The sequence below is a fragment of the Nomascus leucogenys genome, chromosome 7b (genome assembly GCF_006542625.1).
Source record: "Nomascus leucogenys isolate Asia chromosome 7b, Asia_NLE_v1, whole genome shotgun sequence".
NCBI classification, from domain to species: domain Eukaryota; kingdom Metazoa; phylum Chordata; class Mammalia; order Primates; family Hylobatidae; genus Nomascus; species Nomascus leucogenys.
This window is the reverse complement of record NC_044387.1, coordinates 86,064,983-86,209,161: the sequence shown is the minus strand read 5'-3', so window position 1 is coordinate 86,209,161 and position 144,179 is coordinate 86,064,983. Positions and strand designations below refer to the sequence as shown.

Sequence of the window (144,179 nt, the reverse complement as noted above, 5' to 3'; positions counted from 1 at the left end):
AGTTATCGACCTAATTGAATACCTAAAGAATTCCTCAAACAACTAATCTTTTCTAAACCCAAATTAATGCCATTATTGTAAAAAAAAAAACTAAATATTTACTTAAACATGAGTGTCTACTGGATTTCTTATTCAGTTCTAATTGATCTATTTCTGTTTCCTGTTCCATACATTTTTATTTAATGCAATTTTATGATACTTTCAAAATATGAGATAAACTGACCCTTTCTCAGTTTTCTGTTTGGAGGGTCTTTTTGCCACTTTTAAATAGTTTTCATGAACTTTGATTTTTTCAAGTTTCCAACTTGTTTTTGTTAAGCTTGGAAATTTATATTTTATACAAAATTCTCAAATGTAATTCATCTACTTTGTATAATTTTCAAAACTTTCCAAAACCTTCTAATTATATGTTCCTTCCAATCATAGTGCTTTAAAGTTATGTTTTACTTATTATTTGACTAGCAATGTAAATATATTGCTCTTTTCAAATAGTTTTAAGTATAATTTTTTAATTTTCAAAATTATTTTCATTTTGACTTATGATTTCATTTTAAAAATTCTTCCTTCTGTTTCTGTTCTTTTTCCAAATTCTTTGTGTAAATGCTTAATTTAGTCCCGGAATTTCTTATTCTATGAAGTTCTCTGTATGCTCTCCTGAGAACATTTGACCTCATGTCATTTTTAATTTATATTATATAAATGTTTGAATGTATAGAAAAACATAGAGAATGGTATAATGGACTTGAGAACCCTTGACCCAGATTTAATCATGATCATGATTAGCATTTTACCCAGGACACAGTAAGTACTCAACAAATGTTAGCTCTTCATATTATTGAGATGTTGAGGGCAGCTTAGAATTAGTATTACTTTTAAAAATACTAATAGATGAGGCAATTTTTGCCTCTTAAATGGATGATAGGTATTTTCTGAAACATTCATGAAGAGCACTATAGGTATTCCCTGTCTCCTCGTTATTCATTCTGGAATAATTACGTGTTAATTCTGGGGACGAGGTGCAGAGTAGGACAAAGAGGCTGAAATAGCATGAGAGGTAAAAAACGTAGGGGAGGCTTTCTAGCAGAGTAAGGATTACAGTAATGAAATGGATTCAGCAGGCAGCATCTCAGCTCTGTTAGACCATCAGACATATGGCACCACAATGTGGCAGCTGCCAAACTATTGCCGGAATCATTTCAAGTAACAAGGTTATAAGGCATCTGGTATAATCTGAGTGTCCAAATATTTTCCTTTTTCTTATCATGTAAGTATAGAGAGTACCATTCTTAAGCCACAGCAATTACATCCCATAGTATTTCATCAGTTTATTGTACCCTCCCCCAAAACTTCATTATCTCTACTGTAAACTTTGCTCAAAAACACAAGCATTATAGTGAATTGTCTGGAATGCTAAATAGAAGTCATCTATTACTTTCTTTTAAAAGTAATTTCTTTTAAAAGTAATGTTTTACTTTCTTTTAAAAGTAATGTTTAGATTTGGATAGTATAGAGCCCAGTAAGCTGAGCCAGAGAATAGTGAATTTGAACTTTGAGTTCTAACGTTGACAGGTTAGAACATTGAGTTCTAACTTTGACTGGACTTCAAGTTCTTTTGACACTTAAGGATAAAATAAAAAATTAACTATATATGTAGTGGTTGTAGGGTATAGAGTTTAAAATTATAAATTAATTAAAAAAACAATTGAAATAAAATTGAAAATAAGTTTTATGACAATAAAGAACATGATTATGGAATCTAAAGACCAGAGCTTGTTAATTATCTCAGTGCCATTTTCATTCATTCCTGAGATATGAGATATTAAATATATGAAATAGTGAAATTAAAATGATAAAATATAAAAAAAGATTTAAAACTTTAGATTTTCAATAAATGTTACTAACACACTTATCAGTGAAGTATAAATATCCATAAAATTTAAAACAGGACTTTAGGGGTTATTTAAATGATGATCCGCAAAGTATATCTCCTAGCGTCATTGTTTCATGGTAAAAAAAAAAAAAAAAAAAAAAAATTCAGAAACATTGACTTAAACAAAACTACTAGGTTTCTTTATTGCTGTACTTCTCAAAGTCTTTCAAATGTAAATTTCTTCATGAATTAATAAATGTGACATCAAGAGAATATAGCATTGATGTTTCCTGAACTTAGTTGATCAGGGAACTCTGCTGTAGATCTCGAAGAGCTAGGATGTAAGTTTACTTTCAGAAGTGCTAATACAAATTGAGCACTTTATGTTATGCAGCAGAACTAGAGTCCAGAAAAATTAAGTGCCTGAAAAATGGCAGAGACAGAACTAGAAACAGTAAATCTTGACTTTGCCTAGTGATTTTTTAAAAACTTATTTTCTGACTGATATTTATATAATATGGTGGTGAACTAATTTTTTTTAGGAGGCAGTTTTGCCACATTTTCTTATTTCACAAATTATTATCATTGACATAGGTGGAAACTCACTAAAACTCTTGCATTACTTAGGCAAAAATGTATCCTCCCACTCTCCACACATGAAGCACACAGTATTGTTAACTTGATTTCATTTACCTAACTTAGTTCTTAAATCAGGGAAAAATAAGAGGTGTGTCTGCCTAAAGCACAAACTTAGCTCACAGCCCTTCACATCACATTTTCTTTTAAAATATATTTGAAATTGCTTCTGAAAAGTTCAGAATGCCCAGTGACATGGAAATGCATTGCACACAGCAGTGCACATCACCATCTGCCTAGGCAAAGTTGTCCTTTTTGCTGAGTTGAGTGGAAAGGTTAGTTTCAGCTTAGCTCTGTGTGTGGTTGGGCAGTTCCCAGCTGCAAACCAAAACAGCACAGGGAAATGTTTATTAAAAAAAGAAAAACTGCACAATTAGTGTGTGTGGCCAGTGTGAGCTGGATTAATTTCCTGTGTGGGTGAGTTTGTTACATGGATAGGCTCAGGTGGCTGAGAGAAAGATGTGGCTCCCTCTTAGGGCTATTGAGGAAACCTTAAAAAAAAACAAGGCATTGCTTATGTAATTGGCAAAGGTTGACAGAAGAATTGTGAACAGTTTACAGTACAAAACCAAGACACATTTTACCTACTATGGAAGTTAATCTAAATTGGGATCCAATGGAAGAAACGGAGAATATTTGTCTTGAACATTTAGTCTGCAGTAAGTTAACAGCATCTCTGTCTTAAAGAGAGACGGCAATTGGAACAGCATTACTTATTCCCCTATGCATACAGAAAACCAATTTGGTTGCTGGCAGTATCAGAAACTGATCATGTTCCTGAATCATTTATTTTTGACAGCAGAGCCATAGGCCATGCTTCACATGTGTAGATAAAATTCAGATGGCATATGCAAACCTGCCAGTAAAATATCATTTAAAATCAGAACTGAGGTTCTAGCCATTCTCAAAAAGAGATGATTTCACAGTCTGGTGATAAATATAGAATTATGGCATCTGTTCACTTCACAAAATTCACTCTTTATTCTCTAATTTAAGAAAAGGCATACAATGCACATGTCTCTGGGCACATTTTCAACAAAGAACAATGTGTTGTAATAAATTAAGAAAAGAGCTGAGCTTTTGATGAATTGTAGTGAAAACTTGATTAAGATAAATTGAGTCTTTCAATACACCCTTAAGTGCATAATTCACAAACTATAAAGGAAAAAGAGGAAAGTTTTTCTGTGAATATCTAACCTCCATGTCTTCCAACTTATAGAACACATCAGACAGCATAAATTTCTGCTAACTGTGCACTGTTCTGGGAGTTCATCAACAACCATGATAGCAAGTCTTGAGTAAAAATATGTAAAGAATACCCAAAATTGCTTATTTCCTCTCATTGACACAGACAAGCAAAATGAAATGCACCTGTTCTGAAAACTGTTTATATACAATTTCTTTCCATCACATTATTAATTCCAAGTACAAAGAAATTGAAGGACAGAATAACCTGTTACAACAGTTATAGAATTATAACTTCTTGCGATTAAAGAAAGACTAAAGAGAGACGGAAGGAAGAATATCCAATAAAGCTGAGTTCTAGGGAAAATATTCTAGATGAGTGGATTCTAGAATTTGGCCTGGCAAGATTTCTGGAGCCTTACATGAAGCCCCATTACCCTAACCCTTGTGTTGAGTAAATTCTGCTACTGTATAATTCTGTTGTAAAATCTAGACCATGCTGATTATATAAATGCATATAGATGTATAATATTTCTATGAATGTAAAACATTAATTAGTATCTCACTCAAGTTAATAACTAAGCCCGAGCTACATGTTTTCATTTTATATAAATATATTTTGTGCTAGATATGCAATTTTAAATAATAAATTATCAAGGGACTAGTATATTGTTTTGTCTACATAGTGTCCTATTAAATTTAAAATAAATATAATAGCAAAAATCTACGATATTTTCCAGTTAAGTTTAATATCTTCAGTCATTCATTAATCATTTGTTCATTAACTATTTTGAAAATTAGTTATTAAGCAGCTAAGCTATACTAGGCTTTGTGATTGCCATTGCTTATCTTAGGTAAATTAAAAGCAGTAGATAATGTAGTCAGCAAATAGTTCATTGCTGTTTAATGTCAGTGAAAAGGAGTGTTACACAAAATCAGAGGTTTGTATTACTAGGCTTATTAATTTTTTAAAAAATTAATAATGATAACAGCTCTCCAAATGATCTTACAATACTGAGGAATCTCTTCACGTTAAATACAACATTGTAGATTTTGAGTATTATGTCAAATGACTTAAATTTATGTTTGTTTTGCAAAAATGACTTTCTATAGGAGAATGAGGGAAACGAAGTGGGTAAAGATCCCTTATTAATGGTGATTTAGATTCTTTAATATCATACACTTCTCAGCAAAAACTTTGATCAGTGAATTGTAAATAAATCAGAAGCGTATGAATTACATTTCTTCTGAAATGTACTTGGGTCTAAAAATAAACGTGAAACATCCTTGTCAAAATGCATTTTAGATTTTATTTTACCCAAAATGCTTGAATAATAGTTCAAGATGTTCAATGAAACCAAAACACAGCTGGTTTCCTCCATCCTTAATACTGTAATTATAGAATTACTGTGGATGAGATGAAGCCATAACTTTAGCAAGCATTCAGTAAGAATACAGATAGCCAGATAATAACTAGATTAAGAAGTTTTTAGTAAAACTTGCATCACTTTCATGCTTGAAGTACCGTAATATAAAATTAATTTCAAAATATCAATGACAGAAAAAATAGAAGCTTATTAGCTATTGCATATTTATGCAATAATATATTCAAAGGGACCCAATATTTATAAAATTGTATAGCAGCTAACACTGCCAAATTCTACTAATTTCTACTAATTGAGAAAATTAACTCATTACAGTCTCTGGGAAATTCTGTTCATAGTTTCAAAACAAGCATTCCCAGGGTCTGAAAGGTAGCCCTTTTCATTTTTTATATTTCTGTGTTATTAGCTTTACTTCAAATATCATCACTATTCTGAAGGTTTTCATTTATAAATTAATATTATGGGGTCCCAGAAAAGAAGATTTTTAGATAGGATTGCTTAATTATCATTAAATGTCTAAATTTTTAATATGTATGAGTTTCTTACTTTGTCTCTCCCACCTCACACCCTTGGGCTTAGAGAGGTTGCTTAGATGACATTGAGAGGTGACAGCGTGCTGGCAGCCCTTGCTCGCTCTGGGCGCCTCCTCGGCCTCAGCACCCACTCTGGCCGTGCGTGAGGAAGCCCTTCAGCCTGCCGCTGCACTATGGAAGCCCCTCTCTGGGCTGGCCGAGGTCGGAGCCAGCTCCCTCTGCTTGTGGGGAGGTGTGGAGGGAGAGGTGCAGGCGGGAACCGGGGCTGTGCCCCGGGCTCGCGGGACAGTGCGAGTTCTGGGTGGGCGTGGACTCAGCGGGCCCCAAACTCAGAGCGGCCAGCTGGTGCTGCCAGCCCCAGGCAGTGAGGGGCTTAGCACCCGCGCCAGCAGCTGCAGAGTGTGCACCGAGTCCCTCAGCAGTGCCGATCCGCCAGCGCTGTGCTCAAATTCTCGCTGGGCCTCAGCTGCCTCCCCATGGGGCAGGGCTGGGGACCTGCAGCCCGCCATGCCTGAGCCTCCCCTGTTCTGTGGGCTCCTGCCTGCCCGAGCCTGCTCCACAAGCCCCGCCCCATGCCTCACCCCATGCCTCGCCCCCTGCTCTGCAGCGCCCCATCCCATCCACCGCCCAAGGGCTGAGGAGTGTGGGCACAGGGCACGGGACTGGCAGGCAGCTCCACCTGCTGCCCTAGTGCAGGATCCACTAGGTGAAGCCAGCTGGGCTCCTCAGTCTAGTGGGGACTTGGAGAACCTTTATGTCTAGCTAAAGGATTGTAGATACACCAATCAGCACTCTGTGTCTAGCTCAAGGTTTGTAAACGCACCAATCAGCACTCTGTGTCTAGCTCAAGGTTTGGGAATGCACCAATCAGTGCTCTGTGTCTAGCTAATCTAGTGGGGACTTGTAGAACTTTTATGTCTAGCTAAGGGGATTGTAAATACACCAATCAGCACCCTGTGTCTAGCTCAAGGTTTGTAAATACACCAATCAGCACTCTGTGTCTAACTCAAGGTTTGTAAACACACCAATCAGTGCTCTATATCCAGCTAATCTAGTGGGAACTTGGAGAACTTTTGTGTCTAGCTCAGGGATTGTAAACACACCAATCAGCACCCTGTCAAAACGGATCAATCAGCTCTCTGTAAAACAGACCAATCAGCTCTCTAAAATGGACCAATGAGCAGGTTGTGGGTGGGGCCAGATAAGGGAATAAAATCAGGCTGCGGGAGCCAGCAGTGGCAACTCGGTCAGGTTCCCTTCCACGTGGTGGATGGTTTGTTTTTTTGGTCTTTGCAATAAATCTTGCTGCTGCTCACTCTTTGGGTCTGCACTGCCTTTATGAGCTGTAACCCTCACCGCAAAGGTCTGCAGCTTCACTCCTGAGGCCAGCAAGACCACGAACCCACCAGAAAGAAGAAACTCCGAACACGTCCGAACATCAGAAGGAACAAACACCGGACATGCCGCCTTTAACAACTGTAACTCACCGTGAGGGTCCGCAGTTTCATTCCTGAAGTCAGTGAGACAAAGAACCCACCAATTCTGGACACGATATGATTGTCCAAACAAGCACTGTTTGGTAGAAATATAAGGTGAGCCACATGTCATTTTAAACTTTCTGATATACACATTTAAAAAACATTTACAAGTAGGTGAGATTCATTTTAATAATATATTTTAATCTAATAGATCTAAAATATTATATTAACATGTAATCAACATTGAAAAAGTACTGAGATATTTTATGGGTTTTTGGAAAAAATCTTTAAAGTCTAATGTATATTTTCTATTTACGGCACATCTTAATTTCAACTATTCACGTTTCAAGTGCTCAATAATCATTTATGGCTACTGATTACGGTACTGGTTAGCTCGCAACAGAATTTAAGTTTCTACCCTCCTTATCTGCCAGGTGCTGATCCATTTTTCTCCCCTTTAACAGGAAAATTTCTTAAAAGAGTTCTCTCCAATTTTGTCTCCAATTTAAATATAATTTGCTTGAAAGCTCTTGTTTCCAGTTACTCCTCACCACTTAATTCCATCAGTCTCTCACTGCCATCTTTCAAACAAAGCTGCTTGGGTCAAGGTTGCCAGGAGTTATCTTCATGTTGTCAAATCAGTGGTTACTTTTCTGTCCTCCACATGCATGATACACAGATAATTAACTCTTTATCCTTTGAATCCCTGTTCACTTGAACTCAAGAATACCACACTGCTGTTTTCCCTCCTACCTCATTGGGTGCACCTTTTCTTTTTGCTTACTCCTCCATGTCTTAGCACTGCAGTATTCCAAGGGTCAGCTCTTGACCGTTTCCCCTCTGTCTACTTACTCCACGTGGAGCTCTCATACAGTTTCATTGCTTTACATATCATCTATGTGTAAATGGCTGACAAATACAGAGTTCTTTCCTGAACTCTGGACTCACATATTTAAAATGTCCACTTGACGTCTAATAAGTATGACATGAACATATCCCATACTAAAATCCTATTCGTTCCCAAATGTGCCTCACTTATGATTCCTCATCTTAGTTAATAGCAGATCCATCTTTCCAGTTTCTCAGGCCCTGGACTCCTCAAACTTGACTCCTCTTTCTCTCATTCTTGACATTCAATCAGGAAATATTGTTGGCTAAATCTTGAAAATACAACTAGTACTCCTCACCAGCTCCTGTTCTACCAACCTATGCAATCCACCATCTTCCCTTGCCTGGATTATTACATAAGCACCTTAACTATTCATTTGCTAACTACATGTGTGTCCTTTTATAATCTTGTTCTCAGCAGAGCCCTCAGAGGCAAAATAAAGACAATTACAGTTAAATAAAAACTGGGAGAAAATTCCCAAGAGAACTGCTCTAAAGAAACTTCTAAATAAGCCACTTAAAGTAGCAAAATATAAATAGCATTTTCTATATCAAAAATAGTGTTTAATTTTTGAGGCTAAATAATTAAGCACTTAATATTGAAGCTAAAATTTTCTAAAATCTTATTGTTTATGTAGGAAAGTCTATGTTTAAAAATTTTACTTTGAACTTTGTCAAGTTACAGATTCTTTATAAAATAATATTAACCACAAAAAAGGAATAAAAATAGAGTTATAAATTTTTAACTAGTGCAACTAAAAAATGGGAGAAGAGGGAACCAAAAAAATCAGTTATTCCTTACAATAGAAGAATAGGTGGGAATAAAACTATAATAATCTGAATAAATATAAATCTGAAAAAAGAAGATAGAAACAAGTACATATATATCAATAATTAGCATACATATAAGCTCACCAGATAAAATACAGTATTTTTCACATTTCATTTTTAGAAACCTAACTATATGTTGTTTATAAGAAATAGACATAAGTATAAAAATGGTTTAATGAAAAAACCGAAAAGATATATATTAGGCAAATATTAAGAAAAAACAAAATCTGAGCATATCCATTTTATTTCTGAGTAAAATAGATCTCAGGGCAAAAAAACTTTGGGTATGTTTACTAATTATGCTAGAAATGCCATTCACCAGAAAAATACAATTCTAAACACTTTTGCACTTAATACAAGAGACTTAAAATATGTAAAACAAAAGTTGGTAAGACTACTGGGAAAAATCAATAGAACTATTTAAGAAGTAACACAAATAAAATAACTTATCTAATAGGTGTATTTAAAATTCTGCATACATTTAAGTAAAAATACATATTCTTTTCAAGCACTCATGGAAATTGCCTGAAACTGACCAAGTAGGCGAACACAAGTATAGTCTCAATAAATATCAGAAAAATAGGTTTCAAAAGATTCCATACTCTGACCACAAAGCCATTGTGTTAGGAAGTAATAAAAAAGATAAAACCTGTAAATTCCTCAATGTTTGAAAATTAGAAAACACATTTCTAAATAACCCATGTGTTACAGAAAATGTCATAATGAATGTTTACACATACTTATAACTGAATGGATAAGAAAAGATTATATATAAAAACAAGAGATGTAATGCAAATTGAGATACAAAGGAAAATTATAGTCTTAAGTGCTGGTAGTAATTAAAAAAAGAAAGACTAATAATAATCTGTCCAGTTCAAAAGGGGAGAAAAATAATAAATATGAAGGAATTTGATAAAAGGAAAAGTACATAATCAGAAATGAATGAAATAAACAACAATAATACATTAGAAAAGACTAACAAAAAACATGTATATTTAAAAAATAAATCTGTATGAGACCAGTCAAGAAAGAAAAAGCATAAATTAATAATAGTATGATTAAAAAAGGAACATGCTGATATAAGAGAATAAAAAGACAATATTATAATCAACAATTCTGGGCAAATATACTTGAAAGTTTACATGAAGTGGTTAAATTAATAGAAAAGCATAACATCGAAAACTAACCGAAGAATACATAGAAAACCTAAATAATGCTATAATTATTAATGCACTTGAGGCAGTAATTAAAATCTTCCTATAAAGAAAACACCAAGATAAAACCATTTTGTAAAATTGCTTTACTAACTTTTCAAAAAATGTGTTATTCCAATCTTCTATAAGCTTTTCTAGAGAACAAACTAGGACTATTTCTCAATTATTCTATGAGTTGAGAACTGAAAAGGAAATTTGCAAGCCCATTTTACTTATACAAATTGGTTAAAAAGAAAATAAAACGCCTAACAAAATAATAGCAATCTGAAATCAGCAGTATGTGTGTGAGGAGAGATGGAGAGTCAGGGGAAGAAGGCTAATAAACCAGGACTAATTTAGTTTATCCACAGAATGCAAGGATAGTTTAATTTTAGAAAATCAGTAAATGTTCTTCACCAGATTAACAGATTAAATAATAAAAGAATTTTTTATTAAATTAATGCAAATAATTTAACTCCCACATATATATATATATATACACATATATATTTAAATAAATAAAAATAGAAGGGTAATTCTTTGACCTCATGAGGAATATATAGGACTATCACATGTGATTTTGCTGATTGTGCACTAAAATTCTCTATGAGCATACTGCTCTCTGGAATCGTGCTTTTGGGGGAAAAAAACAACTATCACAATGGGCATGTTTTTAGGGGAAATGTTAGAATACAAGTAGGCCAGTTATCATCACTTCTAATACATATTTTGTTATAGAGCTTATTTAGCAAAAGAAAATATAAAGAAATTTAAATATAAATGTAATTTCTTGCAGATAATATACTATTTAAACAGAAAATTCAGAAGAAACTTCAGAAATCCTTATACATAATAATATATGTCAGCAAGATTTCTGGAAATAAAGTCAACATATAAAGGTTAAGTGTATTTTTATACAACAAGAAAAACACACATAATACAATTTAAAATAATGCCACATACATTGTTAACAAAAATAATAAAGTATCAAAGAACATATCTGAAAAAAAGATGCACAATCTTGAAGAAAACGATAAATTTTACTAAGAGAAGTTACCTAAAACCTATATAAGTGCAGAGATAATGCATATTCATGTACAGGAAAGTGATATATAACAGATGTCCATTCTCCCCAGTTGACTCATAAATTTGCTGTAACTGCAATTAAAATTGCAGTAGTAATTTTCATAAAATTTGCTATGTTGTTTCTAAAAATATGGAAAAGCAAATAGCTAAATATTGCCAATCTATGTTTATTTAAATAAATGAAATAGGAACTTCCTACAATACAGTAAGCCTTATAGTAAAATGATAGTAATTAAGTTATTGTACAATAGATGTAGAGACAGATAAACTTATCAGTGCAAGAGACTAGAGACCCCCAAACAGACACACATACAAAAAGAATATTAATATTGTCAGAGGTATCATGGTAGATCAGTATAGTAAGTACAAACTAGGAAAAGTAGTCAGTGGTAAGGGGGAGCAAATGAAATTATATCCTTACCACATAGCTTACATAAAATTAACTCCAGATGGATAAAAGAATTAAATACATATCAAAAGCAAAACCTTAAAAATTTTTTAAAGAATACACATCAGACTTTAAATCCAACCTTAAATAAGCTATAAAAATTCATGTAAAATTTCTGAATAAAAATAAAGGCATACCTCATTTTATTGAATTTCACGTTATTGTGTTTCACAGATATTATGGCTTTTACAAATTGAAGGTTTATGGCAACCCTGAGTCAAACAATTCTAATTGCGCCATTTTTCTAACAGCATGTGCTCACTCCATGTCTCTGTGTCACATTTTGCTAATTCTCACAATATTTGAAACTTTTTCATTATTATTATTATATCTGTTATGATGATCTGTGATCAGTAATCTTTGATGTTACTGTTATAATGGCTTTAGGACATCATGAACCACACCCATATAGACAGTGAACTTAACCAATAAATGTTGTGTGTGTCCTAACTGCTCCATCGACTGGCCATTCCTCCATCTCTCTCCCTCTCCTCAGGCCTCCCTATTCCTTGAGACACAGCAATATTAAAATTAGGCCAACTAAGAATCCAACAATGGTCTCTAAATGTTCAAGTGAAGAGTTGCATACCTCTCATTTGAAATCAAAAGTTAGAAATGATAAAACTTAGTAAGGAAGGCATGCCAAAACTGAAACAGGCCAAAAGCTAACTCTTGTGCCAAATAGTTACTTTGTGAATGCAAAGGAAAAATTCTTGAAGAAAATTAAAAGTGCAACTCCAGTGAACATATAAATGATAAGAAAGGAAAGTAGCCGTATTGCTGAGTTGGAGAAAGTTTTAGTGGCCTGGATAGAAGATCAAACCAGCCACAACATTTCCTTAATTCAAAACCCAATACACTAAAAACAAAAAAAAAAATTTAATTCCAAATACAGAGCAAAGCCCCAATTTTATTCAATTCTATGAAAGCTGAGATAGGTGACGAAGCTGCAGAAGAATAATCTGAAGCTAGCCAAGGTAGTTGGTTCAAGAGGATTAAGGGAAAAAAGCATCTCTATAACAGAAAAGTACAAAGTGAAAACAGTAAGTGCTGATGTAGAAGCTGCAGTAAGTTATCCAGAAAATCTAGCTAAGACAATTGACAGTGGTGGCTACACTAAACAGCAGATTTTCAGTGCCAATGAAGCAGCCTTCTATTGGAAGAAGATGCCATCCAGGACTTTCATAGTTATAGAGGAGAAGACAATGCTTGACTTCAAAGCTTCAAAAGACAGACTCTCTTGTTAGGAACTAATGTAGCTGATGATTTTAAGTTAAGCCCATGTTCATTTACCATTCTAAAAATTCTAAGGCCCTTAGGAATTATGCTAAATCTACTCTGCCTGTGTTCTATAAATGGAACAAACAAATCTCAGTAACTGCATATCTGTTTACACCATGGTTTATGAGCTATTTTAAGCCCACTGTTGGCATCTACTGCTGAGAAAAAAATATATTTTCTCAAAATATTACTGCTCATTGACAATGTATCTGGGCACTCGAGAACTCTGAAAGAAATGTACAAGGTGATTTATTTTGTTTCCATCTTGCTAACACAATATTTATTCTGCAGCCCGTGGATCAAGGAATCATTTCAACTTTCAAGTCTTATTAGTTAAGAAATACATTTTGTGTGGCTATGACTGCCATAGATAGTGATTCTTCTGATGGATTTGCACCTGAGCAAAGTAAATCGTAAACCTTTTGAAAAGAATTTACCATTCCAGATGCCACTAAGAACATTGTGACTCATGGGAGCAGATCAAAATATCAGCATTAACAGGAGTTTAAAAGACGTTGATTCCAACTCAAATGGATTACTTTGAAGGGTTCAAGATTTTTCATGGAGGAAGTAACTGCAGATATGGTAGAAATAGCAAGAGAACTAGAATTAAAGATCATAATTAAAGACATGCTCCAAGTCTGAAGTGAAATTGAAGCCTGAAGATGTGACTGAATTGCTGCAATCTCATGATAAAACTTGAATGGACAAGGAGTTGCTTCCTATAAATGGGCAAAGAAAGTGATCGCTTGAAATGAAATCTGCTCCTGGTGAAGATGCTGTGAACACTGTTGAAATGACACCTCAAGATTTTTACTTACACTTAATTGATAAAGCAGCCACAGGGCTTGAAAGAATTGACTCCAATTTTGAAAGAAGATCTACTGTGAGTAAAATGTTTTTAAACATCATCACATGCTACAGAGAAATTTTTCATGAAAGGAAGAGTCACTTGATGCAGCAAACTTCACTGTTGTCTTAATTTAAGCGATTGCCACAGCCACCCTAACCGTCAGCAACCACCACCCTTATCAGTCAACAGCTATCAACATCAAGACAAGACACTCCATTAGCAAAAAGATTATGACTCCCCGAAATCTCAGATGATCATTAGCATGTTTTAGCAATAAAATATTTGGTAATTAACAAAAGCACGTATTTTTTAGACATAACACTATCCACACTTAATAGACTACAAAATAGTGTAAACATAAAGTAAACATAATAGTAAACATAAAGTGTACTAGGAAACGAAAACATTTATGTAACTCACTTTATTGTGACATTTGCTTTATTGTGGTGGTGTGAAATTGAACCTGCAATATACTTCAAATACGTCTTTTTTTTTTTATACTTTAAGTTTTAGGGTACATGTGCACAACGTGCAGGTTTGTTACATATGTATATATATGTGCCATGTTGGTGTGCTGCACCCATTAACACGTCATTTAGCATTAGGTGTATCTCCTAATGCTATCCCTCCCCCTTCCCCCCACCCCACAACAGTCCCCAATGTGTGATGTTCCCCTTCCTGTGTCCAAGTGTTCTCATTGTTCAATTCCCACCTATGAGTGAGAACATGCGGTGTTTGGTTTTTTGTCCTTGTGATAGTTTGCTGAGAATGATGGTTTCCAGATTCATCCATGTCCCTACAAAGACATGAACTCATCATTTTTTATGGCTGCATAGTATTCCATGGTGTATATGTGCCACATTTTCTTAACCCAGTCTATCGTTGTTGGACATTTAGGTTGGTTCCAAGTCTTTGCTATTGTGAATAGTGCCTCTATAAACATACGTGTGCATGTGTCTCTATAGCAGCATGATTTATAATCCTTTGGGTATATACCCAGTAATAGGATGGCTGGGTCAAATGGTATTTCTAGTTCTAGATCCCTGAGGAATCGCCACACTGACTTCCACAATGGTTGAACTAGTTTACAGTCCCACCAACAGTGTCAAAGTGTTCCTATTTCTCCACATCCTCTCCAGCATCTGTTGTTTCCTGACTTTTTAATGATCGCCATTCTAACTGGTGTGAGATGGTATCTCATTGTGGTTTTGATTTGCATTTCTCTGATGGCCAGTGCTGATGAGCATTTTTTCATGTGTTTTTTGGCTGCATCAATGTCTTCTTTTGAGAAGTGTCTGTTCATATCCTTCACCCACTTTTTGATGGTGTTGTTTGTTTTTTTCTTGTAAATTTGTTTGAGTTCATTGTAGATTCTGGGTATTAGCCCTTTGTCAGATGAGTAGGTTACAAAAATTTTCTCCCATTCTGTAGGTTGCCTGTTCACGCTGATGGTAGTTTCTTTTGCTGTGCAGAAGCTCTTTAGTTTAATTAGATCCCATTTGTCAATTTTGGCTTTTGTTGCCATTGCTTTTGGTGTTTTAGTCATGAAGTCCTTGCCCATGCCTATGTCCTGAATGGTACTGCCTAGGTTTTCTTCTAGGGTTTTTATGGTTTTAGGTCTAACATTTAAGTCTTTAATCCATCTTGAATTAATTTTTGTATAAGGTGTAAGGAAGGGATCCAGTTTCAGCTTTCTATATATGGCTAGCCAGTTTTCCCAGCACCATTTATTAAATTCAAATACGTCTTTAATGATGGACAAATTAAACTACATGAAAACTAAGAATATCTGTTCAACAAAGGAAATGTTCAAAAAGGCAATACAGCACATAGCTATAATAATTTTGCAATACAAATAAACATCAAAGGATAACTGCTATAGACTATATACTAAATTCCTACAAATGAATAAGAAAAAAGGCAAAAAGAAAAAAAAGTAGAAGAATGGGAAAGATCGGAATATTTATTCTAAAAGTAAATGCATAGAACCAATATTAGAAATTAAAGAAATTTAAATTAAGCTTAATGATCTACCATTTAATCGTTAGTATTAATTATATATTATTAGTGTGAGTATAAATTGGTACAACCACTTTGAAAACACATGTGGCATTATCTTGTAAATTTTAATATTTGCATATTCTCAACCTAGCAGTGCCTGTCCTACTAGGTTTATACCTAGGGAGACATGTGCACCAGAAGACTGCAAGGATATTTATACCACCATATTAGTAAAATATTAAAACCTGGAAATAACCCAGATATACATCACTAGAGTGGATAAATAAATTTTAGTATGTTTAGAATTAAATTTTTTCAGAAGTAAAAATGAATGAACTACAGCCATATCCATACATCCATTACTGTAAGATTATACACAATATACTATTTAAACCTCAAAAAGATGAAAGATTCAAAATATTTTATTATATATATGATAAAAACACTTTCTAAAAACAAAATAAATAACATTCGAGGTATAGATTATTACTCTTGGAGGGGCCCGGTGGCTCAGGCCTGTAATCCCACACTTTGGGAGGCCAAGGCAGGAGGATTGCTTGAGCCCAGGATTTCAAGACCAGCCTGGGCAACACAGTGAGACCTCATCTCTATAAAAAAACGTAAAAATTAGCTGGGCCCATGTAGTTATAAATTAGTGGTAACATCCTAGTTCTTAAATTGAGTGATAGGCCCCCATAGAGTCATTATAGAATCTTAAACTTGTTAAGTAAAAGATGGATTCCTACATGGACCAATGATTATAATGTGCTGTTAACTGAGGATTTGCCTAAATTTTATAAAGTTATAAAAGGAGTAGTTTGTTTAGTTAAAAATGTTCTCATAATTTTGAAATAAACATATGGAAGACTTCTTTCCCTATTATGAGAGATGCCAAAACATAAAAGATATTCATCGATATTACTTAGAACATGAACTTTGATGCCACTAAATTCTGTAGTGAGGAGGCAAGGGGTAGAGAAACAGTTTAAAGCTTGGGCTCAGAAATTGGGCTTCCCGCATTTCAATTTCTGATGTCTGTCTCTACATGCTGTATGACTTTAGACACGTTATTCAGTTCTCTGTGAGATAAGAATGACAATGATCATGGGGTTGTGTTAGGGCTTAAAATGTGTAAAGTGTGTGTTAGGGCTTAAAATGTGTAAAGTGCACCAAAAAATGTTAATCACCAATATTAGCAGTGAAAGTTACTTGGAAGGGCCTAGCTGCCTGGCCAACAGCTGAATGCTGTCACCTCCTCCTTGCCACTCTTGGACTGGACAGTCAGGACCCCCCATCCTGCTTTCCTGGTATCCAAATTAAGCATGTTAGGGAGTGTCCTGACGGCGTTTTTGGGGTTCCTAGATGAGGGTGGTGTCTGAGGCCGCTGATCTAAGACTTCTGGTTATTAAGGGGAACAAAATGGCCTCCCCTTAAAAGGTATGCTCTTCTCCAAAACTGAAGTCTCTTCATCTGTGGAAGGCAGCTTGGAATACCACTCTTCTCTTTTCAATCGTTAGTGTCAGAACACAAAAGGCTAAGCATCAACAAATACCCACAAATTATCATAGCACTTTATCAATGTAGGAATAAAAATAACCTGTTTGGGGCAGGAGGTACCAGGATGCAATGGCAACACATGGCAACTAGGTCATGCCTCAGTCAGTCTGAGACTTGACTTGTTGGGGTTCCTAGATGAGGGTTGTGTCTGACAAGTCAAGTCTTGACTCTTCTGAGACTCAATGCCTTTTGCTGCAAGAAATTCTCCAAGAAGTCAGAATTGTTTTTCCAAGGTCCTTCTGAGCTCCAGAATTTTGAGTCTTTACAAGCAGTAGAAGGTCTTCCCCAGTGGGTATATTTTCACCACAGACATAATCAATTAGCCTTGCACATTTGCCATTGTCCTCACCAAAAGCTCTGGAAGAGTAATAGCTGATGACAGAGAGAGGGAGTTGAGTGGGTTTCACAGATAGCCAACTGGAGAATATCTTCATTGCACCAGACTATAGCTGGGTTACCCAACAAGATTAGCTGTCCAAGTGTCCAGATTAAATTATTTCTTTTTCCGTTAGTTATCTGAATACAACTTGTTTCTGTGAGTGAATAAAATCACGCATTAGTGAAGATATGACATTTTAAAAGAAGCTTAGGTACTTCCTTAATAAGCACCCTAAAAATAAACAGAAGAACAGAATGAAGGAAGTCACCCTAATACATTTATAAATGTGTGGTATTTCTCATCGTGAGAGTGAAGAGTAAATTCTGTATCTACTTTGCACACAGCCAAATGTGCTATGAAATATTATTGATGTACTTGACAAATTCCCAAGTATAGCATCAGCCTTGCTAAAATACTTGCTGGCACGACATTGCACTTCCAAATTTAGCATTATGGCTGACAGCATTTTTCTTGGTCTCTCAAAAATGACCAGCCAAAATTGTACTGCATACATTTCCAAAGGATCTGATACTTAATTCTCTCTTTTTAGAAACTAAATTCCCTGAGTGTGAAACACGTAAACCTTCAGATACAACTGTTAACCTTTTCAGGTTTAGGAGAGGAAAAATATGGCTATGGGAGTATTATCCAGTAAGGTATTAAAATAATTATGCCACTTGGAGGGATTAAGCTGAGATGAAGTTTAACTTCAGAAAAATCAAATATAGATATCAAGACTGTAACAGCAAATTAGAAATTAAAATATTTTCTTGAATTTTATGTAATAACAGCTACCATCCTCTTATCCAATAAAAGGTTTTACAATCTCTCCTGTTCTTAAGTGTTTTATGAAGAGGAAAGATGACTGGAGCTAAGTACTTGAACAGCATAAAATAAAAGATACTTTCAAGAATAAAATCATTAGGAGGCAACCGAAATTAAAATAAAAGCACTTGTTAATATTCGCTGTGATAGAAATTAAATTGATATTGCTTAATGTGATAGCAACCCAGACTTTAAAGCAAATCTTAAAATGCAAATAAATAAATAAACAAGCACATGAAAGATGAGTTAGGGAACTCCATTGACATTTGAATGTCAACCTCTTGGTTCTTCCAGTTGAATCCAAACTTTGTTTTGCCTCTACGTTTCCATTTCAGTATCTACACTGTCATGCTCATCTTTAAAAATAGTAGCATACTGCTGTGCCAAGAAGCAAGGGCCATGCCAAACCTAGAAAAATCTATAAAATCAGGTTTAGGAAAGAACTGAATTGCTTATAAATGTCAAAAGCTCTGTAAAGAGCAGTAATTTAAAAAATAATCACAACAAAATCTTCTACTGCTTTGCTCATAAGGCCCAAAATACACTGAAGACAGTGTGGCCAAGAAATGGAAGGTTTATATCTGAAAACGAAACTTACATCTTCACTCATATTTACAAGCAAATACTGTTTTGTGGTTTGAGGTAGTATTTTCGACCTAAGAGTGATACTCATGCCCCTGGTGTATAACCAAGATGATATAAGGTATCATAATCAAAGACCCATCAAAATCACTTGCTCTGTGGTAAGTACTGACTGGTACTTTTTTCTCAAGAAGACACCTGGGACTATGTGGGGAATGTGCCCTTTGCCTGTCTCTGTGCCTGAGGCAAGTTACTAAGCTCTTTGAGAGCTTTGGTTATCACCAGAGAGAAAAACATTGACATTGAATTATAACCCCAATGCAGACCAGGAAAATTTCTACTTGGAAGTATGAAGAACACAAAACACTTAATGTACCATAGAATTCTGACAAATGTCCGCTTGCTAATGAAGTTAGTTCAATTTTGATATTTACATTGGCATAATAGAAATGATAATTCATAATAATAATTTCCATTTACTGAGTGTATAATGTATGTCAGGCACTGAACGCTTAATATAAAGTACTTTATTTCAATCCTTAACTAACCCATAAAGAAGATCTGGGGTTCAAAATGGTTAAGCTATTTGCCCAAGTCCTTATAGCTAATGAGTGGCAGAACTGGGATTTCAGACTAATCTATCTGGCTCTAAAAAAATACTGTAAAGTGTCTCCTGTTTTATTTGCCTATGGCATAAAATGAGATGTTTTCTGCTAAGTTTCAATTGGCTTATTTTATTAATTCAGTTAATCTACACAATTATTAGCTAGTATTAGTAATTTAATTGGACAATATGAGTGCCTTGTGCATATACCTGATTAATAATTACTAATCAATATTTATCATTTGCTTTGGGTTGAATTGTGTCCCCCCGAAATCCATATTTTGAAGCTCTAACCTTCAGTGAAACTATTTGGAAATAGGGCCTTTTAAAACTTTCATTTTGCTTTTGAGATGGGGTCTTGCTTATTGCCCAGGCCAGTCTCAAATTCCTAGGCTTAAGCAATTTTTCTGCCTCAGCCTCTGGGATTATAGGTGTGCACTACCACAGCCAGGTTAGAGATAAGAACTTTAAAGAGATCATCAAGAGTAAATTAAGTCATAAGAATGGGACTCTGATCCAACAGGATTGATGTCCTTCTAAGAAAAAGAAGAGACACCAGATATCTCTCTTTCAGAGACCACAGAGACAAGAAGGCAGCCATCTGCAAGCCAAGAAGAGAGAGCTTACAAGAACCCCGTCGTACTGACACCTTCATCTTGGACTTTTAGCTTCCTGAACTTCGAGAAGGTAAATTTCTGTCATTAAAGCCACCCAGTTTGGGTGGCTTTTATTTTGTTATGGCAACCCCAGCTGATTACTACATCCCCATCAAGCTAATGGGGACTTGATGACTTCTGAGGACAATGATGTTACATGTGCAGAACCGGGAAAACAAAGCATTGTGTTCATAGGGCAGAGCTTAGAGCCCTCTCAGATGACCTACATCTACCATGCAAATCCCTGATACATGACTGGAAAAGGCTAGTTTCTCTTTGGGATCAATTCAGACCTATTTCTTTCTGGCTTATTCCTCATTTGCCTTGCCTGAGAGTGTCAATAAGATATTTCTGATAAGAAAATATTTCTGGTAGACTCATTCTTAGAATGGGGAACTGAGTCATAGAAAAACCAGCTGCTGAAAGACTCCGGCCAACAGTATATGCTCATGTTTTGTGCTTCTAGCTGTATGTTGCCTTCTATCTTCAACTCTAGCTCTTCGCTTCCTTGAGGGCTTGAAAAATTAGGATCCTACGGCAGCAGTTGGGCCGAGAGGAATGCACTATGGGTGAATGTCACTGGCCAGAGCTGTCTTAGCAGGACTCGGAGGACTCAGGCACAGGATTAACTTGGCTTCTTAGAGTAACTGTTTTCACGAGTGGAGTTTTTATGAGAGTCTGAGTATGTTTCGCTGGGACTGTAATTCTGCTTGTTTCTCTATCTTGTACCCTACAGTAATGCGAAGGTTCTTAAAAAGAGATGAAGCTGGGTGATTTGCGTTTTGAAATATCAGGAGGTTTTTGTTATCTTCTGCACTTCTAAAACATTTGGGATCTCTAAAGTGACCACTTTATTGTTTCCAATGCGTCACAAAGTGTGAGAGAAACATTTCTCTTTCCCCATCTTCCATTTCTGGACATCCATCCCTTCAACATCTCTACTTTCTGAAACATTTTTTTCCCTCTCTCTGCCAACTGTAGAAGTCAAGGATAGTACAAAAACATTCAGATTGGGAAGCTGCCAGTGTTTTCTGCTGCTAGGGATGTTCTGCCACTAGGGCTGTTTATGGAGTATCACTGTGCCCAGGAGCTGTCACCCCCTTCAGAGGGTGGGGAGAATATTTTGTTATTGTTCACCCGCATGATTCTGGTTGCACAAACATAGGGTTCCAAGGTCAGGGACCTTTTTTTCCCTCTGTTCTAATAGCAACAATAAAAAAGAATTTGTATGTTAGCATCCTGATTCTTTGTAGGGGAAAAAAATTGTGCTCTATTTTGTCACTGATGTTTATCTTTAAAATTAATTTTGTATGCTATAGACCACACCTAATAATCAACAGCTACAGGGCTAATTCAATTTATAGAAATCTTAGATAGATTGATGAATTTACATAAATTCTTCCTCAGAAATCCCATGCTTTACAAAGCAGTGTACACAGCAGTCTTTCTAAAAAGAAATTGGTTTTTAGAAGCACATCATGTAAATCCAGGTATAGCGTAGCCCTTTGACTCATTTATTAATGCATGTTAATAGAAGATATTCAATAAATATTTGTTGATTACAAGGCTAATTTTGAATGAGTCCTGTGGCAAAGAAATCCCAGTGAAGTGTGGATATTTCCCAAGACACTACCCATCTGGCTTCAGTTTGAAATAAGCAGTGGTTAGCTTTATTGAAGGGACTAGACAGAGGTCACTAGAGGAGTCAGCCAGAATTTGGAAGTGGAATACTGCTGGCTCCCAGCCCTGTTTCTAGTAACTACTCCACCCTACTGTTCCCAAGAGAACAAATGTGCACTTGATAGCTGAGCAGGTGGCATGGACTGCACTAATAAACAGCTCCTTTCCTGTAAGGGAGCACTGGACTAGGTTTATGGATCCATGAACTTTCCTGTGGGGAAGCCATTATGTCTACTTAAAATTGTAACTGAAAACATCCGTCTCTATCAACTTCTCAGTAATTCTACTCTGGTTTAGTCTAAAGCCCCTCAACACTGCTCCCTTCATCGATTCAGTTGAGGGTATGTACAACCTGCTCCCAGGCTCAAAGATAGCATGAGAGACAACTGGAAATTATTCAGTTCATCTGTTTGTCATGAGGAGCAACTGTGGATTTAGTCCACCTGCAAATTAATGCTGGGAAAAGGAAACCACTTGGGGTTCAACAGGTCTCTTTCCCTGTTTTTTTTTTGTTGTTGTTGTTTTTTTAATATGTGTACTTCCTCTGCTTCCCTCACAAACTCCATAGCTTAGGAATTCCAAGCCATTAAATGAAATTAAGACACAGGCTTATTATTTATTTAGAGCCAAAAGGTTACAATCAACTCCCCTCCAACAATCAACCAATATCCTTTTGTTTACTGGAAATATAACAGGAAAACACTACCTTATATCTAAATGACTTGGGTGGCGGGGGGGGTGGTATTTTCATAAACGCTTGTTGAATTTTCCTAATTAATCAGAAGTCTTTGGCACAAATCGTCGAACTGTTGAGGCTTGAGACCCAGGGCTGGCAGAAAACTTGTCAGCAGAAACTGTCTTTTGCGCAATCTATGTGCTACCTGGCACAAAAAGTACTTAGTAAATCTTGATTATGATTACATTACAATGGTTAATTAGCAGAGCTTTTCTTTGTCCTTACAAACTTCTTTAGACTCTTTGTCACTAATGAATTGAGGAATGAGAGTTTCCCTGGGTTTGTAGGCAAAAGAAAAAAAAAGTGAGACAGTAGTTTTTGTTATTTTCCAAAGGATATCCCTTGTGCTGACAGTATTCCATGGCGTGAGCCCCACAGTCCCAAAGCCAACCACCCAAGCTGGCCAAAGAAAACGCTGACCCTACTGGACTTGAGTAGGTCAAGGAGTTTTATGGTGAATGGAGAGTGACTGTAAAGTTAATCTCTTATTTATGTTACACTGTGATAATCCTGCCTAAGAGTAACAACAGCCACAAAAGTCAGGAAGTTAAAAAGAATTAACAGCACAAAAAGAGTCTTAGGCCATCTTTTTGTTTTGACAGTTATTGGTGTAAACTTGACAGGAGGTTCAGTTGTTAAAAAAGCATTTTTCAAGTCTAATTAAATGCTTATAATAGTGTATATTCTATTTAAAACAATATTGAATACTCTGAACTACAAAACGGTAAACAGAAAAATAAATTTGTATAATGCAAAATTTTTTAAATTTTATTATTATTATATTTTAAGTTTTAGGGTACATGTGCACAACGTGCAGGTTTGTTACAAAATTTTTAAAATTAAAGATAAAATGGGCACCTTATTTGGAAAGCTTTCAGAGTATCTCAGAAATGATTTAAGACTTTTTTTCTTCAAGACTTGAGTTGGATTAAAGAAAGTGGGCAAGGAGTAATTTTTTTAAATGGGTTTCCAGTTTACAGTTATTTTATAGACATTTTCAGCAAGGACATAGTAAAAGGAAACATTTAAGCATATTGTGAAATATTGAGGTTAGATGAAAAATAATTTCCTGAAGGGATTTAGTCATTGGAATAAGTCACCAAAAATAAGCTCTGAAATCTTTTTCTCTAGAGGTCTTTAAAAGCATGATACATTTCATCTCTCAAGGACAGAGTTGTATGTGAAGATGGATAATCACAGTAAATAATTTCAATGAGAATATGAATTCTTCTGACTAAGTAAAGACGTTATTTCTTCAAAAATGCTTAAAATGGAAAAAACCATTAATTAGGTTCCAACAGAGTGACTGGGAAAAGGCAGTTTTATAGGAGCTTTCATTGCTTCACTCAAAAGAAATGTCTCTCAGCATATGTGTTGTTGTTGTGGCCCCTATAAAATCATTAGCTTCAATTTTGGCTCTCTTTCTACGTGGATATAACAGTCCATGAATTCATATTTGGAATCCCAAGCAGTTACATAACTTATTATATCTTGCCAAGATCGGTAATGTTTCTTATTTTTGAGTAATTTGTTTATAAGAAATAGCAATTGTATATCACAGGTGAAAAGAACCCAGAAAATAAGATTAGATATTAAAACTGTCATGGGATCATTTTTAGAATAATTTCACCCATGAGAAGATTGTTCGCTAGTGAATGAAGACTGATTTAATTCCAGTGGTGTAATGTTATACTAATCTTAGAGATGCAATACAGCCTTCAGAGGGATTTATGTACCAATAGCTATGCCACTGTTTCCCAGTAAAATAGATGAAAGCAACTCACAAATACATGGCTCATTCCTCTATACATCTCTGAAATGAATGGATAAGTGTGGCAAAGAAGCTATTGTCAGAAAAAGAAAAGAAAAGAAGGAGAAAGAAAAAAGCTAAAAGCACACATGAGTGTAAGGGAAGCGAAAATAAGGAAATGCCAAGTGAACAGACAAAGAGGTGTGGTCCCAGCAACATAGGAAGAGACAAAATATCATGGTGCCACATGGACCCAGTGAGGAAAATTTCAGTAAAAACAGGGTGCACACCTGACTCAAGGGCTAAAAGAAGCCAAAGAGATGAGGACTAAGTATGACCATTTGACCTGACAGGTCATTATCAAAAACCTTTGATGGTTAGACACTAAAGTGGGTAGAAGAGGAGAAGGAGGGATGCCAAGTGAGGAAGTAAATATAGAAGTTATCTAAGTATTTTGCTGGATTCTCTATAATTGATTGTGGACAGTGGAAGCATTCACAAGGAAGAGCGGAACCAGATGACTCAAGGACGCTAATCCCAAAAAGAAAACTCCAGCACTGCACAGTAAAAGTGTGCAAAGGGGCTTAGAACAAGTCCTCTTCCTTTTTCTCTACCTGAGCTCCAGAGGGCACCACATATTCATGTTCCTCTTCCTGAAAATGTTTATGATGTGATTTTTAAATAAAATTGATTTGCATGGTGTGATATTTATATTATTTATTATTTTTCTGAATTGAACACAAAAGTTTATAAATTTCCTTATTACGCAACTTTTGCTAGGTTATGCAGAGGTAAGAAATAGCCAATGGCTTCTAACAACCATGGTTTATTTCTTGTCTACATTGCATGTGATCTCCATGTGTGTTGTTAATTCAGGGGTCCATAGTCATGAATGACCCCTTTCTGGACACACTGAGTTCATAGCAGTTAGAAGAGAAGCAAGAACAGAGCCTCAGGGTGGTTCTTGAGCTCTTACTCAGACATGGCAGAAATCACTTCACTCACAGTTGAGCAAAGCAAGTCACCTACCTCAGGGATAGAGTGCAAAAGTACAATTATGTGACATGGAGGGCAGAGAACACATGGTAACAATATAATCTATCACAACTGTTAAAATTTTAGAAGCCATACCATGCATAGAGAAAAAAATTAAAATTTTTTGCATCTTTCTAATTAGTTTACTGATGAGATCATAATATGAGTTTTCTTTTGATCCTGCTTTTTAATTAATACTACATTGTACATTTTCCTCTATGCCATTTGGTATTCTTTAAAATGTGATTTTAAAGGCTGTACTTTATTGCATTGTCTGGAAGTATATAGGTAATGTGTTTGTATATATACACATACATTATTCCATTATCTGGATATATATATTTACTTTCCCTTGACTTTTCTGCTTTCCTGTTTTTGTTGTTGTTGTTGTTAATATATTGTCATCCAGAAGATTAGGAAACATTTTCTAAACTATTTTCTAATGCAAGCTTTGAGGAATGTTAATGACCTGAAATAACTGTGGCCACACCTTTAATAATGGCTGCCTTATCTCTCCTTCTGAAGCATTAATACTCTATTTACAAAATAAGGTTTTTAGTTTCGGTTGAACACTTGCCTGGAAAGTGAAAGCAATGCTCAGAAGTGCTAATATATTTTTGGTGTTTCACTCCCATGATTTGATTTATTGTGAAATTCTTTGAGTGACCAATAATGCTTTCTTTAAGTCCTAAAACTCCTTTCCAATCATATAACAAGAAAGTTAGCAGTTCAGGTACTGTCCATCTCAAAATATGTATTAAGAATATACATTAGAAGTTTTAATTTTGAGATTATATGTGTTCCCTATAACAATCTGGTGTCTAAAGAAATAAATCAAATATTTTAATGATGTAGTTGACACTTGTTTGCCTACCCATTATCAATTCCTCCCTTTCTTTACCTAATAGAATCTTCCCACAGTCATCTGCATGCTTCCGTGGAGACCGACCACACTCCCTGCTCTAAGAGCAGGACTGACTGTTCTAAGAATGACCCCGACCTCATTGCCAATGATTGATTCAGGAGTGGGCAGTTTGCTCCATTCTGCCAATGAGACAAGAAGAATATCTGACTCCTGAGAAACATTCTTTCTCTGTTAGAAGAGAGTCATATTAAAAGTCATTCCTTTCCTTCCTCCTGACATTTTCATGTGCATAAGTGATACCTGGAACAGATATAGACAGCTTCCCGGCACGTTAGGAGGAGCTAAAAGTGAGGGTGTCACACACAAGCAGTGGAAAGAACTTGGGTCTTTAATGACCTTGGGGAGCACTGAATCAACCTGGAAAGGTGCCTGGCCTTTTGAAGTCCTCTTATATAAAAGTTAGTGCATTTCCTTATTGTTTAGCCAGTTTAAGTGGACTTCAGGATACTTCTAGGAGAAAGTATTCTAGCTGATGCAAGGCAGGCAGAGATGCAAGAATATGCTCAAAACAATCAATGAATCAAAAGCAACACTGGATATCTAAAACATAATTCCATCTGATACACTGATACTGACATGTACACACAGCACAAATCTATATATATATATTTTGTTTCCGACTTAGTTACTGAAAGGTCTGTCATGTTTGCATGTACTGTGATGAATAAAATAGGAGACAAGTTAAATTGTATATGTAATCTTAAAATGAAGGAAGATGGACAGGATGATTTAATTCCAAAACTGTAAATTCATGTACTTTAAAACAAATAAAATAAATTCTAGCCCAAACTCTTGCAAATGATATCCCAGAGGTGCCCACGATTTGCGTTCTCCACAGATCATAGCCTAAGTAACAAGGATGGTGCAGAGAACTTTAATGTATTTCCCACAGGGCAATTAAATAGAGCTACACATAACAGCCATACAATCAGTTGATATGACATACAAATAGTTCCGCTGTGGCTCACGCCTGTAATCCCAGCACTTTAGGAGGCTGAGGGGGGCAGATCACTTGAGGCTGGGAGTTTGAGACCCGCCTGGCCAATATGGCAAAACCCCGTCTCTACTAAAAATACAAAAATTAGCCGGGTGTAGTGGCACATGTCTGTAGTCCCGGCTACTTGGGAGGCTGAGGCAGGAGAATCGCTTGAACATGGGAGGCGAAGGTTGCAGAGAGCACTCCAGCCTGGGCAACAGAGTGAGACTCTGTCTTAAAAAAAAAAAAAAGAAAGAAAGAAATACAAAGAATTCTACATTGTTTGTGAAGAAAAAGATGTATGTTGGACTTGGATTGGTGAAAGATACAAGTAATATAAAATCAGATTTCCATCACTGGCTTTCAAGTCTTATCTTCCAAGTCTTTCACCCAAGTTTATGATGGCAAAACTTACTGAATCGTATTCAGTTTCATGTTTTTGCTTTCCATTCTGTAAATCCCATGGAGGTACAAATAAAAAGAACTGGCTAAATTTAAATAAACAGATGTCTGTAATTTAGATAACCAAATCCTATAGAATTAAGCCCTGACTAGAAAGATTTATAAGCAAATATGAGCTCCCTCAATCAGTTATACAAACAGTCAAAATTTTCTGCTTTCTAACTCATTCAAGCTTTCGTTTTGGCATATGAAACACAAAGAATGCAATCCAGAATCTCATTTGCATGCACATTTCAATTTAAAAATATAAAGGTTTTTATTGTAGTTTTTACCTCTGAACATTACAATGTGGAAATCAGGAGCAGGAATTGAAGAATAAAAAGTATTTTTCCCCAAATTATGTAACTTTGTATTATTTTTCCTTTAAATTAAAAAAGATAGCTGTATCTACATATAAAAGTAAATTATTCAGAGAATTAGATCAATTTTCAGGGTTTTATTGCTCCTGTGGCCTAAGAGGAAAACATCCTCAATAAGGCCTTACAAAAGTCCTACAAGTTAAGATCAAGAAAAATATAAGTTCAAAATGTTATCACTTATCTGTGGAAGAAAAAAAAAAGATGATATCATAGAAATACAAAGTAAAATAGAGGATACCAGAGGCTGGGAAGGGAATGAGGTAGGGGGATAGGGCAAGATTTGTTAAAGTATACAAAATTATAGCTAGATAGAAGGAATGCATTCTGGTGCTCTATAGCACTGTAGGATGACCATAGTAAGCAGTCATATACAGTTTTAAAAAGCATGAAGGAGGTTGTTGAATATTCTGAACACGAGGAAATGATGTTTGAGATAAGAGATATGCTAATTACCCTGATCTGATCACTATATATGTATTCCAATATCATTATGCCTTGTATACACCACATCTATAATTACTATGTGTCAATTAAAAAATTTTTAAAATAGTATTACCAAGCATAAGTAAGTCATAAGAGCAATAGCCAGAAGACCCTTAAAGACTGCAGATATTAACATAGATACAAAATATATAATATCTATGCATTCATTTTTATTGCTGCTGTAACTAATTACCACAAACTTAGTGGTTTGAAACAACACAAATTTATTATCTTAGAGTTATTGGGGTCACATATCTTAAAATCAGGGCCGTGTTCCTTTCTAGAACTTAAGGAATGGGTCTGTTTCCTTGCCTTTTCCAGCTTTTTGAGGACACCTGTTCCTTGGATCTGACCCCCTTTACTGGTCTTCAAATCTAGCAGTGCTGTATCTCCCTGACCATGCCTTTTTGTTTTTTGGTCATATCTCTTTCTCTAACCCACTTCTTCTGTCTCCCTTTCGCACTTTTAATGATTCCTGTGATAGTATTGGGGCCCACATGGAAAATCTAGAATAATCTTCTTATCTGCTGATTAAAATCATAATTTCATCTGCAAGCCTAATGCCCCTTTGCCATGTATGCCAACATATGCACAAGTTCTGGGAATTAGGACAGAGATGCCTTTGTGGAGAGCATTATTCTGCCTACTACAAGCTGTATCCTAAATGCTTATGAAAATAAAATACGGAACCACAAATATGAATAAGTAATACACAACCATTGGTAATGATCAGAAAGACTTTAAAATAAACAGGATGGAATTTCTTGAAATAAATTATACAACTTTTGAAATAAAAGGTCTCCATAAATGAGGTAAATAGATTTTTAGATATAGTTGAAGAAATAATTAACTGAATATGCATCTGATGAAATTGTCTAGAATGTAATGCAGAGGGACAAAAAGAAATAAGTAGAAAATATAGAACAGAAGTTAAAACATGTAGAAGATAATGAGTAGCTCTAGGATATGTGTAGTTGAAAGCCAAAAGGAGAAAATAGAGATAATGGAAAGAAGAAAATACGTGAAAAGACAGTGGCTGAAAAGTTTAAAAAAAAAAAAAAAACTTGAATTCACAGATCCAGGAAGCATAATGAATCTTATGCAGTATAATTTTTTTTAAATAAAGTCCACACTTGGATGTGTTTTGGTAAAATTGGAGAACACCAAAATCAAAGAGAAACTATTAAAAGCACCAAAAAAACCCCACAAAAAACCATCATCTGATAAAGGCTAAAAATAAGACCAACTGAAGAATTATCAACAGCAAGTGCTGGGCTGATATAACTATAATTGAACTTTTTTAACCTGGAAAAATTATTTTTCAAAAATCAGAGTGAAATGGAGTCATTTTCGGATAAACAAAAATGGAGTTTACCACCAACAATTCTTTACTTCAGGAACTCCTAAAAGATGTATTTCAACAAGATGGAAAATAATCACAGAGGTATAAACTGAGATACAAAATATAGTGAAAAACAAAATGGTAAATGTACATTTTAATCTAAACAAATATGTGCCTGCATAAAAAATTGTCTATAGTTTTATTTTAAAAGGCAACTCTAAAATACTGTGCAAAATAGGATGTAAGTCAGAAAGAGAGTTCTGTATTCTAATATTTAGGATACAGATATCTTTGGACATTATAAAGACCAGATTATGATATAATAACCACTGAATGAAAAGTAATATAGTATAAATGTTAACATCATAGAAGGAAAAAATGAAATAAACACACAAACCAATTAAATAAAATGGCAAAAAAGAGAAAAGGAGCATCAAAAATAGACCAATTTTAAAAATAAGATGGTAGAGATAAATCAAAATATATCAATAATTTCAATAAACCAATAAGGTCCCCAATTAATAGATGGATTATTGGATTACATACTTACCTTAAAATAAGATCTATGTTTATTGCTGGGTAACGGATTAGTTCAAAACTTTGTCTTAAAACGAACATGCATTATGTTTATGAATTGACATAATGTGAATTGAAAATTTCATTTTCTGTGAATCAGGATTTAGGAAGAGGCTTAATTGAATGATTCTGACTCAGGGTCTCCCAAGAGATGCCCATGATCTCAAGGCTTGACTGAAGAATCTGTCTACAGCCTTGGTATCCTCAGAACATGGCATCTGGCTTTCCTCAAAGTCAAAAAGCCAAGTTGTCTTATTACCTGAGCCCAAACATCCGTACTGCCACTTGTGCAATGTTCTATTGATTAGGCAGTCAGCCCTATTCATTGTGGAAGAGGACTATGTAAGGATATGATCACCAGAAGTTGGGGATCACTGTGGGCCATCTTGAAGACTGGCTATGACAAAATACACCAAGGTAATACTATCAAAAGAAAGTTGGGGTAGCTAGGTTAATACCAGGCAAAATTTATTTTAAGACAAAATAATTGTTAAAGATTAGAAAAAAAATCGTTAAGTAATGATAATAACTTGAATTCATTAAAAAACTAACAAATCTAAACTCAGATCTCTGTGGAAAAAATTAATTAGTCTTAAAATATAAGAACCAAAAGTATATTGAACACAAAAGGGAAAAATCGACAATCCATCATCCACGGGATAAATTTAAACATATTTTACTCAATTACTGGCATGTCAAACAACAAAAATTAATAAAGATAAAGAAGATTTGAACAAGAGGATTAGTAAGTTTGGTTTCCATGTGCAACAATTAGAGAATATACAATGTCTAATGGATACATGGGCGTTTATAAGAATTAACCCAATGTCAGACCAACATCAGGTCTCAGGTAGTATAAAAATCATTTTCTGAGGCCATGTTCTCCAAGTACTGTGCAATTAAAATGCAACAACTAAAACAACAACAATACATTTTGTAATCTTAAAACACAGTTTTAAATAATTTATGGATTAAAAAGACAATAATGAGAATTTAAAAATGCTTAGAACTGAATAATTATACAAATACTACAAATTAAATCCTGTGAATTGCTGTGAAAGCAGTACTTTGGAGTATATCTGTATATAGCTGAAAAGGTCATATTCAGAAGAAAATAAAATTAATGAGTTAATTATCTAACATAATAACAGAAGAACAACAGAATAAAACCAAAGAATGTAAAAGTTAGGAGATAATTTTTTTTAATGACAGAAATAAGTTACCTACAGAGGATCAACCAAGCCAGAAGACAAACCTCTGAAGAGAGTAAAGAAGAGAAGGCACAACCAGCTATCAAATCATAGACATTAAAGACAACACAAAAATATAACTATAATAAAAATAAATTTTAAAAATAACAAGAAGATCTTTATGTTATTCACAATATATATAAAATCAGCAAATTCTTAGAAAAATCAGCACTTAGAAAACTGATCCAAAAGAGAAGAAATACACTAAATATAAACTAGTAAGGGAATCAGTAGTTAAAATATGCATATAATAAACATTAGGCCAAACTAGTTTCATAGACAAATTGGACAAAATTTTCAAAGTACCAATTATTTTGGTCTTGTACACCTGTTTAAAGATAGTTGAAAAGGAGAAAATACTCCCCAACTTTTTCTTTGAAGTTAAGAAAACCTCGATACTAGAAGCAGACAAGGATTATACAAAAAAAAGGAAAATTATAGTCCTGTCTCAGTCCTGAATAAATGCAATAGGTCCCAAATGAAAACACCAGCGAATTAAAAGCAAAATTAATGAATGACCAAGAGTTTATCCCAGGAATGCAAGAGTAGTTTAACATTTAAACAACTATAAATGTCATTCACCACATTAAAAGATTAAGTACATGCAAAACAAGAATTTGATAAAATTCAGCACTGTCAATGATAAAATTTTTTAGCAAACAAGTAATAAAAGGAAACTCTTTTAACCTGATAAGGTTTTCACCAAAATTCTAAAGAAAACATCATTGTTAATAATAAAATATTAGAAAAATTCATTTTTAAATCATGAGCACATTGACACATCATATAACTACTCCATTAAACATGGTACTGGAAGTCCTAGCCAGCATAGTAAAGCCAGAAGAAGACATAAAAGTCACATAAACTGAGAAGAAAAAAACAAAATTGTCATTAGTCTCAAATGTTATAATTTGTTTACACATGCACACACACAAAAATTCCCATACAAATTGACAGACTATTATAAGAATTTAGTGAAGTGGCTAGTGATATGATTAGCAATAAAATACTCTTTATTTTCTCTATGTTAATATCAGATATCTAAATTTTAAAAACAGATTTTTAAAATGTTACCATTTATAATAAAAACAAAATATATTGTTTCCTAAGACTTATTCTAGCAAACATTGTGGAAATCTTTCATGGAGAAAATTATAAAACTTTTTTGAGAGGTTTTAAAGTTGATCTACACAAGTGCGGGAGATAAATTTTATTTTATGGGAACATGGTATCACAGTTTTAATTCTCACTCAAATTTATCTATCCATTTAATGTAATTCTCCTCAAAGTCCCCAGAGCTTTTTGTAGACTATAACAAGTGATTCTATAATATGTGTGAAAAGCAAATAGCCAAGAAAACAAAAAACATGCCTGAAAGAAGAATAAGGTGGGAGGACCTGCCTTTAACTATTCTGTTTTACTTGAAGCTCTAGTAAGTTGGAAGCTGTGGGGTGGCACAGTGATAGATAAATTGGTCAGTGAAACAGTAGATGACCCAGAATCAGATCCATGATGATTTGGACATGTATTATATGGGATAAGGATACTAATTAATAACTGTGGAAAGAGAGGCTATTCAATAAACAGGGGCAGTTGAGTGTCCATGTGGAAAAAATAAAATTGGATCCCAATCTCACCACACATGTGAAAATCATTTCCTGATAGATTAAGAATTTGTGAAAATCAAACTTAAAACTTTTAGAGAAAAAAAAAGGAAGGAAAACATGGTCGTGGGAAAATCCAGTCTTCTCAGAGTAGTGAAGAATTTCTCAAGAACACAAAAAACCTTACTACAAAAGTAAAGACTGAAAATCTACACTATGTTAAGACTTTGTATTCACTGAAAAGACAGCATAAGTAAAGTGAAAAAACAAGCCACAATCCATAAAAATTTATTTACAACACACTACCAATAAATGGTATACAGAATATACGAGTAATATATAAATGTACTGATTTTCTATAAATCAGTAAAATGCAGATAATGCCATAGAAAAAAAATAGGAAGAAAATAACTACGGGCATTTCTCCAAAGAGGAAACAAGAATAGTGAAAAGGTATCTAACACCGTTAATAATCAGGAAAATGCAAATTAATAGCAGAATGATATTTTATTTTATTTCCCTAGACAGACAAAAATCAATAAGTTTAATAATACCAAGTATTGGTGAAGATGTAAAAGCAACAGATTTAGGAAAAAAAAGAGAAGATTTCCCACTAAAATTGAAAGTGTTCAGGCCTGGCACGGTGGCTCACGCGGGTAATCCAGCACTTTGGGAGGCCGAGGTGGGTGGATTACTTGAGGTCAGCAGTTCAAGACCAGTCTGGCCAACAAGCTGGGCATGGTGGCACAGGCCTGTAGTCCCAGCTACTTGGGAGGCTGAGGCAGGAGAATCGCTTGAACCCTGATGGCAGAGGCTGCAGTGAGCTGAGACCACGCCACTGTGCTCCAACCTGGGTGACGGAGCCAGAAGCCATCTCAAAAGAATAAAAAGTGTTGATAAACTATAACTCCACGATTCTTCCAGGGACTGACTTTAGAGAAAGTTTTCTATATGTGCATCAGAAATAAAAGAATATTCACATAATCAGTTCAAGTATCAAAAACCTGGGTGATCTCAAATATCTATCAGTAGCAGAATGGATAAATAAATTGTAGTATATGCATACAACAAATCATTGTAAGTCAGTTACATACAACAACAATGACTCTCAAAGATATGATGTTGAGTGAAAAAAGTAAATTCCAGAAGGCTGTGTAATAACATTTTTAAAGAATGGAAGAATACACAATACGGTATTCAGGAGTGTACACATATGTAATACAACTAAAATTGGTAGGAAGGATGTCAAACATTCAGAATAGTGGCTATACCTAGAAGGTGGGGCAGGGAAAATGGATAGGAACAGAGTGTAGAGTATTGGATATGTGCTCGTTCATTTTGTCAATATGCCTTGTAAATCAAATCTATTTCACATGTATTTTTCGTACTACAAAATATTGTGAAAAAAATGAAAAAGAAGGCTGGGCATGGTAGGTAGCTCATGCCTATAATCCCAGTACTTTGGGAGGCCTAGGCTAGAAGATTGCTTGAGACTAGGAGTTGGAGACCAGCCTGGGCAACAGAGAGAGATCCTATTTCTCCATTAAAAAATTTAAAAATTAGCCAGGTATGATGGGGCACACCTGTAGTCCTGGCTACTCTGGAGGCTGAGGTGAGGGGATTGCTCAAGGCTACGGGTTTGAGTCTAGTGAGCTGTGATCACACCACTGCACTCCAGCCTGGGAAACAGGGCAAGACCCTATTTCAAAAAAGAAAGAAAAAAGTTAAAAGACAAAAGTGGCAAGAGCTGATTAAATGGAGCCTAAAGAAGAATTTTAAACTGAGGGAATAAAAATAATGTTGAGTCCCTATTTCTCTTTTTTGGGTTTCATGAATACTTTATGGAATGATAGGGAAGGCAAATCAGATGTCATTATTTCTCCACATTACAAACCAGAATTCCAAAGATTAGATACTTTAAAGTTAAGTTACATACAAATTGTATTTGTTGTTCATACTGATAACCATTTTTCTTTACTTTATTTATTTATAAACATTAGAAGAAGGCTTTTTTGTGAAAAAATGCAAATAAAGAGTACCTGCAAATTAAAAATCTACAAATGTGCATACACACACACACAAATTATAACATATTTATACAAAATATTTTAGAAAACTTACCTCTTAAAATAATATGATTTTTTCTAAAGAGCTTACGTTTTTAAAGGTGATTTTAGCGTGGAAGATTTGAGGTTTAATTATTAGATAACTTAGTCTGGGAGTTGATTCTACAGCTGCAGAATCAGTGAATCTTAGTGATCGCTTGTGCAGGGCCAATTCTCATACCACGCCTCTCCTTCATCAGAAAATTCTTTGGGTTTCTGGAGTCTGATAGCTGACTTCTTTCTGTAGATGGATACAAATACCACCAAATCCTTTCCTCATTCTTGCTTTCCTTATTACCCATCCACCCTGTTGCTTTCCTTATGACCCATCCACCCTGTTCCTATATATACACAAAACCACCCAGTGAAGATCCTGAGAAGTATTTGCAAGCAATTTGCAGGATTTTTGGTGTTTTGTTGTTGTTGTCCCTGTACATTGTGACTCCTGTGAAAAAAATTTTTTTCCAGTTTTATTGAAGTATAGCTGACAAATAAAAATGTGTATTTCAAATGTACAGGGCCAGGTGTGGTGGCTCACGCCTGTAATCCCAGCACTTTGGGAGGCCAAGGCAGGTGAATCACTTGAGGTCAGGAGTTCTAGACCAGCCTGGCCAACATGGTGAAATCTCGTCTCCACAAAAAATACAAAAATTAGCCGAGTGTGGTGGTTCACACCTGTAACCCCAGCTACTCTGGAGGCTGAAGCAAGAGAATCTCTTGAATCCAGGAGACAGAGGTTGCTGTGAGCCAAGATCGTGCCACTGCACTCCAGCCTGGGAGACAGAGTGACACTCTGTCTCAAAAATGAATAAATAAATAAATGTGTACAATGTAATGATTTGATCTCCATATACATATATATAGACAGAAATGATTACCACAATAAGTTTTATCACATTCATCACCTCACAGTTACCTTTCGCGTGTGTGAGAATGCTTAAGATCTACTCTCTTAGAAATTTCAAATACTCAAGATAATAAGTGTAGTCACCACGCTGTAAATAAGATTCCCAGAACTTGTATTTCTTATAACTGAAAGCTTAAGACAACCGTGTCACCTGCCCAATACTTCCTAAAGTATTTGTTCTGAGGGTCTGGGGCAGGTTGTCATTGCAGGATGCTTGCAATATTGCCCCCCTAAATTCCATGATGAACAGTCATTTATTCTGAATTTTCAAGGATATGGTTTATAAATTTTGTGGTACAAAATGATACTAAGGATGATACAATTTAAGTTACCAGCCAGCATCTTTTCCATGCCACTTAAGAACCAGCTCAGAGAATGAGGCCTTTTGGCTTGACATAGACCTAGAGGACCGGGGCCAGATGGAAGGGACAAGTCTAGGAATGGCAGCAAGGTCAAGTTTCACCTATGTGGCAATTCTGTGAAAATTCTCAGTGTTTTTATTCCAAGATGGATTATTTCATCTCCTACTGTTATAACTGGAAAACAGAAAGGAGTGTATTCAAAAACTACCTCCAAAAGTTAGATTTGTAGATTCGGATGAAAAGTATAAGGTTTCTGAAAGAAAAATTCCAAGAATTTCATAGGAGGGTCTAGGAGTCTTAGAGGGAAAAGTACTAGAATCAGAATAATAGTACCTTGTTGAGAACTTCCCAAATCAATTAATTGGTTCTAATTACTTCTAAAAATTAGGGGGAACTCCTGCACTACCTTATCTTAACTACTGTGAAGAAAAACAATATAAATGTTTTAAAGGGCACAGTTATTTAAAACGTTATCTTTCTGGTAACAAAAAATAATTGTGATAAGAGACCTAAGTTGCAAACTCAGAGGTTAAGGCCATTTATTTTTTAATGCATCAATATTCATTATTTTTATTTGTATTCTCTAAATGAATTCCTAAATATATTTCTAAGTATATGAGGTGATCATAGTCAGACTAAGGTTTTTTTCTTTTTCACTTTTATCTCCAGGAAAAGTCAAATTGTAATTTGAAATAACCATTCAACAGCTTGCTTTTTTTTTTTTTTTAAACTTTCTAGCTACAGTACTTGCTTCCAAGTACTGTTGGTAGAGAGAGGAAAAGTTGAAAAAATAAAAAAATCCAAACAAGGGGTCTACGTAAAATGTCCTCTCTCTATATTTTGTTCTGATTTTAATGAGGCAGTCATGAATCTGGGAACTTGAGGGGAATGCTGGGAACTTTCTGTAACAAACCAAGGTTAAGAAAATTCTGAGTAGCCAAATCAACATTATAATATAGGCAATTAGAATTTCTCAGCATGAAGTCTTAAAATACAATACATGAACATGAATCAGAGGAGAAATGCATATTTTCAGAAAAACAGCAACTCCTCTGAAGGGGTAAGGAAATTATGGTAATAGTAAGAGAAAATAAAATGACCATTCATTCATTCACACATTTAATAAATACTAACGAACACATGTTGTCCCAGGCAGGAGATATAAAAATGTCTAAGGCATGACACCTGATTTTGATCTCTAATCTAATATGTGTGGAAATAGGATCACTTGAAATATATGTGGGAATAGTAGAACTAACAAATTGTGGGTGAAATCTATGTGCCTTGTGTATGAATCTAAGTCCTTATGTATTCATGATCGGTAAATATCCTTGCAAAGAATGTTACAGAGACAGGGTACTTTTTTCTTCATGCCGAAAGTGTAAAATGATCAAAATTGCACATTTTAAATTTCATAAAGGACAATATTACTTGACCAGAAAATATAAGCGGATCCTCCTAACCAAAACAAAGGGAAATGTTTACCCCAAGTCTGTCCTTTGATGAAATAATTGGTAATTGGGAATGGGGCAGTGAGTGGTGGCATGCATCCCAGCTCTGAGGATTTAGAAACATAGCTTGATTTCATGCAAGCTTCTTGGATCTGCCCTTATTTTTTATCATAGGCCAATAAGGTAGAGAAAACCAACTGTGAAAAGATGACCCTCATGTGATCCAGGAACAGGAAATGTCCCTCCTCCGCTCTTCTTTCTCCTCACCGCAACCTCAACCTCAGTTGAAAATAAAACTTACAATTTGAAAACGTTATTTATTCATCTATTAGATGAATATTCATGAAGCACTTAGCAATGGACTTGCCCTCATGAAGATTACAGTCCAGTGTTGAATGTAATTTATCAAATATTTATTTAATTCTCTTGTGTTTTTTGTTATTTGGAGGTTCTGAAAGAAGCATGACACTGTCTCTGTCTTCCAGGAGTTGACAGTTTGCAGAGACATATACATCAAATTTTAAAATATAAGGCAAATTAAAAAATATAAGTGATTAAAGGCAAAACTAAATAAAATTAGGTGCCTGAATGTACAATTATATAACAACTGAGCCTTTCTCAGTGATGGCTACTCTACTCAGCATGACACTCAGAGCACCAGCCAGGTAATGTCTTTTGTCAGACAGGTGGTGTCTTCCTCTGCCATCTGTCCCTGGAGTGCATGTAACAGAGAGTCAGGGACCCTGGAACTTCCAAAGAGAAAGAAAAATCACACTAGTGTGGACAATTGCAAGGGAATCAGAAATTTCCATCTAGAAGCCAAAAGTAGTTTGACTGGCATTCAATCAGTGAAGAAATAGAATGACTTGCTCCGCTTAAAACATCAGCCAACCAAACATTAAATAAACAAAAAAGACAAAATAATCATATTAAAACTAATTTGAGGACAACAGCTCAACTGATCAGTTTTCTCTCCTATCTTAGTCCTGCTCAGGGGCTTATTCTGAACTCAAACGGAAAGTAGGAGATGTTTTCTTCAGACCTCCACTGAGTGTGAGTTGTTCTCTTTTCTTTTTATATTATAGTACAGTTTCCCTGGGTTAGGCTTGTTCAGAGACCCCAGCCCAGGCACTGGCTCTCTGTGGAGAGCCCTTTCTTGCACCTGTCAAAATTATGTTAACCTATCTGTGTTCAAATCCAGTACTGTGATTTTGCCTATTGCCAATTAATTTGGAGATATTGATTAAGGATATTCTTTACTGTGTGACTGAATAAAAATGACTGGATCCTTTTTCTAGATTTTGTTTTTTTAATTTTTTGCTGCTATCAGTTGATTTCCTTGCTCATGAGAACAGTTGTCTCCTAATGGAGCAGGAAACATGGTCTGGAGCTTACTTAAGTGGTAGCAATGACAACACCACAACAACAAAGCTTTTCAGAAATAAGCAATTACTTATTTCTGCTACTGCCTACTTCATCCCATTTCCCCCCATGTCTAAGAAGCTTCTACTTCCTTCTGTCGTTCCAATCAAAACATGTTGTATACTGCTAATTACTGAGAGCTGGTTATCCTAATCCTTCACACCTTGGCCATTATAATTCTAATAATGTGATGAGCCTGAAGGGTGGGGACGATCATCACACTTCCAAGCAGCTGTGCTAACTGTTCTCTCCCGACCCGGGACAGTTAATGTCTTCCTTTCTTGATATTTATGTCTTGGGATTTGTTTACCTTCTTTTATTTATTGATATGCTTATTTTCTCCCAATGTGCTCAAAATAATGACTCCGTTATGTATTCAAAAATAAAAGACAAATAAGAAAGAAAAAAAAAACTTATGAACACGAAGTCTAAAAGATATTGCATTATAGTTCTAATAAATACACTTTGGACTTAAAAAAATTAGTCAGTTTCCATTAACTAATCATCACACATAAATTAGTAGCTTTTCATGAGTTATCATATTACGAGGCTCACATTCAAATTTTAGTTGCCCCTACTCTGTGCAGCCTCAAAGACTGTATGCTGCACAGAGCATGCAAATTCTTGAATAAGGCATAAAGTGCACAGTAAGAAGTTAATTTTTTTATTGGTAAATCTTTAGACAATGCTATATACTGTTTAAAATGTACCTTGCTGATTTTTAACAAGAAACAAATCACAGAAAAATCTAATGTTGGGTTTTAAAAAAAAGAAAAAATAATATTTTGACACAAAACAAAATAAAAATGACTTTATCTTCCAAAGCCAGAGTGGAGCGTTAGCGGCTGAGTGGCTGACCCTAGTTTTCAGTATATTCTCCGTTCTAAGGACATTGACAGGAAACGGTCAGCCTGGAGATACAATGAAAGGAAACCCAGCAGTGAAGGTTTCACTGATAACATGTGATTTGAAGTCAGTGAACAGACCTAGCGGTCATTCACTCGCTTAGGCCAAAGTGTATAATAATCCAAAGGCTCCATTAAGATCTTGTCACAAAAGCACACGGAAGATGGCATTTGACTCAGGGGGCAGGGCAGAACATTTTCCTACTAATAAGTGTGTTGCAATAGCTGCTATCAATATGCAGGCATTATTTTACAGCACTGTGTTAATCTAACATATGGTTGTCCTAAAAATGCATATGTTGTACAATAAAAGAGGCCTAATTTTTCAAGGGAGCTCCTTTAGTAATAAAACCTTGACTAACCAGAGCAAAACCCTCTTCTTATCTGCTGTTACCTCTCTCCATCTATCCCTATTTTCCCCTTTCCCTTGGGAGAATAAGCTACTCTTAGTAAACAAAATTACTGAATTGCAATATTTTATGTTCACCACTTTGGATAGAACTCTTCCTATGATATAATGTCACTATCCTGTTTTTTTAAATGGAGTATGTCCTATGATCAATCACTTAACTCTTTCTAACATCAATGACTATTCTGAACTACATTCGAAAACCCTCTTGTTCCTGAACTATGCACACCACACAGCCCCCAACAGCTTAGATTTGTTGTTCTATCTTTCCATAGTATTTGTATTACCTTGTTATCAAGGTAGCCATCTAATAAGATGTGAAGGATTAAGAGTCTGAATCCTCAGATAGAAGTGTACAAGCTATTGGTCACCTTTCTCAACATTTGTCGTTTCTTTCTTTCACCTTAGAAAGTTAATAAATGAATGTGTTAAATTATGGGTAGAAATAAGAGAAAATGAATGCTGGGGAGACTTGAGGACTTTCATTGAGTAAGTTTTCATACTCAGATTCTTGTAAACAGATTGTTGTTACTCAAATATCTCTTTGGCAGCTTTCCCAGTTTTCAATAGGTGAGTGTGGTGTAAAACAAATTGTAACAAGGTAGAGGGTTTTCCTCTGAGTTAGACCAAACAGCTGCATTACCCAATGGAAATGAAATGTGAGTCAAATATTGACTGTAAATTTTCTCCTAGAAACAATAAAAAGGTCAAAAGAAACAGGTGGAATTAATCTTAATGATATACTTTAACTCAATAAATCCAAAATAGGGCCGGGTGTGGTGGCTCACACCTGTAATCCCAGCACTTTGGGAGGCCGAGGCGGGCAGATCAGAAGGTCAGGAGATTGAGACCATCCTGGCTAACACGGTGAAACCCCATCTCTACTAAAAATACAAAAAAATTAGTGTGGTGTGGTGGCGGGCGCCTGTAGTCCCAGCTACTTGGGAGGCTGAGGCAGGAGAATGGCGTGAACCAGGGAGGCGGAGCTTGCAGCAAGCCGAGATGGCACCACTGCACTCCAGCCGGGGTGATAGAGCAAGACTCTGTCTCAAAAACAAAAAATAAATCCAAAATAGTATTATTTAAACATATATATTTTAAAATATTGAGACATTATTCATTTTTTTCATAAGTCTTTGAAATCTGGTGTATAAGTACAGCATATCTCAGTTTGGACTAACAACTTTTCAACTGCCCAACAGTCACAGGTGCTAGTGGCTATTGTATTGGACTGCACAGGTACACAGGATTTTTTCTTTTAATCTTTATGTCCCTATGGATCAAACCAATGGCATTTTAAAAAGTTATATAATGAGGGATTTAATGGAAAGGTCTATTTAAACCAACCTTGTTTGCAGAGAATTTTAGGTGGAAAAATGTATTCTGTTCACTTGGGGCAATAGAGTGTTTATTTTGCTGTTAAATTATGATCTCCTGAGTTTAGATTTTTCTGTGTAATAGTATCTGAAGTGACTCTTTAAATTAGCACTTCATGATAATGTCAAAAGTATTCATGTAGAATGACTGAACTCACCTTTTTGGATATTAATTATAATTAAAGTGCATTTTCACATACAATTTATCTAACGAATCTTTGTCATTCATTTCCTTTGTGGCAGGCTGAGAGAGGAAGAGTTGCAAAAACAGACAGTTTCTGCCCTCAGGGAGAATCCATTCAAATAAATGAGAGCGGCATGAAGCAAAGAATCAGGTAAATAAATGTAAAATCACAACGGTGAGAAGTACTGCAAAAAACTACACTGTTTCAGGAACATAAAAAGGAGGTTTGACCTAGTAGGCAAGATCGGGAAAACTTCCTTGAGGAAATGGTGCTTGAGCTGAGATCTAAGGGATGAATAAGCCTAACCAGGCAGAGAGGAACTGGGAAGGATACACTGTGAAGTTTGATATTAATCTTTAGTTTTGTTTCATGAAGAAACTATGGTTAGGAGAAAACTTTTCACTGTGCCCAAGAGAATAGTTCTCGCCCAGATTGAATTCTTGGCATTTCTTCCTGAGAGTCTCTCATGAGCCCAGCACTGTCTTTTCCTGTAACGTTGGTGCCAAGTTACCCTTGTCTCTGCTTAGACATTGAGTCCACTCCAGCACTGGATGTGTCTTTGATTTCTCCTTTAAAATGTAATGCGTGGAATAAACATGAATAGGAATTTCAATATAATTAATTCATCAGCTGGTGTAAAAGCTTTTGAAACATATTAAAAATATTTGAAGATAAAGAACTCTTACAAATCAGGGTTTTTTTGTTTTTGTTTTTGTTTTTGTTTTGAGACTGAGTCTCACTCTGTCACCAGGCTGGAGTGCAGTGGAGCGATCTCGGCTCACTGCAACATCTGCCTCCCTGGTTCAAGCGATTCTCCTGCCTCAGCCTCCTGAGTAGCTGGGACTACAGGTGTGCATCACCACACCCAGCTAATTTTTGTATTTTTAGTAGAGACGGGATTTCACCACACTGGCCAGGATGGCCTCGATCTCTTGACCTCGTGATCCATCCACCTTGAAGCCCCGAAGTGCTGGGATTACAGGCATGAACAGATCAGTTTTTAAAAAAGCAATTCAATAAATAAAATGGGCAAAAGACAAAAACAGGCAATTCACAGAAGACGCACAAATGACAAGCGCACATGAAGCAGTTATCAAAGAAATAAACAATAAAGCTTAAATATTTGTTTAGCTTGACTTACCGACAAAGACAATAAAGAACATTGCATGTCTCTAAGAAAACAGTAACTCTAAGACACTGCTGGTAGAAGAATAATTTGCAGCAACTTTACTGGAGGACAATTAGTCAATACACATTTAAAAACTTTGTGACCTAGAAATTCCACTCTTGGAATTTACCCTGAGAGACTAATAAGAGAAGTGAGAAACAAATGTATAAATTTAGAGCTATGATAGCTGTAAAGTGGAACCCACCTAAATATCCAATAAGAAGGGAATGGTTAAAAATTATAATATGTTAATAACAGTAAATATATTGCAAAATGTAACATACATGTGTATTTATTCATAGTGAAGTATATTCACAGTATTCTTGTAAGTGAAAAGCACAACAGAATAGAAAGCAACATGAAGAATATGATTCCATCTTTTATACAGACACACAATTTATAAGTATCCTTACATTATAAAAATTTAGAAAATATAGCGGATTTTTAACATGCAATGGTGTAATTATGTATAATTGATTTTATTTTTACTTATCTAAAGTTTCTACTTTTTGTAGAAATGTTTTCTTATACTTAAGAAATACATTGTTTTTATAACAATTCTTCCTTTAAGAAAAATTTTCAATAAAAGGCTTTTAAAAAAGAAAAAGAAAAAATATTACCTATTATGTTATCATCCAACGACAACTGCATTAATGGGAAGTATTCCCCTTCAGTATTTTTATGGATAACCAATTTTTTAAAACATACTTAACTGGGCTTCTGAGACCAGTATTAAGCCTTGCCTGAGGGACAAGCTTTTACAGAGAATTTTCTAGTATCCAATTACAGGGTTTTTCCATAATAGGAGAATAACAGTTTATAATTAGATTGACACTTTAAGCTCTGTCCAGATACCCTTGTGAAAGGAGACACCATCTCACCTCATTCTTGGCGTGCTCAATTCAATCAGATGTGGTTTTTCTAAGTCAATGATTCTCCTTAGGAGTTTTGGCTGAATTGGGTAAAGTGCCTATTAATAATTACACAAGACAGTCCTGTAAATACCCAGGAGACTTAAAGAATAGTTAGCAAGAAGAATACAGTTATTAGTAGTCCTATTAAAGAATCACTGTACCAGTGGCTAAGACTCTGGAGCCAGACTGCTTGGGTTCAAACCCTAGCTCTGACACTTTCTAGCTATGTAATATAAGGTTTTTTTTTTTCTTTTAACTTTCTCTGCCTTAATTTGCTCTTTGGTAAAATTGGAAAAATAAAAGCATTTACCTCATAAATTCTTGGGAGAATTAATTGACTTAATATAGGTAAAGCACTTACAGTGGTGCTTGGCACAAAATAGAAATACCCAAGAAGTGTTAGTTTCTATTATGGTTCAGAAATCATACCTACTTGGAAATGATGTTGGATGCACAGTGGTTGAAGGGTGAGGAAATGTGATTTGTGATCTCCACAGTACAATTCATTGAACAAATGTGTGCCCTTCATGAATATAAGATATTCTGTACATATTATCACACTAATCTTTACAATCACACTCTAAAGTAAATGCTATTTTCAGCCGAACGCAGTGGCTCAAGCCTGAAATCCCAGCACTTTAGGAGGCCAGGGTGGGTGGATCACCTGAGGTCAGGAGTTTGAGACCAGCCCGGCCAACATGGAGAAACCCCATCTCTACTAAAAATACAAAAATTAGCCAGGCATGGTGGCAGGTGCCTGTAGTTCCAGCTTCTCAGGAGGCTGAGACAGGAGGATTGCTTGAACCTGGGCGGCAGAGGTTGCAGTGAGCCGAGATCATGCCACTCCACTCCAGCCTAGGCGACATAGTGAGACTCCATCTCAAAAGAGAAAAAAAAAAAAGTAAATGCTATTTCTATCTTCAGGACTATAAAACCGGGGTTCCTACAGTTAAGTAACTTGTTAAAGTCACACATAGTTAAGAAAAAGTAGAACAGGAAAGAGGGGAGGCATTCTCTTGGTTTGCACCTTTCATTTGTTAGAGGAATTTCTGAATTAGGAAAACTCCAAAGGCAGAAATAAAGATGCCATAATTTTTTTTTCACAATTTACCCCTTCCTTCAATAACAGAGTTTCTTTTCATTAATTCAATAGCACCTGCCATGGGCCAGGCACTGCTCTAAGAACTGGAGCTACTGTATCCCTAAAGAGTCAATTTTCTAGCTAGAGACAGGCAATAAGTAAGGCTGTGCCAGTGAAGTTATTATCTCTCACCTCCAAACCAGCCTTCTATACTCAGTTTTGCTGTGGTGGCTCTGGGACTCTGCAGACCACTGGATCCAGCACAGTTAAAAGTGAGAAAGCCCATTGTTGATGGTGACGATGAGCAGGAGGCTCCTATGGTGGGCAGTGTCTTGTCCAGCCTGCAGCAGGCAGTGGCACATGTGGGCAAAGCCCCGTAGGCCCTGTGGAGGGCTAGAAACATTCTCCCCCATCCCTACCAGTCCTGGGTACCTGTTCTGTGGGGCACCTTAGCCAAGGTGGCCCTTGCCCACTGAGCAAAGCATAGGCTGCTATTCAGCCCTGCAGAAGCAGGGAGCTCCCCGTCACCCCTAATCCACTCTTGATTTTCCAGAAGCCCTAGGAGCTGCCGAAGGAGAAGGTAGGCACCCAGATGGGCCAAGCACAGCCTGAAAAGACCTGCTGTTAAGAGTGCAGGGAGGGGCCAGGAGTTTCTGCTGTGATAGCTGGTTCCCTGTTAGGCTCTGCCTAGAGGGGATGCTTCAGGGAGAGTGGAGCTCTACAGGAAAAGGGAGTGACTGAACTCCTTCCTTTGTGCTTTCTGTCTGCTTTTTATGTAGCATCCAGAGATGCTTCTTTCACCCTACAAATGGCAGCGCCCTGCCAGAGCAGTGGGTGGATGCAGTTTGCAGTTGTTCCCACGCTTAACAGGACCAGCTTCAGCACAAAACACCTCAGAAACATCAGCCTCAGCCAGGGGGGCTGACTTTTCAGAGGTCTGGGCTACGGGTCCACAGGGATCCTCCACGACGAAGGTGCTAAGTTTCGACTTCAATCTCTTCCTTTTTCTCCCCCAGCCCCAGGAGCTCCCTGCAGTCGGTACCTCTATGATACCTTAGAGTTCTCTTGTGACCTTTTCTTACCTGTTCAGTTACTTGATTAACAATACTATTTTCAGTAAGTGAACACATTACCAGTTACCTAAGTTATTATCCTGTTGTTGAACAGCTAGCTATTTTAAATTTTTTACATCTAAATCCTGCTGCTGTAAAGATTGTGCATCAAACCTTTTTTTCAGGATTTAGGATCCATCTTTTTCAAAAAGAGATTCCCAGAAGTAGAATTACCAGGTTAGAGAATGTGGCTGCTCTATTACTTTTTCTGTATGTTTATATACCACACATATATGCCTAAAATGCATTATTTAGCTTTTCTAAATGTTTTTGCCACTCATTTTCTCCAAGTAGTATGAGGGAATGTTTATATGATTTTTCACAATCATTCGGTTCTTAATAAAATTGTATTTTAAATCCTATCTTGCTTTTGTTTAATTTACTAGCACTGAATTGCTAACGTGCTCTAGCACATTTTTATGTTTATAATGTAAATTTTGAGATTAGGAGTTAATTTTATTTTCAATAATTCACTGTTATTCTAATGTTCGATGTCAATAGTATAATGATTTTAGACTTTAAGTCATGTTCATGATGGGGATGTGTAAGGCTCTGGATGTTTTCATTCCTTCTAGCTCTCAGAACCCCATACAGCAATAGTCATAATTTAAGCATGCTTCCTTAACAGTCTCAAGATACTTACAGGAAGTGATTCCTATAGAGGAATAACATAGATTTTTACTAAATTCTAGTTCATTTTTCACTGCTATTATATGGTCTCTGATCTGGGGTGGATACTTTTTGATTTTCAACTGTCACCTTCACTTTATCTTAATTTTGTTTTCTCTGATTACATTTTTATTCAACCAAGGATACTCTTTAAACCATTAGTGGGACTTTTTAAAAAAATATGTGGGGTAATAGTTTGGAGGATTCAATAGATTCTGTTCTTAAAAGTAGAGAAACCCTTTAAGGATGAGTGACAAAAACAGCAAGTTGTGTTGCCCAATCCATTCGTCCTTTCTTCTTTAATAACAAATCCCCAGTCTCAGCCCTGCAATGATGAGCCATCCCGGAGTCTACTGTTGCCCTGTCCCCTGGAACTAGGATGTCCAGTGAAATGTAGATAGAACAATTATTGGGTGGGACTTCTGAAAAAATCTTTTTTTGCTTTTCTTTCCCTTTTTTCTGCATCCTAATAGAAAATGACGTCACGATGGCTGGAGCTCTGAAAACCACCCTGGGCCCTGAAAATGGAAACCATGTGTGTGCTGGGAATGGCAGAACAGAAAGGAATGTGTAGTTCCCTAAGAAATAGTATGTACACAATATCTGTAATATACATAGCGTGGTTTCCTCAACCTGAGCTGCCTGCTTTCAGATTTCTTTAACATGAGGCAAAGCTACATGTCTCTTGTTTAGGCTATAACTACTGGTAGCCAAATATAATTCTTAATAACATCTCTTCAATGATGAAATAGTATTGTCACATGTTTAGGCATAAACTAGATTTATTATCATTTTGTCACTTCACTTTAATTGGTTTACAAAAATACAGTGGAATAGATTTACCATAAACAAATGTCTGACACTTCATAAAAGAGACCAATTAGATAGACTAAGCTTTTTGAATTTTTAGAGTTTACCGTAACATCTTTGGGTAACATCTGCAAAAGCAATCACCAAATGTTTGTGAAATGGGGTTAAGAGAAATACCTACTTTGCCAGATAATATTTATGTAAGCACTCAGTAAACCTGAGAGGAACATATAAGTATTGGCTCTTATCCAACCAGATGGATCACATGAAGCCAAAGTTAAATCATAAGGGCTAAAAATAATTACATTAAAGATAAACCAGTGAAAGTCATTCTGAGATTAAAGAGTAAGTATATTCTTACATGTCTCGGCAGCATGGTATTTCAAACAAGTTGCCTTGTGCTGTATTTTTTTTTACAACCCTGCTATTAGAAGTGGAAGATTTATTTTCTTCATGAGAGGCATATTTTGTAAAGATTACACTATCAATACTGACCCATGTTAAGAAAAGTTTGTGTGAAAATAAAGCATATTCAGCCTCATAGGGCTGCATGCTGTGCTGTGAGAACAGCAGGGAAGTTTTATAAAAAGTAACTTCACTCACATTTCTGAATATATTTTAAAAAAAGGTTTGGTTTCACTAACGTCAACCTGTACTCCAGCTGTTTGTGCATATTTTTGTGTGTCTCTACATTTTCCTTGGAGATTAAGATGGCCTCAAAAGGAAATCACCCTTTCCAAAACAGGCAATTTGCTTTTCAATACGTTGCATAACAGATGCTCCAAAGGAAGAAAGGTAGAGAAGCCTGAGCTGGAGGAAAACACAGTCGTGCAATGTTTTCGGACTCCAGACCTGCAAGGGAGAAGCTGAAGGTAGGAAATGAACATGCATGCATTTATATCCAAATGTATTATTTGAAGCAAGACAGTAATTTCTATGTTCTAAAAAAAAAAAATCCAGCCTTGTTTTAAGAATTATCAAAACCCTTCCCTTCAACTTAGCTTGAAACATTACACACATACACACACTCAAATGTCTATGACTATCAGTCCAATTCATTGTATAGAACACCAAATTTGACATAATTGATAAATCTGGATGTTCTGGGTGTTCATTCTTTGCATTGAATCTGAAGACTTGCATTTAGCTTTAAAATTTCCATTGATGTGTTAAGGAGTTGCTTCATATACTTTTTTCTGTGTCCAATTTTTAAGCTAATTATAACAAACAATTTCAGTACCTACCCCGTGCAAAGCCTTCTGTGAAGCACAAAGTAAGTAAAACCTTGACCTCCAGCCTGTTACAATTCACTAAGAGAAGGCACACACATCCAACCACTAGCTTGGCATAAGCAAAGCTCAAGCGATACGGTAGTTCAGAGTAAAGAAAAACAACCAGGCAGGCAGGCTCAATTGTTGCCCGGATTCCTGCTGCATCTTATTGTTCCATGAGACTAGATCAATCTGTTCATTTCTACAAGTATACAGCTTTTACAGGGAGCAAAGAAATAGGCTTTGGACAGACAAAAAAGGGGACATATTATTCTATTTTGGAGGTGAGACAAGGGTTGATGGAAATTTTGTTAAACAATGATCCCCTTTAGGCTTTTAATCTACTATGCAAAATATAAAATATACATCTATATTTTACAGTTTAGGCAACTTTTCACGAATGCTTAAGTGAGATTTTATTATGTCTTATTCCTAAAGAATTTTCCAAAAGAATGAATATTCAATTTATTATAAACTTTGAAATAAAAACCTAGACTTTAACATATATATCGATTCACAGGCAACATTTTAAAAGCATAACTTTTGTGTTAAGATAGGCATATTTTCATCTTGTGTCTACATACAAAAGATCAGATTTTAAATGATCCACTTGATTTTTATAGTATCAAAGCCAAATTAGGTAAAAGAGAGACTTTGCAAAGATTTCTTTGAAAGATCACTAAAAACACAAGTCAAGTGAAAAACTGTTGAAAAACTGTCATAGGTAGAAATCCTCACTATTAAATGATTAAGGAAACCCTGAATGAATAGAGTTTACTTAAATAAGTCAATATTAGCTATAGAGCCATGACTGAGGTGAAGAGGCAGGGATAGAATGTAGTCTAATGTATAATTATTTTATTTAAATCACTACAGCAGCAGCATTGAAAATGGATAGGCAGAGACAAGAATGAATGAAGGGAGAGCAGTTAGTAGACTCCTGGATGTGCCTAGGTGAGAGTTGTCTAGGATGAGGGTTGTGTTAGTATATTCACTAATTCAAAAAATATTTGTTGAATTTCAAATATTTGCCAGGCACTGTTCTGTCACTGGAATTCCGCCATGAGCAAAACAAATAAAAGTTTCTATCTTGTGGAACTCACATTCTACTGGAGAAGACATACAATAAGATCAATATATAAAATATATAGTATATTGGAGCAGTGCAGTGGCTCATGCCTGTAATCACAGGACTTTGGTAGGCCGAGGTGGGCAGATTACCTGAGGCCAGGAGTTCGAGACCAGCCTGGCCAACATGGCGAAACCCCGTCTCTACTAAAAATACAAAAATTAGGGCAAGCATGGTGGCTCACGCCTGTAATCCCAGCACTTTGGGAAGCCGAGGCGGGCAGATCACCTGAGGTCAGGAGTTCGAGACAAACCTGATCAATATGGTGAAATTCCATCTCTACTAAAAATACAAAAAATTAGCTGGCCATGGTGGCAGGCACCTGTAGTCCCAGCTGCTCGGGAGGCTGAGACAGGAGAATCGCTTGAAACCAGGAGGTGGAGGTTGCAGTGAGCCGAGATCACACCATCGCACTCCCGCCTGGGCAACAGAGCAAGACTCTGTCTTAAAAAAAGAAAAAAAAAAAATATATATATATATATAAAATAAAAATAATAAAATAAAATAAATATAAATATATGCATATTTATAGTATATTATAGGGCGATAAGTACATATGGAAAAAAGAAAGCAGGGAAAAGGGAAATAAAATGCCACTGTTGAGGTGAAATTGTAGGAGGAAAATCGAAGGAAGGCCTCACTGAGAAAGTAATGTTTGAATGGAAGGAAATGAGGGAATGAGCCATGAAGATCTCAGGGAAGAGCGTTTCAGGCAGAATGAACAGTGAGTGTGAAGGGTGTGAGATGAGAACATGCGTAGTGTGTTCAAGAAGAATCAAGGCATCTCTATGGCAAGAGCAGGAGGAGTGAGATGAAATTGAGAGGGACAAGGGACTGGGTTATGTAGCAACTGTAGATCACTGTAGGATTTTAGTTTTTATTCTGGGTGAGATGGGGAGTCTTTGCCAGGTACTGACCTATTAGCTCTTGGTTCCAAAGCACCCTTCAGTACTCTTCTTTATGATGACTCTGTAAACTACATTTTCCCGTTAGTCAAATGGTTTCCTGTTAAGTTTTGCCGATAGAAGGCAAAGAAAAGAGAAAGGGACTTACGCATTTCTGTTTTTCCTGTATTGGTCAGTAGCAGCTAAAAGCTTCAACCTTCCTTGAGAGCTTCCAGGACCAGTCCTCTGGTGAGATGCCAGGTAGTAGCAGTAGCCATTTAGGATCTGTTCTCAGAGGTCTGTGTACCAACTCCATGGTGCTTCTTTGTCAGCCCTCTGGGTTCTGTCCTTGGTCCTAAAGATGTAGAGATGCCAGCTTCTTTAGTTTTTAATATCCAGGTTACTGAAATATTCCATTTTTGTCCTTTAGCCCTCAAACACCTATGTTACCAATTCTCTGCTTAAATGCCCACTGTTCCAAATCCTTAAGGTGGTTTCTGTTTTCCGGATGGTTACAGTGTCAGGTACTGGAAATGATGCCAGAAAACCCTCAAAGATGGGATTATGGAAATGTTTAAGATATGTCCTTGACCTTGAACTTAATGCTAAGTTCTTTATCAGTAGAAAATGAGGATGCTGACATGGCATGCAATATTTAATTAAATTATCACCTGGGATGGCTTGGGATAAAATGCATACGTAAATGAGTATCTTGGGGGATAAAATGACTGCTGCAGGTGATGGATATGGTGGTAATAATGACTGTGATGACTTTTGGGTAGAATGGTTATTTCTGACAGCGCTGGAGATGATACAAAAGGAAAATGACTCAAGAATTTAATAATCTCAAAGCTTCTCTTGTGATCCTAGAAGAATCTTTTATTTTGTACAAGTGTATTTATTTTAGTTTGTATATAGCAGGGCAAATATGTCTGAAAACCAAATGGAACATTTAACTATTTAGGTCAGTTATGGAATTACAATGAAAGGGGCATTCACAGAATTTGCAAGTGTCTTAAGTGAAAATTAAGACTGATTGGAAAGAAATAGGGATATCTGATGGAACATAAAGTTGAAAACCTTTAATCCACTCTGAGCATTCCTTTCAATGAGATGCTTATTCTCCTCAAGACTTACCACCTCTACTGTGTCTAGGCCTATAGGGCTAAAGCAATCTAAGTAACAGGGCCAAGTGAAAAATCCAGTGTAAGAAGAAATAAGTTATACTCCAAAAGAATTGCTGTATTTTTCTAAATTATATTGACATGAACCTAGGGGATATATGTGATTATAGCATATGTATAATAATATCATGTTAGACCAAGGAGGATGGAATGTGACATTGTATCCCATAAAATTTCTCAACATAGGTATACTTCTTTCAGATTTAATATGATAGGTTGAGCAGACTAAAATTGTTCTAACAATTGTTTAATTTATTGGATTCAATGGTGGCCTTCTTGCAGGAAGGTTGGATGAGAATTTTCCTGGCCTGGTGTCAAAAACGGCTTAGGGATGTAGGAATGTTAGAGTGGACTTTACTTGTGAAACTTGCACACCCACCACCCCTCTCTATTTGTTTAGAGGGCCCAGAAGACATCCTGTTTTCTAGGGCGTGTGCCAGTATCTTTGTAAAGCTCAATGGCAGTCATCCTCTGAAGGGTAAAGATGGCAAGGGCAGATGCTATTATTGAAAAAGGATCCCTAATTTCAATGTATATCATGGGATCGCGGAGTAGTGAAGTCAAGAAGCAATACTCAGTTCAAGAAGTAAGAGTTATGTAATTTCTGTGAAGATAGCTAGGAAGAATTAGAAATCAGAATTGACCTGCAGAGACCTTTGTCTATGCTTACTTAATTCCTTAGGAATGAAATGACTTAGGAGGAAAATAGATAAGCAGATTTCTAAAGTGTTACTTAATCAGCATAATAGGAGAACTCTGTGTTTGATGGGCAGAAATCTGACTTGAGTATTCACAATTTCTCATCTACTTCCCGAACCTAAAGGCATTCACAGACTTGGAGTTCTTTGATCAAAAGGAAGACCGGGTCCTTTTGAGAAAGTACTCTTCAACACTGCCACAACTGAACACAGTAAAAGTTTTCTAGATCTTCCTGAGACATGCCTGCCTGCATTTGATAGGTGACTGTACACTAGAAGAAATCAATGCTTCTTGGGACTCAAAAATTTTGGATCACTGCTCAAAAAGTGGGTACCTATAGAATGAAGTAAAAATCCATCACAGTGGTCAATTGAAGGGTAAAATGTAGTGGAAAAAGGAAAGCTATGTATGTCTTCTTTCTTGCTTATGTATACATGTAGCATATTGCAAAATAGCAATCTTTGCAGTGCCTCCCTTCAAGAGGTGTAATCTATTTTTCAGTGTCTTGAATTTGGATGCCTTTGTGATTTGTGGTTTGCTTTAGCCAGTAGAATATAAGTGACATCGTGTGAGTTCTAAGCTTGCTTCTCAAAAGACTTTGTATCCTCCTTCTCTCTCTCTTGGAACCCTGCAACTTCCATGGAGAAAAGCCTGTGCCCACCATGTGGAATAGAGACAAGCTGTTACACCTGTGCCCACCATGTGGCATAGAGACAAGCTGTTACAGCCAAGGCCCCAGACACGTGAGAGGACCCAAAGACCAGCACAGTCAGCCCAGCAGCTGACCATGGACTCACCAGTGAGTCTAAGTGAAACCGTGGGAATCACGGATTTTTTTCATCCTTTATTTCATCCCTATTACTTCATGTAAGGATTGTTGGTGTGATTGCAACTGAATAAGAGGATTTATCACCACTCCCAGATGGGGCATAGTAAATGTTAGGACTTTGAGTCTCTTATATATGGATTAAAGTACGAATGACTTCATTTATATAAAAGAGAGTTGGATCCTGCTAGGTGGAAGCATGAAGTTGTTAACTGTTGTTGCATGGAAGTTAAAATACGTGGAGAGGAGTGATTAGGAGTGCTGAGAAACCAAAGAAGGTGACTCTGATGCTGGGAGGACTCTGAAAATTACATTTTCCAGTTACCCTTGCCAGGAGGCTTCCTTTTAGGTTCCATCTGCAGGATGCATAGAGAGAAGAGCAGAAGGAACTTCCTTCCTGTTTTTCCTGTCTTTGACAGCATTGCTAGATCCAGCCTCCCATGAGTTGTGGCATTTCCAGCACAGCGCTGTGGCACACTCTTGGAGGAATCAGCAGCTCTGGGGCAGTGGCTATTTTCCTAGAAGTATAGAACCAGCTCTGCAGAGCCCCTCTTCTAAGCTCCTAGATTCTGGTAACCCCACCCCTTCCCTTTTGTTTCAACAACTAGCAGTATCAGCTGTTGCCTGGGTTTTTAAATCTCTGTGTTACCCTTTTTCTCTTTCAGGCACCCAACATCTATGGAAAACGCCTCTTAGATTGAGATATCCAGTGTGGCTCCTATTTTCCCGGCTAGACTCTAACTGATACGAAGTCATGGAGGGTTTTGAGATCTCAAAAGATTTGTCTTGCATTCTGATAGCATCACCCTGGCTGTTGTGTTGGAATTGACTGAGGGATCAACCAGCTAGGAGGCTATTTCAATCAAAATAGATGGGGGTAAAGAAGTGGTTACATTCTGTATATATTTTGAAGGTATTAATGATGGGATTTATAGACATTCAGGTGTGAGTTTCAAGAAAAGAGTAAAAAGTATGAACTATTATCTAGGAGAGTAGGAGACTGATTAGAAGACTCTAGTGTTCATGCTGGGAAACAGTTAAGATCAGTGATTATGAATTTAAAAGTTAGACCAACTAGCAGCTGAGTGTGCATAGCTCTACAGTGGTTTTGTTAAGGTAATGCTAGCTGCTGTGACAGATAAATCCTGAAATCTTAGTAACCTAATACAACAGAAATTTCTATTCTAGTAACATAAAGCCTAATAGGTAATGGGACATAGTGAGGATGAACTCCTTGATTATACAACTGAGTCTTTCAGTGAGCTTGGCCAATAGAAACTCAGCACGTGTTTTTCAAGTTTGTCCTGGGAATTGATACCTAGTTGGAAAATTGAGGATGGGAGAAAATGCAAGATTTCCATAAATTTTATTTATGCCAGTCCTAGAAGTAGTATGCATCATTTCTACTCACATTGTCTTGGCTGAAATTCAATGTCATGGCTGCACCTTAGGTGAACAGAAGCCAGGAAACATCGTTTAGCCTTGTACCAAAAAGGAAAGGAAAATAGGTTTGGTGAACTGTTTTAGCCAATCTCTGTGAAAAGGAGAGATAATCTGTGTTGATGCAAGCAGAGACTAGGCAAATAATTTAAAAAGGTTGTTGCTTTGCCAAAAGTACCACAAAAGTGAGAGAAAGGCAAAGGGGTTCAGAGCAGGTTCAAAGAATAATTAGAAGGACTGGCCATGAATTTAAGCTAGGTAAGGAGAAAGGAGAGGACACGAGGAGAGAAAAGAGTTATTAGGATTGATGTGCTGGGGCGCCAGATTGGTGAAATAATTGTTAGAGTTCCATTCTAGTAAGTATTGGCAGGCAAAGGAGGAGGTGTTAATTGGAGAATGCGATGCTTGAAATTGAAAATTTGGAGGAACTTCAGGGCTGCCATTGACAAAGATGATAGCATGACCCTGAATGCTAGCATCTGGGATAGGGTACAAGAAAGATCACTGGGAGACAGACTGCCAAGGAATTTAGAGTCCAAGATATCGACAGATAATCTACACAGATATCACATGTTGAAAAGAGTGATAGTGTTTCAGGTGCTGAAATCTTTGAGGAATGAGGAAATGTGAAAATAAGAACAGTGAATGACTTAGAAAGCTGTTAGTGGGTAAAACAGCAAGACTTGGTGATTGGTTATTGGCAGTGAAGATGAAGGAAGTGACAAGAGTCAATCACAGTTTTCTCACTTACGTGAATGGGTGGACAGTCTAGCCATTTGTAGGAGAGGAGCACTCTAGGGTGTCCATCTTTAGGAGAGGAATGATGAGTTTATTTTTGGATATATGGATTTTAAAATTTCTCTCTCTCAAATATCCAAATGGAGATTTTGAGAAGATTCTTTGAAATCTAAAGGTCTGGGACCCAGAGAAAAAAACAGCAGTGGGATATATATGAGGTTATTGGAAAATAAATAGTATATAAAAACAAGTATTGGTAATATTGTCTAGGGTGCTAATAGGAAGCAGGGCTGGACCTTAAGACATATAGAAAGAAAGAAGTCACAAAGAGAACACTCTTATCTGTCCAACTACCATATTAAATCTGGAATAAGTGCACCTGCATTGATTAATTTGGCCTGATCCAATGTTGTGTTTTATGCTCCTTGGTTTAACACCTTACTAATTTATTCTGATGTAGCTCCCCTAGGTTTATGCCAATATAATTTAGAATAATATTGCTAGATTATTCACTTGTCTCTCTAGAAATGGACTCAGATTTCTCTAGCTATAGGTCTAGACACAATAAGGGTGACAGGAATAGGCCTTAAAGAAAATAAGCAGCCCATTGAAAGAATGCTTAAAGTAGATTCACAATTTTCACTTTTATGCACGTATACCTAAATATTTCTATCTCTTCATAATCAATGCCCTAATTTTCCACTTCGGAAACTTGGAAAGTCTGTGAATACCTCTTACACGGTAATTCTATACCAACCCAGATACTTAAGTGTTGAGTTTAATTTTTAGCCATATCTACCCTGGTACATACAAACAAAAGTAAATTCATATGTACAAAAGCAAGAGATTTTTTAGGATCACGGAGAGGCTTTCTGTTTCAGTTGACATTGTTAAACCCCTGAACATATCATTTACCTTTTGTATGGTCTCCAGTGCAGTCATAAATAGTCATTCTACCAAAACGAACAGAGTGTGAAGTTTGGGAAACTAAGAATAGAGTTATTCAAGAAAGAGGGAGTGTCAATAAAATTAAAGTGACATTATTGAGAACGTAGTAGGTATCAGGCTGTGTTCAAAGAACTTCACAAATATTTATTGTATTCTTATGCCTGTCCTAGGAAAAGGTACTATTATTACAGATATTTCTCTTTTACATGGAAGAAAACAGAGGAACAAAGAAATTTTAATTAATTGCTTGAGATCTCAGCTAGTACTTGGCAGATCCAGCAAGCCATCCCAGGCCATCTGACTCCAGAGTCCAGTTTTAACTACTACTTTATATTAACTTCTAACCTAAAGGGATCAGCACTACTCTGAGAAAACCAGGCCAAGGAATAGAAAACTGCTCTTTGGATTGAGTGGCAGGGAGGTCATTGTTGATGGTAGTAAGAGATTTGTCAGTGGAGCATGTAAGTACATAGTACTTAAGTTCATAAGGCAGATTAGAGTCTGATGAGGAGAGAATGCGGAGTTAAAAAGAGGACAGATGTACTTTGGATACTCAAGAAATTTGACTGTCACAGTCAAGAAACAGAAGATGATAGGGGTAAAATTGGGTTCAAGGAAAGTTGTATTATTGTTTTGTTTTAAAAATGAAACGAAGTTTTTAAATGTTCACAGAAAGGAGCCATTTGAAAAAGAAGGGGATTAATTACACAGGAGAGAAAAGGGACAATTGACTTTGCATACTCCCTGGGAGGGTGGGAGGGTATTGAATTTAGGGCAGTTGTGAAAGGACTGATCTTAAACAGAAGAGAGGACAATGTTTCTCCTGTTTGAACAAGAGAATAATAGGATGAGTGCAAATGCTATCCAATTAAGGGAATTAAGAGTATATCCATATGATACCTTCTATTTCTCTCTTTTAGAAAGTGAATTCATCTGGGTCTGAAAAATGACGGGTCTGGCATGGTGTAAATTGAGGGTGAGAAAAAGTTGAGAAAAGTGTGAATAATTGAGGCTAGTGAGTGAGAAATATACTGGGCTATGCAGGCACTGCTAATGACCTAGACGATAATGATAAATTTATAGTGTTACTTTGTCCTACTATTGCTTCCTTAAGTGTCATTCTAAAATACAGAAAATTGATTCCTTTAGGGTTTAGTTTTGCTAAATAAAGGCAATGAAAAGGCAGAGGAAATTGGAGTTCAGAAGAAAGAAAAGAGTAATTGAAAAAACAGACCGTGGAATCCAAGCTGAAGAGGAGGGCAGTAAAGATAAGAAGCGTTATGGTTATGGTTATGGTTATGGTTATGGTCATGGTCATGGTCATGGTCATGGTTATGGTTATGGTCATGGTTATGGTCATGGTTAAGGTTATGGTCATGGTTATCGTATTGGTTATGATCATGGTTATGGTTATGGTTATGGTCATGGTTAAGGTTATGGTCATGGTTATGGTTATGGTTATGGTTATGATCATGGTTATGGTTTTGGTTATGGTTATGGTTATGGTCATGGTTAAGGTTATGGTCATGGTTATCATATTGGTTATGATCATGGTTATGGTTATGGTTTTGGTTATAGTCAATCATGGTTATGGTCTTGATTATGGTCATGGTCATGTAGGTTTATTTCAGCACTATTTACAATAGCAAAGACTTGGAACCAAACCAAATGCCCATCAATGATAGGCTGGATAAAGAAAATGTGGCACATAGATTATACTAATACTGTTTTTTTTAAAAGGGGGTCACTGAGACTTTGGATATTGGCTGGATTAAACAGGAATTACAGGCCTGAGAATTCGGGAATTTAGTCCTACCAGTAGTCTCTTTGAAGGAGGGGGGACTGAAGGACTGGAATGGTAGACTGCTTTTGGCTGACCCAACTTAAGATGATTTGATTTAGTCACAGAAGTTGCAGAGCAGAACACAAGGCTTTGAGTAGTGTAATGGCCCGGTCTCTGCAGGCCAGCCTGTTTATTATTTGTCTAAATGTTTATTACTTTGGCTACAGTCTGTTATTACATGTATTGTTCTGTGCTATATTTGTGTATTTATATATCTCCCCTACTAGACTCTGGGTTCCCAAAGGCAAAGCCTGGGTATCATTTTTTTAACCTTGGCACTTGTTTTAGTGCTTGCCCAATAAATATTTGATCTAATGACTTTAAACACTCTATTTCTATTCCATTGCACTGTCTACTATTTAACATAGCTTATCAATGCTGTGCATTGCTTTGTTAGTTCATGATTTCTTCCAAAAAATGTTAACGTCTAGATATATAGAGAGGTTGGATACAAACAGGAGGAAGAATGTGGAAGCATTACTTACTGTGTACGGATCAGTGATAAGAGAGAGAGGAAACCAATTAGCATTCTTTTCATTATCAGTTGTTTTCAATTGTGTTATGATGACCTGGATAGAATTTCCCATAAAAACTAAGTAGTAAAAAAACAAATAAATAAAAGAAGAAGAAGTTGATTGCTTTATTGCATTTGATACTTAAGTAATCAGTCTGAAAGAATGATTTCAAGAATAAACAGCTTAATGGATTCTGGTTGATTGTTTACAGTTAATGTTTTTGCAATAAAACACCTTCTTCCCTGGTTTGCCTCATCAGATAATATAGCCAAGCTTTCATAAAATGAGTCTAATTTCATTCACTTTGTCAAAATTGAATCAGAGCTTCAATTTTCGAGTGTCACTGGTTACAGTTTACATCTTTCCTATTGAATGAATTTTTTTCTCCTGTGATTTTTTTCTTCTATAATTCTGAGCTTTCTTTACACTAGTTGGATTGTGATTCCTGACCATGGATTTTGTAAGGGATGTTGTAAGTCAGTCGGTCATGTGTGGTTTCATCAAACACTATCAAACATATCTCTTGCCAAATTCCAGTGGTGGAAATTTGTAATAGTTTTATAGGTAGAAGTGAGTAACATTTTCACAAGATGAAGTTCAAGCCAGTCTCTAACACAATTATATACTTCTCTTTTTAACCATAGATTTCTCTGTTAAAGTTTATTAATACTAAAATAAACTCACTATAATTACCACTTATCAAGTGCCTACTCTGCATTGAATGCTTGACAGTATCTTAGGAAATCTTAAAAACAATTCTAAAAAGTTTCATTTACAGGTCGCAATTATAGTTGACAAAACCTAGGTTCAGAACAGCTGAATTATTTGCAGTCATAGGTTTTTAAGAGAGAATTTAGAATCTGAGACTAACCCCCATCTTTATGCTCTTTGTACTGTATCACATTACCTCCATTTTATACCATGTCTATCAGAGTTTCCTTAGGACAGGGAGGCAGATGTCCATACACACACCTGTGCCTATAAGCACGGCCAGAACATAGAAGTTATCAGGCCCGGTTGAATAACAACTAAGCAATGATTCAAGTGAAACATGTAATATTTAAGACTAAAATTTAGTCTTCAGTTCCATGTTAAACTTTATGATTTTTCATTTTAATGGGAAAACTGTATTTTGTATAAAGAGATCCATCATTTCTTATAGTTTTGTGTTATGGGTATACATTTTAAAATGAAAATAAAAGTAAAAGGATGTTTCATTCAAGTAAAAGAAATGTTACTTTATCCTCATTGTAAGTTCACTGAAACCAAAAACTCTGTCTTCATCTGTGATTAAATTTCCCCACTCAAAGAATAATGCCATGAATTTAGTATGAGCCAAGATTCCTATACTTGACAACAGTTCCAGTTCATCACAACCAGGTATATAACCTTGGAACATGGCAAGCATGCTCTCTATGGAGCCATTTTAATAATCAATGATAAATTGATTATTTAAAACAGGTCCACAGTTCCTTACTTGCAATTCCCAAATCCAAACTGAAGATTTGGGTAACTGTGGTATTAGAACTTATTTGGCTGAAAAACATGCTCTGAACTAACATGAGGCTATAAATAGTCTTAATTTAACTTACCTTGTATGAATTTCCAAGTATTTCACAACAAAAATATTAATACATTAATTAAGGGTTGCTACAAATGGCGTATAATACGTGCACCACATTATTATTCTAAAATCCAAACAATTCTGAATACCAGAGCACATCTAGCCCCAAGAATTTTGGGAAATGAATTTTGGAATGTCTCTCTTTCATTTTCTGCTGTGTTGCAATTAAAGAAAAGCTACCATGAGTGAATTTTCAGTATGATTCACTTTGAAACGATTGTGATAATTCACTAAGTCGATATATTTCAATTAGTTTGAAATAATAGTATATATTCCATAGTTAATCTATTCCTGTAAAAATAAGTAGCCTTCCAGGGAAGGGGGACATTCACCCTTTGTAGAGGTAAATACAATCTTTTCTCTTTTACACTGTGCAGTCATAAGAGTTGAATGATCAGGATACAGCACACCCCCATCACACCAAAAGCTTCTTGAAGCCTTTTTGCAGATAATCCCCTTTCCATCCTCAACATGGGAACCATTTCTGCCACTATGGAATGGAATCGTGCACTGTGGATTTCTTTCAGTCTGGCTTCTTTCACTCAGTGCAATTTGGAGATTCATTCATCCTGTTGCACGTATAGTAGTAATTTGTTTTTATTGTTGAGTAGTACTTCACTATTTGGTATTTCACAATTTATCATTACCTAAGAGCATTTCAGCTGTTTCCAGGTCGAGTTAGTTTGCTATAAGCATTCATGTATGAATCTTTTTGTGAGTATATGTTTTCATATTTTCTTGGGTAAATACCTAGAAGTGAGCTACTGGGTCCATTTTTAAAAGTACATATTTAACTATAAGAAATTGCCTAACCTGTTTTCCAAAGTGGCTTACTATTTTACACCCCACTAATAGTGTATAAGAGCCCTATTTGCTCTATGTATTCAATACAGATGATGCTGTCAAGTTTTTACAAGTTTAACTAGTCTAGTGGATATGTAGTAGTATCTTATGGTGGTTTTAATTTGCATTTCCCTGATGACTAATGAAGTTCAGCATCTGTTTCTAATCTTATTAGCTATTTGTATGTCTTTTTGTGAGGTATTTGTTCAAATATTTTTCTTTTTTTTGCCTTTTTATTGTTGAATTGTGAGATTTCTTTCTATATTTCTAGATTCAATGCCTTTATCAAATATACATATTGTGAATTATTTTTTATATGACTTGACTTTTCATTTTCTTAATAGTGCCTTTTGTAGAGCCAAACTTTTTACTTTTAATTAAGTCCAACTAAAAAAATTTTTTATATGGTTTGTGCTTTTATTGTCCTAAGAAATCTTGGCTTATTCTAATCCATCAAAGATTTTCTTCAATTATAATTGTTTAAAAATGAAACCCACTCTCTCATAAAATATTGAGCTCTTTTTGTTTCTTTCTTTATTGAGTGACAAGTTAGGCCAAGTAAATGTTAAATTCCTTCTTAACTAGCATTTTAAAAATTAGTTCCTGAGATTTTCTATTAGAAAGCTGTACTGCTATTTTTCTAAATTTTATGGTTTATCTGAGGTTGATATTCCTAGTTCTCAATGAACATACACTATACTAGAAAAAAAATAGAAGTATAGTTAAGGGGCAAATGTGTTAAGTGCCTACAAACCAATATAGCCTTATTTCCAAAGCTGTTCTGGGCATGGGAAGATTACTCCTGATTGGGCAAGAAAGGCTTTATGACAAAGGCAGCCCTCAAGCTGGGCTATGGATGATGGTAGAATTTTGATAGACAAGAATGAAGAGAAGGCATACCACATGTCACAAACAGGAGAACAGAGGCAAATTTTTAAAAAATAGTGTGTCAGGCAATAGTGGGCTGTGCTGTTTGGCTGGAGATCACTTCCATTTTAGGTGGCTAATGAGACCCAACCCTAGGAAAAGATTTGGAGGAAGGGTGGAAGGAGAGTTCGTATTGTATTAAGTGCTGACTAGATTTTTTTTCTGATATGGCCACCCATTGATGATTTCAAGTAGGAAAAGAGTAGACTCAAAGAGATGTTCTAGAAAGGTTATTCATGAAGCCTTGATCAAAGTGGTTCAAGGGGCAAAGATATTAGCTCAAGAGACTCCTATTAGGACTCCGCTGCATGGCACCAGACTTCACTGTCAAGTATTGAATTTCTCCTTTTCTTTTATTTTATGTGTGCATGTCTTATCTCTCCTTCATGATTGTGAGTCTTTTTTTAAATTTTTATTTATTTTTATTTTTATTTTTATGGTTTTTTTTGAGACGGAGTGAGTCTCACCCTGCTGTGCAGGCTGGAGTGCAGTGGCGCGATCTCAGCTCACTGCAAGCTCTGCCTCCCTGGTTCACGCCATTCTCGTGTGTCAGCCTCCAGAGTAGCTGGGACTACAGGCTCCCGCCACCACGCCTGGCTAATTTTTTTTGTATTTTTAGTAGAGACAGGGTTTCACCGTGTTAGCCAGGATGGTCCCGATCTCCTGACCTCGTGATCCGCCAGCCTCAGCCTCCCAAAGTGCTGGGATTACAGGCGTGAGCCACCGCGCCCGGCTGATTGTAAGTCTTTTATAAAGGTAGGTGTTGGGTCTTATTCCTCTTCTCACAGTCTCCAGCCTCTAGTGTAAACCACACAGCAATGTTGATTGTTACACATGCCATCCAAAGAGAATGTATGAGGAGACAGAGGGAGAGCGCAGAAATTGCAAATTCCAGGGACTTTAATGAATCCAAGGCTCATGATTAGAATTGGCTTTCAGAACATACAACATGTTCTATCAGATTCTCGTTGATTAGAGACCAGTTTTATTTTTGACTCTATGGATGTAGGCAAGTCGCATTGGCCCCAAGTTCTCTCAAGTTCACTTTCATTGGCTCTAAAATCAGAAGTTTAAATGAAATAATTCTAAGGTCCTTCTCATTTTGAATTGCTATACCTTGTTACAGGATCAATATATTATTTCTTTCTTACATATCTTTTAATGTGAGATTGTTTATGTGGGAGTTTTATAAGTGCTCCTAAGGCCAGGCTGTAATCCCAGCATTTTGGGAGGCCTAGACCGGAGGATCACCTGAGGTCAGGACTTTGAGACCAGCCTAACCAACAGGGCGAAACCCCGTCTAGTAAAAATACAAAAAAAATAGCTGGGCATGGTGGCGCATGTCTGTAATCCCAGCTACTCAGGAGGCTGAGGCAGGAGAATTGCTTGAACCCAGGATGGGGAGGTTGCAGTTAGTAGAGATCGTGCCACTGCACTCCAGCCTGGGGGACAAGGGAGAAATTCTGCCTCAAAAAATAAATTAATTAAAATTAAAATGAAATTTTAAAAAAAGTGCTCCTAAAAAATGTTATCCCAAGATTAGCATTTAGAATAGGCAACATAAGTCATGAAATGTAGAATTTATAGGGTACTGATTCTGTCTGGTGGTGCAGTCCTCAGCTTTTGATTCCTGCAAGTGTTTCTCAGGCTCAATTATATGTTTGCTTCTATGATATTATTTATTGATGTAATATAATATGGTGATATTGTGACATGGTTTCAAATTCTTTATTTTTCTTTTCCTTTAAGTGCTTAAATCCATGCATCTTGCTTGTGGGTTTAGAAGACAGGGCTTATCACCTATTACTTTTCCTCTGCAATCTCTTACCCACAGACATGAAGGAAGGAAGGGAAAAAGGGACAGAAGAAGGAAAGAGAATAGACCACTGGTTCATAGGGTGTTTTGGGGTTAGAAGGAGAAATGACGAAAGAGAAGAAAACTTGAATGGGCCCTATGAAAATTAAAAGTGAACTATGATTTCATTCACTGTCCTCAGTTTGGTTAATAAAATTCGTTTTCTAGAAATTTACATTTCATTTATGATATACATATATGGTGAGATAATTGAAATATATTATCTCATTTGCAAGTTTCTGAATACCATTTCCCAAGGAATTATATTGAAATGTATTAATTTAATGAAAAATCGATAATACATTATATAAAATAATAGGCAAACTAGTTGTTTAATGACTTTAAAAATTGACTTTTATCTTAAACTTGAAAAAATCCTAAACTTTCAATATTTCAAGCAGTTTACTTTGCATTTTAGGTAGCAATAGAAGTTAGAGGTTCTTCAGAAAAAATTTTTGTGTAAGCAAAAATGTGTTCCAAAAAGGCTGTGAAACTCAATTGATATTGTTATCTGCTAAGAGAGTAAATGAAATTATCATTTCATAAAGCCCAGAGAAAATCTGATGGTCCCAGGTAAAATGAGTGATCTTCGCAAAGGAAAAGTACTTCACAGAAGCCGGAAGCTGGGATACCAAAGAGAGGAAACTGGTACTAGAATATTTCACTTAATGACTGCATGACAAGTCCATCAGAGGTCATTATTTATAGGTCATTTTCCTGTCAATTGTAGGAATCCTGGCCTTAATCATTTGTGTCAACACACACTTCCGTATAAAAACTTCCAACATGATACAGATAATTCTGAGAAACACGATATGCGTTCTGACAATTTTGTGCTTTCCTTTTGACTCTGAATTTGCCAAGATATTTCCTGTTAACTCCTTGGCATGAGTATTTTTAAGCGTCTGATATTGATGCCAGCACTGGGTGTCACGCTGGGAAAATCCAGTTTTCGTAAGGAAAATTACAAAGCATTGTGGTCAGCATTAAATTTAAAGGAACAATGTTACTTTTAAAAACATTTCTACAGTTAGATATTTCATTATTTAACATAGGTTTTCTCCTTGCTTTTTTTTTCCTTTGTTAGGATGCCTTTTCCCACTCTGCAATTATTTTATGAGTGAAAGTAATAAAATTATTGGACTGTTATGTGCCATGCACTTTCACTATAGGAAGAATAGAGATTTCTCTTTCTCAGTGCAAAAAAAAAAAAATAATTCTGTATCATCAAAATAGTTAATATTCTAAAAAGTAAATGCATTCTCAGAAATTATTAGCTGTGATCAATATTCAAAAATACTCTTTAGCTGGTAATAAAGGAAATCCCTTTTTTCAAGGCATTGATTTGCTCTACCTCAAAGTTACCTACTTTCAGACAAAACTTAGTCTATAAAGAATGCACAAAATTTAATTTTTTAAAATTATGACCACTTGAATTAAAAATCCAATGGGGTAGTAACCTTTACCAATGAAGCTTTTGATTTTTATTTTTGATATATATAAGGAAGAAATTAATAGCTCTTTCTGGGCCAGGCACGGTGGCTCACACCTGTAATCCCAGCACTTTGGGAGGCCGAGGCAGGCAGATCACAAGGTTAGGAGATCGAGACCATCCTGGCTAACATGGTGAAACCCCGTCTCTACTAAAAATACTAAAAATTAGCCGGGCGTGGTGGCGGGCGCCTGTAGTCCCAGCTACTCGGGAGACTGAGGCAGGAGAATGGCATGAACCCAGGAGGCAGAGCTTGCAGTGAGCCAAGATCACGCCACTGCACTCCAGCCTGGGTGACAGAGAGAGACTCTGTCTCAAAAAAAAAATAAGAACTCTTTCTGGCCCCTGTTCTAGCTGAACAAGGACATTGAGGGATAGGAGTTGTGGTAGCTAAAGTTAGTAACTCAGAGAAATTTACAATTCCAGGATGAATTAGATTGAAACTCTCAGATCAAAATAATATTTTCTGAAGGAGATATTGGTAACACTGTAAGTGATTATGTCGCTTAAAAGATTCTAGGGTTCAGATTAACATAATAGTTTACAGATATAATAAGACGTAAGTACATTATAGAAAAGAGCCAGCTACAAATCAAGATGGCGGGAGAATCCCCACTTGGATGAGGCAAAAGAAAAAAATAGGGAGCAAAGATGTGAAAGAATAAGGGAAGAAATAGTTTCATAATTTAATTTGTTGACTTCTGAAGGCCAGAATGGAAAAAAGCCCTGAGAGGTCAACCAACAAAATAAAACTTAATCTTATGTAACTTAACTATTTCAAAAGTCTCTGTCATTAACATTCTAGAAAAAATAATTTTTAAATAAAACAATCAATGAAGATTTATTAAATAATTGGGAGATAAAAATTGGACACAGGATACAAGTGTGTAGTTTTTAATAGAGCCAAACAATTATTTATTGATCAGCAGTACCAAATGCTTTCATTGGCATCTGCATGGTAAAAATTATACAATATTTGGCAAAGGATCTTAAAATTATAGATATTCAGCAAAAGATCCTAAAATCCCAGAATAAGAATTCAAATTTATTAAACACATATTGAGCACAAACTAAATCATTATCCCTGTGTTAAGTGTGAATTATATAAATGATTAAGGCATGATCCTAATCACAGAGGAATCAATGACGTAGTTAAGGAGCTAAATAAATGTAATACAATAGGAAACTGTCATAATGATAGTGAAGAGGAAAAATAAAGTATAGGAAGAATTTCCCAGGAAACGTAGACAAGTCTCAGTGCCTCTAAGTCAGCGTTTCTCAATCTTAAATCTCATGATCTGATTTCATTTCATTTGAAACGAAGCCATGCCTTACTCAAACTACACACATAATCCTTGAGATTTTTTCTATGCTTTCATTAGAATTATGCCTTTTGCTCAGAGTCACTACACTGGATTTAGACTAGATTTGCGTAGATACATTAAAAATTTTAAGATATAAAGTATGCTTAAGCTTTAACTAAACTTACATGCTGAAGAGGATCTGTACTCCCTTGTATCACTTTGCCTCAAAACCACAGTCTGAAGAGCTTTTCTTATGCCCAAACGTACAGAGTGAGATTCGGGCAAATATTTAACTAGTGTCTTCACCCGAAATTTTGGTCAAGGTAATGTAGGTGTATTCATTTTCTATTGCTGTTGTAATAAATCATCACAATCCTAGTGACTTTAACAACACAAATTCATTCTCTTACCAGCTCTGGAGATAAGAAGGCCAAAATGAGTCCTATGGAGTATTTGCACAGCCAGTTTCTTCTGGAAGCTTCAAGAGAGAGTCTGTTCCTTGCCTATTCTAGCTTCTAGAGGCAGCCAACACTCCTTGGCTCATGGCCACATAACTCTGACCTGTGTCTATTGTCACATCACTGGCTCTTCTGACCTCCTACCAGGACCCTTGTGATTACATTGAGCCTGCTTGGATAACCCAGGATAACTTCTCCATCTTAAGGTTGTTAATCACATCTGCAGAGTGCCTTTTGCCATATAAGTTAACATATTCACACGTTCTAGGAAGAAGGACATGGACATCTTCCAGGAAGCATTATTCTGTCTACCACAGTAGGTGAATGCATGTTGTCCCAAGCAGGCTATCTTGAGATAAAATTTAACCAGATACTTCTGTGTCTCAGAGAGGATTTTACCTTTGAGGGAGGGAGGAAGCAGATAAGCTATGCTGTGATTTGGTCCAGGTAACTTCAGTTCTCTTAAAGATAGTACCTCATTTTTCTTTAAAGAGATGGCTCACTATGCCCAAAGATCCCTAACCAAGGGCCATGCAAGCTAATTTCCAAATTAATTTTTCTAATTATCTCTATTTCTGAATGTTCCTAAGAGATGTCATTTAACATCTAAATTGTAGATAGGCGCCCCCCACTACGCCAGACTAATTTTTAGTATTTTTAGTAGAGACGGGGTTTCACCATGTTAGCCATGATGGTCTTGATCTCCTGACCTTGTGATCCTCCCACCTCGTCCTCCCAAAGTCCTGGGAAGTCAAGCTTGACTTCTTACAAAACAAAAATAAAAGAGTTTTCAGGTTGGCTAGCTGAACATTTCATCAAATCCTTTTGTTTTTTAAAAAAATATAAATCAGTAAGTTCTCCTCCATAAAATGGCAGGACAGTGTCTATAATTACCTGAAAGGTTAACTTGAAAACATTAGGCTTGAATACTTATGCACCTTACTGTAACAATAGACAAGGGTTTACTTTCTGAGGTGTTTTTGTTTGTACCATTGAGAAAGAGAACAATGACGTCAGTATCCACAAAGAAAAGTCATCCAGTAGGCTCTGAATTATATCTTAATGGCTGACTTCAATTTAGAAAATCACAATTATGTGTTTCAAATAAAAGGAAACGTTCAAAAGAACTCATTTAAACTTGTTAATAATAAGAACGAAACTTAAGTTCTGCCTTTCTTGGTATTATCAGAATTTAGATTAACCTCCCCAGAGGAAGTGGTGGAAACAGGTAGGATAAATGTTCCCAAAGAAAGAATGACTCATTTGGAAGTTTGTAACTAAAATCTGGCTCAGGCATATTAAATACTCTTACCAAAGTAAGCTGGAGAGTGGAAGTTTTTTCAGGGTAATATACTATATACCTTAGTCATGTAATAACCATAGTTTTAAAAAATATGATAAATATACAGATTTTTCATTCATAATATTCTTAAGAGTGGTCTCTAGTTTGGGCTTATTCTTTAAAAGGAAAAGCAACCAAATCCACTGCAAATGATGGCAACAAATTCACTGAAGGCACTCATTGGTCAATCTTTAATAAATATTATATATGCATCATTCATTAATTCAATAAATAATTACTGAGGAATTAGCACATGGCAGGCATTATTCTTGGTGCTAGAGATATAAAGATAAACATGTAGCTTACACTAAATGAGAGATTCTCACAGTAATACCTAAATAATATTTAATACCTAAATCACATGTTAATAATGAAATAATCTCATTAGAAATTGTTACATGTACAATGAAAAAAAATAAAGCCAACTAATCAGTTAGGTTGTAGATGACATAGGGTATTTTAGATATAGTGTCTAGAAAGACCCCTCTGAGGAAGTGACATCTGGGCAGAGACATAAAGGAAGTGACACCACCAGCCGTGTGAAGGATCAGGAGAAAGTACATCCCGGACACAGAAGGGTAGAGCAAGCTCCTGATATGAAAGGAGTTTGGCATACTCATGAGAGAATGAAGCCAATATGGCTGGCCCATGTGAGCATGAGGGAGAGTGGTAGGAGAGGAGGTCTGTGGAGCAGCCTGGGGCCGTGAAGTTCAAGTTGATTTTAAGGGCAATGGAAAACCATTGGGGGTGTTTTTAGCAGAAAAATAACATGGTCTGACTTCTGTTGCTGACAGTTCCCTCTAGCTGTGATGTGGTGGATAATGGCGGGCCTATGAGACAAGACACTGTTTCAGGTGAAAGATGTTAGTGACTTGGAATAGCAGGTGGCATTGGAGTCTGAGGAGGAATTGAAGTTCTGGGAGCAGTTCCTCCATGATTCTGATGGAACTCTTTTCCTGAGGAAAACTGATAAAAGGAAAAGGATGGGATAAACTATAACCCACATTACTGGTCTCAAGGCCACCACCAATACTCATTGTCTTCTTCAGTCCATTCCAGACACTGCTCAACTGCTCACCCTCAACTCTCACTTCTGCTGTTCTGGGCAGTTTACCTGGTGGCATGACCTAGACTTTTTTTTTTTTTTTTTTTTTGAGATGGAGTCTCGCTCTGTCACCCAGGCTGGAGTGCAGTGGCGCGATCTCAGCTCACTGCAAGCTCTGCCTCCTGGGTTCATGCCATTCTCCTGCCTCAGCCTCCTGAGTAGCTGGAACTATAGGCGCCCCCCACTACGCCGGACTAATTTTTAGTATTTTTAGTAGAGACGGGTTTTTACCATGTTAGCCAGGATGGTCTTGATCTCCTGACCTTGTGATCCTCCCACCTCGTCCTCCCAAAGTGCTGGGATTACAGGGGTGAGCCACCACACCCGGATGGCATGAGCTAGACTTTCATCCCTGAGTTATGTGAACCTCTTGTCGTCATGTTCTTCTCAGGTGGCAGCACACATCCATTTGCCATCAAAATTGGGCAAGGGATGACCAAATGGATCACCTGCTTGCCAGGCACATTCTTCCCTGCCCCTGTCATATGTCATCACCTGAGCCTCCCTCTGATGATCATGGTCAGTTAGGTCTGCCATGGTGGTAACTCTTCATCTTGCCTGCTGGCACATTGGCCTGAGGATTCTGAAGTGTGTAGGTAGCAGTGTAGCTTTAGGTTTAGTGGGATGCATACTGGGCCACCTGCTAGAAACACTCCCTTTTTGGGAACCAAGACATTTAAATGCACAGAACCCCAGAGATTTGGGGAAGGGAAGCAAAATTTCTCCAAGAGGACAAAAGAATGATGGTTCTTAAGCCCATTCATTCTATCCACTAGGGGTACAATATCATAAAGCTATCAATTTAGAGAGTACGCAGCATCCTAAATGATTAGGTTGGTCAGCCCTGCAGCTTCTGGGGCTGTGGTATGGGACACTAGCCCTAGATTCCATGGACCTCTGCCCACTGCCTCATTTCCTTCGCTATAAAGTGAGTGTCCTTGATATTATAACAGGAATAAGTGGAGAAAGAGGCACTGGGGCATCAATGATAGGTATCATGGGGTTTCTAAGATCCGGACTACCTGCAGCTTATTTATGTGTCCCAGCCTTATGTGTGTCTGATTCTGGATGTACCACTCCACAGCCTTGTGATACCTGAGAGCTGTCAGTCAGCAGCACTTCCAGTAATTAGGAAAACTAGTCCCTCATTCAAACAGGGGAACTGGGAACAGCACATCATTCCCTACATGTTCTAAAGATTTTAGATGCTAAATAGATGTTTCCTCATTGTTTCTGGCCCAAGGATTAATAAAATTATCCTCTTTCAGAGTAGGAAACTGAGATGCAGAAGAAAGCATCCCCTTTTATGGAATTGTCTAACACATCTCTTCTCTGTATTTTCACAAATGAAGCCACGGAACCCTACAGAATAATGAATCTCTTTTCCATCTGATAACTACTTACTCTAAATGCTTTCTCCATATTCAGTTCTTTCAACTGTATGTTTCCCAGAGCATTCATCCTTCCCTGCACAAAGTCAAGTTCATCAACGTTCCTACTAAAATGTGATGTTGTTTATCACGAATATATATAAAGCAAAGACTCTCTAATCCTGTACTTTGCATCTGGTATTTCAAAATGAATTGTAAAAGTGTACAATTTCTACTCCTATGCAAGTTTCCTCTTCTTAGATTTGACCTCCTATTCTGGACTATGAAGGTATGTAAAAGTCTGTTTTTGTGATCTAACCTCTTATTTAGGTGAATGGACCATTAAGAGCACTGTGCTAGTTTGGGAAATGCTTCTAGTCTTGACTTTTACCATTTTATTAGCTCCTGTACAAGAGGAGCTGTATAATATTGTCCAATCACTGGAAATCTATTAGGATTATGGAATTAAAGTCTTTAGCAAACTTAAATATCATGCTAATTTTAGTTTATGCATACCAAATGTTAGCAACTATCAACAATGCACTTCAGTTTTACTGAGTGACCTCCAATGATACAAGAACGTAGAAGTGGTCCAAGAACATTCAGACCACCCACATGTAGGAATGAAGGAAAGGACTTGCATGTCAAGATCCATTTTGAGCCTCCACAGATGAGCCTCACAACTCATTGGTCAGCCTTGAAGTATGTTTTGGGAGATGTCACTTAGCATCTACTTCAATCTATTCATTTGCATGTTTTGAATCTGCTTGACCTGTCATGGAGTCCACGTTTTTTATTTCATTCAAAACGGTATCATAAGACTCTCCTCGCTTCCTTCCACTTCTCTAAGTGGAAAGGGTTGTTCTTAGTTCATGTATGTATCTGAGAGGCAACTGGAATAGTTGAAGAGAAAGAGAAGACCTAACCTGGGCACCCTAGGAACCTACTGACATCTATAACACCACTGTGTGCTCCCTGCCTGTCCGTCTTAGTAGATCCGATGAATGCCCTAAATTCTGAATATTTACTGTCTCAACCACTATCTCTAAAAAATTATGGTAATACTTACACAATAGGCATTATTCCATAAATGTTTTAATGATGCCAAGTATCTGAACAGATTGTACAACAGCAGATTTCTGCTGTAGTCAGTCAACTTATCTATCTCTCTACATGTATCTATGCCACCATTTCTCCATAAATTACAGTCTAGTCCATGTTACTTCCTAAATGAGCATTGCCTCAATATAAGCCTTAGTTAGAATGCTTTTTATTGTTGGTCTTGGAGGTATATAGGTGAACCACTTATCCTGAGCCTACAGATCCATTTAATGACATTTGCTCATTCTATAGATTTAAATAGGCTTGGAAATCTCAGGAAAATTAGCAGCCTCTATAAGCTAAGGTGGATTTTACTGCCCAGAGAACACATCTAAATATGGCAAGGGCTAGACTATGTGTGTGTGTGTGTATGTGTGTGTGTGTGTATGTTTTGCACATGTGTGTACAGAAAAAGATAAACATAAAATATTTCATACATATATAAAATATTTCAAAGTCCAGACTATTTTGTTTAGACTTCCTTATTTCAGAAGAGGAAATTGATACAAAGGAAAGCAAAAGAAGACAGATTTTTCTTGGCCCCTTCACCGCTGATGATAAAATTCCATAAAGAAGGAGGGTGTCAAGGGTTCCCACTGCCCTCTTTTGCTTCCTTGCTCTTCCCTTGAAACAAATCTCAACATACCACCGTGATCTTTGAATTAAATTACTTTACCCAAAGCAGATGTTCTCTAGGAGCATTTTCCTTCTGCAGCTTGGAGAGTCATAGTTTCTCTGCTCATTTGTCTTGTTAACTCATATCTGAGAGAACACATGGAAGTGGCATGGTCAGAAAGAAATCGGATACACAGAGAGAAAGTTTAATTTTTGCTTGTAATACTATGCTAAATTATTAAACTGAAAGTCATATAAAATAGCCAAAAGACTAAAAAAGACATAAATCAGCCACCACCTATGTATTTTATTTCATTACTTTTTTTTTACTGTTCTAGTATTTTTCCCAGTTTGAATAATGAAACAAAATTAATTGGTTTCACTTTTAAAGCAATGTTATTATAGACATGTATTTAACGTTCTGAAAAAATATTTTATATACCAAAATATGTATTTTTAAGGCAGCTCTTAATTTAATCCAGGCAGTGAAATCTACTTTCCTGTACAGCTTAATGGTTTTAGTCCACTTTAACTTTCATTAAAATTCTTAGAAATCTTTCTATTAGGTTTTAAAAATGTTTTTCTTTTTAAATTTTAAGGGAGCCAAATTGTGACCTAAAATATAATAATATTTTTAAATTAAATATCAATTAGTTTAGCATGAGAGCTATATGGAAAAACTAATAATATACATAACCTTAACATATTGTCAAGTTTGGGATATCTGAAATTAATATACTTTGCTCTTAACATTTTGCAAGAAATATTGTTTGAATATGTAGATTCAAAAATATGCCTCAGTCATTTAGTTTTATGTAGAAATTTAAACTAAAGGCAATACATAATAAAAATATAAAAAATTTTAAGAACTTACATAAATTAAGACCATCTTACATTCCTATGCAACTTCCATTAATTGAAGAGAGAGCAGCCTATATTTTGATTCAAACACCACTGAAAGTTTTATGAGTCCCTTGGACTTACTAATGGTGAAAATAGCTTTATTTTTCCTTTGAATCACTTCCAAGTTACTGTTAACTAATATATATATTTTAAAGTTATTGATTTTTATGACAAAGACTTTCTCCATCTGGAAAATAAACTATACATTACTGTCATATTCAAGGACAAATGCACAGGATTTGAGTTTTGCAAAGCAATAACACGTGGGATTTTCAGAGGGCTTTGGCACAGGGGTTGGAAGAGAAGAGGAAGGAGTTTACCTAACTGTGGGAACAACGTACAAGGTCACACATGATCCGCTTTGAGATGGACTCCTGTGTCCAAACCAATTTTTAATACTACTCTATGCACATGATGCACTAGAAGAAAAAGAACCAACTGTCTAATGCCCCGTGAGTGAGAGGAACCTCAACACACCTCAGAGAGAGGGTGGAACCAAATAGTCTATTCTTTGGAGAGCTTACTCTATAATTCTTTTCCTTACTTATTGACAAAAGTTTATTTGCTTTTTTTAAAATGTATCTAACATTAGCCATCAAGTGATTTTTCCTTAGAAGGTTAAGGTTTTCATCAAAATATTTATGTTTTTCTGGACAGATGGAGACTCCATAGAGAGAAATTGAAGTAACTGAGAAAACAACACATTGCCAATTGTGTTCTAAGCTAGACTCTCATTTAAGGCTGTATATGCATACTGGATAGTGGGTTTTGAATGTGTATCATTCAAAAGTGGAGTGTTCTGCAATGATACCTATATTTTTACTACTACAGAAGATGTTGAATGGTATAATGCACACAGTGCTGGAATAAAGAGCAGGAGTCCTAGGGAGGAGTTTTAGCTTTGCCATTACCTAGATGTATAATCTTGTAAAAGTGATTGGAAATTTGCAGGCCTCAGTTCCCTCATTTATAAAATGAAGAACACAGACTAGATTATTTCTAATGTCTTTCCCAACTCCAAGAATTAAGGCCCCCTCATTCCACCGTGATTCTTTTTCTTAATTAATTAATTTATTTTTATTTTATTATAAGTACTGGGATACATGTGCAGAATGTGCAGGTTTGTTACATAGGTATACATGCACCATGGTGGTTTGCTGCACCTATCAACCCGTCATCAAGGTTTTAAACCCCACATGCATTAGGTATTTACCCTAATGTTCTCTCTCCCCTGGCCCCCCACCCGCCAACAGGCCCCGGTGTGTGACGTTCCCCTCCCTGTCTCCATGTGTTCTCATTGTTCAACTCCCACTTACAAGTGAGAACATGTGGTGTTTGGTTTTCTGTTCCTGTGTTAGTTTGCTGAGCTTCCAGCTTCACCCATGTCCCTGCAAAAGACATGATCTCATTCTTTTTTCTGGCTGCATAGTATTCCATGGTGTATAAGTGCCACATTTTCTTTATCTAGTCAATCGTTGATGGGCTATTGTGAATAGTGCTGCAATAAACATACGTGTGCTTGTGTCTTTAGAGTAGAATGATTTATAATCCTCTGAGTATATACCCAGTAATGGGATTGCTGGGTCAAATAGTATTTCTGGTTCTAGATCCTTGAGGAAAGCCAAAATTGACAAATGGGATCCAAATAAACTAAAGAGCTTCTGCATAGCAAAAGAAACTAGCATCATGGTAAACAGGCAACCTATAGAATGGGAGAAAATTTTTGCAATCTATCCACCTGACAAAGGGCTAATATCCAGAATCTACAATGAACTTAAAAAAAATTACAAGAAAAAAACAAACACCCCATCAAAAAGTGGGCAAAGGATATAAACAGACACATTTCAGAAGAAGACATTCATGCGGCCAATAAACAAAAAAAAGTTCAGCATCACTGGTCATTAGAGAAATGCAAATCAAAACCACGAGATACCATCTCACACCAGTTAGAATGGCGATTATTAATAAAAAGTCAGGAAACAACAGATGCTGGTGAGGCTGTGGAGAAATAGGAATGCTCTTACACTGTTGGTGGAGTGTAAATTAGTCCACTGTGATTCTTAAAGATAGGCTATAAAAATTGTTTTATAATCCATTACACAATGGTTTTGAAATAGGGAATAGATTGACCAGCAACTATCCTCATTTTTTATGTGGAAGCTTGTTTGGTAATTACTTCCCAAATATCTTTCTCAGATGATGCTCTCTTTATATGGTGAAAAATAAAATTATAGTACCTTAATACAGGAATTTATTTGGCCCATCCAACTATTTTTATGTTGCATCTTTAAGAATCTATTAGATCGTCAATACTCTGAGTTATTAAAAGAAACAGTATTTTTAAGGGAGAGTCTAATAAAGATTTTGAAGAGAGAGGAAAAAAAGAGACTTGAAAAACTATAGAAAATTGGAGAAAACATTTGATAAAGCACAAATTGTATTTGAGAAAACCAGGTCCACAAATAAGATCTGATTATCCTACCACCTGCTTCTTTAATCCTCAGGGTAAAGACTTCACAGGAGTCCATGACTTTACTGGATGCCCTATGTCTTTATTTATCTTTTGTCTTACTACAAACTTACTATGGAAGATTGAAATTCATGAAACTAGTGGTACGAAGACAGGATTTATCCCAGGGCAAAGCAATTTTGGATGTATATGTTTGAACCCTGACACTTATTTGTATTGAAAGCTTTTTGACTATGTTAAGACGGACTACTGTCTTTCTGAGCTTCACCATAATTATTTGTTGGGCCTAGCTGATAGTTGCTAATAAAACCTTCACAAGATCTCTATCTCCCAATTCGGTCAAAACAATCTCACCTTGTTTATTTATGGTTTTAGTTGTCTAATAAAATTCAGTTTCCTGTCATGTATTGAAGCATAATTCTATAGAAAAATTATCTGCAATATGTTCTTACAAATGTATTATATAAGATTTTTAAAAATTATTTATTCACTTGATTATATCAAAACTTCAGAGAGAGCTTAAGAACACATAATCAGGTTATGAGAGCTCTTTGAATATATTTCATCCTTTCATAATTTGTCTATTTTTCCCCTTTCAAAACTCAAAATGAAAGGGAGGATTTATCTGCAAGGCAAATAATAACACATTGTAGTATAGAAAGTTATACCTGTACAAAATGCATCAGAAGTGTCCATGACTAACAGCTTTATTTCTTCTCTCTTTGTCTCAAGTATTTTTCTGAGGTATTCTTTCATGTTTTTGTCTTCGTGTGACCAAACACTACAAGTTTAATTGAGGATTTGTAAATATTCCCCACCCCTGATAAACTCTGATAATTTGTTTTTCCCATGCTATTTGAAACATACTTCTGCAATGCCAAATTTGTACAGAAAACCTTTTAACAATACAACAAAATCAATTGTAAGAGAGATAAATGAGATGTTTTAATGGGTTTATATTAAATCAGAATGAAATGTATTTTCACAAAAGGATCCCTATGTACAATTAGTTTCTTTCACAGTGTATTCCAGAGTCTCATGAAAACATATCCACAATAAAAAACTTTTAAAAATTTCTATCAGGAATGTTTTTTCATGGACAATAAATATAACTTAAGGCACTTTACGTCATGTGCTTTTCCAAAGGGTTTGGTTCAACACACACTTGAGAATTATATTCAAAATATTTTCATCCAGACATTGCCAGCCAGAATGTGCCCAATTAGAACTGATGGCCAGTGAGGGCGCCAGGCCCTCGTTCTTCAGTGAGTAGACCTTGGGAGGTGGGATAATGAGGGAGGGACTGAGCAGTGGGGGCAGGGCTGCTGGTGGTGGGGAATTGTTTTCCAACTTCCTTAAAATTACAGTAATTTAACAACTATTCGGCTTACAACAATTTAGCTGGACCATGCATTCTTCACCCTGTGCTAATTGAGTACCTTTCAATATTATTCATCTAGTACACACAATGGAAATTTTTAAAGTTGGGTATTTTGTTTATTAATCCAACAAATATTTATTGAGACCTACTAGGTGCTAGGCACTACACCAGACCCAGAAGAAGAGAAGACTAACAGGGCAATCTTCTGCGGAAGGAATCGCACTCATAGGAGAACTCTTATATAGTGTATATTAGATAAATTTTCTACCCAACTTTCTTCTGCTCATACTGTGTTTATATTACTCTGCATTTGATTGGAATAAAAAAACGACTGATCCAACACTGTCAATCTTCTCTATTTAAAATAAAGCCAGTTAAACTCATTTGCATAACTAGAAAAATTGATTTTTCAAGTCTACTACATTGATTCCAGACAGATCTGCTGAGTTTTAGAAAGTGTGACCCATAGTCCTTAGATTCTTGTTCTGTTGTCTCTGTCCTATGGAAGGGTATTCTCCTTTAAAATATTCAGCTTATTTGCTGATGCTCTGTAGACTGCCTTCTAATGCGGATGGTGTGGGCTGGGGTCAGGTTGTGGGATAAGTTGCAGAAAGCCCTAATGATCTGTCTGGAGCAAATCTTAGCACCTTGGGGAAAATGTGTGGCCCTTTAAATTTATGAAAAATTCTTCTCTGGGAGGGAGTGGGAGTGGAGAGGTGGAATAGAGTAGAGAAACAAAGATAGCCATCTGCTTGGAGAAAGGAAGAAATTTGAAGGAATCTGAATTGCAATCAATGAAAAAGAGTCTGAACTTATCTGAAATATACATTTTAAAATCGTAAAGATAAATTACAGAGGGCTTAGGAAATAATTTTGTTTTAGAGAACTATGTGACTGTGATGGTTAATATTGAGTGTCAACTTGATTGGACTGAAGGATGCAAAGTATTGTTCCTGAGTGTGCCCGTGAGGGTGTTGCCAAAGGAGATTAACATTTGAGTCAGTGGACTGGGAGAAGCAGACCCACCCTCAATCTGGGTGGGCACCATCTAATCAGCTACCAGGGCAGCTAGAATAAAAGCAGGCAGAGGAACGTGGAAGGATTACATTGGCTAAGTCTTCTGGCCTCCATCTTTCTCCCATGCTGGATGCTTCCTGCCCTGGAACATCAGATTCCAAGTTCTTCAGCTTTTGGACTCTTGGACCTACACCAGTGACTTGCTAGTGGCTCTGGGGCCTTTGGCCACAAACTGAAAGCTGCACTATTGGCTTCCCTACTTTTGAGGTTCTGGGACTCAGACTGGCTTCCCAGCTCCTCAGCTTGCAGATGCCTATTGTGGGACTTCACCTTGTGATCATGTGAGTCAATTCTCCTAAGAAATTCCCCTTTACATATTCATCTATTCTATTAGTTCTGTTCCTTTAGAGAACTCTGACTCATACAGCGGCTCAAAGGAATCTCAGTAAATCTGAGAAAGAAAAACCACCTCACCAGGCCCTCTGTTTAAGGCTGGTAGCCACTGGTGAAAGTGATCATTAAACACTTGGAATGTAGCTGGTCCAAATAGAAATATGCTGTAAGTGTATGAATTTCAAATATTTAGTACAAAAACATGTAACATATTACATGAATAAGTTTTATATTGATTACATGTTGAAATGATCATGCTTTGGATGTATTGGGATAAATAAATTGTATTATTAAAATTAATTTCACCGTGGGAGGTTGTTTTTCTGTTTTTTCCTTTGTTTCCAATGTGGCTAGTAGAAAGTTTGACATTATATGTGTAGTTCACATTTGTGGTTCACATTATATGTCAATTAGACAACACCACTCTACATTATTATTAGCTCATTATGGCCCAGAAGGAGTTAACTAATTGACAGCTTTTTACTGAAGAGTAAGTTGTAGTTAATACAATACCTACCAGACTATGTCAAGAGTTTCTAAACAGGCCATAATTTCTTTCTAAATAATAGAAACATTTGCTTTAAATCTTTAGAATTCACGCTGGCTTTCGACCAGACATCAGGGTTAAAAATCAGCACATCTAACTTCTACTAGTCTTTCAGGGCAATCTGAGCTGACAGGTCTGGATAGAGTTGATGGAAGAGATCAAAATCATTCTAACTACTATTCTCGTGAAGAACCAACACTGATTCTTTAAGAATGAAGATTCCAAACTTAAACTGTATTTGAGAGCACGAGCAGAGAAAGCTAACATTTCAAGGGAATGAGGAGGGTAGAAGAGATGATTGGATTCTAACCAGTTGTCAAAGAGAAGCAACTCCTTCTCTAAAGGCTGCCAGTCTCACATGGAGGGGATCAGGGGAGGCTGAACTTGGTGAGTGGGGTGGGGCTTTGGGACTGGTTTAACACTAGGCCAGGAGTGGTTGCTAGTCCCACAACTTTTTCATTCTCCATTTGCTCTCTGATTCCCATTCTGCATCCTTATGAAAGTTTCTTTATAACGAAAGAGAGATTCTTGGCTATTGGCCATAAAGCACAGAGATACATTGCCTCCTAGACTGGAAATAAATTGACTTAAGTGAGGACTTCAAGAATGACACTAAGTTCGTGCTTCCTTTTTTTTTTTTTTTTTCTGAATTGTTATAAAGAACAGTGACTTTTCCCTGACCCTGTCCACACTCTCCTCCAGTTGTTTTTAGTTAGCATCACCTGTACTCCTATTGTCAACTTCTACTGGAGTTGACAATAACCAGGGAGAATGAGGAAAGGAAGTTGAGGTTAGGAAAACTAATTGTTCCAAGCCCTTTCTCAACTTTTGGTGCTGCATCCGTGTTCTTCAGTTGTGTTGCTTGCCCTAGCTCTCCCCTTTCCCATAGATGCCATGATTAGAAACCACTTGCAGGGACTTTGGACCTTTGATCTTGCTCCACACTCTTCAAGACTTCTCAGACTTCATCATTTACCAGGCCATTGCAGCATGACTGTTCTGATGCTTGTATTTGGTCTGCCCTGCTTTTCTTGGCCTGCCTCTTGACTTTTTCCCCTCAAATCATTGTGACAGACACCACTACACAGTGAGATTAAATTGTTCAACTGATAAAAAATAGCCCCCTTTTCTATTCTGCTAACAGAAAAATCAGCCTGCATGTTGAAAATTCAATTTTCACTTCTCCTTGTCAAATAGGTAACATAGATCTTCTACACACCTGTTGTATCTGTACAAACATGTAGCTTATTATTAATTATAGAGCTTAAGACTTTAGCTCATGCTCCAGGACTTCAAAACCAGGATTCCTGCTTCATCTGAAGTTATAAATATTTAAACGTTGGCAATGAATCTTAAAGAAAACATAGAATGATTTATTCTCTAAGAAGGGGCCACTGTTAAGAAGTTTGGCATGAAGCATTTTTCTTAGCATTTGTAAGACAAGCCAACTTTTCAGCTCATGCACATTACTGGGATGAATGACATAGGGCTATTGTGATTCTGCATAAAGATATTACTAACCTCATAGAACTTAGAGAAGCAGGCCTGTGATGGAGCAAAAGAAATATACTAGCAACATCCAAAATTAAAGACAGAGCCTAGAGAAATGTTTCTGCCAACATGTTCTTTGATTTATTACTGAAAATCATTTCCAAATCTGAAAAAAACATCTTAAATCTGCACTTGGGGTAAACGGAGGGCCTATTTAAATTGCATAGTTATCATTAGAGTAAATTCATGACATTTTCCTATTTTAAGACTACAATTATAGTGTTACATATATACACTACCATAAAATACAGACTTAAAAATAAAAACGAGGCAACAACACCACATGGAGATGTGTGTGTGCGATCTGTGACCCTCACTAACTAGTGAAGTCATTAATGTTCTAACTACCAGTCTCCCACCATGCTTGATCCAATAATTGACCCAGCACAATTATAAATTACTGTATTCCAAGGATCTTTAGAATGACTCACAAACAATGCTAAAATGTTAACCGCACAATTAAAATTAACATAAAGATAATTTGGCCATTTTTGAAGAATTGCCTCAATATGGGACACAGAAGCAGGCAAAGACTTGGTGTGGATCAGGATGGCAGAGAATCATGTCATCCTGCGCTCTCATCATGTCTTACCAATATCCTTCATGATATCAGTTGGGACCAAGGACCAGGATCTTCTAAGCTAGGGATGTTAGAAGGTGGGCCCCCAGGGCTTATCACACAATGTTGAATTATTCATTGGCTCTTCTATTATCATGAGGGCCATTTACTATATGCTCTTGAATGACAGTCCAGTTAACTGTTGGAAATGGATGTCCTAGTAGGACCTTGAGAGACACATGGAACTCCTGATGGAGTTCTAGCAATTTCCAGAAATGAATAGAACACGAAAGTAGAAATTTAATTCACAGCAAATTTTCTGCAGAGTTTCAAAATTGCCAAAAAATATTCAACATATCCTGGTTAATTTTAAGTCTTGAGCCTCTGTAATGGGGGGATGGGGAGGAAAGAGGTTACAAATTAAAATATCTAAGGGTCCAAAGTAAAACAATACAAGTTAAGGGAAACATGACACAGGAGAACTGAGATTATAAGAAAGCAGCCCCTCATCAGCTCCAAAGGATTATTGCCAAGGGTTGCTCAACCTCCTGAAATCCAGAGAAGTTGGAACTCTAGATAGTTTTAATGCAAAATTCCCTATTATAAAAATATTTTGTTTTCAGCAAAACATATCTTTTATCTGTGCATTATCTCAAGCCGTATAGCCTCAAATTCCTGGTCTGGGGTCTAAAGAGTCTTAGAATTACCAATCATCTACTGACTTTCTCTCCTTAGTGTATTAAAGCATTGAAAGACGGCACTCTCTGAGTCACTGGGAACTCAGACCATGAACAATTGATTCATGAAGAAAACTCACTTTTATATTGTTCCACAAAGGTTACATGCACTCTCATCTGTAGCATTTAAACTTGCCAATTGTGTACTTGAGTGAGTTACAAAACAAGGGGCGGCAAAACCTCATTTAATTAAGAAGGTGTTAATGGAACACTTTCTATGTGCCAGGCATGAAGCAAGTCTGTATGGAAATAGTGGAAACCGTAATTTGGTTTGCATCTTGCAGGAGCTCACAGTTCATCAAATCATGAAGGAGTTAAAATGTTAGCAGTGTTGTTGTGAAATGCATACACTGTAATGCAATTTGTTACAGAAATAGCCAGGTAAACACTGGGTGTTTCCCCACTGACTTGGCAAGCATCCTGACAATTTTATTGAATTTGTGCCTTTTTCCCTCTCAGTTGCCCATTATCTGATAGACATTACACATGAACAGTGGAAAAACCCAAAACCTTTACTGAAAAGTTGAAGAGGAGAGTAACAGCTTGGGAGAGGTCGGGGGACTGACTACCTCATTTATACACAAAGACTCATTAAGGCCTCATTGCCTTTACTGAAAAATAAAAACAAAGATGTGATTCATTCAGATGTTAAATTTTGCTAATTATTACAGATTAGTATTCAGCACTGAAATAACCAACTCTTCAACTCTATGCTTTGCTTTGAATAAAAGTACCTGCTTTCTTCATTACTTCTTCTGAATAACTCCTGGGAAAACGCTGAAATCAAGTCCCTGTTAGCTAATATTTGTCTTAACTATTGGAAACAAAAGCAAAGTTCATACTTAATGGACATTTAGCTCTTCAGCTGACTGATGTGTTCTCAGATTAAGACCTAATATAGAAGTTCCCAGATGACTGAGAAATTCATTCGACATTTGTCTATAATAACAAGGCACTCTCTGAAACATTATCAGTGTGTTTAGGTATTTTCCTCATCTATCTCTAGTAGATAAATAAATAAGACCTGCAGTGTTCCACAGCTCAACATGCTTGGTAATTATTTCCTATTATAATGATGATCATGTAGGGAACTGTTTGGCTTTGATTCAGACAGGGATTTTTAACGTATTCATTACCTCATTAGCATTTTCCTTAAGAATTTTGACAGGAGGCTAAAGAGGTAAGAGGTACAAAGTTATCTTCTATCAAGACTGTATTCATCCTTCTATTGAAAGAAAATTTAAGTACAACAGTTAGTGGAATGCAAATCCTATGAGAATTTCAAAAAGGAAAAAACAATAAATTAAGTAAAATTGTTTCAAAGAAACTTCTCATTTAGTAAAAATGAGACTTTTCAGTTATTTGATATAGTAAAATCAATTGTTTTAGAACTAACATTGGGACATCAATGACAGAGAGAGTTTTCACCAAGACATATAGATATTCAATTTATTGCTTTTCCTTCAATGTTAAGACTGAAAGACCTTCATACCATGGGTCAAGTAGTTAGAGTGTTTCACACATCAGTTAGGGAGCAGGGGCAGGGAAGAGGGAAAGGAGGACCTTGGAGCATCTGCTGGTGCTTCTAGTCGTCCCCAGGAGGGCACTGGGCTTGGAGAGGACTCAGGCACTGTGGCATGCAGAAGAGGAGAGTGGGGCAAAGCAGCTGTCACTTAAAGAACGCTGGGCCGAATGATTAACCTGGTGACAGTTAGCAAGATTTCCTTTGTGTCTACATAGTTCCAGTCTCCAGGCTTCTTTAACTAAAAAGCCCCATTAGAATTGTTGGCAGTTCCTAAAAAGGTTTCTAAAGCTGGGCCTCTTACACAAGTTTTGCTTGGCCAGAGTGGTTTTCCTCTTTTCTATCATTTGTCTACAATGATATACGGAAGGACCTGGAGACCTTCTTAAGTTATTTCTTAGTCCCCTCTGCAAAGGGAGATTAGGGAAACCAAGAGGGCTTAATAATGCCCCAAACTCTCAAATTTTGCCTTGAGAACTCTGTTTGAGGTGATAGCAACAAATTCCAAAATGAAGGTGAAAGAAATGTAAAACAATCTCCCACATTTTGATGTGATCATCCACAAATGTATGCTATAGACCAAGCCAATTTTCCTCCTCAAATTTTGGTTGCTGTCATTGAAGAGCATCCTAATTATGCTCTTTAAAATATCCGTTTCCTCTTTTAAACAGTAGTTGTCCTTTGACATAGAAATACATGTAACCTGACAGGAACATGAGTCTGCTTTTTTGTTGACAGTCATATAGAGAGCATCCCACACTAAAGTGGTGGTCCTTCAACCTTGGTGTGGATAATATTCACTCATGAACTCGAAAAATGCTGATTATTAGGCCCATCCATAGAAACTGTGACTCCGTAGGTTTGGGCTGCACCTCAGAAATCTTTTTAACAGTGAAACCCAAGTTATTATAAAGTAGGTGGGCCATGGATCTTACAGAAACACTGGAGTAGAGAATGTGTCTTCAGAGGGGAAATGAGCAATTGGAGATCTATCAGTGTATAGCCTTGAAAGATTTTATATGTGTGTGTGTGTGCATATATGTGTGTGTGTGTGTATATATATATATATAGAATGCACATTTATCTATTAAAAATGTGAGTGCTTTGCTTATAAGTCCTCACAGAGTAACTCCAGTGAGCAAGGAATGGGACGGGAAATAATAATCTATTGGCAACGTTAAGTAATTTACTCAAGGCAAGTTAACAAATCTGTTTGAACAGCTGTGGGAACTAGAGCCTCCAGCTTCTTGAGTCCTATACTCTCTGTATATGAGATATGCATTTTCACAGTTACGAAACACATGCTGCATTCCACGCTATCAGTTTCTCTGAAATATTACATGATACTTCCACTATATCTATTATATGGATATACATATCGCATGCCAAATATCTCAAATGATAGTAGAATTTGGAAATGTTCCTATTGTCCAGGCCATTGTCCATACTTGCTACAGTGGCTTCAACATCTACTACTTACTCTTCAACTCGCTAAAATTTACATTCTTTCCACCAATCCATTAAACCTGCTATCGCCAAGGTCACTCACAATTTTCTCTTTGCAAAATCCAGAAGGTGCCATTTGGATCAATGTTATGGGGCAAACATAATTTTGGATCTCACTTTCTGCAACATAATTCTTGAGATGATGTAAAGATTTTTAATAAAGGATAAATCTACAACTTTACTAAGAAATGAGGAAGGCTAAAATCAATATAGCAGAAAATTTGAAAAATTACTAAAATATTAACAGCAAACTGATAGATTGAAAAAGAGTAAGAATGGAGAAACTGGGGACCACAATACCACACAGAAGAAAACTACCAAAGTTTTCAGTGATACGTCAAAGTAAAGAATTAAAGATGTTCCTAACAGTTTTGTCTCTATTGCTACTTTCCACTCTCCCACTGAGCTGAACAGCACTATTTTCAAATAGGTCAATAACCTTAAAATTGCTCTCTAAAAAGAGGAGGTAATCCTCTTAGGGAAGTCTTCTTTTAAGAATGCTGAGTTCTGGCCTTGTGCCGTGGCTCACGCCTGTAATCCCTACACCTTGGGAGGCAGAGGCTGGTGGATTATGAGGTCAAGAGATTGAGACCATCCTGGCCAACATGGTGAAACCCCATTTCTACCAAAACTACAAAAATCAGCTGGGCACAGTGATGCATGCCTGTAGTCCCAGCTACTTGGGAGGCTGAGGCAGGAGAATCGTTTGAACCCTGGAGGCAGAGGTTGCAGTGAGCCGAGATTGTGCCATTGCACTCCAGCCTGGCAACAGGGTGAGAATCTTTCAAAAAAAAAAAGAAAAAAGAAAAAAGAATGCTGAGTTCTAATTTATGCTATTATGAATATAAAAACATAGATTACCAGTAGTACTAATACTTATAAAGCAGCTATTATGTGTTGGGCCCTGTTTCAAGCAGTTTCCAAGCACTGATTTATTTAATCTTCATGATAACCCTATAGTGTGGATTCTGCTACTTTCCCCATTTTAACGAGAAACAGAGATGTCAAGTGACTTGCCCAAGGTCACACAGCTAATGCACAGTGTAGCTGCGATATATGCTCAGGGAGCTGTGTAGGTCTGTGTTTTTAGCCAGTATGCCACTTAGATCTCAGTAGTAATCATAGAAAGATGGGGAAAGAAACACAACTGGACCCAGGAGGAAAGTGAATGAAATGCTGTACTGCATGGACCTTTTTATTTTGGAAATTGGATGAGGTAATGTTTAGTCCAGTCCTATATTCCAACAACTGGAAAAATCCATAGTCACTACCTATCCTAGTCAGGCTAGCTTTTCATAGAAAAGAACAACAGGTATTTGAGAAAAATCAATCCGGAAGGGGCAAAAAACAAGATTAACAAACAATATCTGATGATGAGAAAAATAAATTATATAAAGAACATAAGAGAACTTTTAAAATATTCTGAATAGTACCCTCAGGAATAGAGAGAATATTTAATCCATAAAACAAGAAAAGTTTGCAATCAGAGTAGGAGAAAGAGTTCTCTGAAATGAAATGTATAATTACGGAAATAAAAACATCCAAAGATGGACCAAATTCTCGAAAGGACATAGCTGAGGATTAGATTCGTAATTTGGAAAATGAAATTAAGAAAGTCTTCTAAAACAGAACAAAACCACAAAAAGCTTGAAAAACTGAGACATGAAGTGTTAGCATAAGAAGTTCAACATCTGCGCTGGGCACGGTGGCTCACACCTGCAATCTCAGCACTTTGCAAGGTTGAGGCAGGCAGTATGACTCGAGGTCAGGAGTTCAAGATCAGCCTGCCCAACATGGTGAAACCCCTGTCTCTAACAAAAATACAAAATTAGCCAGGCGCGGTGGCTCGTGCCTGTAGTCCCAGCTATTTGGGAAGCCGAGGCAAGAGAATTGCTTGAATACGGGAGGCGGAGGTTGCAGTGAGCAGAGATCTTGCCACTGCACTCCAGCCCGGATGAGACTCTGTCTCAGAAAAAAAAAAAAAAGGAATTTCAACATCTGTCTCAAAGAAATTTCCAAAAGAGAGAACCAAGACAAAAAAAATAAGGAATAATAAAATAAAATTTCTCTAAATTGAAGAATGACACAAGGCTCAGATTGAAAGGATTCATTGAATTCTAAGCAGTGAAATAAATTCCGGTGATGGGGAAAGAGACAAGAACTTTGAGGTACGTAAGAATAAATCCACAAACTACTGTGCAAGATATAATAAAATAATATTGAAATATATAATAGAAGCCCCACATACATAGGAAATTCCGCTATTTGAAGGTATTCAGTCTCTTAAAATTGATCTATAGTTCACTGAAATTCCAATAAAAATCTTAGTAAGAAATCTGTAAAACTTCAAAAGAGATGATAAAATTCATATGGAAGAATAAAGAACCAAGAATAATTAAGAGAGTGCTGAAGAAGAATAAGTTACCTATAATATATTCAATCTTGTTATACAATCAGAGTAATTAACGCCACGTGGTATTTGTACAGAAGCAGATGAACAGTGGAAAAGAATAGGGAACTCAGAAATTTGGAAATTTAGTACACAACAGGAGTGGAGTAAAATCAGTGGGAAAAGGATGAGCTAGTCAATCAGTTTTGTTAGGACAAATGATTTTGCATGTTACTAATGATTCTTACCTCACACAAAACAGAAAATTAATTTTAGATGGATTAAAACTTTAACTGTGCAAGGTTGACTTTGAAGCTTTCGGAAGACAACACACTGTAAGATCATGAGAGTAAAACTGACCTGACAACGATGAGCTTTGACCAAGCAATTTCATTTTTAGGTAAAAAAAAAAAAAAAAAAAACACAAACTAGAGGAATTTCCACTGTATGTACCAAAAAGTCTCATTTTACAATTTCTTATGACAGTAAAAAACTAGGAAAAAAGCTAAAATAAAGAAACTGAGGTATATACATACTTATAGTGAAAAGAAAAAAAATAAAATTGAATTATATAAAATTATATACTGTACATATAAATGTTTTTAAAAACATCATGGGGCTGGGTGTGGTGGCTCATGCCTGTAATCCCAACACTTTGGGAGGCCGACCGAGGCGGGCGGATCATGAGGTCAAGAGAACAATACCATCTGGCCAACATGGTGAAACCCTGTCTCTACTAAAAAATATACAAAAATTAGCTGGGTGTAGTGGCATGCACTTGTAATCCCAGCTACTCGGGAGGCTGAGGCAGGAGAATTGCTTGAAACCAGGAGGCGGAGGTTGCAGTGAGCCAAGATCACGACACTGCACTCCAGCCTGGGAGACAGGGTGAGACTGTGTCTCAAAAAAAAAAAAAAAAGCATCATGGAAAAAGCGCAGACTGACACATATTTTAAAAGTGCAGATTCCTCAAATATGAAATTTCAAAACATTCATCTTTTCATATTATTTATGGAAATACATGCATATAGTAAAAATATAAATTCATGCATAACAAAGAAACAGTCCAACTTGAGAGGAACGGCTCCTCCTGAGAGAGTGAGAAGTAAACAGGACCGAGAAGAGCTATCCAGGCCTTTCAATTAAATCTGAAATGCTTTATTGTATCTGTAACATTTTATTGTATCTGTAGCATAGTGGATGATAGTTATATTATCTGTGATTTTCTGTATGTTTTTAACACTTCATGAGAAATTTAGCTTGACAAAAGGCACTGGGCTTATTAAAGTGAGTAATGTGTTTTCTCATAGCAAATAAGTCAACTTCTCTAGCACCTGGGAATGTCTCAGCAGGAAATGTCTAATAGTAATTGCTCACACAAATGCTTTAATATGCCCTGAACAAGAATATAACCTCCTATAATGATTTTGAGTGCACACTTTATATTCTAAGGGCCTCATGGGAGTAACAAAGGAAATTCAAGTGGAAAGCCCCATCCAACTGGCAGCTCCTGGTCCCCTGAGGCAATCTGCTACTCTGAGCAGTAGTGGAGGAACAATTCTCACACTCTCAGGAAGGATTTAGACCGTCTTTGGTCCTGTATTTGGATTCATTATTGGGACTGCCTACTGGAAAGTCTACTCTAGGGACCAGGGATAATTGAAAAGAGTGGGAGTGGGAGAAGGCAGTGCACTTCTTCAAAATTTGAAACATTTCTCTTCTAATAATAGTAAGTTTGAGGGAGTTGTTATCATCCACAGACACAGACAACAGTGAGAACACACACAACTAAGGTCCTATATGATGGGTGGACATCACAGATGAGGTCCTAACACCTAGAAAAGCCCAGGACTGCCTAGGACTGAACCTTGACATTTAGTTACAGTGGTGGAGTTCTGTGCAGCCATGGAAAAAGAATCCCAAGGACCTCATGGTTAGTCATCTTCAGAGCTGACTTTCCCACAGAACAGTTCTGCTCTTGCCAAACAACGAATGATCACACTGTGGGTCCCAGAGAATGCTGAGCCTGGAACTCAGAGATACACTTCTATGGGAGGACATTGGCTGCTGTTCTTTTATATCAGTTTGGGATTAAAATAGGGCTTTGTTCTCTTAATATGTAAACTAGAACCCTTAACTTTTATAAAGCACTTTCAAATACACGATTCATTAGATGCTTACAACCTCCTAGTTTCGCTGATTTTGGATTGTTGGGGAAAGTCACAAAAGTTGATAAGAGGCAGAAATAGGGGCATTCTTAGCCTATTTTTGCTGCTATAACAGAATACCTGAGACTGGGTAATTTGAAAGGAACAGAATTTCATTTTCTCATAGTTCTGGCGGCTGGGAAGTCCGAGATCAAAACGCTAGCTCCTGGTGTGGTTCTTCCCGCGCTCTCATAGGGTGGAAGGAGGAAGGGCAAGAGAGGATATGCTGCATCATCACATGGCAGAAGAGCAGAAGAGAGAGAAGTCATTCCTGTAAGCCCTTTTAATAACAGCATTAATCATTCATGAAGGTGCTGTCCTCATGACCCAGACACTTCTCCAAAGGCTCCACCTCCCAACACTGTTGCATTGGGGATTAAGTTTCCAACACATGAATTTTGGGGGACACATTTAGTCCATAGCAGAGGCTCTAGGATAAGGTAGAGAAACAGAATTTTTAGGGGCTGGAAAGCTTCACAGGCACATTCCTTGGCTTCAGGTCAAGATCTCAGGCACTACCATTCTTTCCCCACAGTCATCCCAGAAAATGGCTTGTCTTGTTTCTTTGTCCACAATCAAGTGTTGCTTCAAAACTTAACTCAGGAACTAATTATTCATCTAGTACAGAAAAAACAGTCTCACAACTTTTTTCCAGCTCTCTAGTAAAAAAAAAGCACAAAACCAGCCCACTGAGGTTTTCTAATCGTTTCACATTGAAAGAGTGAGAAAAGGCTTCTATCTCAATTCCTATTCTCAATTCAGCTTTATAGAGCAGTATCTTCCAGGACAGCAGAAGTGCTAGGCTGGCTGTCTCAGGATCATCTATGATGCTTGTTAAAATAAACATGGATGGGTCCTATTGCTAGGGTGCTAGGGTTTCTTTTTTTTTTTTTTTTTTTTTTTGAGACCAAGTTTCGCTCTTGTTGCCCTTGTTGCCCAGGCTGGAGTAAAATGACGCGATCTCGGCTCACCGCAATCTCCGCCTCCCAGGTTCAAGTGATTCTCCTGCCTCAGCCTCCTGAGTAGCTGGGATTACAGGCACACGCCACCACGCCCGGCTAATTTAGTATTTTCGGTAGAGACGGGGTTTCGACATGTTGCTCAGGCTGGTCTCAAACTCCCTACCTCAGGTGATCCGCCTGCTTCGGACTTCCAAAGTGTTGGAATTACAGGCATGAGCCACTGCGCCTGGCCGGGATTCTTATTTAATAGGTATGAGGTGGTCCCTAACATCTGCGTTTTTTCCCAAAGTTTCATATGTAATTCTTAGGAATAGCTAATTTGAGAAATCGTGACAGAAGGAAAAGACAAGATCATTGTGAATACTTTAAGTAGAAGTTTAGGGTGCACAGTGGACTGAAGATTTATCTATATTTCAAAGAAGTTCTCATAAAATTTTAGCAAGGGCTTTCAAACGAAGGAACTTGAAAATAATGTAGCCTTCACATATTTTTATTTCGACATTCAATATTACACGATATAATAAGTAATGCACTGTTTCTGGCTTGTAGAGATTGTGAGAGCCAGTTGTTAAGTTTTTGGAGATTTTGTCATTCAGTTGTTAAACTATTGGTAGCTTGAAATCAGCTAGGGTGAAAGTATTCACATTATGGAAATCAGGAAATGCTAAAAATTAGGGCATTAACCCCCTGGGGAGCTTGTTGTAAATTTACTGTCCATCCCACTGGGTGTAGAGGATGTAAGGAACAGTGTATTATAAACATGAACATTTTACTTAGTACTATTCTGTCACTCCTTTAAATGTATTCAATTGAAACTAATACCAAAAATATTTGACATCCACCAACTATTATCCACTTGAAAAATGCAGAACAATCTCTCCTTTCCTAGATCCAAAATTTACATTATCCCACTTTCTTTCTGAGTTCATATTTCCTTTTGACAATCCATCATAGGATTTTATTCAGATATAACATTTTAAGCTTGAAAGTCTGTTTTTGTTCATCTAATTACATTTCTCTGTAATAGAATAGGTAAAAAATTGAAATTACAGAGTTTTAAAATTTTCTATGATCATAGTGGTCTAAGTTTTAAAAAAAAAATTTCTGGATTGAGTTATTAGTACTGTTATTAGACAACTGATCCAACAACATAAATATATTAGTAAGGTAAAAATGATTATTCATTATAAAAAGCATGTTTTAGAAATGCATCTTTGAATACAATGAATGGCCTATTAAAATTAGTTATATATTCAAGGATAAATATTATCTATTGCTAGCATGAGACAGGCGCAACTGAAAAAAAGTTGTTAATAAATAGAAATGAAAATAATTTAGTTATATGAATGTCCCTCAAATCTCGAAAGTCCTTCTTAGTTACAGGCCAAAAAATCACATGTTGATTTGGATCTCAAAAATGGTCCTTGATGTGTGAAATGTGTGGAAGCTGCTGCAGATGAAAAGCAGGACCTGGGATCAAACACTCCAATTTTAATCACTCAGTATCCTGCCTCTGTGACTTTGGATCATTTATGAAGTTTCTGATTCTTTCACGTTACTTATCTGCTAGATAAGTGGATAATATCCCCATCATGTAGGGCTGATATGAGGATGAAATGAAGTAATAAAAAGAAAATGTCCTTGCCTCATTTCACATAACATAACGTCCTCTAGGTTCATCTATGCTGTCACAAATAGCAGGATTTCATTCATTTTTATGTCTGAATAGTATTTCACTGTGTGTATGTACCACATTTTCTGTTGAGTCCATATCTTGGCTATTGCAAATAGTGCTGCAGGAAACATGGTCGTGCAGATATCTCTTTTAACAAATTGATTTCAACTTCCTTGGAGATAAATCCAATAGTGAGGTTGCTGAAACATTTGGTTGTTCAATTTTTAGTTTTTTGAGGAAACTCCGTACTGTTTTTCACACAGGCTAATACTGCCTGATCTCATGCATATGTGGAATCTACAAAAGCTGATCAAATGGAAGGAGAGAGTTGAATGGTAGTTAGCAGGGGCTGAAATGATTAAGGCTTAAGGAGGATGGGGAGATGTTGGTCAAAGGATACACAACTACAGTTAGATGGGAGGAATAAATTTCAAGAGAAATTTATTTACAGCAAGGTAAAATTTATACCTTACAGCAAGGTGACTATAGTTAATGATAATGTAGTACATTCTTGAAAAATTTAGAGTGGATATTACATACTCTTACCACAAAAATGATAACTATGTGAGGAAATTCATTTGCTAATTAGCTAGATTTAATGACTCCACAGTGTATATGTACTTTAAAACATCATGTTGTATGTGATGAAAACATACAATATTATTTCTCCATTTAAAATAAGTAAACTTAAAATTTTAATTTTTTTAAGTGCAATGAGAATGTGAGTATTCAATACATGGTAGCTCTCATTTTTAAAAATTTAATTATTTTAGGAACTTTTTTATTTCATAATGTGAGATACACGAGTAGGCTATTCTTATAAAAGGTCATAAGGAAATATAAGATCTGTATGGTAAAAAAACAAAAAGGAGGATTTTTAGAGGCTTCCAGGAGGCCCAGGAACTCCTTGGTAGGCCAAGATATTTAGAATGTAGGCTGCTTTTTTTAAAGGATCTTACATTCTTTTTGTGGAACTAAAGCCACAATGGTGAATTTTGGTGGAGATGAACACGTGAGGACTCTTACACTCTCATGCAGTGAGATGTCTCTGCCAAATTCCTATAGTATTTAATGGAAAATATTGATATGAATCTTTTTTCAGGTCCATGAGAACAGTTGGCCTCCTAAAAGTCCTGGTCCTTAGGCAATGAGGAGTGGATCTGTTGTCAATTTAGGGTTGTGTAGTCAAGATTATAAACAGGACTATATTAGAAAATGCTTATTCAGCAGAGCGCAGAGCGGCTTTGGTAGAAAAACCTTTTAAGAAAACTTACAAGAGACTTTGGGTCACTGCTCATCCCCTCCAAGTGACACAATGACTAAATGTTTGTGAACTTAATAACTTGAATCACTCAAGACTAGGATGAAACATGAAGTCTCAGTAAATCTTCTTTCTTTTTTTTTCTGAAACCAGTGGAAAAAAATATATTCACTAAACAGTATTTCTGAAAGTTTGGACCAGTCAAGATTTTAATTAAAAAGCCAAATGTCTCTGTTGATGAATTTTAAGCCAATAGGAAATTGAAGATCAAACTTCAAACCTCTCAGGAAAACAGTTTTGAAAGGAAATGCTCACAGACCCACCGCTGGGTGCTGCTATGATAAACAGATGAACCCTTCCATATGTGCCTAGATTCCAGTTACACCCATTGGCCAGAGCCATTATTGGCCAAATCCTGCTGCTAAAACCGCTAGGCACTGATGAGAGAGGTGCCAGAAATAATAAGCTGGAGCTTAGGCAAAACCCAAGAGGAAACACTTGATGTCAGATATGAGTTTGCCATTGTTTTGAGGGAACATGGATGGAGGAAAGACTATATGCCTGTGTGTTGGAGAATCAATGTATATACCTTGACTATCAGAATGGATCTTATTTTCCTTGGCCGTTCAAAACTGACACGAGATCATCTTTTGCTGATATTTACTTTAATGGTGACCTTCGTTTCCAGGCTGCTATCCAGAGTTATTCTAGTATTAAGAATGCTTTTAAAAATAATAAATATATGAAATAATAAAACATCAAGCAGATGTTTATAAACATTAGCCAAGCTCAATTAGTGTAATTGTGACACTATATCCACTCAGGGGAACTGATTTTGCTAGGGGGGACAAATAATCTCCTAGGCCTCCCATGCTTACACTGAGTTTTTATCATTGCTAGTATGTGGCAGGGAAGCTGCCAGCGGGAAAATCTCACAAAACACATGCATACTCTCTTTCCTGATATGCTCCCATGGCTGTTTCTATCAAGACGCCCCAGAAAAGCCATAACTGAATCCTAGATGGACAAACCAGTAGTTCCTTTAAACAACCAAAAGCCACATAGACTTTGAAAAGCCGATAAATGTTAAGCTGACCCAGAATCATGTAGTTCCTGGACTTGGCTCTCCTATTTAGCAAGCCACAAGGCAATTTAACTGGCCACTTAGAAGAGTTCAGTGAAGCCACTTCCATCTGAATTGTATAATAATATTTATAATCCCCATAGTACCACTAAGAATCATAGAATTTTAGAGCCAAAAGGGACCTGGGAAATGATAATATCCAACAGATAAAATTCAATAATATCCAAAAGTTACTTAGTATATATTATGTGCCAGAATTGTATTGTATTATTTTATGTCTACTGAGTCTCAGATCTTGAAACCACAAAAGTTGACATAATTGGCCCTACCCTTAGAAAGCTCACAGTATAGAAGGAAGAAAAATTCATACAGAACAAAATGAAACTACAATATGACCAAGCTCACCAACAGAGATACAGACACAGGAGCATGAAGGAGTTAATAATTAATGTTTTAAAAGTTAGTGACAGTCTCCTGGAAAATGTAAATTTTTGTTCTATTGGGAAGGAGAAGGTATATGTCATCCAGCAGAAAGGTGGGGGAGAATGATAGAGGGAAGAAGGCCAGAAGGCCAGAAGGTAAATAAACAAACAAACACAGAAGTGTTAGCCTGTGTGCTGGTATTTGTGTATTTGTGTATTTGTGTAACATGAGTAAAGTCTGGAGTGACTGAAGTGTAGGTGAGTGGCAGAAAAATGCTGTTTGACTGCTTTACTAAGAAGCCTAAGCTGATCTTAAATAGGGAGGAACCTCAGATGAGTTTTAGCAACTTAGGGTAGCATAAAGGGTGATTGAAAGGAGAAGATTGAGGAAGAGGCTCTGAACATAGTCGGGGACAAGCAAACTATGCTAGTACTGTTGAGTTCTGAATTGGAGCACTGAATGAAATCAGTTAATGAGAGGCCAGTGAAGTCTTAAGTTTCCTTTTCGTTAATCCCAAGATTTTTGTTTTCTGTCTGATTCTACATACTGAGAAAACACTGGGTGAAAAGTTACCCGAGGTTCAAGTAAAAGTGCAGCATGGCACCCTATTTAAGAGCAGAGGTTACCTCCTTTGACATCCTGGCACTATAGTTATCTGCAGGGTTCATGTTCAAAGCCTGGCGTCAATTGCAACGTGGGGGATTTAAGGGAAATCATAGAAAACCATAGGAAGATATGATCCTCAGCTGCTTGTGAAAAACTATCCTCAGCAGGACTTTGGTATTGTGAAATATTTTAATAATAATGCAGGCCTATGAATTTCTGGTATTAAACAATGTGCCAAATACCTGGCAGCCAGCACAGCTGGAGCAGTGGTGGGACTGGAGCCCCAGGGTTGCCGCCGCCCTGCTCTTGCGCTCCCTGCTTCCACTTGTAGGTCCCAGCAGAAATGCTCTTCACTGAGGCAAAGGATTGCTTTGTGGCTTGGGGACATCGAGGCGATCTCCTTGTACTAGTCTCCGATAGTTTTGCTTAGCCTCTGCTTGCCTGCCTGACTTCTGCATACTTCTGACCACATTTAACCAAGACCCCTGCTTTGTTCACATCTGGCTCTGTCGTCTGTAATTTCTTAGCCAACACCCCAAATCTAGAGCTTTTCAAGGATCTGGTACAAATAACTAAAAAGGCTCTGAGATAAAAAATATACTTGAACAAAGTAAATTTTTAATGGTACAATATGAATTATGACCACTTAAAGACAGAAATATGGTTGGCTTTTACCTTCTTTTTCCTACTCATACTTAGAAATGATTCCAGTTGTCTTGGAATGCTCTGCCAAATATTCTCTGCCTCTATTTTAACGATATCTGCCTAGATTTTTTTTCTGTCTTTAAGCTTAATAAAATTAACGAAAAATATTTTCTGAAGTTAATAATAAAGATAAAACTATTTAAAAATCTAATAGAATACTAGAATTAGGAGAATGGGGGCTACAAAATATGACCTGTCTTCCAATTTATGAACACCTTCTATGAAATCATGGACAATTTTCACCAGGACTCTCTCACTGACAGCTAAAGTATAAAAAAAAAAGAACAAACAAAAAAATTTTTTATCACCTTTTATCCGTTTATCACCTTTGACATGTAGATAACCTTAGCTACAGTTGACCCTTGAACAATGCAGGAGTTAAGGGAACTGACGCCCTGCAATATTAGAAATACAAGTATAACTTTTGACTCCCTAAAAACTTAACTACTTAATTGCCTTCTGTTAACTGGAAGCCTTGCAGATGACATAAACAGTCAATTAACACATATTCTGTAGGTTGCATATATATTACATACTGTATTCTTACAATAAAGGAAGCTAGAGAAAATAAAATGAAGGCCATTATCTTTAGCAGACTAATGCAGGAACAGAAACTCAAATATCACAGATTCTCACTTGTAAGTGGGAGACAAATGGTGAGAACACATGGACACAAAGAGGGGAACAACAGACACTGGGGCCTATCAGAGAGTGGGAGGAGGGAGAGGATCAGGAAAAATACTAATAGGTACCAGGTGATGAAATAATCTGTACAACAAACCCCCATGACACAAGTTCACCTATATAACAAACCTGCAATTAAAAGTTAAATTTGTATCGCTGAACTTAAAAGTTAAATTTAAAAAATCATAAATAACAGAACATGTATTAATGAATATGTTCATTAAGTGAAAATGGATCATTGGAAAGATCTTCATCCTCTTCATCTTCACATTGAGTAGGATGAGGAAGAGGAGGAGGAAGAAGAGAGTTGGTCTTGCTGTCTCAGGAGTGGCAGAGGCAGAAGCAAATCTGCATATAAGTGGATCCTCACAGTTAAACCCTTATTCAAAGGTCAACCCTTATTCAAAGGTCAACTGTATATAAAGTTGGAATCCGCTTACCTGTCTTCCAACCATTGGTCATATTTTGCCTATTGAGACCATATAAAGTAAATCTATGCTCTCATTCATAAGATAGAGAGAGATGAAGAAAGAAACTACAATCACCTAGATTTATATTTTCCTGAGCTCCGTATTCCCAGGTCTATCAATCATTACTTGTGTGAGTTTTACAAATCCCTCACCCTTTTGGTCACCCCTCCTGTGGAAACTCATTATTTTGTCAAGGTTATTTTTCTATTTCCAGAGTATTGTCAGAACATCTGGAGATGATACTTCTGTTAATGCTATGTAAGATTCCATTTTTTTCAACATCTGTGTCACTGTTGATTCATTTTAAGCTTAGAGCCAAATGAAATACTTAGGTCAATTATTTACCAAACTACTTGCTTTTAAACCAAATGCTATTTCTTCTGCTAGCAAACCAATAGGGAAGGAGGTGTAAGGACTGAGAAGGAATTAGCTAGCCTAGGCAAGACTCAGAAAATTTTGGAGAAACACATTTCCATTTGAAATTCTCTGTTTGTAAGGCAATTTATTTATTTTTTTATTTGAAAACATCATAAAGCTGAGTGATATGGTATTCTCTGGGGTAATTTGAATTCTGTCTGATATTACAGTATGTATGATAAATCGATTGCTAATAGTGCTAGAAATATTTACTTCCTAAATAATCCGTATCAATAATTTTATTAAAAAGTTACACAAATTTTTACTAAGAGAACTGACATATATGTGAAGCACTTTGGTATCTTCCATTTACCAATTCAGTGTTTATTTTGCTTGGTTCAACACTGCTATACCAGGACCAGGGCCAAGAATGGACAAGTTGTTGAATAAATCTACGAGAGTACTTTCTGTCTACTGTGTATTAGAATTCCATTAGCAATTTCTAATTTCTTTCTTTTATTTTTTTTTTTTTTTTGAGACGAAGTTTCACTCTGTCGCCCTGGCTGGAGTGCAATGGTGCGATCTTGGCTTGCTGCAACCTCCGCCTCCCAGGTTCAAGCAATTTTTCTGCCTCAGCCTCCTGAGTAGCTGGGATTACAGGTGCGTGCCACCACGCCCGGCTAATTTTTGTGTTTTTAGTAGAGACGAGGTTTCACCATGTTGGCCAGGCTGGTGTCGAACTCCTGACCTCGTGATCCGCCTGCCTCAGCCTCCCAAAGTGCTGGATTACAGCAAAATTTTTCTATAATTGGGCCAAAATATTATTTTTTCACAAAGGAGATGGCATATTACACCTATAAACATAAAAGTATTAGCTCTAAAAGACGGTGCTGTGGTGTCGGAAAACGTCAGTTTCCCAATTTCAGTTTCAAAAATTGTATTGCGTCATTATACATGAAAGACCTGTAGCTACTAAGTGCTGTGGTCTCCATCACAGCAAAGTATCCCACAGTGAAGGACAGATATATAGATATATCTCCAATTTCCATAACATAAGTTTTTAAAAGATCCCTTCATTTAGGTGTTGAGAAAATATTAAGATTTACTATTTGGCTTCTTAATCTTAGGCAGTTTGTTAAAACATTTGGCCTGTTTTTGAAACAAAATTTCTTTGAAAAATCTACTTGCTTTCTCCAGGAAAATAAAAAAAAAAATCCCCTCCCAATATTACATTGCTTTTATTGAAAAAAGTCTTTCCTTTGAGAACTTGAGATCTCTGATGCTCTCATGCCCCTAGTAAGTTCCCTGTCCAATTACCTATCATCGCCCAGCTGTGATTCACACCCTGCACTTAGATTTAATGGCTAAAAAAAAAAATTTACAACCATACCAGTTCACATGAAACAGGTCAAAGGGACATAGCATGGATAATTCTCAGCACACAGATGTTCAACAGAGACAACGCAGAGACCAGCATGAAACTATTACTGCATTTGTAATCCCAGTGTGCTGTGGCCATTAACAAAGAGAAGCAGTGCAACGATATGTGTTCACCTGTCTACTCTGGCCTGCAACATTTCAGTTCACCATGTCATTGTTTTTCTAACTACACCACAGCTTCCCCAAATCATAACTGCTACAGATTGCTTTTTAGACACTGAAGATTCAGTCTGGAAAGAAAGTCACTGAAGATTGAATAATAAAGAGAATATAATAGTGTTTCCTCTAATAAGTCCTAGTGGTCACTGCTAGCTTACTGTAACACTTTGTAAAAATATGAATTAAAAGACAACGGCCCTTGCAACAAAAGTGATTTGCTTTAGAAGCCAAAGACTCATCACAGTGCTGTGAGTTTTATAGGCAAAATGGCAAAATGAGGAAGTAGAACAAAGTAAAGGAAATATTCAAGCTGGTCACAGTGGAAGGCCGTGTCAAATGAGTATGAAGTCAGAGTTCACCAAAGCCACTTGTGGATAGAAATCAAAGGTAACCTTTCCAGGCTGAGGCCATGCATTTTATCTGAGCTCTGGCCACACAGTGGAGACTTTGGGAGACCTCCAAATGATGATTACCTTTAGAATGTTCACCTCCACAGGAAGACAGACATTTCATGCATCCAGCCAGTATTTATCGTTTAAGCTACTACACTAGGTGCTCTGAGGAATGCCCAAATCAGCCAGGCTTCTGTTCTGAATTCTACCCTCCAAGTGTCTAGAAAAGGATAAGCCAAGTACACAAATAACAGTAATACAGGGTAGAATTTGACAAGAACTATGAGAGTGGCATAAACTGCCATGGGATTGAGAAAAAGAAAGAGATCCCCACAGGAGGCCCAGGGGAGGGAATTCTGGAAGGGTGAGCAGTGGCTTCATGGAGGAGATGGCACTTTTTAAGCTGGGTAATTCACTAATTGACCTATTCATAAACCTTTTCACTTTCCTTTCCAGGACCTTCTGGAGGTTTCCTCATGGCAAGATGGATGTAAACAGAACGTGGCCTCCATCAATATAGTGCAGTGTTAGGTAACAGAATCAACGCTACTTGATGGGGATTGAGTTATGCTTAAGCAGGAAAGCACATGAATCCTTCCTAATCATCTACCTGCGATGTCCAATATGGCGGCCACTAGCAGCATATGGCTACTTGTATTCTAAGTAATTAAAATGAAAATAAGTTAAAAATTCAGTGTTTCAGTTGCACTAGCTAAATTTCAAGTGCTCAATAGCCATATATGGCCAATGGCTACCATATTGGGCAGAGCAGGTATAGAACATTTATGTCATTGCAGAAAGTTCTACAGGCCAGCACCAAAGGAATTAATATCAAAATTAAGAAGACTGTACTTTGCCACTGTGATTTCCAGGTACTTCCACATGAGTAATTGTGAACTGCCATAAATTATATTGAAATTAGATATAAATGCCACTCAGAAGATGACAGAGGACTAGAAAAATCTATAATGTGACACTGCTCACATTATAGATATAATTTTAGTTAAAAATGAAATTATTTGAATTAAAAAATGCCTTAGGGTATTTACCTTTGAAAACATTTGGAGAGAGGAAAATCAATTAAACACAGCATTAGTCAAGAAGGAGGAGTCACGAGAAGAGATCAGAAATGCTGGAGGCCAGGCGCAGTGACTCACACCTGTAATCCCAGCATTTTGGGAGGCAGAGGCAGGCAGATCACCTGAGGTCAGGAGTTCATCTGAGGTCAGGAGTTCCAGACCAGCTTGGCCAACATGGTGAAACTTCATCTCTACTAAAAATACAAAAAATTAGCCAGGTGAGGTGGCTGGCACCTGTAATCCCAGCTACTCGAGAGGCTGAAGCAGGAGAATCACTTGAAACTGGGGGTCGGAGATTGCAGTGAGCAATCAAAATTTCACTCAAAGAAATTTTGCTCCACTGCACTCCAGCCTGGGTGACAAAGCAAGATTTCAAAAATTTCATTTCAAAAAAAAAGAATGGAAAAAGCAAAATGGTTAAGATGGGTAATCTGATTTAGAAATTAGGGAGAAAAGAGGCAATGAAAAAATGCATTTTAGTAAAGCATCAGGAGAGATTTTTTTTTAGGTGAAAATGATAGAAAAGGAGAAATACTCTGGGGATATAGAAGACATCTTTTCTGAAGCCATTATCCACATAATCTAATTCTCTGGATTTATCTAAATCATCTACAAGAAGCCCACTTCCCTTACCTAATTTCTCTTGTATGACAAAGTGCATGTTATAAAGTTGTCTACTTATTTTTTTAATTAAAAGAACATTTATGTGTAATTTTAATGCCTTATTTGAAATCAGTCTTTCAACCTCAACATTATAAATCAAGTTATAAAGCCCCAGGAGATTAAAATATTATGTCACAGATCAGTGGAAATTTTCTTAATGATTCACAGCTAAATACAACTGCCTGAAACTGAGCAAAAGTTTCCTACTGAGAATTCAAAGAAGACATAATAGTTTGCCTCATTTATATCTCTATCATAATTAAAATAAACTTTGAAGGAACAATCTAAGATTTATATATATGTTAGGTAAACAATACTTACATTTTGCATTTTGACATTTGTGGCACTGAGGAATGTATACTTTAAGTATCTTAAGGAAACCAGCAAAATATCTTTCTAAAAGAATGAGCTAACTTTCTTCTTATTGTGAAATTGGGATTAAATAAGGAATGTGTGCAGTTAGAAAAGGTAAACCAGCACACAAAAACTCTAATGATGTAGTTAATGCTTTTTAATTAATGGAAGTGAGCCTCTTTAATAACCCAAGTTTATGAAGAAGGTCACAATTTCTAAGCTGCTTGAGTGGGAAGCAAAAACATATTTGATGTAAGACATCATAAGCAATGAAGAAATTTTACGGCTTTAAATATTATTTAAGGTCATTTGTTACTTAATGTATCTTCTTATTAACAGGATATTTTTACATGTTAAAGTAGCACCATATGAATAATCAATCAAAAAATAGGGTTTCATGAGAAATTGGAGGTTGGGGAATGAAAAAACCCAAATATTAACATTATTACCTATTTCATATTTGAATAGTGTTTTCAAGTTGCTTTTAATCCTTACAACAGTAATATCTGAGAGGCATGATTACCTCCTTCCTACAGGTGGAGGAACAGGGCTTAGAGAATCCACATAGACTAGAGGTGTTATGCCACTTTCAAATCAAAGCAAAACTTTCCCAGTGAGGAGCCCAGTGGATTGAGAGCTAAGAAGTGGAAAATTTGGTATTATGACCTAGTGTTCCAGGTTTTCTGTTCATAATTCAATTGTGGCAGACATTCGTGCCACTAATGGCTATCTCCTTCAGGGACATGGAAAGTTTATACTTCCCATCGCTTTCAAAGCTTGGCATGGCCATGTAACTTGTTTCAGCAACTAGATGTCCATGGAAGTGATGTCACATCTTAGCAAAAGTGTTTAATTGACGGCTCAAGACTCTCTAGCCTTCCCTTCTCCAGCATATGTTGATATGCATCTGTCCTGGACCCACAGAAAGAACTAAATGTTTGTTTTCTTGAGTCTCTGAGACATTGTAATTGTATATTACAGAGCCAGATCTAACCTATCGTGGCCAAAACATTTTGCACAGTCATGCTGCATAACGACTTTTCAGTCAATGACAGACCACATGTATGACAGTGGTCCCAAAAGCTTATAATACTGTATTTTTACTGTACCTTTTCTATGTGTAGATATGTTTAGAACACAGCTTCTTATGATTGTGTTACAACTGCCTACAGTATTCAGTGTAGTAACGTGCTGAACAGGTTTGCAGCTTAGGAGCACTAGGCTATACCAGTTAGCACAGGTGTGTATTACTTACACAAACCTATCTAGGTTTGTGTAAGTACGCTCTATGATGTTTGCGTGATGAAACTGTCTAATGCAACGCAGTTCTCAGAAAGTATCCCCATTGTTAAGGGATGCATGACTGTATTTTAAACCTAACTGGGCCCCAATTCTATCACACACTTAAAATGCAGCCTTTTCTTTTAATTACTATAATATTAAAAATGTTTGATGGGTGCTTTGGTGCACTCAAAACAAATTCCCTGAAATTCATTCTCTAATTACATTCCCTGCTACTTTTTATAACAAATCCATTTACCTCCATTTATTTTTAAGAGCCTTCCTCTTAGCACCAAACCTCAAAATAGCAATCTTTTGTCTTTGTGCTGGCAGTCAATGACTGTGAATTTTCATTATTTCTCTCTTATTATAATCTTTTTTCTCTTCTCCAGAACTTACACTTGGATGTTCTGTAGCTACCAGATACTAACATTAAAAAGTTGCCTCTGCCACTATTCTGTCTAATAGTAGGTATTTTTTAAAGAGAGTACAACTGCAGCTGAGATCATACTGGTCCTTTATTCATCAGGATTCAAACTCAAACTGAAACTCATTTAAGCCAAGGGAGAGACTTTACTGGATCACTGAGTTCAAGAAAGAGCTAAAGAATGAGAAGGTGTTTCGCCATGTTGACCAGGCTGGTCTCAAATTCCTGACCTCAAGTGATCTGCCCGCCTCAACCTTCCAAAGTGCTGGGATTACAGGCATGAGCCACCGCATCCCAGAGGCAGAGGTTACAGTGAGCCAAGATTGTGCCACTGCACTCCAGCCTGGATGACAGAGTGAAACTCTGTCTCAAAAAAAAAAAAAAATTAATGAGAAAGTGGCATGAACAGAGGGACGACTGTTCGTCAGAAAACCTGGAACCAGTGAGAAAATCCTGTTGTATCCTCCCTCCAGTTTGAGTCTATTTCTTTCTGTGTTCTAGCTTCATTCTTGAGGCCTATAGACAATTGCTGTCACATGACAGTGGCAGCTCATACATTTCATATCTCATAGTCTCTCCACGTGATAGATACTAATTCTTTTTCAATTACAGTATGAGGAATCCCAAAGGAGGTCTTAGGTTGGCTCAGTTTGGGTCAGATGTCTGTACTTCAACCAACCAGTTAGGACAGAAAGGAGGATATCTTGCTGGCACTTGGGGCGGGTCTTCCTCTAGCCTCCAGGTGGCAGGGCTGGTCCCACAGATGGAAGGACAGCAAGGTGAATAGACAAAAGTATAGATGTCCACTATAGACCTAACCCAAAATACTGATGTAGTTTAATCTGGTTTTAGTTCTTATAATTAAGATGTTGGGTATAGTAACTGTAGTATAGTTTAATCAAGTAAGTTAGATTGCAGTGGGTTTTATACAGTTATACTTCTGCTGTAACTGAAAATCTACTTTTTAAAATTATTATTATTTTTAGAGATAGGGTCTCTTTCTCTGTTACCCAGGATGGAGAACAGTGGCATGATTATAGTTCACTGTAACCTCAAACTACTGCTCAAGCGATTCTCTCACCTCAGCCTCCCAAGTAGCTAGGACTGCAGGAGCATGCCGCAACACCCAAGTGTGTTTTGTGGTTTTTGTTTGTTTTGTTTTGTTTTTAGTTTTTATTTTTGAAGAGACAGGGCTTCACTATGGTGCCCAGGTTGGTCTTGATCTCCTGGCCTAAAGCAATCCTTATGCCTTGGCCTCCCAAAGCACTGGGATTATAGGCATGAACCATGTTCGACCTTCTACTTGTATTTGAAGGTAAAACTGGCTTACAATTGCTTTTAAACTAAAAACTAACAGTGAAATCTGGAAACCATGATCCCAACTTTGCATGTGGATTAAATGAAAAAAGCATAGATCTGAGACAAAAATGCTACTGATCCCACCTGCAGGTCAGCTCTATAGTCAGAGTGCTCTTAATCTCACCTCTTCTTCTGATCATCCTTCCTCTTCTACTTTAACCACTTCTGTGTTCCAGTAGGTTGAAATGACCTCTTACTGCACATTGCAAATCACGTTTTCAGGATGCTCTTCAATTCATATATAGATAAAAAAGATATAGAAAAGGGAAATTCACTTGTCCTGCTCTTGTAGGAAAAAAATAAGCATTCTCATTGAAATAATTTAAGAATAAAATATGAGAACACAAGAATTTCCTTGGTAGAATCTTTATTTCATAAATTAGTTCCTAAAACTATAGAAGTGTCTGGGTGAGCTTTTCTAGGGTACTGAGGATGATTTTCATTTGGTAGGAAGAGTTTCAAAAAGCAAATTTCTACATCTTTTAAAATCCTAACCTGTTTTCGGTATGCTACCATTTAAAAATATTATGCCTACCTGAAAAATCAAAAGTTATCTATATATGTAAAAATAGGAAGATCTTAGAATTTGTTACCTAAGCTTGAACACTTTTGAGATTGAAAGGGGGGCATTATTAAAAATATGGCTGGACAGCAGAGTAAATTGAAACAGTTCTTCCCAAATCAAATCTTAAAATCACTCTACTTAGAAACAACAATTGATCACTTTGGCTTCCAATTATGCTCCATTTCCTACTCACATTGTAAAAGAAAAAAAAATCCTTTGCTTTTTGGAAAAATGGGGAACACTACAATTGACTTATCTTCCATGAAACATTCATATGTAACTGGCAAATTTTAAAAAAGAAAGCTGATTATGGATACTGTCTTAAATCACAGAGATGCCACTTAGAATCTATAGTTTCCTAGCCCAGCTAGAGTCAGTAAGTCAGGCCGTAACACACTGTTACCATTTGGACTTGGCCAAAAGAAAACGAGGCCTTGAAAATCCTCGACTGTGGTGGACCACAGCCTCGCCCTTCTCCCATGGCTCTGGAGATTTCCAATGGGCTGAGGCCTCTGTCCAACAGCAGAGATGAAGCCATAAATCAGACTTTCCTTGGAATCACGGGGAGAGGACTGGGGCATTTACTGGCTATGTTTATTCTCCACAAAGGCCATTCTATCCCGACTTGTTCAGAGCAGTTACTTTCAGATTAAAACTGAAAGGAATGCATCGATTGAGTACTGCACACACTTAAAGTGTAAAAAGAAAAAAGCAGAAATTATTTTGAAGTAATTCTGTTTGCCAGAATTACTTAGGCTTTGAGCTTTTCTTTCAACCCATTTCCAATTTCTAGCATTATGTTGTCATTATTCAGTTATGATATAAAACAATATAGATACTGACACAAGGCATTACTGCAATGCACATTCTGACTGCTGTGTTCTGCCCATTAATTCCTGTACTTCTCTTACTCTCCAAAAAGTATGAAATCTCTTAGTATTGGTCGTCATTTAAATCCCTCATCGATACTGGAAAATCTCTCCTCTTTCTAAGTGTGCTTTCATTCTGTGTTTCTCTCATAAGATTTTCCCACTGTTTATTCATGGAAATACACTTTTCATTTACACAACTATGAAGCACATTTTTTTAACTCTATGGCCTACTTCCCATAATTCTAAGGCACTCAAATAGATATGTCAGATAGACATCTCATTCTCTTCCTAAATGGAAGGTAAGGAAAAGCAGGTGACATTCCAGGAGCCACATCAAAAAAAAAAAAAGTCTCTGGTAACTGTGCGTTGAGATATTAAGGCCAATGGTCCAATTATACACTATTAAATTCCATGAGTGAGTAGGGATTAGTTTCTTTATTTACAAGGACCACCACAGTGCTGGATGAAGCCACTTAAAAGTGAATTCTGTCAACTCGTGAAGAGCAATTCTCCAGTACCAAAAGTCTTTCAAAGTATGATTTATTACCTCCAATAACACTTAAATATAGGCTGAAATCATTCAATCATTTTTTCACAGATTCAAATAAATTTGTCAGAAAGTTATAAATCATAGCCCAAGGAGAGACAGGGAAGCCTATAATATTCTGCACATTATCCATTTGGGGTATGAATCAACCAATTGTGCTCATGATAAATTGAACAACTCATGTGCCTCACACTATTAAAAATAATTTTAGTGAAGGAGTCACATAATTTTCTTAGTGGTATGCAATAGTCTTTTTTAAGCTTGTGAAATACGTTAAATGTTAAAAGAAGGAAAGGAACACATACCCACATGTATATATAGATATATATGTATAAATCTTTATGTGTGGATACATGCATAAGCTACACATACATGTGTTCACACATATAGATATAAATAATGATAGAGAGATAGAGGGGGAGAATAGATATACGTGTATAGAATAAATTAATCACAGACAACAAACAGAGATGCTTAGAATTAAAATAATTATTTGCCAATGTGGTGTAGTGTTTGGTGCATGCCAACTGAGTAAATGATCCTTTCTCTTCCACGAGCACAGATCTCCACAGTGCTAAGTTTACGAATTCAGTTTTCTACAATTGTAAAGACTAAATAGGATATTTCCAGTTCATAATTCATTGAACTCCTAATTTTATGAAATGTAAAAGACTCATAGATACCCAAAGTATGCAATGGAAGTTATCTCTTCAAAAATAACAGGCATTAGGATTTAATTTTAGTTTTAAGGGCTTAGGGCTTTTAAGTGTTTAGAAAACTATTCAAATGATAATAAAACTGAGAGCACAGCTGCTTTTGACAGTTTATGTTTCTTCTAAGCGTCACGACTAACTGTGACTAATCCCTCCAAATTAACTTAATTTTGTAGAATGAAGCATATCAAAATATTGAACAAAATCCTTCTTGCGAAGATGAGCCAGATTTGCACATTCACCCTTCTTGACTGTTGCAAAGTCACCTGGGGACACTTAACATTCCATAGTTCAACAACCTTGGCCATTTTTTATTTCTAGGGAGTAGTAAACTTTTACTTTCTTATTGGAATGTTTTATACCTGAATATAGTTTATGTTCCAGTTTTTACTTTTTTATCTTACTAATAACTCACTTTTAGACAGAAATAAAGGAAGGGGACTTCAGTTGACAATAAGAAAAATGACTTAAGTGAACAACAAAGAAATAGATGCCAGAAAAGCCCTCCTCTTATTTTTCTGTTTTAAGTATTTATAATTTTTTCATTCCGATAATACCTTTGTAGAATTGGCGTGTTGGCTAGATGATTTTAAAACGGATGATAATTTGTATTCTGAAGCATCCCATGCCCACATAGCAATGGGATTGGAAAATACTTTCGGGCCACTCTCAGCAATGATTGTGATTCTCTGATTCTCAACAATTTACTCTGAGCAGGTGAAATAAATTCTGAGTAGCAAAGGAGAAGGTCATAAATTTTCCATAATGTAATTATTATAATTGGGTTACCTACCTATGGAAAAATGCAAGTTCAAATGCACAACGTTCCAGACGCTGGATTGATAAAAGCCTGAAAATTAGTTTTTAATAAAAACTGTTTGTAATCTAGCCCAAAGTATGTCAATGAACCAAATTTGCATGACTGAAATTTGCAGGAAAATCTCTTGGAAAAGAATAACTCAGTTTTTCTAAGTACTTTGCAAACATTTTATCTAAAAGTTTTATAATTTGACTCATTACAGAGGCCCCTCAACTGCCCCCCTGCAAAATTATAGCCAAAACCCAAGGACAGAAATTAACTTTTTTTAGTTGCCAATGTTGAAATTACTTTTTCTGTTCCAACCTCCTTGTTATCTAAGCGGCTCCCCGAGACCAACGTCTGAATGAATGCAGGGAAGTTTCCTTTGAATGTGAGATTACACTGGCCCAAAATAAAAGCTTAATTTTTCCCTAGATCTTTTCCTAGGAATCATATTATTTCTTTGTACATATGTTCAAGCTCTGATGGTGTCTATTTCTGCAGTCACATCACGGCGTCCTAACCCCTTACTTCCCTGAGGTTCACAATTAAGCTGCCCAGCAATTTGAGAATAGAGCCCATCTATAATCCACTGGATAACGAGCAACCCTCTGCTGAACACTGTGAAACTCCTACCAGTAATGAAATGCATGTTTTGCTAGCAAGTACTATCCAGCTTTAGAGAACATTTTCTTTTTTCAGTTTCCCATGCCATAAAAAAAACAGGAGAAAAATATTTCTTTTTTTCTTTATTTTCCCCTTAGCTCAGAAACATAAATAGTGTTTCTAGATCTCTTGGATGTGCAGAGGAAATTTGGCCCCATTTAAAGATGGTGATCATGGTGTACTTAGGACTTTATTATTCAAATTATTTTATTTCTTGGCAGAAAATTAGATCAAAAAATAACCAGAGGCTTTAAGGAATAGGAACAAACAGCTGTTTAGGACTGTTTTCTGGTTTTTTACCATCCTTACAAACATATCAAAAACCCTATATGGATCTTATAGAAATAAGTAAGAGTATTTCGAGTAAGCGTTTAAAGAACAATACGCTACAGACTGTTCTGTAAAGCAAAGGGGAAAAAAGTGTGAATGTTTTTGCATGTGTTTATTAAGAAGGCTGGGCAAATGTACCCATTCAATTAGGAGTCCCAGATATCCAAAGCTTAGGAATCAAGGCACATCAGGATGGGTTAACAAGCACCATGGTTGAACATCCCCAGTTTTGGGTTTAGCATACCTGTTGTCATGATTTGGGGCACATAAAGGGCACAAAAAATAAAAGCTGATAGGAGAATTATTCTGAAAGAGAATTATCTTTTAGAAGCAAATCAACTTGACCGCTGACTTTGGTTGTAAAAAGAAAACCCTCAGCACATCGATAGGTTAGTTGACAATTGAGAAATTAATTAAATTTTACATCCTAACATAAATTTGGGTTTCCAACAGTGGCCCAAGAGGGAAGGTATTAGAGCAGGAATAGAGAGGACAGAGGGGTGCAGAGGAAGAAAGTGGGGGAGAAGCCAGCCCAGGCAGAGCACAAGGGCAGGGACCTGGGACCTAAGAAAAAAGAACATTCTGAGAGCAGTGCCTGGAAGGAGGAATGACTGGTGGAATCTTAGGAACCAAATGTTCAGTATTTAGTGTAAGACTTTTTTAAATAAGTTTCTTTTTTTCTTCTTAATGTTGGGCTAGGCTGTACGACTTAAACATCTAAGGAGATGATAACTGTTCTTCAATGTAGCTCCCCCAACCTTGTCGAATGAGCTACAGATCATTCCTAATAAACCTGTCACTAAAGTATATGAGTGGCATTTGAGGAAATAAAAAAGTGGCTGGATTCCATCGACCTGGAGAAGAAAGGAGTCCCCAGGTGGTAGTGGAAAGGCTCAAGAAAAATAGAAACTTGAATGGAAAAAGGAATTTAGAAGAAAAAGCAACCAGGAGAAAGTGCCACCTATTTTGTGCGGACACATTGGAACTTCAAGCCATTTTTATTTAAAGATCAAAGAACCATATGCCCTCCACAGGCTGAGACTAGAAGAAGTCCAGGCAGTTGGCAGAGGGCCTCCATATAAAGTAATCAGCTTGGGTGGTGAGTCTGGTTAGCATTCAGTAAAGTCAAAGGAGAGCCATAGAGTGGGTGCATGGAGCCATTTTTCTGGAGCTACTTTAGTAATGTTCACCTTAAGAGTACAGTCACGTGTCACTTAATGACGGTGATACTTTTCTGTAAATGTGTTGTTAGGTGATTTCATCATAGAGTGCACATGCACAAACCTAGATGGTATAGCTTACTACACACTCAGGCTGTATGGTATAGCCTATTGCTCCCAGGCTACAAACCTGTGCAGCATGGTACTGTTTTGAATACTGTGGGTAACTGTAACACAATGGTATTTGTGTACCTAAATACATCTAAACATAGAAAAGGCACAGTGAAAATATAGTGAAACTCCACCTCTACCAAAAATACAAACAAATTAGCCAGGTGTGGTGGCGGGCACCTGTAATCCCAGCTACTTGGGAGTCTGAGGCAGGAGAATCGCTTGAACCCGGAAGGCAGAGGTTGCAGTGAGCCGAGATCATGCCACTGCACTCCAGCCTGGGCAACAAGAGCGAGACTCCATCTCAAAAAATGTATATATAATATAAACGATAAAAAATGCTACACCTATATAGGGCTCTAACCATGAACAGAGCTTGCAGGACTGGAAGTTGCTCTGGGTGAGTCAGTGAGTGAGTGATGAGTGAATGTGAAGGCCTAGGACATTGCTGTATACTACTGCAGACTTTATAAAGTCTGCACACTTAGGCTACACTAAATTTATTTTTAAAAACTTATCTTTCATCGTTAATAAATTAACCGTAGCTTACCATAAACTTTTTACTTTACAAGCTTTTTAATCTCCTAAAACTTTTTGCCTCTTTTGTAATACCATTTAGCTTAAAACACAAACACATTGTATAGCTGTACAAAAATAATTTCTTTTTTTACATTCTTATTCTATAAGCTTTTTTCCTATTTTTAATTTTCTAATTTTTTTTACTTTTTAAATGTGCTTTGTTAAAAACAAAGACACAAATGCACGTATTAGCCTAGGCCTACACAGGGTGAGGATCATCAGTATCACTGTCTTCCACCTCCACTTCTTGTCCCACTGGAAGGCTTTAGGGACAATAACATGCATGGTGCTATCATCTCCTATGATAACGATGCCTTCTTCTGGAATACTTCCTGAAGGACCTGTCTGAGGCTGTTTTACAGTTAATTTTTTTTTAATTTTATTATTATTATACTTTAAGTTTTAGGGTACATGTACACAACGTGCAGGTTTGTTACATATGTAAACATGTGCCATGCTGGTGTGCTGCACCCATTAACTTGTCATTTAGCATTAGGTGTATCTCCTAATGCTATCCCTCCCCACTCCCCCCACCCCACAACAGGCCCCGGTGTGTGATGTTCCCCTTCCTGTGTCCATGTGTTCTCATTGTTCAATTTCCACCTACGAGTGGGAAAATGCGGTGTTTGTTTTTTTTGTCCTTGCAATAGTTTGCTGAGAATGATGGTTTCTGGCTTAATCCATGTCGCTATAAAGGACATGAACCCATCATTTTTTATGGCTGCATAGTATTCCATGGTGTATATGTGCCATAATTTCTTAATCCAGTCTATCATTGTTGGACATTTGGGTTAGTTCCAAGTCTTTGCTATTGTGAATAGTGCCTATAAGTAGGAGGAGTACACTCTAAAAGAACAATGAAAGTGTAGAATAGTAAATACATAAACCAGTAACATATTCATTTATTATCAAGTATTATGTACTGTACATAATTGTATATGCTACCCTTTTATATGACTGGCAGCATAGTAGGTTTGTTTACACCAGTGTCACCACAAACACATGAGTAATAAGTTGCACTAAGATACAACAATGGCTTTGCTGTCATCAGGTGATAGGAATTTTTCAGCTCCCTTATAATAGATGGGACCATGTTGTATATGTGCTCTGTTGTTGACCAAAATGTCACTATGCAGGGCGTGACTGTATACAGCTACCTCTTCTCTCAGCCCACTTCCAGATAAAAATAAACTCTAAAAGAGCAGCAGGGTCATCTCTAGGAAAATAGAAAATGAATGATCATCTAGGACCCCCACACCCTGAAATCACCTAATTTTGACAAATAATCTAGAAGGCAACATCTCTAAAACCCTTCAGGATACTAGACTGATAATAAACCAGACCCATCAGTTAATTAATAGAGAAGCAATGTTTCTGGCTTATATTTTTAAAAATTGGATATAGCAAAATATGTTATTTACTATAGATATACACCTTCTGCCTACAAGAACTTGAAAATGAGAGAAATAATAGTGTCCTATGGACAGTAAGTGTTGAATTTAAACCATTATGATTTAAAGTGAAAATAGTGTAAAAATCGTATTTAAATGCAATAACATATCTAAAGAAAGAAAATAGCCATAAAGCAAAAAAAGAAAAAAAAAGAGATTTTGAAAGACAAAAATAGTGAGTACCTACTGAAGCGTTATGCAGTGGAACGCTGCATTTCCTTAAGGTCTTGACCTGTTGAGTCAATGGGCATGAGGTGCATTTGGTTGAGGTGCCCTTAATTGACATCTTGAAACACTCAGATCATGAGCCTCACTCCGCCATTACTCACCAAGCAAACTCCTTTTTATGTAGCTTATCTATAAAGAGATAAATACTGATCAGATGTAAACAATATATTGTACATTTGATGTTTTTATGTGCTGCTGTAGGTTAATAAATTGGCCATTCTGATTTACATATCAAGGTTTTGAGCTTGCAGTTTAAATCTTTTTCTGAGAGGAAAAAACACTTTTAGAGTGTTAGAAAACCAGGCCACTGAGCCTAGAAGGCTGGAGGTCAAGGTCTGGATCATTACAAATTACCCAGGTAATCCCACCCCACAAGGCATCTATGGAATAGTCAGAGTGGCTTTTTTGGTGCTACCCTGACTGTGCAAATGTCTACCTTGAAATTCGACAGAAAAATATCTCACTAATGTTCATTATTCTCTTAATATATATTGACTCAAAGTACTACTATCAAATACACTTGGCCTAAAATAAAGAATAGGAAAATAATGAACCAACTGTATTGAGTTTCACTCAATAAGTATGTTATTAAAGACAACAGAAACTGAGTAGCTAGATTAAGAACTAAAATATACTTTAAAAGAATGAAACACCCTACAACTCTTAATTTACCGCTTTAGTCTGAAAACTAATATATCTACATCTGTTATTAAGGTAGAATTTGGCTAATTGTAATCTAATACATTAACTTCAGGTTCTCTTTTTTTTAAAAATATGTTATGCCCAAAGATCTAGGTGGCATCATTGCGATTTTTTTTATTACTTCCCATGTACAGAAAAACTTTGCTATCTGGGAATAACATTATTTTTGGCTTGGACCTTATGTGGAGAATTGCAATGACACATGCAGCTGTTGAAATGTAAATGAGAAATAGGTTAACCACATATGGAAACTACACTTTTTATTCCACCTCTCTGCTCCTTTCTCTTAGTTTAATAAGCCATACTCAACTTCTGCTTAACAGAGAACACTACTAAGTACTGTCTAGAAATTTAGCTTAATTTTTTAGATTTCATATTAATTATACCATTTTCACAGAGACAGAATTTGAAAAGATCAAATAATTAAGCTAAAATGTACATTAAATGTATATTAAATGAAAAGATCAAATAATTAAGCTAAAATATATATTAACTGATAGTCCTTTGAAGCATATCTAAAACATCTTTTGTTTCCCTGTCTGGAGAAGTAAAGGTTTTTCTGTGTGTAAATTGATGTGATGTGTATTCATAAGTAGAGCCTATGTTACATACTGACTCGCAGAATCAAGACAATAGTGATATGGCTTTGAGATCAGAACCCACAGAATCTAGCATATCAAAGTAAAAAGCAGCTTACAAAGTTTTCTTTTTTAATTTTGAAAGTATTTATTAATTCACCTGTTTAATAAATATGTATTGAACATCTTCAGCGTGTTAGGCCTTATTTTGGTGCTGCGATACATAAACTCTGTGTTGCCGTAGATTACATTCTAGTGGGGGAGATAGACTCTCAGCAAGATCAATTAAAATGGGTTGTCTATTAGACAGTGATAAATGCTGGGGAAGGGGGGAGAAAAAAACAAAAAACATAAAAACAAAGCAGGGAAGAGCTGTGTTTGCTGGTGGATTTTGCAATTTTAGATAGTGCAGCCAAGAAAAACTTTACTTGACTCAAAGCCTGAAAGACATTGGTTAAAAACCAGCCAAGAAGTAGAGAAGAAACCACATGGATTTGGGGAACATCACTGTCACAGAGAACAAGGCCAGAGGTGCTGAGTGAGGAGGAAGCATGTAAAGGATGACACACGCCGGGTGCAATGACTCACGCCTATAATCCTAGCACTTTGGGAGGCTGAGGTGGTTGGATCACGAGGTCAGGAGTTTGAGACCAGACAAGCCTGGCCAATATGGTGAAACCCCGTCTCCACTAAAAAAAAAAAAAAAATACAAAAATTAGCCGGCTGTGGTGGTGCCCACCTATAGTCCCAGCTATGTGGGAGGCTGAGGCAGAGAATCTCTTGAACCCGGGAGGCAGAGCTTTCAGTGAGCCAAGATCGCGCCACTGCACTCCAGCTTGGGTGACAGAGCGAGACCCCATCTCAAAAAAAATAAAAAGTATGACACACAAGTCCATGTGGCTGGAGCAGGGTGGAGAAAGGGAGATTAGGAGGAGTTGTGGTAAGAGAAGAAACAGGCCAGGGTGGGAAGAAGGTTCTGTAGGGCCTTGTGGGTCATAAAAAGGACTTTCGGCTTTGAGTGACATGAGAGCCATTGATGAGTTTTGAGCGCAGGCATGCCACGATCTGAATCGCATTTTAAGAGGATTACTCTGAGGCTGGGCGTGATGGCTCACGCCTGTGATCTCAGCACTTTGGGAGGCCAAGGCGGGCGGATCACGAGGTCAGGAGATCGAGTCCATCCTGGCTAACACGGTGAAACTCCGTCTCCACTAAAAATACAAAAAATTAGCCGGGCATGGTGGTGGGTGCCTGTAGTCCCAGCTACTTGGGAGGCTGAGGCAGGAGAATGGCGTGAACCCGGGAGGTGGAGCTTGCAGTGAGCCGAGATCGCGCCACTGCACTCCAGCTTGGGTGATAGAGTGAGACTCCGTCTCAAAAAAAAAAAAAAAACAAAAGAGGATTACTCTGGCTGCTGTGTAAGGAAGAAAACGAAGAATCAAGAGAGTCACTGATTGAAAAATGCTGCTATTTGGAAAGCAGCTCATAAAATAGCTGTTAACCAATTGAAGAAAAAGAATTGTTTTTGAGTACCAAGAAGTTTCAATGATAAACAAAAAAAAAGATAATCAAACATTTCTCCCTCATACACGTGCCGCATATAGAGCAAACAAGGATTCTTAATCTGCATTTTAATGATTGTGTCCAATTTAAATACCTACTTTCATGCACATATAGTAGTACTTTCTCTTTCAGAGCATGACCTTATGAGATAAAATAATATTTAAAATGTTTATTATGCCTTCTTTCCAAGTATGATATTATCATTAATTCTGAGAATGATTTCATAAACCTTTTGGCTAGAATGTAACTTGTATGTGGCTTTAATATAAGAAGTAAAAATTTGTATCTATCTTTAGTCTTCATTTTGGTGACAATACTCTTTTTTTGTTACTTTTTTTTCTCATTATGAAAACAACTGATTTGTCAGATTTTACTGCGTAATTATGAGAACAACATAAAACCTTCTATGTTTTCCTTTCACTATTTGAAAAAGTTCTGTAACACACAACACACTAAGGACAAGGTTCAAATGGCCCACAGGGCTGATAAAATTTGGTTTTTAAACGTTCATCAACCTGTCTCTGACTCAAGCTTTTGCTTTCTGATTATTCTCATAAATTCATCATACTTACATTTCCACTTGTCACTGCAGCAAAAGATTCATATTGCACAATCAAACTGAAATCTTCTTTATTCTTAGTACTTAAAAAACTATTTTGTATTTAGCATTTTTACTAATATTTTACTATTATTTTAATGTTTTGGTGAACTGTATTTTGAGTCCTTGATCCACTTTGCGAATTTGGGATATATACAGCACTATGATCACAGCAACAACAAAAATAGGATTACCAGTAAGCAAAAACAATAATACACAAATATGTGAACATAAATTATTTAGACAAATTAATGAATAAGAGCTTGTAGCACGTATACAATCCTTGAAAACATAATTATTCAGAACATAAAGACATTGCTGCAAAAAATCATTATTATTCTTATACTTCAAATTTAAGAAATGTATGTGAGAAAACATTTCAGTCTAAAATGACTAAAACACCTATGAACCACCCATAGATCATCAGGGGCCACCAGTGTTCCACGGACTATGCTTTGAGAAACTGCTCTAGGGGGTTATTGCCCTAGGTTATTGCCAGATCTTAGGGATGGAGAAGCTCTCAGAGCAGTAAGACATCTCGTTTCAACAAGGGGATTTGGCTTTCATCTAATTTACACATTGGGCTTCTGAGGAAAATTTTTGCTTCAAAAAATGTTTCTGCTGATTTGAAAAAAAGAAACTTTAAGAAGCATAACCACTAAGTTTGTCTAGAAGCAGAAATGTGAAACAATCAAAGACAAGTTACTTGAAGAGAACGATATCATACCAGCAGCTAGAGGCACAGTTAGAATAAGAACCTAAGGCCCCCTAACAAAAGACAGTGGTTTTTTTCACTATATCATGTTCTCCTCTTTATACAAAAGGAAGGAAATCAGGATAGGAACCTCTCAAAGCAAAAAACTATTAAAACTGTGCAAAGAAGGCCTAAAGGAAATGCCTAAAGTAAATAACATATCCAGTAAAACTTCTGGCGTAGGCAAGATAAAGAGAAGAGAAATATACAGAATAATCTTTATGCTACTTCATGCTCTAAGAAAACAAAAGAAAATTAATATTAACAAAATTTCTCATGTTATACTGTTACAGGACTTAAAACCAAAAATGGGTCGGCAGATTTTGGCATACCAGATTGATTGTTCAGTAAATTTAGTAGATCTACCATCTCGTCTGCCCAAATTTTTTGCTATTATTGAAGTTCTTTCTGTGGAAGACTTAGAATTCACTTGTCAGAGTTCCATTCTCTGATCATACCATTTCCCAGCCAGAACTACACTAAAAAACAAGCATCAACTGCTGACCTTTCAAATTCATCACTCTTTGAAACTCCAATCACAGAAAAATACTTAGGAAAATGTGCCTCTTTCATCTCTGTGTGGTGGATACTTAGTTCTTCCTACAGAAGCTGGCAACCCCGGTTCCTTTTCTCACTTGTGAGAAATGCTTTGAAAAAACCATGTCCAGCCAAAGTTCTCAGCCTTCTATTTCCTTCTTTACTTAAAATGAGGAAATGATTTGTAGAAAGGGGAAAAAAAAACAATAATAGGATTCATTCATTGTCTACTTAGCTGGTCTGAATTATCTCCTAATCCACATCTTTGCTGACTCTAGGAACTCAAGTCCGTTCTCAGCACTTGAAAAAGGCACCTATTTTGCAAAATTTTGTTCTCATAACTAACCTGGGAGTTGGTAAAACATAAATGCTAAACTTTCTTCAACATACACTAGATGCCTAGGTTAAAGTTACTATATATATAATAGACGGCCAAGGAATAGACAAAAATCAACATTGTGTATGTGTGCACACACGTGGGTAAGCTCAAATATATACATTCAAGTCTTTGCAATGCTTCACATTATTTGTTTTCACATCAAATTACTTCTGTATGCATAGTTATTTGAGCTAACACTGAAGTGCCTTTGCACTCCCCAAGTAACCACAGATTAGTAAAAGCTAACATTTATCGAGCACTCACCAGGTACCAGTGGTTTTGCTGGGCATTTCATGTGCATTGTCTCATTTAATCCTCACCTCATATGAGGTGGACACACTTTATAAATGCTCAAACTGGGACTTCATAAGTTATATTAATTTCCTGAGGTCACAGAGCCAATGATGACAGTACAGATCCTGTTCAAATCTAGGTCTAACTAGGTAGCTCCTAAGCTGGACCACACTCTCTCCATAAAATGTAAGGATGCTACAAGGATATTACTCATTAAATTGCAGTTTCCCCTTTATGAGGACTCATGGGAGAGGCCACTGTCAGTTTCAGTACCGAGAATAATTGGGCTTCTCCTGAGCAAATGATTCCTTTTATCCTTATATTGCTTACTAAAAGTGTAAATGAAATTCATGACTCCCTTTCAGCAGGGAAGAAACCTTAAGCATTTACCTAGCAGCATATTCCTGACTTCATGATTTTGTTCCTATTCTCATTCTGTGAGCCCATTTTCTTTATTCATGTAATTTGGTTTTCGTTTAATCTTGTCTTATATTCTGTATCCATATAAGCCATCTTAACGGTTCTCTAGGGCTGAAAGGAGATAAATGTACGAAAGAATAAGCAAAACTGGATGATAAGAGTTTAGAAATGTGAAAGATATTCCAGAAAAGACATCACCCTGTGGTGAAAAATTGTTTCAGATAACTCGAATGGTGGATCAATCACAAGTGTCAAAGTGATAACTTATTCCAAGAGACTGACCTATGACATTGCTGATGTGATGCTTTTCTCAGACAGTAGGATTTTGGTTTTTCACTAAAGAGCTTCATCATATCAGCAACAAGTTGGAAATATCAACTTTAACTTTTCTTCCAAAGTTGTCTGGAAAGCATAAAAATAGAGATCGGTGGTGGGGATTTGGGTTGCTGATAAGAGAACATGTTGCTGCTACTATTTTCTGATTTTTTTCTTTCAGTTCATAAAACAGATAAATAATGTATGTTTCTTTTTTCTCTTCTAAAACTTTACATTAGAGTGTATTTTTTAGCTAGACATGCAGTTGAATACATGCATTACCTTTCTCTTAAAAAAAAATTGCAGAAAACCCCAGAATAAAGACGAAAGAAACTCTACTTTCTTTCCTTTTTCCTTCAGTAGTCCCTGGCAAATGAGAAGAAAGAAGGATTTCTCCTGTGTAAAAACAACTGATGTACTGGTGTATTCAATAAAAATATATATAATCATTCGATATTTTAAATATTCAATATAATATGAACTTACTTTGTCAATGTTTATATTACAACAAGACAACACAAATTGCCAATGATTATAGGCTTGTCTTCCATATACACGACAGTACTATTATTAAAATCGTGAAAGGATAATACGTCTGTATGAACCAGTACAGAAATAAACTTCATAATTTACCAGATTTTTCCCTCTTTACTATATTTATTATATTTCTAAAAATAGGTGAAATCACAAAATTGTAATGTTCCATCTTTTTGACAATCACAATTAATATTAATATCTTCTCTGTAATTTTAATTTATGAAAAGTTGGCATTTTAATGTAGACTTGAACAATATATTGTGTCCATCACAACAGTGTGGTTTCTCACTCTATATCCCCTATAAAGAACTCATCCTACCTGTGTTAAAGAATATGAAAGTAATTTTTATTTTTTTAATTATAAACTTTTCTGTGGTCGGATTATGACGTGCCCATGGAAAACTTTATAGTTAAAACACATTTGCAAGAACAATAGAAGAGTCCTGCTATCAGCCTTTGGTTCAGTACAGTGCTTTCCTTGGGTAGTTTACATCTGGATTCTCCACCTTAATTCCCATCAAATTAAATGTTTTAGCTGAGGCTATTTTGAGAAAATGTAAAACAAACAAGTTCTCCCAAATCCTTGAAATGAAAGTTAATTGCCATACACCTTACCATCATTTCACTTTTTCTGTTAGGACTAATCGATCCCAAGATCCCTGTAAAATGGAGAAAACAGCCCAGATTAAATCAGTCCACTGCAGTATATATTGAAGAGCCATGTCGAAATTCAGCCTCTTAAAACACACCCTCTCAAAACCCACTCTGTAGTCATTCGTTTCTAAACTCTCCTTTCTTGAAGATTGACTTACTTTTTTACAGGGGATCTTGGACGAGAAACTTCTCTGGAGAGAATTCAAGTCTGGCAGTATGGCTGGCATGGGCCTGCGGAGAGATCACTTCAGTGACCGCTGAAACAAACACCACCTGTGAGCTAGCACACGGCAGTTGTTTAATGAAGCACAGCATCACATGCAGAGCAACTTCTGATGGGAAACAAAGATCCCACTGGAAACTGCTAGGGGCATTAGACAAGCAAAATGTAATTATCTGAACTGAAATCCAGCTGACATCTCTGACAACAAATACCAGGGGATCTTTAAGGATCAGATGCTCCATTTTAAGTCAGTGCCTCTGGCTTCAGTGTTCTCTGCTCCCCCTTCGTCCCCTCAAGGTGGAGAGAACACCTCACACTGAGTCACCAGCATGTACTTTGTCTGCCAATTCTTTCTGCTAGCAGAGAGGAGGTTGGGCTTACACTAACAGAGTAATTGAGACACGTATCCAAATATTTTAGGCCAAATGAATTTTGATTCTTTCCAAATTAAAAGAATCATATAATATTTATAGAAGCTAGAATTCTGCCTTGCCCTCTTCCCTATCCCAGACAGAGCCAGTTTCCCTTGCCTTTTTAAAGTAGACATTTGGAGATAGGGTATCTCGGATTGGCCCTCTGTGGTGCCCAATGAAGACATTCATTTAAATTGTGTCTTTTGTAAATGAAACTTTTAGGAAGGAACTCTTGGACCTTTCAGCCATGGACTTTTGTTGTTGTTGTTGTTGTTGTTGTTGTTTTTAAGACAGAAATTAAGTGAACAGATTAAAACCAGGATATGATCTGAGCTGTGCCAATGTTTGGTCTTGGGATTTTAAGTACCTCGAGTTGAGATGAGAGACCGCAATCACAAAGAAGGGCTCTTTGCCTTAAGAAAAAAAAAAATGAAAACTTTGAAAGTTTTCAAGAATATTAAGAATTAGAGCTAGAAAAGATATCTTTGTTCAATTATCTTTTAATGGTGAAGGCGTAGTTCTTCTAGTGTATATACCATGGATGTTCTCCATTTTAATTTGTAATATTTCAGCTCACATTAGCTGAAGTGCCTTCCCTTGAGAGGATTTTTATAATCTGTCTTAGCTGTTAGAAAATTGTTGCTGGTACTTTACTTAGCTCAATTTTTTCTCTGTTTAGGTTCATGCTGTTAGTCTTAATTACATTCTATTGGACTTCTCTAAGTAGTTCTTTCCTTTACTCCTTGATTTATTTACCTCATCATAGGGAAAATACTGTTTACTTCCTGAACAAATGTATCGTTGCTCCGTCATCATTTTATTTGCTTTGAGTCCTCTCCTCATTGCCCCTTTAAAGAGAGTGAGTTTTGGTCCTGTTTTGTGCCATTATCTGGCATAATGATTAACACCAGTGAACTGGTTTGAATGATGATGTATATAGTTACCGTAAGTGTAAAACACTGATGGGGTTGGTAACTTCCTTTAAAAAAAAATTACAATCTCAGATAATGTACATGAGGAACTCACTCTCACCATTACGTAGAAAGGTCATGAAACTGAATATAGGGATTGCCTTTTTCATGCTCTACTTCTCCACGTGCTAACATATTCAGTCTTAATTGTGTAATTATTTGTTTAATATCTGCTCTCCTCTTTAGACTGAAGCTTCATGAGAGCAGGGCCATATTTCTCTACTTTTTTTCAGGATCTTTAAAACCCTGCACAGTGACCATTACATCATAACATGATTAACAAGTATTTGTTGAGCAAAGAAATAAATGAAGTTGGATCTCAGAAACTCACAGAGCCTTGTATAGCCTGTCATCTCCTTTATCTTCTCTGTATTACTCCAGTCCTTTCACCACCTCTACCTTTTAGTTTGGTTTTATAAGATTATTTGTTCTCTGACTCATATTTATGGAAATATAGCTAATTATCAACAAATACTATTTCTACTTCCCTGAGCTCCTGAAATTAAGCACAAAGGAATTAGTGATTTTGGATTAGTATTTATCAACTATTCAAAATAATGAACTCACCTAAAAAAACCTAGGTCCTCTTAGCAATTCTTAGCAAAATTGACCTTATTTAAAATGATTAAGCCATCCATTCACATTACAGAATTCTAGATTTTATTCTTTGCCAAATTCCAAAAGGCCTTCCACTTACATTTTTATTTTTATTTTTTTATTTTTTTTAGTTAGAGTCTTGCTCTGTCACCCAGCCCAGGGTGCGATTTGAGCTCACTGCAAACTCCAACTCCCAGGTTCCAGTGATTCTCATGCCTCAGCCTCCAGAGTAGCTGGGACCACAGGCCTGCACCACCACGTCCGGCTAATTTTTTGTATTTCTAGTAAAGATGGGATTTCACCATGTTGGCCAGGATTGTCTTGAACTCCTGACCTCAAGTGATCCAACCGCCTCAGCCTTCCAAAGTGTAGGGATTACAAGCGTGAGCCACTGTGCCCAGCCATACATTTATCCACCTCTAATAGCGCCTCCAAGTCCTTTTCATGACCCTCTACTGCATCCACCCCAACCTGAGAAGTGTGATGCTACTGTCTTGTCTAGGTACCATGTGCCTTCTTTCCTTTCATTGTCAGGATCTTTGAACAGGTAACATAACTTTTTTAAATATATTTTTTATTTCAATAGCTTTTGAGGTACAAGTAGTTTTTGATTACAAGGATGGATTGTTTATTGGTGAAGTCGGAGATTTTAGTATGTCCATCACCTGAGTAGTGTACATTGGACCCAATATGTAGTTTTTCATCCCTCACTGCCACTGCCCACTGTCTGAGTCTACAAAGTCCATTATACTGCTCTGTCTGCCTCCACATACCCCTAACTTAGCTCCCACTTATAAGTGAGAACATATGGTATTTGGTTTTCCATTCCTGAGTTACTTCACTTAGAATAATGGCCTCCAGTTCCACCCAAGTTACTGAAAAGGACATTATTTCATTCTTTTTTAATGGCTGAGTAGAATTCCATGTAGCATATATACCACATTTTCTTTATCTACTTGTTGGTCGATGGGCACTTAGATTGGTTCCATATCTTTGCAATTGTGCTGCTATAAACAGATGCATGCAGGTGTCTTTTTGATATAATGACTTATTTCCCTTTGGGTAGATATCCAGTAGTGGGGTTGCTGGATTGAATAGTAGATCTACTTTTAGTTCTTTAAGAAATCTCATGCTGTTTTCCATAGAGGTTAAACTAATTTTCATTTCCACCAGCAGTGTATAAGTGTTCCCTTTTCACCACGTAACAGGACTAACTTTTAATTGGAAATTTCCCAGGAACTGCTGCCACCAGCTTATGCCAATCATATCCATGCTCATACTCAATATTCTAGTTGTCTTCCTAGCTTTCTTCTCTTGGTTAGTGGTACCATGACAGAATTCTCCCAATCACTAAGACTTGAGACTTTAGGATGGTCTTTGGATTAGCCCTCTCCTTCATCCTCTAGGTCCAGCTTTCCAAGCCCTTCGTTCTTTTTCTGAATAGTTTCTGATCCATTACTTTGTCTTCATTCTCACTGATGGCACCCCAGGCCTGACCTTCATCATCTGACATCTGGATACTGTGTCATGAGAGTTCCCAAAGAGAAGCCTCACAGACTTCAGTCCAATGTCTCTTCATCATTTTCTGCTTCAATTTCTGTTCCTAGCCTTATTTTCCCTTTTCTTTCTCAGCTGCCCCAGGCTGCCCCTTTGAACTCCTTTCCTCCACACTCCCAGCCTCGTGCCCCACTCCAGTCATTCTGGTGGAATCCTGCCTTGGCGCTTGTGGACTTCCTTTTCCCTCTGCCTGGAATGCACATCTCTTCATCTTCTCTAGCTCACTCCTACAACTTTCAGGTTTCTGCTCACTTCGTTAAAAAGACCTCTGTCCTGTCCCATCCTTCATCACTATCCCCTGACACTGCATGTACTACTTGCCTATGACGTAGTTATTTATTTTCTGTTACTCTCTTGCTAGAATGTAAACTCTGTGAAAAATAGATTTTCTTTTATTTTTCTTTTCCAGAGCATCTCCAGGAACTACAACAGATAGGAACTCAATAAATATTTGCTGAATGAATAGCTAAATTATGTTTCATTTTTGTTATTCTGTATCATATATAATATCTAATAATAAATTAGACTGGGTGTGGTGGCTCACGCCTGTAATCCCAGCACTCTGGGAGCCAAGGCAGGTGGATTACGTGAGATCAGGAGTTCAAGACCAGCCTGGCCAACATAGTGAAACCTCATCGCTACAAAAATACAAAAATTAGCCGAGCATAATGGCGGGTTCCTGTAATCCCAGCTACTTGGGAGGCTAATGCGGGAGAATGTCTTGAACCCAGAAGGTGGAGGTTGCACTGAGCTGAGATGGCTCCATTGCACTCCAGCCTGGGTGACAGAGGAGACTCCATTTCAAAATAATAGTAATAATAATAATATCAATGATAAATTATAATATTCACATCTTCTCCAGTATTCTGGGATTATCATTTTCTTTCCCTCACTGCAGTATAAATATGAGTATCAATGGGTATTTTAATAAAATCCAAAAGGTGAAGGAATGTGAGGAGGAAGGAATTACTTGGCCTCCTTTGTGTTGTTTCTTCATCTTACATGAACCTACTGCTCCAGGCTTTCCTTCAGTAATGCCTGCCTATCCTATAGGCCACGGCTCCTAGGCATTCTTATTCTCTGAAATCTGCTTCCTCACCAAAGGTGGACTAGCATCATAGATTTCCTTTGCACGAACAAATTAATATGGCACCCAAATTAACAAATGAACCTTGCTACCATCTCTGTATATTTTGTGTGTGTGTTTTGTTGTTGTTGTTTTAGAGACAGGGTCTTGCTCTCTCCGCCACGTTGGAGTGCCGTGAAGCAGCCGTGGCACACTATAACCTCAAACTCCAGGGTTCAAGTGATCCTCTTGCCTCAGCCTCCAGAGTAGCTAGGATGACAGTGTAGGCCACCACGCCCTGTTAATTTTTTATTTTTTGTAGGGACTGAGTCCTGCTATGTTGTCCAGAGTGGTCTCAAACTCTTGGCCTAAAGTGATCCCCTCACCTTGTCGTCCCAAAATGCTGGGATTACAGGCGTGAGCCACCATGCACAGACCCTGTATATTGTTAAGGTCTGGCATTTTTTCTTTCTGCTACAGTAAATTATTAAAAACTATTAAATCATAATAGTGGTTAACATGAATTATTTACTAATTTCCCAACATGCATTCAATCCTCACAATCACTCAATGAAATCAGTACTGTTATTAAAATCTCCATTAACAGATGAGGAAAATTTGGCTTAGAAATATAACCAACTAGCTTTATGTCATAAAACAAGTTTGTGGGTCAGGAATCAAGCCCAGGTCTGTCTGACTCCAAAGCCCGCCATCCTTTACCATTTCCAGCATAAAGTATATTAAATCTCCTTTGGAACCAGGTGAAAGAGTGAATGAATGAACAGATGAATGATTAATTGCACCCATTTTTTTTACTTATTAATGGTGTTTAATAACCTAATTTCAAACTAACTCAAAGAAGGGCTGGTTTTCGTCCAGGGAGAGCATTCTGCAAATAGGGGCCATTAAGCAGACAGCCTGAAGGACCACCTGCCAAAGATTGAGCAGAGGATGTTTCTGAGCTGCGTGGGAGGCAGAACTCCATAACCTCCAAGGTCTCTTCAAGGTCAAGTGATGCATTCTATTACTCCAAGAGGTTTTTAAAAAATGGAAAATTTAGAATATATACAGTCTATGCAAATAGAAATAAAATTAATCTAACTTCATCTTTCTTTTATGCTTTTCCAAAAAAGAAACAATTATTTTAGGGTGAATCCAGGAGATAATAATCAGAATATCAACATTTTGAACTCTATCAGCTTTAATTCATTTTTCTCTTTGAGTTTATACTTTTGTAGCACTGACTTTTCTCTAGAGTCAAGAAAATAACAATGGTAAATAACGAGCTCTTCGTGTTCCTGGAACAAACTACTCAATGCTAGAAATGTCGGCTTCAGCATGTGCTGAGAAAGCATCCAGATGTTAGCCAGCTGAAACAATATATCCTAGCACATCTAAATAAAAAATTCATCTTCCTTTAAGAATTGAAGTCAAAATGGGGTTTAGGATTCCCAATAAGGGTCAATAAACTGCAAGTATTTATGAATCTCTGAACTTGCCTATTGCCAGAAGGTATCTGTACAGTTCCTAGAACACTGAGAATTAAAAAGTAAATGAAATGCTAGATATAATAGCTAACCTTTCTGATTATCGTAAATTGAGCTAATAATAGCAAAAGTGCCTAGTGTTTATTTCATTATTACTTGTGAGTTTCACATACCATGGTCATGGGTTGCTCAGAAGAACGAGCTGTAGGAAATGCAAGCGAGAGGAGAGGTGACAGAGGAATTGGGAGTTGTGCAGATCATTGGGAGATCTAGGGACAGGGAGGGGCATTCTCCACCCACTCCCCCTAAACTCTTTAAAAGGCAGATGAATAAAACTGTCAAGCAAATAGAACAAAAGGCTAAGGAACCTTGAAAACTTTGGAAATCAACATTGCTTTTCAGAGTCACAGAAGAAGAAAGGTTCGTTCCTATAGAAATGAAATTGAAGAAAAAGTAAATTAGAAATTAAGACATAAAACATGGATGCTTTGATTTTTCCTTAGCACTCCCCTCATCAGTTGAGCCAGGATGGACTAAAGTGTGTTTCCCAAAGTGCAACCCATCCCCACCCAGTATTAGAATCATGGAGTTGATTTAAAAAAAAAAAAAATAGAAAAACAGAGTGAAAAAAAAAAACCAATTTTTGAGCCTCACATTAGACTCAGTGAATAAATATTCCTGGATAGTGGGCTCAAACAATTCACATTTTATAATAACACCCAAGTGATTCTTATTTACAACATAATTTGAAATCTTTGGGATGTGAATAGCGTTTTGTGATAACTAATATTTTAGAGAAATGTGAAGTGCAAGGCCGTGATTAATTTTGAGCACAAGAATAAAGGAAGAATCAGCTTAACTTTTAGAAAACAGAAGGCAAATTTAGCAAACAAACCAACAAAAACTGTTGAAAAGTAAGGAAGCTAGAACGAAGTTTCTCTTTTCTAATGTCCCTTTCTTCATTCTATCTTAGAACAAAAAGGAGAGGCAGGAAGTAAAAGAGGTTGACTCGTTTGTTAACAGAACATTATCTCAGTTTACCAAGACTCTTCCACAGCCAAAGTCACTTTGCTTATCTGTTCCTTTTCATGTTGGGACAGCTTTAAAACTAACAATAACCCAGAGCTACTCTTAGGCAAAACTGTGAAATAACAAGTTTTCCTAAATAAGTAATGGAGAGGTTGCGTTAGTGTCCTGTGCCTGCCATAACAAATCAATGCAAACTGGGTGGCTTAAGACAACAGAACTTCATCATCTCGCAGTTCTGAGGCCAGGAGTCCAAAATCACAATGTCGACAGGGCGGTGCCCTCTCCAGAGGCTCTGGGGAAGAATACGTTCCATGGCTCTCGCTAGTTCCTGCTGGTTGCCAGTCATTGTTGGTGTTCTCTGGCTTGACGATGCACCACTCAATCTCTGCCTCCCTCTTCATGTGGCACTCTCCTGGGTGTGTCTCATCTTCACATGTCGTCCTCCTCTCTCTGTCCAAATTTCCTCCTTCTTATAAGAACATTAGTTACTGGGCCAGGCACAGTGGTGCACACTTGTAATCCCAGCTATTCAGGAGGCTGAGGTGGGAGGATCACTTGAACCCTGGAGGCAGAGGTTGCAGTGAGCCAAGATTGAGCCACTGCACTCCAGCTTGGATGACAGAGCAAGACTCGGTCTCAAAAAAAAAAGGAACATTAGACATTGGATTAAGGCCTACCCCAATGCAGAATGACCTCATCTTAACTTGATGGCATCTGTAAAAATCCTATCCTATTTCCACATAAGCATAATGTCACATTTACAGGGACTAGGAGTTAGGAATTAAACACATCTTTTTGGAGTATCCAATTCTACCCAGTACACTGAGTGAATGTTAAACGGATGCTGGAGACAGAACTGAAGCTGTGTTGTTTTTATTTCATATTGCCTTCTTCTCTGTGTGTCTATACTGTTTCCTAGTCTGTCTCTTACAAGGATACTTGTCATGGGATTTAGGCCCACCCAGATAACCTGGGATAATGACCTCATCTGGAGGTCCTTCATAAGTTTATCTGAAAAGGTTCTTTTTTCAAGTAAGTTAACAGTAACACATTTCAGGGATTAGGATGTGGACATATCCTTTTGAGGGCCACCATTTAACCCACTACAAGGTGATAAAAACTTTTATTTTTTTATTTTTTTATTTTTGTAGAGATGAGGTCCCCCTATCCTGCACAGGCTCATCTCAAACTTCTGGCCTCAGATAATCCTACTGCCTTGGCCTCCCAATTTGCTGGAATTAACAGCTGATGGAATTTAAAAACAGACTGTATCTTCACCTTTTCTGAAAGGGTTTGAGTATATTCTTGCCTAAAGCGGATAAAATTACTCTGCAAGGTCATTCCTAACTTATATAATTCTCTAATTTTATAATCTTATGAGAATTTGGGTTATCAAGACCTTAGTTAAAGCAGAGAAAAAAAATTCTAGGCAAATCTATTATGAGTAAGCCAGACACACAGTATTCTATTTTCAATAAGTTTAAATTCACAGAAATGATTTCTTCAGAAGGACAATGCATGTTCACACTTAACTCTGAACAAGGAAGATTTTTTTTAACATTTAGGAACTTATAAAATGATGTAAATCTGAAAGACAGGCCAAGCTATAGCTTGAATAGATATTTATTCAGCATTAATCTCTCAAAACATTTGTGACGTATAGGTCAGACCTGGGCAGCAAGAAGATTTAAAAGACACAATATGTGCTAAAACCAAGTCTTGAGGGGGATATTTTGTCCTTCCTGTGTCTGTACAAACTCCCTCCCTTATCCCTAACCCAAAGTTTGAAAACTTCTCACGTGTTCCAAATGACTTAATTCTAGTGAAGATTTAAGGAAAAATAAAAGATGATTGTGATGAAATATATCAATTCCCATCATCATTGTTTTTAAATCTTGAAGTTACTCAGGCATTCTAGGTTTTTTTTTTAACTATAACATAACCTGGAAGCTAAGCTGTGTTTCCAAAATACTCTAGTAGGCAGCCAACTGATTGAAGGACTCAGCGGTAGTGAGTTTCAAACGGGAAATGCCTAAGAGAAGAGGGCTGCCGACATGAAAGAGAATGAAGTCAATTTCTTCAGACTTCTTAGGACCCAGCCTTAGAACTTGCTTTCTAATATTTGGAGTATTCAGAAATATTTCTGAGGGTGAGGTACTCAAAATTTTCCTATAGAATTCACAATTTCAGGATTAAAATCAGGAAAACCAAAAAAAAAAGCACAAACTCATGTAGATACACACATAGAGTCATGTCCTGTATTGACAAGTCTTTGAAGGCTAATTTCATGAAGTAATCACACTGAGCCCAGAAACCAAGTCAGCCCATCAAAATCTATAATTTTCCTGCCAAAGCAAAGTAAATTTACCATGTTGCCAAAATTCACGTGAAAGCATATAGCGTCTATTTCTCTTCTTATTTCATAGTTGTTCAAATCAGTGGTGTCTAAAACAGAGTATGCATGATCATCTACAAGGGTGAAAAAGAACATCTGCTTGTATTTATTTTTAATCTTAAAACGTAAGAATCAAGCTTTACTTATACTTAAAATATGTCTTTCTATAATTCATAAATTTTAAAATGATTATATTGAGATACATAGCCATAATGTTTTTACTCATTTAGATATGTAACATTTTTACTTACATAGATACATGATTAAAATGAATTGGAGGCTCCTGATTTAACCAAATTGGAAATAATTTAGTCACTTTTTTCTTTCCCTGTAAAGCATGGATCTTCATCATTTTTTTGGATTTCTGAATTTTATGAGGATATAAATTATATAATATAAATTATACTCATTTCAATATAAGTATAAATTATATGTAAGGTCTTGAAAATGTTTTTGAGTCATTGTAGGCTAAACTGGTCCACATGCTCATACAAACAGTTCCATAGGATAACATTTACATAAAAGCATCCAACATATTACATCTCTAGGAAAATCTCTTCCAAAAACATGAAGAAGAACATTAAGAAATTATACCCCAGTCATTCTTGTAGTTTAGATAGTACAGCGAAAAGAAAAAACAATGAGGTCAAGTTAGTGATTTCTTCAGTCTTCATAAGAAAAATCAGTATTTGCTAAAGCTACATATGAGACATCCTGCAATTTAAATGTTGCAGTCTAAATCTCAGGGATTTTTGGATTCCATTTACCATCTAAATTCTTTTTCCCTCCCTGACATTTTTAAGTCAACGAAGAAGCATATGAACTACTAGAGATTTGTTCTAAGATCTTGACCAATGACCTTTATGGGCAGGGACTGTCTTGCCCTTGTTTTAAAGCTCACCAAAATAACTATGCCCGGCTGTCATGTCAAGACAAACTGACGTGCCACGGTCACTTATGAGAGATGCCATGAAGATTTTATTTCTAACAGTAGTTCGAGTACAAAAATTGAAGAAATAATCTGTGCTTTCTGCCTGCCACCATCCCTCCCTGCTCTTCTGGTGCAAAATCCTTTTCATCTTGTAAACTCCTCCTGTTTTTTTGAGTCTGCTGTCAGTAAAAGGACTTGTCCTCTGCACCTACAGGGGTGGGCATGTGATGGGCTACTTCAGACCCTTAGGCACATTCTTCAGTCCAAGGGTGAGAAATTGGCTACACAAGGTCAATTGGAGTCACTTTCAGTATTAAACTAAATGCTGTGATTGGGGGAGTCGGAGGGACTTCTTTTCATTTTAGATCATTGGTACCAAAGACTGTACAAGCCTGGTGCTACCAGAGCCATTTTTTGCCACCAAGTGGAAAAAGCATACTTGAGAATAAAACCAACACGGAGGAAAGAAGAGTTGACAGACGGGAAATAGAAGGTACTCAGTTTTACGTCTGTGCTTTTCTATTAGGTTGATGCAAAAGTAATTGCAGTTTTTCCATTTTGATGGGGAAACTGCAATTACTTTTGCACCAATTTAATATTATATGGGGGCAATAAAGTTTCTCTTGGCATTAGATTTCTACCAGGTGCAACCGAGAAAAGTCCTCTTACCACAGGGATGATATGCTAGAATACATCCAGGCTACTATTATAATAAAGTCACTCTTACTTTCTAGATATATTTCCTTGAGTGGGATAAAGGTAAATCTCTAAATAGCCTAAAATCATGGCTGTGGCTATAGTCACTGAGTGTGTCAAACATGTGAACAATACACATTATATGTCTCTTAATTCACACATACCTATACGTGCACACACACACACACACCCCCCTCTGAATATTGCTCTAACGTAGCTAACAGAGTACTATGCAGAGTTGTTTATTCAACAAGCGTAACTGATTAACAACAACATAATGTTTGAATTTTCTCTAGTAATACCTATCCACCAAATAACTGTTTGTTCCTATTTTGGCAGCATTCTTTTATTTTCTTGCCTTCTAATTTCTTATTGTCTCATATAGTTTCTTTTAGGCCACACAATGTTAAAAAAAAGCTAAGTCCGGATTTTTATAATATTTTATGACTTGACAGTTTTTACATGCTGAAGATCACGGAATGGAAATTATCATTGACACCCCCCCGCTCCCACCAAAAAAACTTAAACATTTGTTCAAGACCTTAGTCAATTTAAAATATTTTGCTAAGTCAACTAAATAAGCACTATTCTTTGAAGAAGGCCAATAAATGATTTCACCTTTTCTTAGATTATTATTACTTGTATTTCTTAAAGAATAGGGCCCAAGGGGAGAACTCCTTTAAAAGAGAAATAGAAGGAGTAAAATCACTTTCAGATCTTTCTCACTAGGAGAAGTTGATTCTTCTACTAGCTTCTTTCTCTGCTATGATGTATTATTAAAAATGGGAAGACAGTGTTGATGGCATGTGTTGTATAATAGCTTTGTGGGGTACCATTTATTTTACTTTAAGGAGAGTTTATTTCATCTTGGGCCAACTGGGAAAGCTTTTCAGAGGCCATGAGCACACTGGCTTTCTTCATATTAGATAAAAGCAAGGACATTGCTCATACATTGATCTGAAGTTATTCAAAGCCTGAGTTGGGGAAGAGAGAATTTCCTTCCTTGGTACAGAGTAGCTTTCACATCATATCGATGCATTCAAAATCTGAAAACTCTTTTTAAATTGAGAATGTCGGAGGAAAATTTTCACCTTTTTTGAAGTGTAAACTGAAAATGTAGAAATTTTATTAGATCAAAAAAGGAATAAAATTAAAATAAAGTTTAATATCAACTTTAAATGTCAATGTATTCTAAAAGAGTAGTGAAAAACTGGATTTAAACCATACCAGTTATCTGGATATCTTAAATTACTGCTTCGTGATTCATAAGTTGTAGGTTATCATAAACTGTTTGCTTGTAGAGTGCTGAGCACATGGCTCCCAGGAAATATTTTTCTGGCAAACTTTTCGTTTGAATTGCCAGAAAATAAATGTTTTAGGCTCTGTGGGGTATCTAATCTCTCCTAAACTCTGCCTTTGTAGCATGAAAGCATCCATAAATGTTACATAAATAAATGTGCATGTTCTGATATAACTTTATTGACAAAATCAAGTAGGGGGTTGGGTTTGGCCTGCTGTTACAGTTTGTCAACCTCTGCTCTATGCCTAACTCTGAATTATCATTTGAGTTGCTAAGAATGGGATGGTGTATGCATTTAATAAATGGAACATTTTCCTGAAAATCAAAATATGAGTTCTCATTCTAAATTTACCAATATCATGTTAATCAATTCATTCTAAAGGTCTTCCCTAAGGCCTAGCTTTGTTAGGTGAAGGAGAGAGATTTTTGGAAAAGAAAATGAGGGGGATTGTCAGTGAGGGAGGCTTTAGGCTCATGCTCTGATTGGAGGCAGGCCAAATTTGCATTTGTCTACTTTGTAAGTTTGAGCTGTACAAAATCTCATTTAAAAAATATTCAACTTGGAAAGATTGGGTAACTTCCGTAAGTTATTTCCATAAGTCACATCTAGCCCTAGTTGTCAATTAAGATCCAATTACAGAAAGGCATGCCTCAAATGTAACATGAGTCTTGTGTAAAGGAAATTCAAGGAGAAAAAATATATATTTTAAATGAAATAAATGTCTTTGTAGAGAATTCTAGAGAGCTGAGGAATGACAACTGGATACGGGATATTAGCAATGTCAAGACAAGAACACAGTTACACCAGTGCTTGCAATCGCTGGCTTGTGGGGAGCATCCTACCTTGAGGTTTTCAGAAGCTGCTCCCCACTGACACAGACTTAATAGGCGTCATGAAGAAAAGGATGCAGCTTTTCAGCAGTGCTCAGATCACATGTGACAGCCATAATTGAGTAAGCAAACAGGGTGCTGAGAAGAGGGTAATGGGCCATGCAGATAGAAGAAGAGCTGAGCAAATCTTAGAGGTGATTCTCATTGACAGCAATGTGAAACTGGTAGGTGTACATTGAGCTCCAAACATTCTCCCAATCCAGAGATGGAAGTTATTATCATCTTGACAGGTCTGCAAACCATGGCCACTGTCCAAGTACCATCACACACAAAGAAATAGAAATTAGGTTATAAATTTCCCCTTTTAGGCACGCCAAAGGAATTAGAATAGTTGGTAGAATTGGGAGCAAACAAGATACTTTAATTAGATTACAACATGTGAAATTGTTAACTCACTGGCCAGCCCTAGGACTCAGAAATTTTGGAAAAGAATTAAAAAATTGATACTCTGAATAAACACAATTTTGTGATCTCCCTAAATTTCATCCTGTAAGCTCTCTCTTCGTCTTTGGTTTTTAGCCCATTAACTTAACTCTTGTCTACTTCACAGAGGCAATATAGATACAAGATCCCAAGGTAGAGTAGCCCTCAATGGGGCTTACTGAAAACAATGCATTCTATTCAAATGGGCAAATTTAAGCTTCTTTTAATCTCAAGAACTGGGTGAGAAAATCAGAGGAATGCAGATATGGTCTCACTTCTGAGCCATGATGCTGAGAAATGCTCTACATCCAAAGCACTGGATATAGTGTGTACTTTGGCTAAGCTGCCACCAGGTGAATGGTATTACTTATTTAAATTCTTGTAATCTAATCAGAATGACTTCCTATGAACATAATTTATAGATTTAAGGAAAATACAGTCTAATATCCCAAATTACCAATAATGTTTCTATAAAACTATGTATTAGAATAAATACATAAATATTAATTACCACTAACAAAATATGTTTGCATACACACACATACACACACAGAGTAAAAGCAAAAGTTCCCAACTTTTTGGTCTATGGTACTCTTATTGTTTCAGTAATTTTTTCATAGCACTCCTAGACTAAAAGAAATGTCTAATAATTATATTTATTAACTAGTTAGAAATCACCAAAAACTCAGCTCTATAAAGATACGATATCAGCAAAAAGAATGTAGCATGATCAGTGAGGAAACTGTGAACTATGTCAAGCTTCATTATGACCAAAAGGTATCGAGGGTTGCTGTCTTTCGCTGGAAAATGTAAAACGTCCCGCAGCCCTCCTGTGAGTTTGCTGCAGCACCCCGGGGTGCCTTGGCACACTGTTCAGAAACCACTGGATTAAGACAAATCTGGGAATTATTCTGTGTCTACTCTCCCATCCCAGTTAAGTTACACAATAGCTAGTATTTTAATGTTTTCATTCTTGGCTCAGTCTAAAATTGATCGTTCGCTTAACTTTAATGAACAAAACAAAACTTGAAATTGATTTTACTTTGAGGCTTCAAAGAGAATCAATGGTTCTCAGTACTATCTGTTTAAGCCTCTTTCTTCTTCAGCGGGAAGGTCTCAATGGCCTTCACACAACTTATCTAGGAAAATGCGCACTTGTCCTTTGTAAGGTCACAATTAATAGTCTTCATTTTTCCCCAGAAGCAAAACCGAAAAAAAACAGATGCAGAATATTTCTTACATTCTGACTAGATTTCTTGACTGAAAAAATCTCATTGACCATCCTTGATTAATCAGGATATTTCTAAATTAATAATCTCTCACCACACAAGAAGCTTGTCATTCACCTGTAGTTTCATCATAGGTTTTAACACATGCTGTAAGATTTCAACTCTCACTTATAGGCGGAGATAATGGTTTCTTGATAGCCTTATGTTCTTCATCAAGTTAGGTCCTTGAAAAAATAATTTAATTAGAATATTTTTATAGAACTATGGTTCTTCACAAACATACATGAAGTGTCATCTAACTAGAGAAGAATCTTGGATGCCTCGGAAGAAAAGCTAAGAGTGTGTGTGTGTGTGTGTGTGTGTGTGTGTGTGCCTGTATGTCTGTCTCCATCATGCACTCATGACAGAGAGAGAGATAAAGAGGAGAAAGATAAAGATTCACATTCCTTAAAGATATGTGAACATGAACATGTGACAATGTGAATTTGATAGAATGAGTGTAGACAGGCAGGGAGGAAGTGAGTAGGAGTCTACACTGAAAGGGTGGGCTAACCAACTGTGGTAGGCCATAGGGTTTTCTCAGATCACTGGCAGTTTTCAGATAGATCTAAAGCGATTCTATCAAAACATGTTAAATACCAACGATAACCAAGGACAAATTGCCACATTCCAAAAGCAATCAGAGTTGGCCTGCATTATCCTTCCTCCCCACATTCTTTGGAGGCTTATCACAACAGCAACCACATGCGTTATAAACAGTGTTACCCTTCAACTAGGCAACTGGCTTCTTCCCCTGCAGTAGTTTAAAACCACCCTCTGCTCCCACAGTCAGTAAGATGTTCTGCATTAACTTTGCACTGTTCTCCTCTGAAGGCAAAAACAAGATCCTTTTGCATTAATGATTAGCAAAAATGCCAAAGGCAACAACTTTGACAAGGACCATACTACAAGCATAAGTTTGTGTTGATAGTTTCTCTTCAATGTAGTTACGAGTGCTCTGCCATCATCTATGAAACCTATCAGTGCACATAGACCACCAAATCATGCAACAAATCCTAAGAGTTTACTGGAAATAAATTACTGGATTATGTTTATTTAACTACAAACTTTAAAATCTGAAAAAAAAACCTGGGTAAAACTGTTAAATACGGTATTCATTACAAGTAGAAAGATGTTTAAAATTGATGTGAAAACATGACTACATTGCAATTTAAACTTAAATTTCAATAAGTACCTAAATTTAAAAGCCCGTAATAATTATAGGATGTGTAGCCTTAAATTAAACAAGACTACTCTTGAATTAAGTAAATGCTAACGTTGTACTACCCGCTAAGTAAATACTAATTAGTTGTCACAGCAATTTTTCTGAATCTTCTCACAGTATAGTGAGATATGTGTAATGTATATTATGTGAAGTCACCAAGGGTGGGGTCTGGAAGATGTAACAAGCAAAAATAAAGCCAGATGTCAGTAAAATGCTCCCTGTTACTATGTTTTGGAGCTCCATATGGGAGGGAATAATTACACTTTGGCAGTAAGAACCACCCAAGAAAACATATTTCTAAGTTTTTATCATAATACATTTGGAACTTTCTAGAAATAGTAGCAGAAATATTATAATAAATTCCAGAAGTTTTAACATGCAAGTAGTCATGGCGATCCCCTTTTCCCTCTGGTGAATCTGAGAGATGACTTGAAGACTGGTGATATATCAAAACTTTCTTAAAAATTTTTTTTCAAGGAATTTTCTAACCAGAGGATTGCAGACTTTAAAACAGTCATTATTGGTAAATATTCCTTTCCTAACCTCTCTGTTTCAATTGTTTCTCTGTAAAATGGAGATAATAATAGTGCCAACCTCATAAGGTCCTCTCAAAGGCTAAATGAGTTAGTACACAGCTACAAACTCACATAGACAGAAGTGTCTCAGAATGTGAAGTTATTTCTCTTTTAGAGAGATAATACAGTACATCATCATATTACGTCCATTAAGGATAGTTTTTGCTACCAAGTGAGTTCAGGTCATGTCTGGTCTTGCTGCTAATTGAGCTTAAAACAAACTTTTCTTGAATTTTAGAATCATGGATGAGGAATTCTAGTCCTGTATATGTAGAACACTTAGCACTATATCTGGAATACAGTAAGAATTAAGCTTGTATTTTCTTTTTTTTTTTTTTTTTTTTTTTTGAGATGGAGTCTCACTCTGTTGCCCAGGCCAGAATGCAGTAGTGTGATCTCGGCTTACTGCAACCTCCACCACCCAGGTTCAAGCGATTCTCCTGCCTCAGCCTCCCTAGTAGCTGGGATTACAAGGCATGAGCCACCACGCCTGGCTAATTTTTGTATTGTTTAATAGAGACAGGGTTTCACCATGTTAGTGAGGCTGGCCACGCACTCCTGACCTCAAGTGATCTACCCGCCTAGGCCTCCCAAAGTGCCAGGATTATAGATGTGAGCCACCATACCTGGCCAGTGTGTATTTTCAATCATTATATTACAGTATTATTATTACCCAATTCGAAATTTGAGAGGATATTTTTCTTCTTTCCTTCCTTCTTTCCTTCCTTCCTTCCTTCCTGTCTTCCTCCTGCCCTTCCTCCCTCTCTTCCTTCCTCCCTTCTCTTTCTTTCAACAAATAACTAACAAGGGCATTTTATTTATAAAGCACAGTTCTCCATGACAAGATAACTTGGGTAGCACTCATGTAAAATACAATTCCTTTTCCTGGTCCAAGGATCAGTAAGATTTCTAAAATTATAACTTTTTTGTTGCTACATAAATTGTTTATCACCCCAAGCAAAAATTATAGCCATACTTTCTATAGCCATACTTAGCAGCTATCACACATACATTTAAAAAGGCAATAATTGAATTAAATTAGCAAGTAAATGTCAGCCAGTCTAATTGTGTCACTATAATTGTGGCCATAATTGTGACTACCAAGGTTTTCTCTTATTACCACTTATAATAGGAAAAATGAAAAAACTTTAACAAATCTTTTATAAACCACTCTTAAAATGAATAACTAAACAATACACAGTTAAATCTCACTTTGACGTTTTCCAAGGATCCCCTCCCCAAGAAAATGAGATTTCCAATGTAATTTCTAATTTAATACAAGGACTGATAAAAGAATAAAATGAACTGGGGTAATACCCTATCCTTATTCAAACAGTAGTGATCAAAGCCAAATTCTTGTTAAATAATGTTTAAATAAAGAGATGAAACTCTTCAAAGCGTTCCCCATGAATTCCCTGAGAAAGTAACTTATGCTTGGTCCAAATCTTACAGGGGAAAAAAAAAAAAACTCTTGGAGCAAAATGCGGAGTATTCCTTTCAACATAATGACAATCAATCGTATCCCAGGGTCTCTCTAAATCCAATTCTAATGTCTAAATGGGACAGACTCTTCTACTGAAGGTGTTTTCACCATTTTCCCAGTTGTTCAACTGCTGTATCTACATTCTTGGAATCTAACTAAAAGATGAAACTGAGACTTTTGTGCATTTCTAACTAACTTTGCCTACTTTGAATATAATACCATAGAAAGCAGAAATAATATCTCTTACCTCCTAGAGTTATTGTATGAATCAAATTTAATTTCAACAAACATTTACTTTCAACTTACTACTTGCCCAATAAAGATATATAGATATATGAAAGGTTGTTGAACCTATGAAATGACATAAAATTATAACACTATTTACTCTTAATCTATTGCAAATCAAGAGAGAAAACAAGAAGTTGATCTAGAGAACCACATTTATACATTTCCTTTAAGTAATGAACTTTGGTAGATTCACCTTTAAATTCTTTAATGAAAAACTCACAAGAGCCATTTATTAGTCATACTCTAAAAAGCCAGATGCAGGCTATTTTGCATGCAATATATATATTGGCCCTTATGGGATTTACATTATATTCTCTGTGACAGTTAAACCAATGAGACTTTTCTCTTTTCCTTAACCATCTGGGGGAGGCAGGAACAAAGGAGAATATTGATAAATCTGGAAATAGGGCTGGAGAGTATCAGAGAAGGAAGCCTTTGGGAAGGTGAAGATATGGTAGCCAGTACTCATGTTGTAAAAGAATACAACTCCAGCCTCAGAGTCCAGAAACACTCCCACAACCAAGGGCTGCTCACACAGATGAAGGGAAGTTAAGGGAGATGTAAGGGCTACATAGCCTTTCTTTTGGCATAGTCTGAGGGTCCAGAAACCAGACTGAGGCTCTTGCTTCATGTCAGGGAACCTCTGCACTTTGCCATACAAACTCCTAAATCCCACCTGGCTCGTTCTCCGACATCCATTTCGAAGGAGCATCTTCCTGAGAGGCGAAGCCCTCACAACCCAGGACACAGGGGAAGGCACTAAATCTCCTAGAAGAAGTGCTGTGACAGTCCTGGGGATATCCAAAAGTCACTTTTCTCCGATCCTCAGAAAGAATTAGTTCACTATGAGCTCTATCTGGATCCAGAGTCACATTGACTGTAATCCCAGTACTGTAGGAGGCTAAGGCAGGTGGATCACTTAAGTGCAAGAGTTTGAAACCAGCCTGGGCAACATGGCAAAACCCCATCTCTTGATGGCTCCTTAACATTTTCTTCACATTACAGGAAATAAAGCTCAAACATGTTGCACATAATATGAAACTCCAAGGAGAAGGCCTCTGATGTTTCCAGCTTCACAGCCCGACTCCTGCCCACAGTATCATTCACATTCTGCAGCAATTTTGGGGCTGAGCCCTGACATTTTTCCCCCAGTTCCAGCATGTGGCTCTTGAATTCAGCCTGAGACCGGTCCCATGGTCCCTCAGTCTACTCAGACGCTATTGTTCTTCCTTCTCCTGTCTCCAGAGATGAGACTTCTCCTCCTCATGTAGGAAACTCTGGAGATTCTTAAAGTCAAACTTGAGTTTTTTGTCTCTGAATTTGTGTCTTCTCATGAGGAGATATAAAACTGCAATTTCCATTATTGCTGTCTAAATTCATGCAGTGAGAGTGTATAATCTGGGCAACTTAAGTCTATGCTTTTGAGTTGCAGTCCTCAAACTTGGCCCAAATAAACTCTGTACTTATTGTCCATTTAGTTATGTGCATTGCTGTGAACACCTTCTGCTCTGTACACTCCTCTTCAAGTTACCTCAATTTTGTCACAGCTTTTTGGAGCTTTTCCTTGTAGCCCTGGCATATGTCTTCAACAAGAGTTGTGGTGTGCCCTTTGTGCTGCGGTGCCCGCTCACAGTGCCAGCAGATGAGCTGCCCCTCGTCTTCACAGAACAGGTGGAGCTGTTCCTGGTATCCCAAGGCATCACTGAAGCAAGCCACTGTGTTTAGTTCATTGCTGAGTTGAATCAGATTTTGTCCTTGGGTTAGACTAGAATCATCCACTCCACTTAGTCTTCCAATTGCACTATTACTGCAACACATTCATACAATGGCATAGTATGCTGCAATAGAAATGCACAAAACAGAACAACATGATATGGCACATGTGATAAATCCAACAAAAAATGTTAAACAAAATGGGAAGTTGTAAAATATATACAGTATATTACATATATGTAGTTTAAAATATGCAGAATAAAGTCTTATGTTTTATATAGAAATACACATGTATAGTAAAAGTAAAAATATATAAATAAGAATGATCAAGAGCAAATTCAGCATGGTTACATCTCTGGAAAGGGAGAGAGATAAATGACATTACAGAAGAGACACAGAAGGTTTTAACCAAATCTAAAATGGTTTATTTCTTTAACATAAACATCTGATATGATTATGACAGAATGCTAAGAATTGTTCAAGCTATGTGTGGATAATCATAGACATATATTGTTTTAATTGTTATACTTTATGTTTGAATATTTCATAATTTTAATGCCAAAAAAAAAAAACCAAATAGATGTGTGCCTGATAGGTGGAAAAAAGACAAGGAAGAGACCATGAAATATAAGGCTTTTCTCTTGGAAACTGTTCACGTACTACACACTACTCTGATCTTTTGGCAATCTCTTTAGCAGCAAAACAATGCCAAAATTATCTGAAGACTAAAAAAAATTTATAACACTGAACACTCAATATGACTCACAGTCTATGCTCTAATGCTTTCTTTTAATCATTTCTAAAATATTGTGTAAAATTACTGCCATTTTACAGGTAAGGAAATCCAGATGCAAAGTAATCTGCGCATGATCATGCAGCTGTGACAGAACTGAGACTTGAATCCATACAGGTGTGGACCCCAAGCCCATTCTCTTTTGTCAATACTGTATTGGGAAACCATAAAAACCAGACAGAAGAGGAAGGAAGCCACGCAAAGTTCTGTCAGAGAAGCAGTTAGGGACATAGCTGAGGTAGAGTCTGCTAGAAGCCAGTATAGGTAGAGAAATTCTTTTAAAATATGAGATCTGAGCCATGCTTCAAATAATATCTTATTACTGACTTAAAAGCAGAAAGTGGAATATGGGTGAGGAAAGCTTAAAAAGGAGTGCGAAATCATGACAGAAAAAGTCCATTTCCTTGGAGCATGAATGGAGAGTGAGAATTATAAAAAAGAGAAAACAGACAAAAGAGAGAATAGCCCTCATGGAAAATGAAAGGAAAGAGATCCAAATCAGAAATTAAGTGATAGAAAACAGATGAAGACTATTACAATATAAAAATAAGGAAAGCAGAAGAATCAAGCATTAGCTTCTGAAATTTGAATTATTCCAAACTGTTAAGGCAGAAAGAGGAGCTGAATCATCTGATTTCAAAGGTAGGAAAACTGGAACAAATGATTAAATTGAGGGAGAAATGGGGAGCAGAATTGTGGTTTGTTTATTTTTGGAGGTTAAATGGAAGCCTCTTTTGAAATGTATTAAAAGCATCTGATTCCACATAAGGAACTTTGAAAAGTAGAACAGGGAAAAGAATTCTGCTTCTGTTTTCCCTGAGCCTTCTGCAAGTACTTAGGTGGGTGTGTTTGGGTGGAAACATGAGCTTTTTGTTGAACACCCTCTGATTCTCCCCCTCCCACCTGAAGTCCTAAAGCTCTGTTTATGACAACACAATCATTTCTACAGTAACTAAAAAGCTGTCAGCAAAAGAGGATTATTGCTTAAGTTGAGAAATAAGCAACTAAAAAACTCTTAAACCACAAAGCACAGGCTCCCATG

At 36.7% G+C, this 144,179-nt stretch overlaps 1 long non-coding RNA gene and 1 pseudogene across 1 annotated transcript; both read right to left on the bottom strand.

Annotated features, from left to right (window-relative positions):
• Window positions 1-44,017: 44,017 nt before the first annotated feature.
• LOC105740082 lies at window positions 44,018-122,084 on the bottom strand. The gene is made up of 6 exons (XR_001116096.2): window positions 121,972-122,084; window positions 120,905-120,988; window positions 114,442-114,611; window positions 73,900-73,985; window positions 51,779-51,964; window positions 44,018-45,532 (listed from the first exon to the last, which is right to left on the bottom strand). It is a non-coding gene; the product is annotated as an uncharacterized LOC105740082 (long non-coding RNA).
• Window positions 122,085-140,983: 18,899 nt separating this feature from the next.
• On the bottom strand, window positions 140,984-142,449 carry LOC100586676 (annotated as a pseudogene).
• Between the last annotated feature and the right edge of the window lie 1,730 nt (window positions 142,450-144,179).